At 51.1% G+C, this 130,029-nt stretch overlaps 2 protein-coding genes across 2 annotated transcripts; one reads left to right on the forward strand and one right to left on the reverse strand.

The window, feature by feature from the left end:
- The first annotated feature begins 4,059 nt into the window (after positions 1 to 4,059).
- On the forward strand, positions 4,060 to 105,599 carry IGSF3 (immunoglobulin superfamily member 3). Its single transcript, XM_075170006.1, has 10 exons — positions 4,060 to 4,177; positions 31,782 to 32,159; positions 68,243 to 68,653; positions 69,776 to 70,165; positions 71,856 to 72,257; positions 75,921 to 76,325; positions 94,390 to 94,800; positions 96,527 to 96,934; positions 101,421 to 101,858; positions 102,614 to 105,599. Exons 1-10 carry the CDS (start codon positions 4,135 to 4,137, stop codon positions 102,862 to 102,864), a joined length of 3,537 nt encoding a protein of 1,178 aa, XP_075026107.1. The 5' UTR covers positions 4,060 to 4,134; the 3' UTR covers positions 102,865 to 105,599.
- Positions 105,600 to 105,870: 271 nt separating this feature from the next.
- Positions 105,871 to 116,733, reverse strand: ADPRH (ADP-ribosylarginine hydrolase). Its single transcript, XM_075169993.1, is given in 5 exon segments — positions 105,871 to 107,419; positions 108,176 to 108,536; positions 115,000 to 115,346; positions 116,305 to 116,432; positions 116,434 to 116,733. Coding segments are annotated over 5 exon segments (1,509 nt in total). The 5' UTR covers positions 116,719 to 116,733; the 3' UTR covers positions 105,871 to 107,031.
- Positions 116,734 to 130,029: the final 13,296 nt, after the last annotated feature.

Genomic DNA, 130,029 nt, shown 5'->3' on the forward strand with positions numbered 1-130,029 from the left:
CCTTTGAATCTGTTCTCCAGCTCTGGTCGGAGCCGCTGCCCTCAGGGAGGGACTCACTCCTGCAACTGCGGTTACATCTCCCCCTCCTCTTTTTCCCCGTACCTATTTTCCTCCCGTACAGGAGGGAAATCATTCCTCCTGATGTGCGGAGGAGTCAGGAGTCTCCTGCTTTGTTGAAAACAAGACAGGGGCCTGCCTTGCTTGGTTGAGCCCCGTCCCTTTTTTGCTATACTCTGCTACCATTAGCTACGCAGGTTACCGCCTGCTCCAAAATCTAAAGGCTGCAAATCTGACTTGGGCCTTGTTCTCTCCCCTGCCTGCTGACCAGAGGAGTGGGGTAAACACCCACTGGGTCCAGTACTTGGGGGCGTGCAGTGTTTTGTCGTGAAGAAGGACCGGCATTCTTATTTCATAATGTAAATATGTTGCACTTCTGCCAAACTCCTTTTCTCCGAGGGCCGGACAATTTCACTCTTCGTCTGTGGGTCACGGGAAGCCTGCGCACATCGGGCAAGCAGCGTGTTCGGAGTCTGGATGTTGATGTCACTTTGCTTCCCTAGGGCAAAGGATGCAGCTCCCAGTCACAGCTGTGGTATTACAGCAGCCTCTGGCAGCCCAGAGGTTTGGGAGACATCTGCCCTGATGGCCCTCAGCCACACAGCAGCCGCCCAGCCTCGCCTCTCGCCCGGGCTGCAGGCACCCGTCGATTGTGCTTCTTCTGCTAGAAAAGGCAGGGCTGACGGGAAGCACCCGTGACTTGGTATGAGCACGGAGCAGCTCAGCAAACGGCAGCACGCAGGATCGTTTCCCCTTCGCCCTGAGAGCGTGCTGCCGGTGTCCAGCCTCTAACCTTCCCTGCCGAGGCGAGCAACGGGGAAGCAAGCCCGAGCAGACTGCTGGCAGTGACCGAGCAACAAGAAAGACGGCGGTGTGGGTTGCGACCTAATGTGTATATCATCAGCATCGCTTGAGTCACGCCCGTCTGCCTCCAGCTATTACAGCGATCCTGCTGCCAAAGAGCAACCGCATGGCCCGACCAAAATGATCCGGCTGCTGCTGAGGACGGCGCTCCTGAATGACTCAGTTGTGCTGGGAGTACAAGGCAGCCCAGATCTGTCTTCCTGGAAAGCTGCTTCGCAGTAACCTTGTGCTTGAAACGGTTTTGTCTTTGAGGAGACTGTGGTGTTCGTTCCCATTCAGCCACGTGAATAAACCACGCGGATGGACAGACAGACGGACGTCCACAGGGAGTCAGAGCCCCAACGTGGGAGCTCGAAACGCCGGAGCCAAGCCCGAGGGAGGGCTGGCTGCCTCCCTAGGTTTGAGAAAGCTGCCCTGCCCGAGCCTCAGTTTCCCCACCGATGCAGGAGCAAGGCCAATGTTTTCCTCAAAAGACCAGAGGCTGTTTGTGAAGTCCCCTGAAGAAGGGCGCGCTCGTGAACGCCAAGCTATTTTTATTATTGGGGTCAGGGAGGAGAACACGCGCAAAGGTGATGAAGCTTTTGAAACACAGGTTCCCATTAATAGTCTTTAGCACACACAGTTCTTATTATAATCTAATTTGACTGGAATTGGATTAATCTTATAATGCTATAATGTAATTTCCATGGTCTTTTTATATTTTTATTGTTACTATGCATTAATGCAATACCCTGCAAGAGCTCTGAGAAGAGGATGTGAATGTTTAGTGAATCTCTGACAACATTTTTGCAGGGCATTTTTATGCTCCTGCTAGGCTCATACTCTGTAAAGTCACACAGTGCCAGGAAATAGCAAGAATGCACCCAAATTCATCTTGAATTACCTTGCGACAGGCTCCACTGCGAAAGCAATGTATTTAGAGCCAAGAAACGAGGGGTCTGCTCCCGGCTTGTCCCTGACCTTCGCTAGGAGCTCACCTGCATCATGCCAGTGTTTTCCTCCTTGTCTCTTCAGCTGGAGATGGGAATAATTTGTCCATATAGGAATGTAGTGGGTCCGTGGTCTATATCCCTTGCCATCTAGAAAAGCTTTCTTCCATCACCAAGTTTTAATGCTTCCTTTTTATTAAGTTTATCCTGAAAAAAATGCTTTCTTAATTTGCCTCTTTTTTTTTTGCTATTATTTATTTCTTTAGTTGTACATCTTTTGAAGCATTAGAGTAAACAATCTTTATCCTGCATCCATTTAAAGATGCTGGAAGTTTACTTCAAAGTAGCCCCACAGTGCTTGCTTTAAATACTCATGGGCTTTTCCATGAGGACTTATAATAGGAGGCTGCACGTGAAAAATATTGAGCAAGCTGAGCGATATTACACTCGATGATGTTTCAGCCCTCAAATCACCTAAGAGAAAAGGCAAATAGACTGGTATTTTCTATCAACTCTTATCATCACCTCTGTTCCTTTTCCAAGTCTCACTTGAAGGCAGTCTTGACGTAATTAAAGCTTAAGGGCCAAAGCGTGAGTTTCATTTTCAGTGCAAATACAACGCTAACCCTTTCTCTCCCGCACGTCTCTGGTTATTCTGTTCTTCGGCTCCTCCGTTCAGAGAGCATGACAAAGCTGCAAATTAAACCTCCCACTCCGAAAATGGCACGGCTTAACATTATTAGCCTGCAGAAACAGAATTTGCTGGGTCACCAGGAGCTGGCTACCAATGCATGTGCCACGACAGCCACATTGGGAAGCGAGTCCATATGGTAATACAGACAGCTTCTGACTTCTGCTGGGTACAGCTTCTAAGGACTTGGCACCTTTTATTAGACGGCTTGGGATTGTGCTGGTTTCTGCCTTTCTGTGGCACAGAAGGGTTGGGTTCCTGCATTTGCATCACCAAGACTTCACTGGGAACTCTGTGTGTAGGCAGAAGGGTCTCCTGCAAAGGGTCCTTGCAGGTTCGGAGCACTAGGAGGGTACCTCACTCTGCTATTGCTGTCACTCCTGGCCTCTTTTCTTAATTTTGTGAGCAAACAAGTAACTGGAGGTTTCGTCTGCAAGGACATTTTTGAACATCTGTGCCCTTGAGAAGGGTTTTCTCATTCATCTTTTATTTACAAACAATAGAAAACCCAGTCCCCAGTGTTGCCATATTTGTGGATTTCAGCATTTCCTGGATGTACTTTTGATGCATTTCTGGCGTTAACACATTGTAGTGTTGATTGCCTGGGCAGCATCCCAAATGCAGCAGTGCCTGCCCGTGGGGAGGCCTCACATCTGGCAACCTGGCATTAATAGCAGCCCTGGGTTTGGGTCTCGGTAACAGCGCATCGCAGCGGGACGGACACGAGTTGGTCGAAACTTGGAAAGCCTGGCTGTTATTTTTCGTTTGCATGCGAACAAAAGGGAGAATTTATGCCATTTCCCCAGAAGCCGGCTTTCCGAGGAGCGCCCGAGGACTCTCTCTTTCCCTTAAAACAAAGGAACTCGGTTTATCCCTGCGCTCTTTTACGACCCCGGCTTCACCCCCGGCCTCGCAGCCCCACGCCACAACCTTCCAAAACCCACGCTCCGCGGCGCCCTCCCCGACCCCCGTCCCAGCAGCGCCCACACGCCGGGGGCATCCCCGGCCCCTGCCCGGCTCCGCGGCCGCGCAGCGTGCCCTGCCCGCCGGCCGGGGCTGCCCGCCTCCCTCGCCCGCCGCCGGGGGGAGCGGGCGGCGGCGGCGGGGCGGGCCGGGGGAGGAGTTTGGCGGCGCGGAGGAAGCGCCGGGCACCCCGCGGCGGCGGCGGCAGCGCCGAGCGGGCGGGCGGGCAGGTGAGGGCGGCGGGCCGGGCCGGGGCAAGCCGGGGGGCGCGGCGCCCCGCTTATTTTTATAACTTTTCGGGGTGGGGTCTCTTTGTTGTCGCTTCGCGCCCCCCCTTCCCCGTATTTTTTCTCCCCGCACCGTGGACGAGGCGATTTCTCCTTCGCCTCCTGCGTCTCCCCCAGGAGCCGTCGGCGCCGAGGAGCGGAGCGGAGCGGCGGGGAGGGGAGGCGCGGCGGCCGCCCCGCTGCGGGGGCGATGCCCCCGCCTGCCTTGGCGCCTCCCCGTGCCGGCCCCGCCGCCTTCTCTTTGTGCCGCCGGGCCCGGCGCGACGCCTGCCCCGGGAGCCGGTGCCCCGCGGCGCCCCGCGGCGGGAGGTAAGCGCGGCCGCCGCCCCGCGCCCCGGCAGCCATGCGGACCCTGCGGCCGCAGCTGGCCTCCCTGCTCCTCCTCGGTAAGTGCCGGTCGCCCGCGGGGGTGGGACGGGACGGGACGGGGGTCCCCCGGGCGGGGCGGGATGGGACGGGACCCCCGGCGGGCGTCTTCCCTCGCAGGGCTTCCGGGAGGGTCACCCCTGCCGAAAATACCCAGCGCCTTCCCCCGGGAGTTGTCACTGCCGGCGCTGTTCCTGCGGTCGGAGGGAGGAGGGGGAAAAATAAATATATATATATATGTATAAAAATAAATAAATAAATCAGGGCTTCATCTCCACCTGCAATACCCTGGTGACCATCCTCGCCGAGCCGCGGGGTCCGGGCGGAGCGGGCTGCCGGGGCGTGGGACCGGTAGGAGCGGAGCGGAGGGGACGGGCAGGGCAGGGCAGGGCAGGCACCGCCTCCGCGCCGGGCTCCGGCATCAACTTGGGAAGGCGAGCGGCCGGTCAGGGACTGCTCGGCGCTGGGGTCGGGGGGCGTCTCGGAGGGGAATCGTAAGGGTGGGGAGTTACGGGTCGGTGTTGAGCTTGCACAGTGAAGGCAGAGAAAAAGCCTGGGGTAAGGCAGGCTGCAGAAACAAAGTCCTCTTCTTGGCTCTCCCAGAGTACGTTGAGACGTAGAGGGAAGGCAGTCCCTGCTGTCGTAAAATGCAATTTGATTGCTTTGTGCTGTCTCTCCAAACTCCTCCTGTAGTCCCTTGTTCTCTTCCTGCCTGCGTTTTGTACCCTGTGAACCGTTAAACGTGTGTTTTTGTCCCATCCCACAAGTGCCTGCCCAGGGGGTGGCTGTACACAGCTCTGTAAAGTCCTTTGGGACCTCACTGCTGGGTGAGAGATGCTGTAGCAATGCAAGATCCCTTCCTACAAATTTGGGAAAAGCGGAATAAAAGACAATTAAAACGCCTCTTACATTTTTTTTGTGGCAGCCCATGTGCCTGGCTTAGTGCTGACGGGTTGATAGGAACATTTGTGGAAAATACAGTACAGCACCCTCACGCTGCTTTCTGCCTGTGTGTGTACAGAGCAACCTCAGTTTGTTTTGATTTGCCTTTTCATTGGTAAGATTTTTCTGCCGGCAATAATGCTATTGAGGGAAGAAGCAGCAAGGCTGGCAATTTTACTGTCTTGAGAATTGTCACATACCTGCTCTGCCAATTTGGAAACAACACCTTTACTTGAATTGCAGTCGTGCTTCCATGTCTCTAATTTGCGTGTGCGTGTGGATTTTCATGCTCTCTGTCTGTCTTTAGGAAACAGAAAGAGCGATGACTCTCTGCAATGGTTTTGGAGAGGGTTCAAACTTCCCTTAACCAGTAGCTTTCTTCCTTGGGTTCCCTGCAAAAAGCTGTCTTAAAGCTAAGTTTATCCAGGGTGACTTTGCTCCACAAGTACAGGCAGTCTGTCGTAGCCCGCAAGATGGGTGTAGACGAGTGGCAGTCACTTGCTGCCTTGGCTTCGCACGCTCAGTCTCTCCGGCTGAAGAACAATAACACCATTCTGGATTAAGTCTTCCTAATATGGAGCGAGCGAGCGGTCGGTTGCCTGCGCGCTGCTCCGAAGCATGCCCGGCTGATGCGTTAGCGTAGCAGCAGAGGGCATCGTCTTGCCGGAGGCCTCCTGCGGCGGTACAGAAGTGGGACCCGCCAGGCCTGCGCTGTACACCCCGCGTCGGTGCTAACCCGGTGCCTGGCCGGCTGCCAAGGCTGCCCCGACTCCCTGCTTGCAGGAACTGGCTTTCTGGGTTTGACCTAAAACTGGCTCCAATGTGCCTTTGCCCTCCCCGGGGGATGAACTGCGAGGTGTCTTCCATCGCCCGGAGAATCGGTTGCTTTTCAGTCGTCCCCAAATCCCATGGACGTATCTAGTCTGTAAAAACATTGTGCTGGCCTCCTTGCATTAAATGTGAGGCTGTTTTTAATGGTAGGAAGCGTACAACGTGTGTGCTTGGAGTTAGTTTTCTTTTGGTGTTTTTCACCTGGATTTCTGTAGGCAGTTGATCTGCATTTGCCCAGCTGCTGGTTTTAACAAAACTGGCGATGTGTGACTGTGCCTCAAAGCCTCGAGTTGCACGAAAGTGCTTTAGGTTGCTGTTTGTAAAACTGAGATGTCATTTGACTTAGTGGGGAAGAGGCAGGAGTAAAAAGCCTTGTTTCGTAACATAAATCTCTGACTGGCTAGAAAAAGACTGTTGCTTTCCAAACAAGTAATTTTAATTCTAGAATATATGGATAAGGTACTATGGGTTGAGTATGCAGAAAAAGAAATGGAACTCAATTTTTCCTTATCCTTTCACAAACTCGTTAGAATTGCTGAAGGAGGAATTGTGGTTTTGGAAGGAGCCGGTGAATGATAATGTAATATCTCAAGGATTAACTAGCTACCAGAATCCAAGTAACTGCAAAACCAGGGTTTGAAAACCCACATCTGGCACGTGGGTGTAACATTTGTAGATCTCTGCCGGTTTTTCCCCTCTTGCTGCAGTGTTTGTTACAGGGTTCTTTACACAAGTGGCACTTCATCACAGCAAGTACAAAATGGGAAAATAGAGCAAGTGCTGTAAATAATCCTCATGCAGCGATAAGACCATTAATACTTGTGCCAGCCAGTGCTAATCCTATGTGTAGTTGCAAGATTTACCTTCTTTTTTGCAGGGATGCAAAGTCTGATACTCCTCATATTTATAGTGTAATATATAGGAAACACAATAGGCTTCTGGGGAATTCTGAATTCATTCATGTCGGTGACTGGTTTATGAATAGTTCTGCTTTTGAGTCTCCTGCAGTCTCCAGAATACCACCTGTGAATGCAATTTACAGTTCTTTGTGTTCAAACATTGCATATGTATATATGTACATAGACTCATTACCCTCTTCCTCTCTCTATTCATGCATAGTAATTGGTGATTTATTTGCGATTCCTAGAGGGGAGTAGAGCCTGCGTAAGGTCTTGAAACTGCAGCTCACTTGTAAATGGCATGTTGGAGTGAAGTAATGATGCAGAGGTGACTCTTGGAGGAAGAAGGGATGATCTTGAAGGCCTGTGTCCCGGAGGGGAAGGGGTGCTGGCTGGGGAGCAGCAGCGTGCAGTTGACTGCCGCTCGAGTGCTCTGCTATTGCACCCTCCTGCTCTTCTGCTGCCTGCCCAGGCGGAGGGGTTGGAGGGGGCTGTGACTGAAACACAAGCCTAGATGTGCTAGAGCTGAAGGCTGCTTGGCTGGAGGGGAACAGACGGTGAAAATGGCATAGTGGGTGTTTGCACACACGGGGTTTAGGGTTGTTTTTGTTTACCGAAGCTAGTGGCCCAGGAATGTTGCTGGCGCCTCATCTGCTCCTCGATGCATTGTTAGCAACGGTGGCCAAGATCGTGCTTTCTCCATCTGCGTCTGCCCCAAGTGCTCCGCCGCGAGCTTTGTTTTGCAAGCCGATTGTGCCACTGTCACCCCTGTGTCTGCTGCCTCTAGATCACCGTGGTGTGTGGTGCCGGACCCGGACTGATTCCGTGTGTGCTGGGGTGGGCTGTGGCTCAGCTTCTTTTGGGGAACGTGTTGGACAGGGGCTCTGCAGATGGCCCTGGCTGTTGCCTCATTTCTGCATGCGGTTCAGCCGGCTCTCTGGGTTGCCCGAGTGTGGTGGGAGGCTGTCGGTGCCGGGCTGGCAGGCTCCGCTCTTGCACGTCCCCAAATGTAATTCTTCACGGGGAGACTCCCTCCCTGCAGTCTTGGCCAGACTGCCTGACATCCTGAGGCTCCTGCAAATCCTGTTTATTTACACAGGAGGTTTTGGTTTATGCGAATTGTCGTCTTTTAGTTGACCTTCCGTCAAGTTAGCTGTCTTTATTAAAGCGGTTTTTATTGTAAATCGAATGTGTACTTGGAACACTTTTACCAGACCCATTATATAAAGTGAAAGGCAGAATAAACAGCCTTGCAGACCCACGGGGAGGGGGGTGGGAGAGGGTCATAGGGAGCTGGGAAGGAGAGCATCGCTTCTGTGTTGGGAGGCTTACTGGATTTTTTTTTGACCAGGAAACTGCTTTTTTTTAATTACTATTTTATTTTAAAGTTCTTCCTTTTGGTGTATCTTGGCTTCTTTCTTACCCCTACAAAATCAGTCATGGATTCAGCCATTGTCCTAAAGGTTATACAGTCTAGTGTGAAGCCAGAGGTGTTTTAGTTGCTTTAATTCAGAAGAATCAGAGCACTATAACCTGAAAGAGTGCTCCTCGCTGTCTGGTAGTTAATAGTCTGCAGACCCTGCCCAGAAACTTACAGTACCAGGAAAATTGCCTGAAAGGAAGGGGGAAGCTTTTCAAGCACAATTGGGTTTTCTTCTTGTTGCTAGGGTTCTTCTGCTCGTGATTTGACTTGTCTGCTGGTATCAAGGGCGTTTAGGCCCTCCAGCCAGTGTCTGGAAAACTGCAGTATTGTGATTTGCCTCTGGCTTTTAAGTTGCTAAATACTGCTTAATGATAACCTGCTAAATTGGTTTTGACTCCATTTTTATATTGGCATCTCTTTCCTAGTCATATAAAATCCTCTTAAGGAATAGTTCTCTGGTTGAATGTTAGGAGACGTTTAGCATCTGTTTCTTATCAGCTATGGAGAGGCTAAAACGGAGCCTTTCTCAACAAAGTGGGGTTTGATCAAATTGCAAGGCAAAGAAATTGGGTCTGCAGCTGCCTTCGGTGGATCTAGGATGTCTGTGTGCATATATGTCATTTCCAGTTCTAACCTGTTGCTCACCCTGTCTCCATCAGCGTACTAAGAACATGTTTCCAATGATGTACGTTAGTAAGCTTTTTGTCGTTAGGCGGTTTAATTAGCAAATGGCAATGAGACAAGAGGAAATCTTGCCTTTCTAACTGCTGCTAAAGTCACATTTCGGTAAGTAATGGAATGTGAGCACAAAACCAAACCATCTCAGCTGAGTGATAGGAAGCTTTTCTCAAGAAGGGAAAGGCTTTGACACTCAGAACGTGTACTATTGCTGCACAGTACTTGCACAAATGCTAAAAAGCAGCGCTGCTCCTGAAAGTTGTTGTTCCAGGCTGCTTCCTGCCCAGCGTGGGGAGGGGAGGGTACAGGCCAGGGTGCTCACGTGTGGAACTGGTTCGAGGGACTTGCTTGCATTGAAAAGCAACTTGGCAAAACCAAGGACTGGGAAGCTGGTCTGTCTTCAAAGTAGATCTGTTTTTCACATGGTCCTGCAGATGTTTATGGGGGCTCAAGGCAAGAGGGGTGCTGGGGAGGCAAGTGGCTGGAGGGCACGCTGGATTCATTTGTCTGGGTTACCCCCGTTTGCTGTTCATGCACCAGGGCCTCAGTACCGTGGGTCCGGGGCGTGCAACCAGTTGCTCAGCCCTGCTGAATGGGTGAGGTGAGTCCAGTGTTTGAGCACAGCCGCTCTCTTAACTGTTACCGGCTCCTGACAGAGGCTGCCTGCTCTGCCCTGCTTAGTGTTTAATCTGCAGTTTCTGGCTGAAGCCACTGTCTGTACCCTCCTATGGCTCCTTCTTTCTGGTTTTACTCCGCTGCTGGTGTTTCCAGGTCCATTTCCCTTTCTTGTTGGGCAATGGTCCACAGGGAAGGAAGAGGTGGCCCACTGTTAAGTGGAGGAGTGAGGAAAAGATGAGCCAAGGGAAAGCACTAGGAGGAGAAGGAAGGTGAAAAACGCAACTCATAAGAAAGAGGGATAAGAACAGGCTCTGGAAGATGGATCTTACCAAATGCTGGGCCTTCCACCACACCCATAGCTTTTACAGCATCAAAGACTGCCGAGTACGAAAGAAATGGAGATAGTGAGGATCCGTCCGTATTTGTCCTCTTGTTTGTGAACAGCGTACTTACCACCGCTCTTGGCTGACTTCTCCTTTCCTACCAATCTATTGATTCCTTTTGGGACTTGAAAAATCATCTAGTGCCTGATCTTGGCAGCCCTGAGACTTTGCCAGTCAGGAAAGGCTGAGGCTGCTGCTGAAGTGCAGAAATAAGGAGACTCCTGTGCAGTTTCTGGCAACAAAGTTGGCCCCATCGGGATAGTAGAATACATCCGAATCCAGAGCATACACCACAAAGCAACTGCATGGCTGTTAGCACTGTCGAGCATTGCTCTAGTGCCAGTTTTTTGGTTTGGTGTTCTGGGTTTTGTTTTTCTGGTCCTTGCAAAACAGCTCATCAGAGGGATGACATGGCTGGAGGTGGTTTTGATGTACAGCTGTTGTGGCGCTGCTAAGTTTTGTTTTGTTTTAACTAGGGGCATGAGTCTGGAATCGGTGTTGTTTGCCCTGTGTTCCCTACTTTGCACACAAAAACGAATAGCTTCGCTTCCCAGCAGATGCGTTCCCCTCTGAAGTCATTGTGATTACAGGGGAATAGCAGGGAATGGGTGATGCATCTGGGTTTTTGGGGATTTTTTTTTTTGTTTGCTTTCTTCGTGTTTCCCCCCCACGCCCCGCTTATTTTCCCCTTCCCTGATCTCTCTGCCTGAGGCACGCTGTCACTTTTATGGCTTTTGGGCTTTGTGTGGAAGTTGTTAAGCTTGTTAAAGGGAGCTGGGAGCACGGGGTGAGGTAGCTGTGTTCTTCTGTGGACTCTGTAGCGCTGAATGTCTGTCCTGTGTTTGAGAGGAGCTCGGCCCTGACCCAGGCTGATGTGTGAAATGGATGGTTTCTGAGGCCTTTAGAGAAAGGGAGGCTTGAAGATGAGATACTGAGCCCCAAAAAAGCAAAAAGGTTTCTGTTTGCCTCTCAGGGAAAGAGCTCTGATCTCTCATTAGAGCATGGATATCAAGATTTGGCTGCTTAGATAAATTGAGATTTTGACTCCTTGGATTAATCTTTCTGTCTCCGTTCAGCACCATCACCAGGGACACAGGAATCTGCCCAGGTTCCTCTGGATCTCCCTGAAAGTGGAGCTGGATCTTGAGTAAGAGCCACAGGAGAAGGCAGGTGCTTGTTGCCAGAAGTCATCCAGAAGCCCTTTACTCTGGAAAACCATACTGCTGGAATCTGGCACTTATTAACTCAAGTTACCCAGTACCTAGGATCTAGCCAAAGGGCTGTGGCTGGCTGCCAGGCTGAAATTACCAACCTGGGTGTCAGGCCTTGTTGGTTCCTTCTTGCTAGCTTGAAATAGGAGCTCCCAACGAGCATGTGTGCCAGCCCTTCTTCTAGTCATGTTTCTTCTTACAGCTTTGTAAAGTGTTCAAGGTAATTATAGTACTTACTAATATTTATTCCCTCCTAAGCAATTATCTGAATGCATTTATCTACGGTGTGCTTTCAAAGTACTCTGCCCCCTCTCACCATATCATTTCATCTCCCTGGCTCAGTGCTTTCTGCTTCCTCCCTTTTCATACAATCCTTGGTCCTCAGCTTCCTCCACCTCCTGAATATGCTGTCAAGCTTTGCTTTCCTCTCCTGGAGGTTCCCGTACTCTGTCTTCCTACTTTGCTGTCTGATCCCGTTACGGAGGAGGGATGTTTGCTCCGTCTTGCAGGGGATGATTGCTTAACCGCCCTGCCAGGTGCTAAGGCGCTTTGCAATGAAGGGCATGGATACCAAGAGAAACTGGGCTGGCATCGTGCCATCTCCCAGCTTTCTGCTGACTGCTTGTGGCCTGCAGACAATATCTTAAGAGCTCCTGCTGAAGGGTTTGACCTTTATGCCTGCAGTGTTATCCAGTGCCTACAGCAGGAGTCACAGCATGCAAATTCCCGTGCTTTCTTCTGACTTGTGATAAAATTGTAGGCAAGTCACTCTGTCTCTGCTCTCGGCTCCTTGAAGTACAGAGAGTGGCTTTAAAGGTATCATGGGGTTTTTTTTTGAGGAAGAGTGCAGCGTTAGGGCTGAGGATTTGCTTGCTGTCATTAAGCAAGCAGGCTGCTTTTTTCCTATACGTGTTGGGAGCATAGTGTGGAAGAGATTGTTATGCCCTGATTGATTTCACTCTTGGTGTTAGGAAGAGAAGAAAATTGATTTTTACTTTGAGTTCTATGATGTTACTTACCTGCACAAGCTCTTTCGCTTATCCTACGTGAATGGGACCAGCCTCTCCTTGCCACCCCGTTATGCTCGTGAGGCATAGCCCATGCGACTGTAACTTGGAGCTGCTGTGATTCATCCCAGCCACCAGTGTTACAGCAGCACAGTTAATCTATGGGTCACTGGCATGTAAGGAGCTGTTACGTCTAATCAGTCCCATGCCATGAGCTAGTCGGCAATTAAATCTAATCCAGAATGCGTAGCTGCCAAATGCTGTAAGTCGCCAAGCACTTGCTCCTTTCTGTTGTAAATAAGGCAGACTTGAACAAGATCAGCTTCAGGTGCCCTGCCTGCAAGCAGGGATCAGAGTTCAGCCTCGGATGGCTGTACTGCAGAGGGGCAGAGGTTGTCCAGAGTCTGAAGGGCTGCAAGGTGGGTGTAAATCTACCTGCTCGTCTTCGTATGTAGATATCAAAACACCTTCCTTTTTCTCATCTCACATCGCTCTTTCTCCCACCTCCTTCCCCTTGCCTAGATGTAAGGAGAGGTGTGTTCAGAGGTGGCCTCTCATGTACTGCCGTCGTCATTAGAGTATAGAGGGACCCCGTCTGCTTTCTTGCATGTGTTTAAGTCTTGCCTGAGATGCCTAGTTTTGTTTTGTTCTTTGCTCGTTTCTGCTGCTCGTACACCCCATCCACTCCTCTTGAATTTTCCACTTATGCCTGCCAGGGTCCCTTTGCAGCCGCAGGTTAAGGCCTTTCCCCTCCATAGTGAGAGCTCTCCCATGATGTGCTTGGAAGTACACCTCCTGCTGCTGCTGAAGGTGGGAGAGGTGAGGCTAAAAACTTGCTTTCACTGCAGCTTTCTCTGCCTTTGTGGGGCAAGTCATCGGAGATCATCCCATTTATCTTTTAAATGGAATAACTTTGCAAAAGTAAAGGATGAAGGCTACCAGTTGCTATGCACACAGGTCTGCTGTTGGTTTGCTTTGGCTTGGGTGCTCCCAGGGAGCTTGGCAGGGGACCCTCGCTGCCTTGCGACCACCATGCAAAGGAAGGGCAGCGCTTACTGCAGCAGTTATTCGGATTTGTGCCTGGCCCTGGTGCTCGGGCTGGCCTTTTTTTTCAGCCTTTGCAGGGCGGAAGGTGGCAACAAATGTGTGGTGGGAAGGAGGTTGGTTTCCTCCTGGCGGAGCCGGGGAAGCCATCTGAGACCACCCTGAGCTGTGTGGGGTGGTATAGGGTGGGCGAGGGTTGGTCTCTGAGAGGTCTGTCGCCTCTTCTCAGAGGCCTGCCCATGCTGGGCTGGTGCCACCCTACTTCTAGCTCTCATCTGGATCGCAAAGCTGTGTAGTTCAGTCTGTCCCTGTCTTTTGGCTGGCTGGTTTTGGGGGAGGATGTAGGGATGAGAGGAGTGAGCGTGAGGGAAGATTTACTGTGTGTCAAATACCTAATAGCTGCTCTAGCAGATCCACTGGGATATGTTACTAAAAGCATCCTAATGATCTCGATGTAATGGGTTTGAGCCTTGGAAACCCGCTTGCTGGGAAGGGCAGCCCAGGGCTGTGTGCTCGGCCCCCAGAGGAGGAGGGCGGGGTTCCCAGCAGGGGTCGGGGCAGGCAGCAGGAGCTGGCTCTTTGGGGTGCCGGCAGGTACCCATCCCTCCGTGAGAAGGAGCCAGAGGGGAGCCATACGCAGGGCTTTGGCATGGCAGAGGAATGACTTGAGAGGCTTGGCCAAGCACCAACTGCCGCTGTTACCTCAGAAATGTAGATTACCAGTGATTGCAACTGCATGGAGGCCAACTAAGTCCCTAAAGAGATGTAATCTGAGGAAAGGGTAATTTTCTTTACAGAGACAGCTGGGTGTTGGTGGAAGAGAGAGAGATGCACAGAGGAGCGTGGCCGTAGCTGAGGCCAGCAGCCTCTAGGCCTGGCTGCTGGCAGCACATGCGGGAGAGAGAGGTGCTGGGGATGTGGCTCCCACCCCAGCTGAAGGAGCAGTGCCCGGTTCTGCTGCTCCCATTTCTTCTAACCACTGCTGTTCCTGAGGTGGCAACATCTAGCCTCATCCTCTGGGCACTGGCGGTGGCCTGGAAAAGAGGTGGGCTGTTTCTTGCCTGCAAAAATGATGGAAGCAAGGGTCGTGTGAGAAGGGAGGGTTCATCAGTCCTGGAAGATGCCAGTGGAGCCATGCAGACCCCCAAGATAGGTGGGGGGGGTGGGGAAGGGGTAGAAACGAGGGTGGGAGACAGCAGGAATCCAGTTTTCCAGTGGATGGACGGATGTAAAAGAAATGCATGTACGTGATCCTGAAAGTGCTGCGGTAGAGGTTCTCTGCAGTTACTGGAGTGATCACCATCCGTTTCTAAATCGTTCTCCGTACGTGGATGCGAGTCTTGAGTGTGGGTAGGGTGAAGCGAGGCTTCTGGGGAAGTATGCTAGCAGGAGGCCAAAAATAAATTATCAAAAGAAAGAATTGAGAAATTAACAAAGCTAAACGGATGTATGCAGCTCTAAGAAAAGGGTGTCGTATTTGAAAGCATATTTTTGAAAATCCATTTGCTTAGTCATCTTACAGATAATTTCGCTATTTTTACCTTCTTTGCTCTGATGACACTTCACTGTCTATATAATGGGTTTAGCATCCGCATTCTTTTCTAGTTTACAGGGAAAATGTATCTGCTAATTTTGAGTTGGCTTTGTAGAATTGCTATACTTCTTGGCTGTGAAATATGTAAAATACTGTTCTTAAAACTATTTTAAAGGAGCATAGCTGGCATTATTTCCCTTCTAACCCTTTTTTTTTAACCCATCTCCCATGTCTGCAATCAAATTTGAATAGAGAATGTATTCCCTTGCCATTTCAAGTGTAATAAGGACTGTGCCCTCAACTCCCCCAAACAGAAAAGTAGTAATGTTTGGGTTCAGCGCAGTAATCTGCTGGGGAATGAATGCGAGATCAAGAGCATTTGCTGATTTTTATTTCTTTGTGTTTGCAGGGGCTGTGTCATTGCTAGCAGGTTGCTCACAAATGGTGGCTTAGATTACCTCTCTTGCGGGCAGCAAGATTTGCATCTTGTCATTCCTATTTGATCTGCAAGTGGTGATGAGAGCTGTATACTCGAATTCAGATTTTCTGAGTAGCAGTCTGCAGTCATTAGGGCAGTGCTTAGACCCCAGAGGCTTTTTCCGTGTTTTCATCCTGTTTCAGTAACTGTGTCTCTTGTTATCTTGTTCCTGAATATTTTCTCTTGTAAGAGGAGACTGTTTGTTGCAGCTGTTAAACCTCAAATGTCTTGAATCTCCCTTAGGGAAGAGGAGGAAGAGTTCCTGAGGTTTCTGCTTAAGTAGACTATAGAAACACCTACATGTCTTTCCCAAGTATACAGCCGGGAGGTATTACTGGTGCTGTCCTAACCAGCTGATGGATTCTGGCTGGTTCAGCCTGCGATTCCTACCTCTCGCTCACTCGCTATGTTGAAGGGGTTTAGTAAGGGAGCTGGAGTTTCTTTTTTCTTTGGCGTGTAATGGTACTGGACGCCTCTGGTTGCTTTAGTCAGAGCAGTGTAGCTAAGAGGTGTCAGAGGAAATTACGGATGTTTGTTCGGTCTCCTGGCTGGATATAACCATGTGGGTTTTAGTGAAATGTGCATTGAATAAACATTGGGTAAATCTCCTAGGATTCCAGCTCCGCCTGGAAGCCGGTGTTGGGAGCCGTGCTTATATTCACGGCAGGATTTTAAAAAACCACTTGTATGAGAAGAGTTCTGCACCCTGTGTTTGGTTCCCATCAGTTCAGTGATTTGTAATGTTCCTCCTTATGTTCCCTTTAAAGCCAGCCGACCAACCTTAGGAGGGGGTTACCCGAATAAAATTCTCCAAAGCCTATATTGCTGTCAGAGTTCCTTCTTTCCCCCTCTTTCCCAGTGCCGGTGGCTAACCTGGGCCCAGGCATGACCCATTGCCGTACTAACGTGTTGGGGTCATCCCCTGGGCTTGCCGGAGCCCCTCGGTCCCGCCTCGGGAGATGCCGCTTCGCTGGCCGGCAGTGGGCGAGCAGGCCCGGCCCCGGCAGAGAGCCAGTGAGGCCGGAGCCCCCCAGAAGGGGCGGGAGCTGCGTCGGAGCCGCCATCGCCCCTCATCGGCGGCTCTGTCCCAGGTGGAGACAACTTGGTGCCTTCCCCCTCGTGGCCTGGCCTGAGACAGAAATCTGAGGCAACGTGTGCCACAGTCCCCTCGCCCCTGCTGCCCCCTCGGGTCCTCCTCCCTCCTCACGGGGAGACCCAGGGGATGCTGTGGTGGCAGGAAGCCCGGCAGGAGCGAGTGCCGGGTTCCCCAGGGCCTGGCGGGGAGCAGGTGGCTGCGGTGGGCCTGGGGGCACCTCACCAGCCTGGGACGGCTATGGCTTTGGGCGGCGGGGGTGGCTTTTGTGTGCTTTGGGACATTTACCAGGAGCAGCCGCGTGCCAGTGGTGCCCAGGCTTTGCCTTGCGAGCTTGTGCAGGGCATTTAATTTTGCCTCCATGTCTGGAGGTGGTATTTCTTAGCTGCTGCGGGCAGGTACTCACGAAGCTGTGCTAGTGGGTGCTTAAATGCAACCGGTGTCAACCCTCACCACTTGCAGTCTGCTGCAGTAAACTGAGGAAGGGGGATGGCATCAGCAGCTCCTTTGGGCTTGTTCTTCCCAGCTTCATGGGCCTCCCTCCCTCCCTTCTCCCTGACTTTGCGCTGGTCTCCTCCAGCTCTGTCAGTCCCCGACAGGTCTGTGTGTGGCGTTTTGGTGCGGTTGCTGTATCTGTTCAACTTGTATCAGTCAGTCGCTGTTAAGGCTTCTAATCAGTGTAAAATCTCTGGGGCGCAGCTATTTACAGAAAAAAACCCCACCCTTCCAGACTTGCATCAAACAAGAGTTTTATTCTCATTAATTGAATTCCTCTAGAGTCTGATAACTTGGGCATGTTGAAATCAGATAAATAAAAAGCCTCCCTCCCTGGTAGCTATGTAAGCCTTTCCTAACTCTCTGATCAGAGGGGACTAGGCTCTGCTAAGTAGCTGAAGATCAAAACTTCTGCACATGTCTGCTCATCGGGGAGTGTAGGCAGGAGGACGCTCAGTGTGGTGTATCGGCGGAGGAAGGGTTTACCTCACCCCCCCCCCCGCCCCTTTTCTCAGTTGATTGGGAAAGATTTTTTGTTTAGTGACAAATGCTGTTTAGTCACCCTTAGACACGTAGTCTGGATCTAGAAACTGGGACTGTGCTTTCTTCCAGACTTTCAGATAAACCTGCAGCCCTACGAAGGGGCAAGTCTGCTCTTGCCGAAGTTGATGTGTATTGCCTTTGGAGCATCTCTCGGGCCGTGCTGCCCCGTCTCGTCACGTGGGTGTGGAGATGTGTTGCTCTGGGAGGCAGGAGGGCGTTTGGACTTGTGCCCAAGGTGTGGTGTTGCTGAGCTGATGCTGTAATCCTGAAAAAAATCCAACTTGCAGCTTTTTTCAGACTCCATACATCAAGTGAGACTTGCGGTCATTAAGGTCATGTCCCTTTCTCCATCGCATCTCTTGTGTGTAGTTCTTCTTTTGGTGCTGAAGGCTGGGGCCCCTCTCGTTCGGCAAGTGCTGTTGGTTAGTCCAGGGTCCTCCTCCCTATGCCTAGATCACCCATGCCATAACGAGGTACCTGGCTTGCCAGCCAGGCTTTTGCTTGTCTTGGTTTTCAGCCAACACCACTCTCCCCCTTGGGGGTCTTTCTGCTTTCCCCCTCCCCTGCCATCCCTGGTGCCACCTTTCTTCTTGCACCCTGGACTAGGATTTCCCCCCCCACCTCTTCTTTTGTCAGTAATTGTGTCCCATAGCTGTTTACACCACCGACGCAGTGGCATCTGCCCCCACCCCCCCGGACGCTTTTTCCGCCCTCTCTCCCTTCTCCCGGCCCCGCCATCTGCTGCCTCTGCTCCTGCTATCATGCAGTGGCGCGCCGCTGGCATGAGTTCCCTGGCCGTGCTGACCTCCCTGTCTCAGTGCTCGGCTCCTTTCCTCTGCCTTGTTCCTTACGAATGCTTTTACTCCTGCTTTGCTGAATGCCGCTAATGATACTTCCCCGCTCAGCTGGATAGCCCCTTCTCCACCTTCAGATTTGCTCCTCAAACCTTAGTGACTTTACAAAGAGGACTGGCATACAAATAAGGGCCAGTCTTTACCTGAGGGTTTGCCCTGTGCTCACCTCCTTCTCCATGCTTTTCACAAAGGTAGATTTTCTAACCGTTTTGCTTGCCTTAAGGGTCCCAGCTCGTTTTCCCTTGTCTCTGTCGTTTGCTTTGCTACTGGTAGCCTCTCTCTCAATGCAAAGCTGCTTTATCCCCTCCTCCTTCAGCAGCTGCTCTGTCCTCTGCAAGCCCCATGGGATGCTCTGTCTGGAGCTCTTGCCTCCCAGCTCTCTGCCAGTTTAGTCTGTCTTCTTGATTTACTTTGCAAGGGTTTTCTTAATAGCCCCCACTGCTCTGTGTCTCGGTCATGCTCCAGCATTACCTTCCTTGACTTGGCAATTGCCCTTGCGATAACCAGTTTTGGTCTCTTTCTGGAACGGTTTCCTCCGAGTCCTGTTGTCTTTGCCTTCTACTGCCTCTCTAACAGAGCTTTTCTTACATCCACGTGAGTATACCCTGCCTAGCTTCAGGGTCTGTTTTTTTGTGGTTATAAGGGGCTCTTTTGTGACCCTGTCCACCACTTCCTATAGTCCCTGCCTCTTGGTAATTTTATCCACTAATAAAAATTGGACTGGCCTCTCTTTGCTGATGGTATGAATTCATATTTCTGTTCAAATTAAAATCTTGACCTCTGTCTCTGGCGCTTACTTATGGGCATGTGCATGTTCACCTGAGTCTTTCTGCTGAAGGAGTGTAAGCTGAAGCACTTCCTGGCCATCTCTGCCTCTGAAATTTGGTCAGGTATTTTTGTTGTCTGCTCATTCCCCTGAACTCTCAAATTAGTTCCTCCTACTCTGCCCTGCCAAATGCAAGATGCTTGTCTTGCCTTTAAAAGCCCTTCTTAGCCTTGTTCTACCTTGTCTTTTCTAAGCGCTTCTTCCCTCAGTGGTTTTCGATTCCTACCCTCTGCCTCCCATTGGTTTTCCTCAGTCTGGGTTCTCAGAGAAAGATGGCTTATCTGATCGTGCTGCCTCCTCTGCCGCCCCTTCCCGGATAACCTGACAGCCCTTTGGCTAATTTCACGCAAATTTGACAGGAGTAGAGAGCTTGGAGATAAACGAGTTCCTGCAAGTCTTGTGAAGAGTGGGTAGCCAAGGCGGGGAGGGGGGTGGTGGCAGTGGTGGCAGGGGACTGAAGGGAGACCCTTTTCTTCAAGGGCTTTAGCAGTGCCTCCAAATGACTGTGCCAGCCGTAGGAGAAGCTCCAGCTGAAGCTTGCAGTCAAATCATTAGTCTCAGAGACAGCCTCCCTCCTGAAGGCATAGGAAACTAGGCTTCATTAAGTCTCCTGCTCTTAGGGCTGTTTGCTAAAAATGGTGGTTGGAGCCCTTTTATTTTCTTTGTGTGATTGGGAGTAACCTACAGCAAGCACCTGCAGCACTGCTTCACCTGATGCTTTGCCACAAGGCCTGTTAGAGACCTGCCATCAGGGTCTCCCAGCAGAGAGAGACCACGGCACTCCCTCACACACTGCTTCGCTCTCTCCTGCTCCGGATGGAATATCCCAGCTGCTAATGAAAAGGGTTCTTTGCCCCCATCCCTGAACCCCAAATGAAAAAGTGTTCTTGCTGTCTTAGTGGAAACAAGTAACTCCTTCCTTGGGTCATTCTTCTTTCAGGTCACTATGGGTGTCAAGCATGGGGAGAGGAGTACGTATGTTGCTAGGAATAAAGCGAGTGGGAAAGCAAGACTGCTTTTCTTCCATGACAGCTGGTACCTAGATCAGCTTAACTGCATTATGAAACCATATTTCTAAACTGAATTTCCCAAGATGAGGGTGTTTCTGCCACTGTTTTCTTTATAGGGGAGCTGGCACAGTGGGGCTGCTCTGAGTAGGTGTTTGGGGCTGAGCTGAGGTAAATAAGAGCCTATAGCAGCGACAAATGGAATCCTGTTGGAGTGTCCTTCACAGAATATTTGAGAATGGCAGGGACCTCTGGAGGTCATCTGGTCCAAGCCCTCTGCTCAAGCAGGGCCACCTAGAGCAGGTTGCCCAGGATCATGTCCAGATGGCTTTTGAATGTCTCCAGGGATGGAGGCTCTACAACCTCTCTGGGCAACCTGTGCCATTGCTTGGTCGCCCCTCACAGGTGTGTTTTTTTTGTTTTTGGTTTTTTTTTTTTAAATAGTGTTTTCTTGTGCTTTCCAGCTGGTCAGTTCCCCTTGGTGCATGGAGTCGTTGCTCCCCAGGGAGGAGAATTTCGTCTGGTTGTCCTTCTTATTCATTGGTAACAGTATTGTGTTATGAAGGTGCATAGAGGGAGGGAGTGCACCTTTCTCCCTCCCAGACTGGAAGCAATAGTAATGTAAATGCTTCTGCATATCTCTCTTCTCCCCCCACCCTCCCCTTCCCAAATACAAGAAAGCACCTGTCCTCCCATTTGAAATGGGAGCCTTGGTAATTTGGTGACAAGTGCTGATAGTCTCTGTAGCATGTCAAACTAATAAATTACAGCGTAAGGAGATGAAAAATTCTGACATCTTAATTAGCAATAAGAGGCAGCAGGTAGCTGAAGCATCTTCCTGGATCTGTGTCTCTTTTTCAGGGAGGGTGTCTGACTGAATCACAGAGGTTTTGAGAGGCAGCATCTTGCTGGTGCTTATGAACAGAGAAGAAACCAGAAGAATTTGGGGGGGAAATGGAAACTGCCTGCTGTTGTACGGCCATGCTTTGTATTCTTGTGATCCTTTGTGGTGGGGTGGGAAAATTGTTTTAGAGGAATGCATGCTTTTAGCCAATACACTTGACTTTGGGGATAACTTAATCTGCTGTTTACCTGAAAGCTCTTTCTGCTGAAGGTGATCTACAAGATGGCAGCTTTGCCTTGCAAATTGGACGTTCTCAAATGCTAATGGCCATGGCTGAGGGGCACAAATGTTTCTTTAGCTTGACAGAAGGAAGCGGGAGAGATTGCTCCTGGCTGCATTCATTTCTAGATATTATACTTCATAACTTTTTGCAGTGCCACTTCCACAGAACTGTGTGCTCAAAAGGAGATGGGGAGCAGGTGCAGAGCCCATGCCTAAGGATACAGCTGGAGTGCTGGAGCAACAGTGTGCTTTGGGAGGGAGGGAGGGGTGTGCAGCAGTGCAGTTTGTCATCAGCTCTTCAAACCCGTCTGTATCTAACAGGTTATTGTTAAGTCTCTCTTCTTAGAAAGCAAATGATTTGGGGTTGAATAATGGCTAATTGAGGGAGCCGATTTGGAGTTTGGAAAGGAGGTTCTCTGGCCCTAGTCCAGAAGAACAAGCATGTAAGTAAAGGTCCTAGAGAAAATCAGGCTGCTGAACTCCTAAATGTCATGCTTACCAAAGTAAGGGAAAACCTAGAGTCACATAGAGCAAGGGGAGGGGAAGGAAGCCAGAAAAGCAACTTCCAGGAGTATGGAAAGATGGGCCAAAACACTGGAGTTTCTTTTTGGAGGTAAAGGGAGGCACTTGTGTGTGTTCCCTTCCTCCATTTGTTTCAAATGAAAAGACCAAGAAGCTTTGCTTTTCTTCAGGAAGAGCAAATTTGAGGGAAGGTAAAGAACCAAGCTCTCTGTGGATCAGAAGTATTTTGAGAGACCTCTTCATGAAAGAGAGGGAATTCTTTTAATGAAAGACCAGGTAGTAAAGGCTGTTTCCTTTTGGCAAGGATAATGTGAAGGTGAGATTTGGGACTCCACACTCTTCTCTCCTGGGAGAGTATTTTAAGTATCTGGGATGTTATGAGGTGAATTACAGCAATAATAGGAGCATTCAGTTGTTTAATATTGGGAGGGATTGCAGAGCATGCAGGAAGATGAAAAAAGAAGTGACATTAAAACATTATTGACTGTGAAACAAAATGAAGTTTCTTATTGTCTGGGAGTGAGTGATCGCGCAGGGAATAATGTTTGACAATTGTAAGAGTGACCCTGGCTGTTGAACATGTAGGACCTGAAGACTAAAGAACGATAATAAAAAGACATACAGAGGCTGCAGGGCATAATGAACTATGTCAGAAATTTCCTGCCTAGCTTTGTCGCTCGAACAATTTCATTTCCCCCCTCCTCTTGATAGGTTGGGAACACATAAAGCTTAGAGTTCAGCAGTCTGAAATGTATGTTGACGCTTCATAGCTTTGGTACTAGCACGACAATACTGAATCTTTTAGAGGTCTGGGAGCAGTACTAGAGATGCCACGGTAAATGGTGTGTCCTTACATGTATTTTAAGAGCTAAAGGGACAGAAGAAAAAACACACGTAGGAATCTTGGGAGACTTCACTTTTTGTGCAGGTCTACACTAAATCTTACAGTGGAGTACCTGCTGCTTACAGCTTCAAAGCTCAGGCTGAGAAGGCAGTAATGAAGCCATCACTGCTTTCCATTGGAAAATATAAAAGTAGGCATTGCCTTGGGCATTCCAGCAGGCCACTGTAAATGCTGCTGTGTATTGTAGTGCTTAACCAGACCTGTAACCAGCAATAGTGATATAAGTCACTGGGGCATGTATTCAGTGGGCTGTAGGAAAGAAGAAACTCCTGAGGATAAGACAGAAGGAGCAGTGCAAGTTAGAAGTAGTGCGTAGGCAAACCAACAGTTCCTGCCTGCATATTCCCAATGTAAGTATAATCTGCCAGGGAGCTTCTGCTTGCGTATTTTTCCCGTAATGATAAGGATAGTGGTGGCATGGTATATGAAGAACACGCTGATCTGAGAGTTGGAAAAGGGTTGGGAAGGTTCTGTTCTGACCTTGGAGGAAGAGAAATAGTTGATTAAATAGATTCACAGGACGGGCTCTACCTTAAGTACAGAAAATAACCTATAGTGCTGGTGGAGCTCTCTGCCATTCCGTGGGGTTAGTCAAAACTGGTATCTCCTTTGGGGAATACAAGGATTGCAGATTATAAGGGACTCTCTTTCTCAGCATCTTTGTAGGAAAATAGTCAAACTATAATAAGCAGTAGGTGTGTTGCACAAAGATATTTTAGCCCCCAGCAGTCGTTTACCATTATGAATCCGAACCAGCAGGACAGTGAGCTCAGTCTTTCCCTCGTACATCAGCACATATTGTTATTCACCTTTCACATCAGGTACACCTTGATCCACCGGCTTCTTCAAAGCCCATGTGAAGTAAGGAGGCTGAGGACCATGAGCTGCCGAGCTCAGGGACCTGTGTGCAGAATGGCTGCCCTGCTATCCTCCTTCCTTTTGTTAGCGTGGAGTATCGCTCTTTTCTCTGACCGCAAGCATTGCTGGCTGGCTTCTGGACGCTTGGCTCCGTGACTTTTCGAAGTAAAGCTATACTAGATTAAAGAGTAGTTTCAGAATTTAGTTCGGCCAAGTAACTTTAAATCTATGTTCTGATGGCATAATCAAGAAGGATAGAACTGTAAGAGCAGGGAGAGCTCGTGTCGTGCATCCCCCAGGGCAGGTTCATTTCCACCTGTGGTATTCTTGAGGAAGGTGAACGTCTGTCAGAGGGAGCTGTAGTGTGAGAGACTTCAGTCTCACAAAGCAGTCTCTCTGGTGCCTCACTTTCCTTGCTTCTGGGAAGTTAAAAGTATACCTAGCCCCCCTGTCCAACCTGAATCTCTGCCGTTCAAGTCCAAGCCTATTGTTTCTTGTCTGCTCAGTGTCCAACGTAGATAATGAATTATTCCTTCCTCCTTCCAGCATTTTTAGAAGTTTAAAGGTTGTAGTAATAGAGATGATCTGTGACTCAAGAATATGCCATTCTAAGGTGGTGTTAAACCTAGTGTATTTTAACATGCCTAATTGTAGACACAGAGAAGGAGCAGTTAGAGGAATGTGACATCCATATAGTATGAGGTTTGCTTAAAAAAAAAAGAAAAAAAAATCACAAGGGCAGATCACATTTAACACTGTGCAGCTGTAGAATACCAATGCCGTACTGGGGGAAGTAAGGAAGTCATCTGTCAATATAAGGACCAGATCTGAGAAGAACCAAAGGATGAAAAATGGCTCTGATCTTGGCGAGGGGGTTGGATGTCTGACTGGATGCATAATTATAGCAGAGGTACAAGACCTCTTTTGCAGTCAGAACTTGGGAAGCTAGTCACAGGCCAGAACAATCACAGGTGATTAAAAGAAATGTCACCTCTTTCATATTTATTGAAAACATTTTTCTTAAAAGACAGTAAACATCTGCTGTGGAAGTGAGCGGCTGTGAGTCGGAGCAGCTAGCAGAGATGAGTGAAGGCAGTTGTGTTGGAAGAACAAAGAGCTTCATTGGCGGCGGCTCCTGACTCGTTTGCCCGTGCTTTGATATTTCCCCACTGATTGTGATATTTCCATACCAATTATTGTATAAATTGTTCCTGGCTGACCTCTCTACTTAGCCATCCTTAGTTGGCTCAGCAGTGGGAGGAATTTGAATGAGGAATGAATAGCTTTTTGAGTCGGTTCAGGAAGGACGGCCCATGTACTGGGAGTGGTGGGATGGTGGCAGGAGTGGAGGAGGATAGGGGATCAGGCACCCTTGGTAGCACGATTTAAACATCAAAGCAAAAGGGTGGAGGATAGGGACAGAGATAGACACTTCTTCTGCAAGTGGCTCCAGCCAGCTTTTCAGTACAGTGAACTCTCTTGGCATGACAAAAAATACATCAAGCAAAATACTGTATTTTCCCAGAATGAGGCTTTACAGTAATAAGGGGGGAGTTACCGCATGTTTTCTTCTGATAGCATTGTTGTTTTCCATCTGGCAGCAGGTTGCAGTGTACAGAGATTGCCCCTGCTGTGACTCATTTATGCAAAAATTAAGCTCAAACCTAATTTTTATTTGTGCGCATTAACAGGAGACTTCACAGAATAGCAGGTGCGTGTTGCTGGAAGACTGTCTCTGTTTTGGTGTTGCCTGTTGGGGCAGAGTCTCCCATAGAGATTACACTAGTCTTCAGACGATGAAAAATAAGACGGCTGGGGAAAGTGTTCTCGGTGGCTGGACAGCGGTGAGCTTGGAAGAGCCTTCTTGAAACGAAACACCGTTTGGTGGATATCAGTCCCTGCTTTTTCTCTGGACTCCACAGCAGGGCTAAGTAAGGGGCTGGTCTTGGCAACAGCTGTCTGCGTCCTCCCCGGCGGGCAGAAGGGAGAGAGGAAGAGCCATCCCCTGGGAAGGATCATGCCTAAGGGAGACTGAAAAATTAATCTGAATTAAGATGGAATATGAGCTTGGAGGATGTTAACTGTCCCTGAGCAATTCGCTGGAAGCAAAGGCCTGTGCAGGGCACGACGCTCCTGTTTTGGGATAGGGGAATGGAAACATTGAGGAGGAGCGAGTTGCAGGGGAGCCCTGCTTGCTTGGCTACAGTTAACTGCATGCGCCCCGTTACTTTCTGAAGGCGGCCAACGCATGCACTGCTGCAGCTCGAAGGCTGCTTCTGCCTGCCCTGCTGTTCCCTGTGGCCTGCTGCCCGTGAGCCGCAGGCTGTGGCATCGCCCCGCAGTGCTGCCGTCCTTGTTTGTGATGGGCTGCGAGTATATGGGAGGCAGGGGGGAAGCAACACATTAACAACACTGGCTAATAAAGCAACAGCGCCCTTGGACTGGATGAAAACACTGCTTCCTTGTGGGCATGGCGTCCTTTCCTCGCCCCGCGGTCGGAGGGGGGTGCAGGTATGCCTGCTGCCTCCTGTGGCGTTGGGCCAGGCTGAGGGCGTCGAATGAAGCTAGAGGAAGAGTCTGCTGGCACTCGATTTGCCTCAAACCGTGCCGTGCTGCGCGTTGGAGAGCAAGGGCCGGCCGGGTGGCGAGCCTGCGCTCCTGCACTGCTCTCGCCTGAGCGAGCCCCAGACCTGTGGGAGGGCAGCAGTTGCCGCAGCCTGTGATGCACTTGGCGCTTGCACCTGCTCTTGGGTTGTGTGTGCCCAGAGCATCTCTCAAGCTAGGAAGTAGACGCTTTAGCATAACTGCTCTTTAGCACTTGTGTCTGATTTGTCTTCATTACGAGGGACTTTCTGCCAGGTCCTGTGGTCTGCTGCAGATGCTAATTTGTCATAGCCAAATAGGATTTATGCACGCTTCCCTTCCCTTCCCTGCACACAGGCACAGGCTCCCGCTTCAGTTCTGAGGGTGTTTTGGGGGAACCAGTTGAGTTGGCCATGTTCAGAGCAGGGATAGTCACGCTTCTAGAGAAAAAGCTGAAATGGTGCCTTTTTGATCTTCTGTTGCAGTATAGCCAATGCATAATCTGCAGACCAGATGTGACCAGATGTGGCTAAAGAGTATAGCCTGCAATGACACAGGTTGTGAAGGTGCATGAGGACAGCTGTACCGGTTCAGACTAAGGGTCCTCCACCTAGCTCAGTATCACATCTCAAAAAGCTGTAGGCAGACAGCTGTGCAATTGTAGCTTGTTTCGGGAGCCTCCCAAACCTGATGTGATCTACCTATTTAGTAGTCCTTTTTCAAGTACTTCTCCCACCCACATTTTGACCCATGTAAACTTTCCATATCCACAGCATCCCTCAGCAAGGATGTCCCCAGGTCTGCTATGTGCAGCTGCAAGAACTGCCTCACTTGTTAAAAAACTGGATCTGACCAGTTTTGTTTGACAGCCCTTGGTTTTTAAACTGGAAGAGATGGTAAATGGTCAATTCTTGACCATCCTCTCCATGGCATGCATATTCGTATAGACCTTTAGTAAATCCTCTCAAAGTCATCTTTTTTCCAGGCCGGAGTCCTTGCCTGCTCCATTAGTTCTCACGTAGAAGCCATTCCCTAGTGTTTGTCATCCTTGTTGCTCTTTTGTGACACTTTTTCAGGAGCACTTATAAATTGAACAAACAATAGCAACAACAAACAAAACCCAAATGTGCGCTGTGTATTTGTGCAAGGGACGGGGAGAGGAGGGATAAGGATCTCTTTGGAAATGTTTTCTGTTTAATAGTTGTTGTCAAAAGGCATAAAGGAATTTTTAAAGGAAATTTAGGATTAGCATTATCAGTCATTGACAAATACTGCTTTAGAGCTTCTAAGTGAAGGAAAACTGCTGTAAAGCTGCAGGGTTAGAAACATCCCCTCAAGCTACGTAATCCATTTGGTGTTCAGTACTGTCAGCCCTACGCTTCTGGAAGATATGGAAAATATAAAGACTTTTTTTTTTTAATTGCTCTCTAATGATTGGAGACCCAGGATAATACTCCTTCCAAGAGCTCAAGTTTCTCTTTTAGATTAAAGGTCTACTGGCAGTGATTATTGATATCTAAGATACCTTGATGCAACTTGCTGTGGTGCCTTTGGGTGTGGTGCAGGCATAACGCACCCTCTCAGAGATGGGGAGAGTGTTTGTGCAAGAGGTTCCTGGTCATTGTCCCTAATTTTATTTATTCTTTTGGTGTGTCGATGCTGTGGCAGAGTTTCTGTGTGCACAGCCATCCTTTCTTTCATTACACTCACCTATCCCTTGCGATAAGCCTTGAATCAATGTTCTCAGATGCAATTTTGCATGTCTGTTCTTCTGAAAGGAACCTGAAGGTCCACCTCCTTCCCAAAGAGTGAGTGTTTGGCACTTTCTGAAATGGGGCATCTTCAAAGTATTTCAAATGGGGCACCTGAAATGACCAGTCATGTCTGGAAAACCTGAGCTCTGAGCTCTGCATGCCTCCCCGTGGAAAGGTTGGATCATGCTGTAGTCAGCTGATGTTGCTGGGAGGGTGCAGTTTTTGCAAAGACAAAGCGTACTCAGAAGCTGAGCGACAGCACTTCTGGGTGAGATGCCTTGCTGGCAGGGATGCTCGACGCTCCTTTCTTGCCTGTAGATTGAATGGAGAGGCATTGAAGTTCTGGCTGTGATATGACAAGGGACACGTGAACGGCCAGGTGACTCTGGTATTGCATTTCTCCCTTGCCTTTCACCTGCCTTTCAGAGCTGCTTCGCATGACATTTGCTGTGGCCCTGGAGCCTGCTGGGCGGGATGGCGTAGGGGAGACACTGGGACCAGGCATCTGCTGGTCCCCTGGCTGCATGACCTTGAGGCTAATGGCCCGGCCGCATCATCCGCTCTTGCCGCTGCCTCCTGTCTCCCAGCCGGGGCCTGGGAGATGGGTAAGCCAGCGGAAGTGTTGAGAGCTGCCTGGCTGTTGTTTGGCTTGCTCTTGGCTCAAAAGGCCAGAGACAATAGCCCTCATTGGTCGGGGATAAGGATCAGGGAACGCTTCCTCCTTATCACAGGGGATTTGCTGCCTTTTGGGAAAAAACAGATGCACAAACCTATCATTTTTTATTAATTTTAAAGTAGCTCTTGGCTCGCTACCTCCTCCATATCAGCCCTTGCATTGTCAGTAAATTATATTGGATTTGCAATTAAAAGCCAGCTGTGCCAGTGAAGTACCAGCCAAATGCCACTATAACTGTCTCCTGGGCGTCCTAGGGGACGTGGAGCACGCAGCTCCTCCTCCAGTGAGCTCTTCTCTCACTTCGAGAGGGAAAGATAAGAGTTTAAAATGGGATCTCAGGTGCATTATTTGTGTTAATCAGAACGCTTGCTTGCTAAGAAATGCAGTTCTTTTCTTGGTGCTGCGTGTTCGTGGATATAGCAATTCCCAGAGCTCGAAAACTGCCAAACACCTTTCACTGCGCAAAAAGTTAACAGTGTTTGAGGAGAAAACTTGTAGTGGTGGATGTCTGTCTCAGGCTGATTGTTTTTCTCCTTCCTTTTCTTGGTTAAAATGATTTATTGGAGAAGTATCTCTGCTTTTGCTCTGTGGGTTTTTTTTAAGCGTTGAAAAGCATTTGTGCCCATCTGTGTTGGAGCAGGAGTTTGCGGACAGGTGGAAGAGGACTGCGGATGTGCTGTTCCCTGCTCCTCTGGAGATCCACCCCGTGCAACCAACTCCTGAGCCTTTGTGTATCACCTCTCAAAGACTGAACAGCAACTTGCAAGTTGTAGCAAAACCCCGACTGTTTTGTCTTCCTTCCACACTGGAGCTGGGCAGGGCTTTTTCTGCACCAGCTTCTTCTGTCCCTCAGCTGCTTGGGCTCCTGGAGCCAGAACGGGAAGCAAGGAGCTCTTCGGCTCTTGTCTCTCTCACTTTTGGCTGGATCAGGAAGGTGCAGCAATCCAGTGCAAGAGGGAATAGGAGAGGAGGAATGTAGAAAGTGGGTCTCTTCCGAACCTGGAGCAGGACTCCAGGTTGTACGGTTAAAGCAAGGTCCCAAAAACCACTGGCAAGGGAAGAAGGAAGCCCACATTAGAGCTGGCCATGAGGGCGGTGGGATTTGGCATCTACCAAAAAGCTGCGTGCATCAGGGTGCAGAGGTCTGCGCTGTGGGTTCCCGAGGTCGTGATCTTGCCAGCGAGCTTTGGAAGGGCCGATATGTGTCTCTGATAAAATGATGTTTTTCAGCTGGGTAGTTGGAAAACTCCTCGGAGAATTCCTGTGTAAAAAAAAAAAAACGAGCACTGCATTAAAAGCCTGCAAAACAAGGTCGTGCACTCAGCTGAGAAATACCGGAATGAGTGTTATGTGTGCAACTTTTAATTCCTACCGCTGCATGTTTGCTTTGTGGCGCAATTTTAATTGTGTCTTTGTGTGCAGGGTATCTGTATGCTGTAGCAAGCCTACATGTGCATACAAAAATTGTATTATGAGCTGTCTTTAGGTGTGCAATAAAGATCTTACCCTTCCTGCTGCTTTAGAAACAGTTCACTTCAAAGGCTGTAGTATTTGCTTTGTCCTTTGGCCTTTACGGGGTGAGAGAAGAGGTTGTCTGCACCTTAGATGTGTCAGTCGTCTCTAGCGGTATCTTTCCCCAGGATGAAGAGATTGGTACAGCAAACAGTGGGGGAGTGTTTGCCTCTGTTGTTCCTCTCCCCGTTCGTTTCAAACGTGCTAGCTTTCCTCATCCTCCCCTTAAATCACATTATTTCATAAAGAGTAAAAAGAAACATAATTTGGAGCAGCAGCGAGCTGAGCTCAAGTTAATAGTTTGAATTGCACTCCATCTGTTCAGCTGCATGGCCTGATGGATGTGCTGAACCCATTTTTCACAATTTGTTTTAAGCTGGTAAGAACCATCTCTCCTGGCTCCGGTCCAGGCTGGCTGTGGAGAAAAAACTTCATATCTGGACATCCATGTGCAGAGGTGGGATTGAGTCAGTAATCCCCAGGTGCCAGGTTACCTCTTCCACCTGCAAATTGCTAGTTTTTCAAAGATTAAATTCTTCTCTGGACTTGAACATTGTCATCGAAAATTAGAGGGGGGGAAACCCCAATGTGCATGCATACACGGAGGATGAAATTTGCAAATGTGATTATGCAGGACCCGCTTTAAATCGGCTTATTGCTGTTTTATGATGGCAAGCAAGCAGTCACAGAAGCCAGGGTGATTGGCCTCGCCATGTGCACATGCTGCTGGTAACTCAATAACCGATGAACACCCACCGTGGTCTCCAGACCTCGAGCCTTTGATGTAGCAACAAACAAGATAGATTGCTGTAATTTATCTGGCCCCTGGAGGGCTGTGCTGGTAATGTGCCATGAGCCCAAGGGCCAGCCATCCATAATCTGTGTAAAAATACAGCAGATCGCAGTCGCCGTGCTGCGGGATTGTCTTTGTTCCGTGCCACAAGAGTTTGCGTGTGTATGGTGCACAGTACTGGGTCTCGATTTCCAGCAGCCAGGGGTGGTAAGTCTTGGTGTAATATGCCCACTCCCTCCATGAACTTTGTTTTTGTTATGTACTAAATATACTCCTTTCAAATAGGCTTGGGAAGGCAGTGCTGGAAACATGGTATTTCCCCGTATGCCTTTACGAGCGTAACGGAGAGACTGGAGAAGGCATGCTGGGCTTGGGGGAAGAAGAATGGGATTTTGTACCAGCCGAAGCCTCCGGCAGGTTTGCTGATGGCGAACAAGTGCTTGTGGCATTGCTGTTGGGTGGCCCGGGAACCCAAGGAGAGCCCTCCTGGCTTGCATGTGGGCCTCTCTCCTGGTGGAAAACGGTCCTGGTTGGGCTGTGCCAGGAGAAGGGGGAGTTCCTGCCGAACCAGGGAGCCCCAGCAGCGGCACCGGAGTGCTGCACAGCGGCTGCGTGCCACGTCCTAGTGCCCGCCGGCAGCAACCCGTGCCTGGGATGGCAGGATGATGGGGTTGCAAAATAAGAGTAGTACTAAAAAGAAAGCCCTGTCAGCTTGAGTTTCTGGTTTGTTGCCATGCGGCACAGTACCTTTTTGTGCCTGGATTCTTATCACTACCAAAGAAATGTTTTGTGTTATCTCAACACCACTTTTTTCATGGGGCGTTTTAAAAAAAGCTTCACTTGGGTCAGCAAGAAGGCTGCAGCGTGGCTGGGGGGATGCTGTGCCAGAGCCCATTGTGCCAGTTGTAAAACGGGGCGCGAGGGCTTGCCTAGCCGAGCACAGCCGCAGAAGGGGTGGGACTGGTGCATCTGGGGGGAGGTGCGGGGGCTGCCTGCCGAGAAGTAACGCTGGGTTCCTCTCCTCCCGCAGGCATGGCCTTGGCCCAGCGGCAAGTGGCGGTGCAGGAAGGTCCCCTCTACCGCACGGAGGGGTCCCACGTCACGCTGTGGTGCAAGGTGAGCGGCTACCAGGGCCCGGCGGAACAGAACTTCCAGTGGTCCATCTACCTGCCCTCGGCCCCCGAGCGGGAGGTGCAGATCGTCAGCACCGTCGACCCCTCCTTCCCCTACGCCATCTACACCCAGCGCGTGCGCAGCCGGGGGATCTACGTGGAGCGGGTGCAGGGGGACGCCGTCCTGCTGCACATCACGGAGCTGCAGGACCGGGACGCCGGGGAGTACGAGTGCCACACGCCCAATACCGACGAGAGGTACTTTGGGAGTTACAGCGCCAAGATGAACCTCGTGGGTAAGCTGTCCTGCTAACGGCATGGCTGGGGCAACGGGGCATCTCCCAGCCGGCATGCAGCAGAAACCCATGAACCCCCTATTGTGCGATGTAGTCCACATAAGCCATCAGAAAAAACACAGTGAGGAGAACAGGAGCAGAGAGCAGGTGGCACAGTGGTGTGAATTGCAGGAAATCATGGTATAGAGACGGAGAAATCAAGCTTTCTCTAGTAATAAGACCCTCATAAAGAAGAGAAAACGGGCAGCATAGCCGGAGAGAGGAACGTGTGAAGCCATGGCTGAAAGCAAGAGGGATGTGGAACTGATTTACGCAGAGAGAGAGGGGTAGGGAGGCTGCTCCAGATGGCACAAGCTGCAGAGGGGAGAGCTGTGTGCCAAAGGTAGCAAAATAGCGGAACGGGGAAGAGAGGAGTGATAACGAGTGGCACGTAAAGGGAACGGGAGGGACAGTCATCTTCAGACTCTTAACAGAGGGCAGTGCTGAATGCGTCCTGAAACCAGCACACCGATAAAATTGAGCTGTCTGTAGATGAATGTGGGGGAGTTGGTCTGGTGGGGTTTTTTTTCTGTCTGCATTAGAAAAATTGAAAACAGGTTCTTTAAAATCTGGGGTATTTCCACAGCATCTCTCTGACTAGCTGATTTGACCTTTTCAAGCTTCAGCTTGCTTTCTGTATCTCAAAATGGGATTGGATTTGAAGTCTCTAACTCGGCTAACTGCGGTCAAATAGCTTCCATCAAACTCTTTGGCTGAAGGACTCCTAAAAGATTTCCTCCGCAGAGGAGATGCCCCTCTTGCAAATTTAAGCCCACAGACAGCGGGCTTGCTTTCCTTAGATGTTCGTGAGCCTGCAGGTCTCGGGTTTGGAAACCACTTTGGCATTATCCAGACATGCTAGCTGGTCAGGGTGTTGCCGGTTCAGGCTGTGTTGACTCAGGAAACCTGTTGTGAAAGGAGCCGAGGTGTGAATTTAGATCGCAATAGCCCTCCTTTGGGCTGTGCACCTTGGCTCCTTCCCTTCCGAGGTGCCAGCCCAGCCACTCTCCCAGGCGAAGCCCCACGGCCTGGGTACAGGCGCTTACTTAGTTGCATGCTTTCCCATCTGATGTCCATGAGCAGTCGGAGGTAGATGCCTGAATATCTTTTCTGGGTTTTTTTGTTGTTTTTTTTGTTTTTGTAGTTCTGTCGTTTGCGTCAGGTGTCCAGGTTTGTGGCTTCCCCTTTAGTTTAAACAAGTGTGAGTCAGCACTGCCACTGTAAAGTCACCTCAGGGAGTGAAACCCATTGAAAACCAACACCCGGTGAAAAAAAATGCCTGGGGGCAAGGTGGGGTTGCAGTAGTCGGGGTTTGCAGCTGGGTTCCTCTGCCAGGGAGCTGCACCCCGTGGAAACCAGCCCGTGAGCTGGGGTCCTTACAGGAGAGCCCTTAGAGCAAATGAGAGTACCTGCATTAGCCCCTGGCGTAGATGGGGATGTGGGCCAGCGTAGCCAGCATGTCCGATGGCTGGGCAGCGGGGAGCTCCTCCAGTGCTCTCCCCAGGGACTGGGGAGCCAGTGCCCTCCAGGTTTTACCTCAAGCTCAGCAGCTTCTTCAGTGGCCAGCCTGGGGCTTGCTGGGTGAAATGCTTTTGCTCTGTCCCACCCTTGCCAAAGGGTAAAGGCACATAAGATTTGGGACTCCCTAGACACCCATGAATAGTGCTTTGAGGACATTGGCTTCGAGGCTTACGTGTGTCTGGGATGCTCAAGAAAATTGATCTAAAGTAACTTTTAGTGGATTAGTTAAATCACATTATGCCCCTTCATGGATGCTTGCGCTCAGAATTTGGAAGGCCCTAATTTGGTTTAGCTTAATTCATTTCTGAAAATTCACTTCAGAAGTGACTTAGGGTCACTTGAGTTTTGAATGTGTGTGTCTCCATAGGTGTTTTCTGTGGTTTAACCGAACTCTGACAGAAATCGAACTTTCCAGAGTGCCCCCTGCAATGACCTGTAGACAACAAACCCTTACGGAGGTCCTCCCCTCTGCCTCCCCGTTCACGTGAACCGGTGCTGACTTCAGCCCCATCAGACCCTGAAGTCCAGCCGGGGAAACGGTCTCCTCTGTGCAGGGTTGGGCAAAGCACGTGCCCTTTATTTTTTTCCTGTCATTTTAGCTCTCAGCTACAGGTCGTGGGTTTTCAGGCCGGCTTTGTTGCTGCAGACAATATGCAAGAAGAGGTACACGAGAGCTAAATGAGAGTTATTGTTCTCATTTTCTCAGAAACGGAACCAAACTTTTTTTTTTTTCCCTTTCATCCAGTTATGAATTTTTAATTGACTCATTAGATTGAGTGGCTCTTTTTTGGCAGCAGCAAAGCCTGGAGGGAGACAGGTTTGTTAGCATCTCTATTCTCTCCATTTTTGTGTGAAGTGGATGGGTTTGGAGCAGTGTAGATTTTTAGACTTGCTGCTCTGGGAGCTTTGAGTTGTTGTGTCCTGTGGTTTGAGGGAAGAACTGAAGGAAGAGTCTCCCCTTTTCACCTGGGTGATACAGCCCTGTGATGAGGGAGCTGGGAGTTTAGGGGGAGCTGGATGGGATACTGGTGCAGCAGCGTATGGGGCTACTCTCTGCACCGGGACATCTCAGCTTGCAGCAGAGCAGCTGGGATGTGTCTTTGCTCCGGCCATCTGAGCAGTGTTGAGGGCTATGTATCCAGGGCTCCGCAGCTGCTAAAAAATGGTCTTGTTAGCTTCAAAGATGTGCAGGTTGGGTTTGAAAGTACACTTCTCTCCACCTCATGAAGAGCAAGCTTGGTTGGTTGTTCCTCTCCCGTTTTTGGTGTCTCCACTTGAGGTTCTTTTTTGTTCATCGAGATCTTGGCCAGGATCTAGTACCACTCTTGAGGACCCGAAGTCCCTGATAGCCTGGAATAAGAAGTGCTCTACAGGTACTTTGTGGGACTCTTACCTGAATTTAGACATGCAGCACAAGTGCTAATCTCACTGAAGCTAGGAACGAGGCCAGTAATGTGGTTCAAGGGCCTTCTGCTGTGGGGAAATGTGTATCAAGGCTTAACCTTTTTCACTAGTCTTCAATTTACTTCAGATGCTTCAAAAATAAGTCTGTCTGTACCTCGCTACCCCTCTTCTCATCTCCTCTTGAGCTATGTCATTGGGAAGGAGGTACACCTGGGCTGTGAGATGTGTTAGGAGGAAGAATTTAGGACATCTCAGACTGAGTTGCAGAGGCTGAGGGAGGTGGCAAAAAAAAAATGGGTGCAGCTCTTCAGGGTGCTGTGGAACCGTGGCCTTGTGATTGATTTATGAGAAAGGATTAGCCCACGTACAAAATCTGCAACTCCATTGTTTGCCTTCAGAGTTCAGATCCCTGAGGCTGACACGAAATTGCTGAGGCTAGTTCATGCTCTTTTACTCAAGGTAGGGGGAAAAGATCTTAGAAGATCGCACGAGTGACCTCCCACTTGTCTAACACCAGGCACATTGCTTAAGATAGATGTTGAGGCAATACCTGCAATCAGAGGACAGACAGGGACAAATCTGGAGAGCAACCTATCTTTGTTTAAATCAAGTGCATCCTTCTCTAAGTTGACTAAAGAGAGAGCCTAGATGTTAGACTTGGGTTAGGCAGTTGGTGTTGAGTGAAATGAATTCTTCCAGTAGTGGCTGAAGACTTGGCTGCTTTTGGAAAATTCCCCCACGGGGTTTCTAAGCAACTGATGGAAATTTTGGCTTTGTGGTTGAATTGGGAAGACACTTGGGCATACTGAAGAGGGGAGTTACAAAACTGGATCGCTTAAATGGGGGATCTGGGGACCATGCACGCTTGATGGGCAATTGTATCGGGATCCTGGCCTGCTTGCGGCTGTCTGTGAGAAGTATGTGGGCAGCTCCTTTGCTTTTTGAAGAAGTTAAGGACAGCAAAGAATTTGCAGATGAAGGAAAGCAGCATCCCAGTAACATAGCGTCACCACTAGCAGGACAGCAGTATTTTCCCGATTGTCATTGGAATCATCCCTTGTCTTAATAACTCTTGAAATATGGGCAGAAGAGGAGGTTTCTGTGCAGTAATTTAGGTGGTAAAGCTCCAGGGGTGCTGTGCAATCTGAGATGCTGGTTTGTGCTTCTCATGTTATGTTGATGGGTAAATAAACTTGTGTTTTGCTGTGGGGTAGAAGTGAGCACATGGCAGTTACTTCAGAGTGTCTGAGTCACTGCAAATTTGTACTCCGCTATATCTCTGCAACGAGTTGTTTGTGTGCCTGTACCCTTACTTAGATAACAGTGAAGGGGCCCACGTCTAGCCTCTTCAGAAGCTTCAGACTTTTATCTCAGTGTTTTTTTATCTGTGCTCCCAAAAACGTTGAGCTCTGTTTCAGAGTAGGTGATTTGAGGGAAGAAACCAAGCTTTGAGGTTTTTCTTAAACAGGTAGTGACAGAGTGGGAGAAAGGGTTTCAAAGCACTTGAGGTCGCAGCTCTTGTACTCTTTATTTTGGGGGAAGCAGCTGTACAGCATCAATCCTAAATGAGTTAAAGCAAAAAAAATGAAAGGGATTTGGATGGGGGGAGAGACCACAACCTCCACGGTACCGCAGAGTGGGAAAGAGCAATTTCGGTGCAGACTTGAGAAACAAGCAGCACTCAGACGTGGCTGTCTCGGCAGCGGGCAGGAGCTGCTGTGGAGCTGGTAGTGCCTGCAGGGACAGTCTGGTGTCTCCTTCCTGCCAGGTGTAGGTGGAAGGAGGGCATACACGCTAGGTAGGTGCTATTCATTGGCTCCTCTGTCCACCCTCTCAGCCCGGCCACACTTCTGCTCTCTGCTACTTCTCACTGGTCTCACCCTGCCCGGGTAGGCTGGTGCCTTGATCTCTGACCTGTTCTGGGTCCTGCCTGGCTGTGACGGCTCCCAGAGGCTGGGTGTGGTTTTTTGGCTGGCAGCCCCATTGTGGTGAAGTTTCAGCAACGTGCCAGGCGTGGGAGTGGTGGTGGGCAAGGGCACTGGTGGGATGAAGGGCCAGCTGCCTCTCTGCCTGAGGTCGGTGCTGGCTGCGGCTGTGCTTGGTGAGGTCTCATCTCCAAATGATGAGCTGCCCGAGTCCCTTGCAGCTCTCTGCAGACCAGAACTCAGTCCACGGATACTTTGGCCATGCCTTTAGGAGTGTGTCTTGTAGGGGTCCTCTCTGCCCTTGAACTGTGGCTTTAACTGTGTGGCCAGCTGCAAGCCCATGGCTGGGACGGGAGGGATAGCTGTAGGATGTATCTGAGAGGCTTTGGTGGCATGGGAGGTGAAAGAAAGTTTTATGCAGGCCAGACACTTAGCACTGGAAGGGAAGGAGCTGCATGTGTCTCAGACAAGCGTTCAAGAGAAGAAAGCGGGTCTCTTTTGTTAAGCTTGCAACCAGAAATCTCCAGAATCTCTCTGTGGAGAGCTAAAGGGCATATAGCAGGCAAAAAAGAAAAAAAATGAACTTTTATTAGTCCGTACCAGCTGCTGCTGCTTGTTGCCAACAGCTTCCCTTCTTCTTCGTCAAGTGCTGCCATACGTGATCTGTCTGCACGCAGAGCAGAGGGAGAAAGTCATGTCGCAGGTTTGCCGTGTTTGGGAGAGCACCATCTGCTCCTGGGAACCTGGGGGGACTCAGGGCGAGAGCAGTCACTTCTGCTCACGTGGGGCGCATAGACCTCGGTGGCAGCTAGTTTATTCCAGCCGTCAACTGGGCTGAAGGTGGCTTTGCTTGAGGGAGGTGTCGAAGAAAGAGATGGCAGTCTTGCAGACAAGAATCTACCGGTTTTGATAGAAGTCTTTGGGGGCTCTTCTTTCTATGCTGCCTTTTTCTTCTTCTCCTGAAAGACAGGGGAAAGTTTGTCACTGTACATGAGCAAGCAGCTTGTGTCCTGGGGAGGCCAGGCTTTTTGCAGATGAGCAACAAACAGGCAAAAATCGAAACGAGCAGTTCAGACTGCCCCGAGAGATTGCACAGGTTCCATCTCTGGAGGGTTTCTCTCTCTGGGAGACCTGACAGGATCAAGCAGCCTGGTCTGACCTTATAGCTGACCCTGCTTGACCCCGTAGTTGTGCTACAGACCCCCCGAGGTCCCTTCCACCCTGAATTGTCGTGTGATCCCGTGAGGAACCGCTTGGCTGCTGTGCAGTAGAAACCACTGTTAGGCAGCTGTTTGGAGGGAGGGCGTTTAAGGAAAGGTGTAAAATGGTATACAGTGGTGAAGTTAGTGCTAAATAATAACATTGGTGATCTCAACCAGGTGAGAACAGCAAGGACCTATTGTACATCCCCAAATTCTTTTTTCTGGCATGTTTTTTGTATTTCACAAGTTTCTTATTTCTTTAGAGAGGTTGCAGGAGTGTGTCTTTATTGCTCAACTCTGGAGTATGAAGGCAGAATTTGGAGATCCAAAGCTCAGATGTCATAATCTCTCTGAGGCCATCTCAGCGGCTTTGCTACCTCCATGAAGCATGTGTATGTTTTATTTGGCCAAGCCGTCAGTTAACCAAAGTGAGTTCTAGGATTGGTGTTGTTGAAATTCCTGCTTTGTGAGTTACATTCATCTTTGCCTGTTTGGGCTGTGCTTGTTGCAGTAATTAGCTCCCCAGAGGAGAAAATTGTCCTTCACTTTCAAATTCCCCTTTAGCTGACATTTAAAAAAAAAAAAAAAAAATCAAATACCTTCTCCTAGGTGGTCCTTTGCAGCTAGACATGGGGTATTTTTTTCTTACTGTCCTCCTTTACATGCCTAAATCTCTCTGTAGTAGCCTTGAAAAAAAATTTGACCTATGCTGCTCTGTTTTTTTTTCCTGTTCCTGCTATGGATGGAAAGGGTGTGTTTGTCTGTTAACGGGGGAGGGATGAGGAGGGGTAAATATATTTACCTCTGGCAGTTCCTGTGAGCACAGCCTGGGGGCTTGCACCAGCAAACCAGAGTACCTGGTTTCTGATGCTGCGGAGCAGTGGGGAGCTGTAGGCATCGGGTCCTATCCTGCGTCATGCTGCCAGCTTGCTGTGTGTCCCTGGGTACGGTGCTCTCCATCTCCCTCACCATTTTCCAGCTGGTAAAATTAGGGATAATAGCATACAAGTCTTTCGCAGAGTCTAAGCTAAATAATTGTGACGTGCTTTGAGCTCCTCAGATAGCAGGAGTTAGAAACAAAGGCTTTTATTTCAGCTCTGCCTGGTAATACTGCTGAATAGGATTCATCTCCAGTCCTGCTTAGTCATTTCTGATGTCTTGAAAGTATAGCTGCTTAAGCTCACCCAATTTTGCCCTTGCGGAAGCTGTGAGGCTAATAGGCGCTGCCAGACTGAGGGGGCCGGTGGTCTGTGGTGCCCGGGGCAGGTGCGTGGGAGCCCGGTGCAGGCAACCCCGCAGCCGGCAGCGCTGGAGCTGGCGGGAGGGGCTGCTTCCTTACAGCCCCCCGCAGCATTGGCATGCGTGCAGCCAGACCAGAGGCTCCGTGCCCCTTCCAGATTTAAAACTCCTGCTGGTAAGAGCAAGGCTCTAAAACCTGTTTAAATTTCCAGTCTTTTTGGTTAGGTTTGGTTTTTGTTTTTTTTTTAATCTTGGCTTTAGTCATACACAGTCTGGCAATGAATTGCATGGGCTAGTTCTTCCTTGTGCTTTTTAAAACACTTTATTGTAGATACCATTCAGGTTATAACTGAAAGCTTATAACAGAAATCTCTGTATGTGTCCTGACATTGCTAGTCAAGGTTCACTCATTATTTTGTGTATCTTTATCTCGTCCCCTGTTACTATATTTTCCTGCTAAACACTTCCATTTACTCCTGTTTTGTTGCAGTACACCATTTCCTATTCTTTCCTGTTGGAATTGCTTGCTTGATTTTTACTTTTTTATTGTTGTATTATGTGACATCCCTTCTCCACCTCTATCTGGACAGGAGAAATGGAACCAATTTTAGGCACACCATACCTGAAAAAAATGGATAATCCGTTGTATCCACTCTCTCCCTTCTTAGCTGTTGGTGTTTTTCCTCCCTCACCTTCCTGCCCTGTCCCACAAAACTGCAGCCAACTTAGTGGTGTGACATTCTTTGCAGGGGGCGGCTCTCAGCTGTGGAACCAATTCTTTCTTTTTTCCCCCTGTCCACCTACCCAGTTCTCAAAAAACTGGCATTAGACACATTTGGGGCACATCACTCTATTCCATATGTTTTTCCTACGTTGTCCCTTTTGAGGTAGAGGTACTTTTAAAAATTTATCTAGCGTATGGAGAAGGCTTACAATAAGAATACGTGTCCTTTTTTTGTGTGTGTCTGTACACTTGTACCTATGCATTGTTAAAAAAAAAAAAAAAAAAATTTCTAAAAATGTAAATGAATACAGCCTCAGGCAATTGCACAGCCCTCTGCTCGCAAATCTAGGCTGGTCTTTAAAATGAGCCCCCTCGCTTCCAGACTTCCTATGTCTCTTACTTGTCAGGAAGGGAGGCGCAGAAGCCCAAATGCTGACTTGCTTTCAGACTGTAAAGAGCTGCAGTGTTTTGCTTGGGTAGGTTTCTGTGCAGCACTGAGCCTGAATAGTAAAATCAGACCAGTCAGTTAAAACGATTTGTGAAAACTAAAGCAGTCTTTCCTGCAAAAGCCTCTTTTCTGGAGGCTCGGAGTCTTGCCCTCTAGTCTGCTCTCTCGCTGGCTCCAGCCACGCTTGGCTCCACTCGGTTGTCTCTCAGGTTGATGGGACTGCGGCGCTTGCTCTTCCCCCCAGCCCTTTGCCTCTTCGGTGTCAGTGAGGCTGGAGGCTGCAAGGCTTGGGGTCCTCTGCTGCCCTGAAAGGAGTTACTGCAAAAGCAACACTGCTCAGCCCACGCACCCCTTTGCTTGTCCTGCCAGCTCTTCTCTCGTATGCTTTGCCAGTTCCCGGTGAAATGAGGTATTTGGTAGTCCTAACTGTCCTATTTATTTATAGGATTCCTCTCAGTCTGTCCCTCTGAGAAGAGTGATGGGTGGTATAGGCTATTTGTGTAGCCATAACGTCTAGGTGTTAAGTGCCGATAGGAAGTAAAGGATGCAAAGGTGTTTAACTAGGATAGAAAAATCTTTAGCCAGAGATCTTGGTGTGTTCGAAGGCCAGCTCTACCACAGGTGGATTACTTGGGATCCTGGGTTCAAATCTTAGGCTCTCCATCCTTTCCAAGAAAGTGGACTCAGTATGTGAGAGAACTCTTTCAGGTCGGGCTTTGCTTGCTAATCGTGGGAAGGAAAAGGTCATCTGGTGTTAGAAATAGTCTGGTGCCACCTCCCACCCTGAATTTAACATTTCCTCCCAGCGTGCTCTGGGCAGCCCCCAACCTCTTCCCCCCCACCCCCCCCAATGATTACTTTTTCACTACATGCACAGCTGAGAGAAGCTCTGGAGGATGAAAAAAATTAAAAGCACAAAAGGAGAGCCAGAAGGAGCCAGGCTGGGTCAGGCGAGCAGGTGGTGGAGCCAGCAGGCTGTAATGTGGGATGGACAGAGCCTGGTACCTGCCTCCTACCTCCTGCACACTCGGCAGCTTTCCAGGTGCTGCCTGTGGCCGTATCGACCACCTCAGTGGAGGGCAGCTGAGGGGCACCCCATCTCTTCCGCCTGTGCCTCCCCACTTGTGATGGGTACCGGCAGGGCTGAGTGGCCAGCACAGCCTGGTGACTCCCTGGCACGGGGACCTGCTCCCGGACTCGCCAGCAGAGCCTGTTGGCATTTCTGGCAGCTTTGCCAGAATACCGGGTGGCGGGGGAGAGGCACGAAGTGTGCAGGTTTCTCTGCTTCTGTGCCTCCAAACAGTCTCTCAGCATTAAATGGGGAAAGCGATAACTGTGAGCGCAGCTGGTAACATATGGCACCCGTCCCCTGCCTTAGCAATTGCTCAGTGAACTCTGAAAGTGGAATACGGTCCCTGTGGCTCCAGCCAGCTGCAGCGCTGAGAAATCCTGCGATGGAGCAGCCCATTATTCGATTACCAGCAAAAATTTCACGTTCCATGTTGCCTATTTTTCCTGCTGCCTCCCTGGGGAGGTTTTTGCTATGCTTACTCCTTCCTCCAACTCTTTTTTTTTTAATTCATTTCCCCTGGAGGATTTGCTTTATTTGTTCTCTAGTTCCAGCCCCTTAGACCTGGTTGCTCTGCATTTCTGTCGGTCTACTGCCCTGAGAGGCAGGGGCAGCTGTTTCTGCTGTTGATGCCAATGCTTTTCTCGGGTCGTCTTGGAGAACAAGTAGGTCTGGTGGCGAATGATCGAGTCCCCGTGTAACAGAGGGGAAGCGCAGTGCCCGTTGCTGAGCCGCTCTGCTTCTGTGCCACAAAGCTGCATGCTCATTGTGGTGTGGATGCACATCTTTTTGTTGAAGAATTACAAAACAAACAAAGTCAAACTGGGGGCCAGCGCTCAGGCAAAACACAGAGCAGCAACAAACCCAAAAGCCCTTAGCAGCATTACCAATCACACATCAGATCCTTTTTGTCCTATCAGGTAGGATAGCACGAAAGTTGCAAGCCTACTGCTTCCACCCTGCCCCCCAGGTGGGCTCAGAAACATAAGTGGGTCCCCTCTGGTTTGAGCTCCTTCTCTGCTAATTCAGAGGTGTTGCTATTGAGCATCCTGGGGTGGAGATTTCTTCTGGTTTAAAGCATCAGAGGGTCTCTGCCCTGCTTCTGCTGCCTGCTGTGGGGGCAGGAGGGAGAGAGCAATGCTTTGGTGCTCCAGAGGGAGGCTTTGGGTCCCAAGGCTGCCTGCCTCCTGCCTCCTCTTCCAGCCTGAAGCGCCGGCAGGACTGGCCTTTCCTACTCCCTCCTGCCGGGCGGTGCAGGGTCCCACGCTGCTGAGCTCTGCAGCACAAGTGTTTCGCTTCATGTGCTGAGAAGGAAGCCTGACCTGCACTGGGATGGAGCTGGCCCTCGGTAGGGAGGAGCTGGGAGGAGCAATTTTCCATCTTGATTCTGTGGCTGCCCTGTCAGTTTAGCCCTATAACAGTTTTACAATCTTTATCTGATATAGGTTTAAGAGGATTTCCCTGGGCGCAGTGTAATTATTATAAGTCAGAGAGCAGTCTCCGGCTGGTATTCCTTCAGCAAGTATTTATTTTAAGAGGGTTTAACAGTATTTAATTTTTAATTTTTTTTTTTTTGCATGGTTTATAGGTAAATTGTTTACATTATCAGAGAAGTAGAGCCTGGATAAAATGAAGGAATGTATTATTGCTTTCCAGGCTGGAGGTGGTGGAAGGAAAGCGGCAGCTGGAGGTGGGGAGGAAAGAAGATAAAATAGTAATGTTGAGGGAAACGTAACATTATTCCATGCGCACTGATTAGTAATACTGCCAAACAGCTGTTTATAAATAGGAGATGTAATGGGAAGGAGAGATCATCATAATGAGGAGGGGGTGGTTTCTATCAACCATGTATCTGCCCCCTGAGGGTACCAGAAGCTTTTCTGCTGCAGCCCCCAGGAGCACAGGGGGGCTGGGGGTGCCCCACGAACCCTCCCTAGCCCTTGTGGGGTGGCGCTCAGTTGGGTTTACATTAATGTGTTCCCCCCAATTTAAGGTTTTTGTGCTGCCTTCAGAAAAGAAGAGCAGTGGTGACCCTTGGCATTGGGAGAGCTGTGCCTGTAGGAGAAAAGTCTCCTTTCAAGCCACATGCGGGCTGTTTCTTTATCGTCTCCCTCCCTCCCAAAAAGCAGGCTTTATTGACGGTGGACGGTGCCGGGGCTGTGCACACACATCCAGAAGTCGTGATGGCTTAGTGAGAGCCGCCTTCTGGCCACCTGCGCCCAGACAGTGTCCGTGATCCTTGGAGTGTTTCAGAGGATGCTAATGGGATGGGATTAGCCGCCCCAATTGCCCTTGCCATCAACAGGAGACGTTTCTAGAGAGCCTACAAAGAGGAGCAAAGCCAGAGCTAATGGGTCAAACCTGAACAAAGGCGCTTTTGAATGAGGAGTGAAACGTGATTTTTACCCTCTGGCCCTACAGAGGCAAGAGGTGGACTGCTCTGCTCCCCATTTAAAATCTGAATAAGTCTCTGCCTTAAAGGATCGTTGTTGGCTGAGTTGATGCTAATGGGCTGGATGCCCTTTGGTGTCCCTGCTCAGTCCTGCTCCAGTTCCCTGACACTGTGTTTCAACATATTGTGCCCTTTAGGGCTTTATTCCTTACTGTGTACTAGTTAAAATGATAACTTAGGGCTTTGCAAAGAAACGTTGTAGCTAGGGATGCCTGTCTTGGGGAAGTGTGTCACAGCGGGCAGGGTTTTCCAGACAGGGATGCCTCTGTCCTAGGCACGATGTGCTCTGAGCGCTTAACTTTCTCAGGCCGTGCCATTCTTCATTTTTAGCTGCCTGTTCAAGAGAGCAAGATTTTTATAAAACCATTCCTTACCAAATGCATTTCACGACCTGTAACTTGTAATGCCAAACTTATAGAGGGTGAGAAGATTTAAAGAGACCAGTTTTTTTTACGGCTTTGTGCTGCTGCGTGGAAACGAAGAGAAGTTCCCAAAGCAGCAGGTTACTTATCAGAGGGTTAATGTGAGGGTCTTGAGCCTGGTCTGCTGAAGAATCGCATCAGCATGCCACAGGTGACGACAGGCGCTCTGGCAGTCTGTTGTCACCTTTTGAGCTCTCTCAGGTGTACTGATGCCACCTGTCCACAGATAGGGCTCCTTGCAAAACTGCAGGTGATGGTCGTGCACGACGGATGGCCCACCTGGCACTGCGGCTGGAAGGTGGGAGCGCTGGCTCAGCGATGCTAGCCTACAGGGAAGGGGAAGCTGATGGAGAGATGGAGTTGCCAGAGGCATGAGCCGTTCATTTGGAGAGACTCTGTGCTTCGGAGGAGCTCCCTGGCTCCAGGTGCTGGCCAGAAAGGCCGCCCTGAGAGGGGCAGCGGCTGTGGGACAGCACGGAGATGCACTACAGCTACAGGGATGCTTCCAGCCTCTTCCCTTCTGCAGTGATATGCTGGGCCAATGTGTCACCGACGGGGGATGGCTGCTCAGGCCACACCTGTGCGGTGGCACTGCAGAGCTTATCTATTGAGTAAAGTTAGGAGCACTGCCCATCATCCAAAAAGCTCCACTTGAGCTGTTTGGCAGCTGAAGCCACATAAGTGTATGAGCATATCTGGAGGAACACAGTGGTTGGTGCAGGTGGCCCTGGGGGTTAAGCATCCCTTTGCCTGAGGGGCTCCTGTCTCCAAGCCGGCGCCTGGCGTGCAGGGTAAGCTGAGCCAAAGATGGAGCCCTTTAGTTGCGGTGTGGATGGGAGGAATCGAAGGGCTCCTGCCCTTGCTGGGGAATGGGAAGGTTGTAGTCATCCCAGTGCTGGACTGGGCAATGTGAAGGGGGGTGAATGGAGGAGTGCAAGGCAGAGAGTGAGCGGACCAAGGGAGACTGGAGGTGAGGGAGTTAAAAACAAGCAAAAGGTGGGGAAAAAAAGAAAGAGAGCTGAAAAGGGAGCCCGAAGGAAAGCAGGAACAGCAACACTGGGAAGGCAAGAGGAGGAGGGAGTGTGAAAGTGGCAGGTGGGAAGACCTTGGACAGGAGGTTTTGTGTCGTGAAGAGCAGTGGGGTGTGTAGGAGGGTGGTGTCCCAGAGGTGTTGGAGCAGGGAGGGGCTGCACATGGGGATGACCGGTGAGCGACTGTGGCTGGGGTGGAAGGAGTGTCCTTGCTCCCTCCTGCAATGGGAGGAGGCCCCAAAGGTGCCAGAGACATGAGCCCTGGCCTCCTTCTGCAGATGCTTCATGGGGGCTCTTCCCCTGCCCTTTCCACGCATACTTCAAGTGCCCTAGATGCTGTTTCAGGCTCTTGACCCCAGAGCAGACTATGGGGGTTTCAGTGCTGTCTTCCATCAGGGCCATTGGGATGCAGTAATTACCTTGCGCTCCTGCCTCCTACTCTTTCTTCCTCTCCCCTTGCAACTGGGAAGTCGGAGGCAGTGACAGCGTGCTTTGAGGAGTTCCTTTTGGAGTGACTTTGTGAGTCACAGAGGCTGGCAAGCGCTGGGGAACAAGATGCCGGCGCCTGGCACTCTCAGATCATTTCTGCTCCCTTGTGTCTGTGGCCAGAGCAGTGCATGCTACGTGCCCGTCCTCAGAGACACCGGGCTCGACAGATCTCATCTGTTTCAAAAGGCTCCTGCTGAGGGTCTGATGTCAATGGAGGGAAGGGGAGAGGAGGAACCGGGACACCGGAGGCATGCTAGTCTGGGCGGCAGTGCAGTGGCTTCGTGTCATGTCCATGGCGTCAGGCTTAGCCAGAGCCTGTTGCTGTAGATAAGTGCAGCACTGACTCAGGGTGCTGCATGGGTGTTGAGTGGCCCCTGCGCAGCGGTGGGGTGAGTTTCTACAGGCAGCCCTGTCACAGACTGTCAGTACAGGAAGACGGACTTGTCATCTACTGTGGTATGTTCAGGCCACAGGATGCTCTGGTAGGGCTAAGTCTAGCTGGATAACTGGACAGTTTGCACTAATAAGATGTTTTAGATGACACGTGTGCCCCAGGAGCCATCCCAGAACCCTCCGCTCCTTGGACCTCTCCCTGAAAAGCTAGAAGGTGCTTTCCATCACTGCTAAAGTGTAATGGGTTTGAGGCAGCCACCACAGTCCCAGTCCTATGACTGGTCCACCGAGCTGATGCCCAAAGGGCCACCCGTCCTGTCCCTTATTATCTGCTGGTTGAAGTTGACAAGACCAAAGTGTAGATCCTCCTGTTGACTGCCAGGACACAGTGCTGCTGTTGAGTGTTCAGGGCCGCTGTCTGGAGCAGCAGGACAGCCAGCCTGCCAGTGAAACCCCTATACGCCGTCCAGAGCGGAGCCTGATTAAGCTTATGAAACCTGACAAGATCACAGCCCAAGGTGGTATTGCTGGAGGTCGCTTGACTGGGAACCGTGTTCCCGCTGCAGCAGCGTGAGCGTTAGGGATGTGTCACTTGAAGCCTGTCATGACACACATCTAGCCGTTGAGTAGGGAGCATGTGGAAGTCTCTTGCAGTTGTTAGCCTGCCAGCAGTGTGCAGGGAGAGCCTTCTCCCAAAAGAGGCATGGGCTGCATCTGCCGGCAAATGAGGAGCAGCCTCTCGTTTTGTGCTGCGTGATGCCCTATCTCAGCTTTGAACAGGTGGTCCCCTGAGCAAGTGAACGCTAGCCAGGACACAGCTCCTCCACCTCTGCAGGTACAGTGACCTCTCCACCTTGGCTGGTGTGTTGTTGCCCGCCCCCTCCCCATCCCCCCCTGAATAATAAGGCTCTGCGACCTGCAAAGGACATCCCCATAGCCTGCTCTGTCAGTAGCCTGCGTCACTTTGACCCCAAGCGAGGAGCCGTTGCCCGTTTGTCAGGGCATGGCAGTCGGTGCCCGAGGGCGCAGAGTGCTGCCTGCTGTAGGTCTGGCAGCCGCCGGAGCAGGCGCTGGTGCAGAGGACCCTGTGGCCTGCTCACCATCGGCTAAAATACACTCTAAAGCAATGCATGCCATGGTACAACCTGGGTAGGAGACTACCTGGCTCACCACCTCTGCCGTAATACCTATTGCAGGGATCTTCATGCTTCTTGTTGTGGACCTGCACAAAATCAGAGACTTATCTTTTCTAGCAATCAGTATTTCTCACGCAGGCGCTGCCCTTGTTCTTGCTGGTCAGATTTGCGTTCGTCTGGGAGAAGCAGCAGCAGCAGCTTCTTAAAACAGACCAGCTCTTATGCCTTTGTTTCCTTCAGTCCCGCAGGGTTAATCTCCTTCTTGGCACCTGATTATTTGCCGCTGTGGGGAATGCACATGGGTTTGCCGGATGCATGTTTGAAATTCTCATTTTGCTGGCTTTAATCCCCGTCTGGGAGCTGTGGCCAGGTCCCGGGAGCCGGGGGCGGATTAGTTAATACCTGAGCCCCCCCGGGAAACCACTCCTAAGCAGCTCTGTCGCCTCTGCCTCTCCCTGCGGTGGGTGGCTCTCAGGTATCTCCGAGGGAGGTATTGTCATGAACGGACCACTTCCCCTACACAGTTATTAAGTGTTTTGTGTTCCCTGCGAGACTGGCGAGCATTGGTATTGCTGGCTTAGCAGCAGGCCAGCTGAGAGGCAGGGATGGGGGTTCGCAGGGCTGTGCGGTCAGGCGAGGGACAGAGCTCCCCTCCTCACCTCTGACACACGGTAGGTATTGACAAGGATGGCACAAACATCGCTATACCCCGCGAGCCACCAGCTCCTCTCCCCCTCCTGCAGCTCCAGCTCTTTGCCCGGCACTTCTGCAGGAAACAGTCCCCAAAACTTTTCAGGCTGGTTCTCCATGTTGCTGCCCTCTCCTTCTGCCGGGACCCCTGTATTGCTGCCCAGGCAGGGCTGTCACACTGTCCCCTTCCCCTCTTCCAGTGGCCTTGTGCAGCTGTGGGCAAGACTGTTCCTGGTGGAGCGCAGGGTGCGCTCTGTCCCCCCGCCATCTGTTACCCATTCTCCCCCAGCCCCATGGGAAGCAGGTCTGGGCTCCCTAGCTCCTGACCCCCTGTTAGGTTACCCATTGTTTTTTAGGATGCTCGGTTTGCTCTCTTTTTAATTTTCCCCCCTCCGGGTGCTTTTGTCGGTGTGTAATTAGCTGGCACGGCACCGAGGCGTGGATCCCCGGAGTGCTCTCTCGCTGACATTAGCAGCAGACGGTGACTAAAACAAAGAGACAGCTCAGCGCGCGCCACACGCTTACTTTGTACGTTTCGTACTCCTCGCTGTTGGGAGCTCAAAAGGGATTGCAGATGTGGAATAAACGGAAGCGCTTTGAACAAGTGGCACCGTAATCCCTCCCTGCCCCCGCCCCTCTACCCCCCTTTTTGCAGACATTAGTTTGATTAAAATTGCATGAGCCCACACATGGGTGTATTTTATTTTATTTATTTTTTTCCTCCCGGCGAGAGACTGGTTTGAGGTCTGCCCTGTGGGAAAGCAGCCGGGGGGATGCTGGGGAATTCGGGGTGTTTTCAAAAACTTGCCCTCTGCGGAGCTTACAGCCGGCTGCTGCAGGGCTGGTTGTACTGGCGAGACCTGCTTTTCCTGCGGGAGGCTGAACGTGAGCACCTTCTTCCCTGTGGAGCCTGACGTGCTTGCTGGTGGTGCATGGGCGTGCGCCGGGCAGGCGGGGGCCTCTTCCAGCACTGGTGCGGGGCAGCAGCATCTGGAAGGTGTGGTAGGCTTGTTCTAGCAAATCTTCACCCAAGGCTTTCCAGGTTACTGAGGGCATCTCCGTGGCTGAGGGCGGATGTAAACAGCCAGTTTAAAACCTAGCTGACCACGTGGGAATTAAACCAAAATATTGGTAAAACAAAAATAGATATATTCCGTTTTCTTTTTCAGCCAGGTTTGTGCACCCAGGTTGGCAAGAAGTGAAGTACTACCATTTGCAGTAGCCTTCTGTCTCCTCTGGGAACGGGGAGACGGCACAGAGAGTTAGGAGATTACTTCCAATCCTATTCCACTCTGCAGTCACACTATTTTTGCTAATACTGTGGCAAGTGCTCTGTCAAAGCTGTCATACTCCTTGGTGGGCATTTATAGGATGGGCTCTGTCTTACTGCCTCACCCAGGGGCATGTACGATTCAGTTTTTGCATGTTTTCCCCTGTTTTGGAAAAGGAAGATGTTATTTTCTTCCCTTCAGGAGGGCTTAATTTTAATTAAACGTTTGCAGTATGACTCTCCAGCAAGGGCTCTGTTATATGCCAAGTGTGGTTTCCTTGCCTGCATCCTTGCCGTGCCCTCCTTGTGACTCTGCATGTTTGGCCAGGAGGAGCAGCGAAAGGGGCTGGCGGCTCCTGCATGTGCTTATCCCGGGGCACTGTGAGCTGCGTGCGGGTTTAATCTTTCTTCTCGGGTGTCAGCGTGCGACACGGGGCTCTGGGGAGTTGGGCCAGGGGGAGCTGGCATCCCGGGCACCAGCTGGCTGCTCTGCCCTGAACTCCTTCAGCTCAGCTGCTCTGCGGGCTGTCAGGTGTGGCTCGCAAGCCCGTGCGCTTTTCGGAAGGTGGAAATCTGGTGGGAGCTGTACCTTGCCAGCAGGAGATGGCTTCCTCCCCTCCTCCCTGCCTTCAGGGGTGAAATGGTCGTTCATACTGTTTGGAGGATAGCAAGGTTGCGTGCCATAGAAGTGCAAGACCCTGGCGAGTGCTCTGTGCAAGGGATTCAAAACCCCGGTGGATCCCCCCCTAAGGCAGGAGGAGCCCCTCGCAGCCCTTCTCATCAGCTGGTGCGCGATGTGACCGTCGCCTGGTGTCCCCCAGCACTGAGGCCAGCCTTTTGTGACACCCCCATATCTACCACCCGTTAGGAGGAGTGGCCCCTCCGCTTGGCGGTGGGACTGAGATGTGCCCCGCAGGAGGCTGTGCCGGTGCCTCCTCCGGCAGGTCTTGCTGCAGGGCGCAGTTACCCGGGTTTGATAGGAGTGCGGCTGCTTGCCTGCGCCGTGGACTGGAAATTTTAGGCCGGCCAGAAGAGGTTAACATAACAAAGCGGCAGGTGAGAGGGAGGCATTGAATTTCAATAAACCAGCAACTGGGGAATGAAACCTCCTTGCTTATAAGTCAGGCGCCCGGCTCAGGCATCCCTCTCACTTACCTTGAAGCAAATCTGCTGTAATGCATAGGAAACAGCTCAGCAACTGCAGTCCTCGCTGCCATCAAGGTGGAGGCTGAGGTTTATTAAAGACCTGCAGAGCTCTGTAAGAAGAAAATTTTATGATCTTCTTGGACTTAATCATTACAAGTCAAATGTTTGAATAGGTAGGGGCAAGCGTTTTGCTGAAATTGGATGATCCCTTTCATATTTATGCTTGGTTACGCTTGCTCCACATGTATTTGGATGCTTGGCTGGAGGCAAGAGGGAGGTGAGGGGTGAAGGGGACTTAGTACGGAGGGGGAAGATGGGAGCAGGGAGAGAGTAGAATGGAGAAGAAAGCAAAGGAAACTACTGAAGGTTAAAAATAATAACAACAATTAGGCGGGGGGACTGAGGAGAGGCAGAAAAATAAAGCAGGGCCTTTGAAGAAAAAGGGATAGACAGTGAAGCCTCTTATTAAAATTTAAATGGCTGAGTCTGAAGATAAATGAGGAGCCTGCAAAGAAACAATGAAAGTAATAATAAAAAAAAAAATGGAAGACAGGAAGGAGGGAAATATTTAAAAGGAAAATGAGAGGTTTTCGCAGGTGTATGCTGTTGAGCATGTCAGCAGAGATGCTCTGTAATCTACTCTAATAATATGATGGGTACTGGGGGCTTTGTAAAAACAAACAAAGCCCAAACCTTGCAATTATTTTTTCAGTGACGTGAAGTTTCCTGAGGATGTAAAGCTGACGGTGTCCTCCTTTTGCGGGTCTCCCTGGCTGTGGGTTACGATCCGGCCTTTCCTTCCCAGGAGACTATATGCCAGGAGCTCCTGCTGCCAATAATAAGCACAGCCTCTCCCACGGCACCACTGGCTTTTGCTCCAGATGCGGGGAGACCGGAGACGCGATGGTTCAGTGCTTGCCTGGGGTTGCACAGCCAACAAGGTGCTCCTTGCCAGGCAGCGAAGGAAAGGGACTTTGATCTTCCCTTGGGAAAATGCTGCCGTTCTCCACCCAGAAGTGTTGGGCTGTGGGGGGCTGTTTGTCATGGTTTGGTCTGTTTTGCTGTGTCCCGATGGAGGTGGTTGGGGGTTTGATGGCGCCCTGCTTGCTAAGGAGGAGCCAACCTCCCCTTGGGCTACTGGGAGGATTTGTAAGATGGTCACCTCTTTTGTCCCTAGTTAGGTCCTTGGCACTGTGGGGAGTTTCTTGGCTTGGTGGGATGCAGCTCTGATAGATCATAGAATCATAGAATCATACAGGTTGGAAAAGACCTCTAAGATCATCGTGTCCAACCGTCAACCCAACACCACCATGCCCACTACACCATGTCCCTAAGGGCCTCATCTACACGTCTTTTAAATACCTCCAGGGATGGTGACTCCACCACTTCCCTGGGCAGCCTGTTCCAAGGCCTGACCACTCTTTCAGTAAAGAAATTTTTCCTAATGTTCAATCTAAACCTCCCTTGGCGCAACTTGAGGCCATTTCCTCTTGTCCTATCGCTGGTTACTTGGGAGAAGAGACCAACACCCACCTCACTACAACCTCCTTTCAGGTAGTTGTGGAGCGCGATGAGGTCTCCCCTCAGCCTCCTCTTCTCCAGGCTAAACAACCCCAGTTCCCTCAGCCGCTCCTCATAAGACTTGTGCTCCAGGCCCTTCACCAGCTTCGTTGCCCTCCTCTGGACACGCTCCAGCACCTCCATGTCCTTCTTGTAGTGAGGGGCCCAAAACTGAACACAGGATTCGAGGTGCGGCCTCACCAGTGCCGAGTACAGGGGCACGATCACCTCCCTGCTCCTGCTGGCCACACTATTTCTGATACAGGCCAGGATGCCGTTGGCCTTCTTGGCCACCTGGGCACACTGCCGGCTCATGTTCAGCCGGCTGTCAACCAGCACCCCCAGGTCCTTTTCCTCTGGGCAGCTTTCCAGCCACTCTTCCCCAAGCCTGTAGCGTTGCATGGGGTTGTTGTGGCCGAAGTGCAGGACCCGGCACTTGGCCTTGTTGAACCTCATACAGTTGGCCTCGGCCCATCGATCCAGCCTGTCCAGGTCCCTCTGCAGAGCCTTCCTACCCTCCAGCAGATCAACACTCCCGCCACAGATGAAGACTTCAGAGTGCTCTGGGGAGGTGTGATACAGCTTGCACTAGTGGGTGGCCGGGTCTAACTCATAGGCAGGCAGGTAGAAGAGTATGGTTGCTCCAAGCCTGCCTGGCGTCTTCAGCGCTGACTGACTCTGTGAGTAGCTGCACACAGCAAAATGGGGAAAAACTGAGTTCACTGACCTTGCCTTTCTCTCCCTCTCTCTGGAGGAATTTCTTTATGGTGTGCCTGACTCCCACCAGGGACAGTCTTGCTGCCATCAACGCTGTGCATGCCTGGATGGGGCTGCGTGTGTCAGTCCCTCCACGGAGATGACATTTTCAGGAGGGAACTAGTGCTGCATGGTTTAGTGGAAAGTCGTCTCAAAACCTATGTAAACAGTGTATTAGTCAACACCCAGGGTAAGGCCACAGCAGGTGCCATGAACTCTAGAGGTGGAAAGCAGATGTACAACTCTTCCTTAAAGGAAAAAGGTTGAATCACAGGGACCTAACTGACCATACCTCAAAATAAAAAAAGGAAGTGGGAGACTGGTGGAGGTGAAGCTCAGCAAGCCAGTCATCGCTGTTAGCCCCTGTTAGGCTGCACATCCATCCCCCCCCAGCTCCACTGCTGCGTTCAGTGTGAGCATGGTACATTGACTGGGAACGTGGCTGCTTCTTCGCCACTCTCAACCTGTGTTTGAAGGGTGCAGACGTCCTGTGGGCCATGGGAAAGGGCTCCTGCGTCAGACTGAAGCCGATGGAAGGCTGTGCTCTCAATGTTCTCAATGTGGTGGTGTGCACCTCAGCAGCTCTATGGGTAAAGGAGGAGCATTTGTCAGCCTCCTAGGAATTTAATCTTTACATTTTTCTCATACTGTTTTTGGGCACTCTTGGGGGTTGAATTTGCATTGGTGGCATGCAAGGAATTGGCTTTTCACTTGCAACGTATGAGGTAGTGAGTTTTGCATTTGGCCTGTGTCTCTTTTCCGCAATCTTACTAACCCCCCACTATGTGGACACCCTTAAATTACTTAAATTATCAAAGTAAACTGCATGGATTAAAATCTGCTGCAAAACTATATTAACAGACAAGTATTAGTTGCTGCATTAGTTTAACTGAAATCACTTTGCATGGATTTTTCTGGCATAAACCAGTCCTTAATAGATCCAGAATGTCTGAGGATGATCAAGTACTCAAATAAACATTTAAGGGGAAATAACTTTCTGTCTTTTTTATGTTAGGTTTTTTTTTTCAGTGATGGCTAGAAGAATGAACATTTTTCTTAAACAAGGGTGTTTGGTCTTTTTTCTTTTTTAAATCGCTTCCCTGCTTGTTTATTTTGGGCGAGTAGTGTGCAGTGTTGCTATAGAGTGGTGGCATTTGGAAGAATGTGCCTGGAAGGGCTGTTGGGAGCCTCAGGTGTGAGCTGGGAGTCTTCTCCCATCTCTGCCAACGGGCCGCAGGTAGCATGTCTTTCCCAAGGAAGTTTTCTCCCAAGTGTGCCTGTTAATAGAAACAAGCCAGGACCTGGGAGCTGTAAAAGTCCAGCTGAAGCTCCCTTCCCTTATTGATTTCCCCGCTCTCCCTTCTGTGCTGTCATGATTCCACTAGTTCTTCAGTCACCCTTGAGTCTGCCAGGGCACAGGAGACCTGAACACCTAATGTGCTCAAGCAAGAGTTTTGGAAAAAAACCAGAATAATTAAGGAAGAAAAAAAATCTTTCTTGCCATTTTAATGTAACAGAAAAAGGAACAAGCTAAAGCTCTTTTCTTCTTCCTTTTTGAAGGTCATGTTTACAGGAATTTAGCTGTGATCTGAAATAAATAGCCTTTAAAACTGTCCCGCTTTGTATGTCTAGGTTACAGGGAACAAAACAGGCAAGGAGGGAGGACATATGCTACCTATGCCACAAAACAAGGCTCCTGAATCTGCCTTCGGTGGGTTTTTTGTTTGAGTGGGTCCCCTGTTTTAGACAGGATAGCATGCTGATACCAGTGATGAGTTTGGAGAAGATTTCTTTTGTAAAAGAAAGAAGAATAAATGTGAGCAGATGAACTAGTGAAGCTTGGTTTCCTGTGGGTTTTGCTTCATGGTTGAATTCCTAGGTGTCTAATAAAGTGCAATCATTGCTTTTCCTTGATTGGGGTATCCCCATGATTGTCTTCCAGATGACTTCTTTGGTGTCTAAAGATTGACCAAACATTGCATTGTTCCCCACGGAGAAATACTGATATGTGATGGGTATCTCCTCTACTTCTCCAGCAATTCATGAAACCTGTGAACTTATTCTGAGACTGCTATCCATCTCTCAGTATTTGTTTGAGAGCTTTAGCCACTCTCGAAGCAGTAGCCGCTTGCTAAAGTTAGGTGGGAGACAGGCACACACACTCGCGCTGTAATTGCATAGTCTCATTTCGACGGTGGGGACACACACCGTATCCTGCTCTTCTTTCAGCTAAGGCAGAAGGGTAATGCTTCTGCAGAGCGTGCAGCGTGAAGAGCGAGCCTCATTGCCTGGGTACGAAGCTGTGCACAGGGACTGTGTTACAGCAGACTCCCAGTCCTCATGGTGGTACTAGGAGGGGATCAGCCAGGCTCCCACACAGGCTCCTTTTGTGTGGCAGGAGAAAAGCTATTAAATCGGTTGTGGGTCTGTGCACCTGCCATGAGTTAAATAATTAATCTGCTCTGACCATTGGTGTGCTCTGCTTTTGATAATGTGATGATCGCTCGCATTGACTAATTGGATGTAATTCTGCAGATAGACCCGTTGATTTCCAGTTCTAGTTGCTTGTAAAAAAGCCATTTGGATCAGATAGTTGTGAGAAGTTTATTCCCCCCACAGACGGTACAAAGCGAGGGTGATGCAAGAATAAGTATCTTATCAGGATCCCAATATGTTCCTTATTTGCATACCGTAGCTCATCTGCATGAGAGATCTTGGGCTTTCAAACTTTACAGGTGCTTGTGAGACAAGCCGTTATCTTTGTGCAGGAGAAGGTGAAACAGGCCCTGAGCAGATTCAGCCTGAGGCGCAGATCAGGCAGAGCTGGTGGCACTTCTGGATGTGAAACATAAGTGGCTGAAACTTTACAGGAAAATCTTTCCTGTTGTTGTCTCCTTTTGAAGCCTCAGCATCTGTAGGAAGAGGTTAACCTGAGGATGCCTACCAGCCAGAGGCTGATACAAAAGGTAGAGATGCAAGAAGATACTGTCCAAAAACACTGCTGTGGTGAGAAGCCCATCCTGCAGTCTCCTGTCTTTCAGCAGTCTACAGGTGTTATCTTTGGGTCTTGCTCCCTTATTTTTCTTTCATAGGAGTCCAGGACATACAGAGATCCCCTGTTCTTGTTAACTGCTGAGAAGAGCTTCCCTCTCCCTCCTTCTGCCCAAGAGTCTCTTCAGGTTGATGTGAGTTGCTGATATTCCCATTATTCTGTACTTTCCTCAATCTGCTGGGCAGAGAGCAACCAGCAGAGTATCTGCTGCTGTTCCTGGGCATACCTCTCTTGGTGTCTCAGCCAGTTAAACTCCAGAGCCTACCTCTGCTGAGGGCATTCGTGAGAAGCAGCAATGCAAGTGAAATGCTTCAGGCTGGTCATTTTGCCGTTTACCTACAGGGCAGTAAATAGCAGCTGGGAAACTGGCAGCTTGCAGAGCCTTTTGCAATCAGATGCAATGGTGAAACTGGGAAAACTGGAGCTGTCTGGAGACCTGGAGACAGCAGCATGTCAGCTGTGCTTGGCTCTCACTCAGAGGTTTCACCAGTAGAAGACTGGAAGTACTATAAATAAAATCCTGGATTCTGATGGAGTCGGTGATATTGATCCTGCACTGGAGACATCGTGGAAACTTCCTATTTACTAGTTTATTTTCTTTACTGTTTTGAGTGGGTTTTTTAATGCACTACTTTGTGTATCAAAGTGTGTGTGCCTTTGGGTTAATGATATGTGCACCAAAAGCATCTTCTCCTTATTTTAATGTGAGATTTATTTCCTGAACGCTTATTTTTAAATGCCCGCTGGCTCCTGCAAAGGATTTGGGGTGTCCTGGAAAACTTGGAGCACTGTGCCCTAGGAGATCTACCTGTATTTTGCAAGACTCGGACCTTTCCCTTCTGACTGTAACCATCAGTGGTGTGCATCTGCTGCTGGCTCTGAGCGAACCATCTTCCTGTGGGGCTGCTCGCCTCGTGGGTGTCACTTGGTGAGCAGGACAAGCAACCAGCGGCTGTAAAGCTGGAGAAGGTGTCCATCTCTTTCTGAAATGATGCTGCCATTCAGCATTTAGCGTGTGTCATGGAAGACCACCTGGTGGTTTCTCTGCGGCTAACTGCTGTCAGTTCATTGAGGTTGCTTGAAGCACTCGCTGCTGGGAAAAAGCAAAGCTTCCCTTGGATAGTCGTCGCACCCTCTCCACATAAGAAGGGTCTAAGGGCCATTCCAAAAACATTTGGCATACGATTTGTATGGCAGGAACTAATTATTGAGTGAATCCTTTCCACCTGTCTGTCTGGTTTAGGAGCTGCTGCCTTAGAAGTGGTGAACAAAAGGGTTTCTTCACACACCTTGCCAAGGTAGTGCAGAACTTCATGACAGAGAGCCGTCATTATTTCCATCAACTGCTTCTTGTTCACAGCTCTTCCCACTGCCTCGACATGCCCTGTCATCTTCCTCATCTCCTTCAAATATAGTATGATTTATAGGGAAAAGTGATGTCCCCTTCTGTAGGTGTGTGTGCTGGGGATGCTACTCGAGCCTTGCAGACAGTGCCTTTTTGCAGGGAGAGCAACTTGATGGTGGCCATCTGTCATTGGGGTGATAACCAGAGAGGTTCACGGAAATCTGAGAGAAGGTGGAATGGGAGAAAGGGGAGAAAGGAAGGGCACTGTATGCTTTGAAATGCCCAGATCGATGAATATAAAAATAAATACATTTATTAAAAGTTTTCAGTATAAAGATGCCAAGCACTCTCATGCAGAAAGTCAACTGGTTGCATGGTGCATGCCAGACTAGTTTTTCCAGACTAGCTGATTGCTACACTGGAGCAAGAGAAGACCTTTTTTGCACAGTCTCAAAAAGCCCTTCCAAGCACAGCATTTCACCTCCCTTCTTCTTATCCTCTGTCCCCCAAATGACTGCCACCTGAACTAGAAGAAGCTTGGAGCATGAAGAGCTTAAAGAGGAGAGATGACCATAGCCACATGCATAGGAGGGCAAAATTGCAGAAGTACAGTAGGAAAAAAAACTCATCAAGGAAAATAGATTTGCAGAAGTGGATGTTACCTGGTTTTATCTATGATACCTTGATCAGATGGCAGAAGTCTGTCAACTGTTTGGCTGAATTTGCATTACTCGTCTTAATTCTGCTTTCCACAGTCTCTCGTGCAGGAGAGCAGGTGGTCCTCGTGGTTGGAGAACTTGGACTCCATCCTGCAAGAGCCAGACTGTGCCTTTCATTCATCACGGGAGCGCCAGCTTTAGAATAATGGTTCTGAGCTGCCAAAACCTTGTTGGAGGAAAGTAGCTTGGAAATATCCAAAAGAAGCAACATCTTTCATTCCAGCTCCCAGAAATCCCTCCAGCTCACGCTGACTTCGTGGCTCAGTACATGGTTGTTGTCTGGTGAAGATGTATGTTTGTATAATACGTTATGAACAATTTCCATGCTTTAAACAGGACTGTTAGAAAAGATTTCCACTGTCTTAGTTTGTATGGGGGGGTTTTCTGTTCTTAGATTTCAAAACTTTTTCTCGTCTACTTATTAGCCACCCTATGTCTCTCAGTAATCTGCATGTGAAGATGATGCAATTCTGGTTTCTCCTTCCTTGTCTGTGTGTCAGGACGCCAGCATTTTCGCTTTCTTTTCCCATGGGAGCTTAAGACCTAGACCTGGGCTGAACAGAAATTTGGGCTGTAACAGAGAATAAAGGTTAATTCTGTGCTTCCTTCGGTGCTTTGTTTCTGAGGGCTGAAATGCTCTGTTCTTGTGTGTTCAGCAGGAAGGTGGATTTTGGAGGGGATGGACCCAGCTTCTCCATTTGGAGTTTTTAGTTTAAAAAATGCTGCTCACAGAAACTGTCTCCCACGCATGTCTTGGTCTGTGTCATCTTGCCCCAGAGGCAAAAGCAAATCCCTGCTGCTGAGCTTAAGGAGTGACTGGCCAGAAGGGGTCGTTGGAAGCTGTTGTCCCAGGCTTTGCAGCTCTCGGGACAGGTGAGGTCCCAGAAGGCAGATGGGAGAAAGGCGCTTGCAAGGTCTCAAAACCTTCATTATTCCATAAATGAAGGAAAAACAGCTCTCACATGCGTGCCTTGACCTCCTGTGTGATCTCTGCCGAGCTGTTGAAGCAGGGGCACTAATCTCTGAAAGCAGCTCTGTACTCTTATCTCCAGTGTTGCTCCTGCTCTTACTTGCATAGTTGAAGTAGAGAAGAATCCTCCTTGAAAATTGATTTTTGAGAAGGGCGACTCACCTGACTACAAAGCACCACAAACATTATTACAGTCTGGGGGGAATATGGCCTGAGATGTGTTTTGATTGTTCTGAAACGATACTACACAACTCTCTCCCTGTTCAGCTGTTTGTATTGCCTGCCTGCCTAAGTGCGCTAGGTTGAATGAAATAAGGCTTTTAAAAAATTGCAGAAAAGAGGATTTTCTAAGCTTCCCATTTCTGTAATTCCTTAACTTCAGCTTCAGAGGTGTAAAACATGAAGACAGCATTGCATGCATAGCTTCAGAGGAGCCCAGGCTGTGTCAGCTCCTCAGCTCCATGTTTGCTGGGGTTTTTGTTTTTGCTTTCCCTGGCTGTCTTGCGGGCTCCGGGAGGCTGCGGCTTAGCAGGTTACCCTGTGCCGGCTTAAGCCACAGCAAATTCCCACCTCCCTGCTCTTAGCTCACAAGTGCTGTTAAGTAAAACACATCAGCTTAACCCTCGGTGGAAGAAGTGCGTGCTGATGTGCTCTGCCCTCGTGTTTGCAGTGGCTTAGGCTTGCGTTAAGCTGTGGTAGCTCGCTGGTGGTGCTCGGGATCAGCGGGAGAGCTAAACCCTCACAAAGGTGAGATTGTGGAAGAGGGATCGAGACGGAGAAGGAGGGATTTGTGAGCTGACTCACCTTGGCTTGCTGCCGGAGGTTATTGCCTCCGCAGGTGAGCGGTCGGTGTGGTGCGTGGTGGTCCGCAGCGCACCGCTGCCCTCCCCAGATGTCTCTCCTGGGTTCTGTTTCAGAGGGGTTCGGTGGGGTGCTTGGCGGTGCTTTGCTGGGCTGGCAGCCCGGCCAGGTGTCACTGAGCAATCAATGCAGTTGTGGCATGGGTAGGTCCCGTGGCCGGGGACACGCCAGGCAGAGGCCAGCGTGCAAGCGTCACCCTCAGCAGAGCTGCAGGAGCAGGCAGTGCCGCAGTGTGCCTGAATCTCATCCGGGTCTGCCTGGAGTGCCAGCCTGCTGAATGGGGTGCGCTCTGATCACGGAGCCCAAATACAGAGCCCACCGAGGAACCGTGTCTTGTCAGGTGTTGGGTAGCAGAGCAGGGACATCCAGGCTGTCACGAAGCACGAGTCCCCATTGCAGGGAAGGGAAAACACCTGTCCCTTTGGATGTCATCTCTGCCACCACCTCGTGCCTTTTTTTACTTGCAGACTGGTTTGCATGCTCCTCCTTACAGAAAGCATCTGCCTCGCAGAGCAGGATTACAAAAAATGTGTGCATGTGCGAGGGAATAAAGGTTTTTCTCCCTGCCGCGGCTGGGAGGTGGAGGCAGATGTGAGTTCTGTGCTCTCAGCCCCTGCCACGCACCCGGCTCACCGTGCTCTTTGGGCGCCTCTGCGTCCCCAGCGTCTCTGCCCCTCGGGCTGCCTGTCATCAGGGTTTGCTCTACTGATGCTCCAGCTAATTTTTGCTTAATGAACAAATGATGACTCTCCCTGCTGGGTGCTGCCTTGTCCTTTTACCAGCCCCTTTCTGGTTTCTCCTCTTTTTTTTTCTTTTAATGAGGTCACTTGAACTTCTCCACCTAAATTAGCTGTCCTAATAACCAGATGCTCCTTGGGGTGCTTTGGGACAGGGTGGGTGGAGAGAGGAGAAGGAGCTTGTTAGCGGGAGCCTGCCTTCCCCTGCTCCCTGAAGCGGGTTTAGCTGAGGGCAGAGGGGTGATGGGGCACAACAGAACAGGGGCAGCGGGTGTGAATGTGCTCCTGGCACCTGCCACACTGCATCCGAAGCAGTCGAGGGAAGGGGACCAGCAATTTTGGAGGAGCATCCGCCACTCGCCAGCGGGAGGAGGCTCGGAGAACTGCTCTGAACAGCACTGTGCTGTCGGGGCTGGAGCCCCAGAGTAAAGCCCAGGGGGGAAGGGGAGGGCGGGTGTCCTTTCTCCTGGAGCTGAAGCACTCGCGAGCAGCTGGGAAAGCTGTAGCTCCCCTGGGTCCATCAAGGACAAGCCAGAGCTGGGGCTGAGCACATCTCTTCCCCTTGCACGCCCACCCTGGGCGCCCAGGGAAGGGGTTGCTGGTGGGGCCATGGGGCGCCCACTGCCAGCCCCTGTGGGTTCGTGTGGGGCTTGGGAAGCTGCAGGAGAGCATCGCTGCCCTGTGTGCCCCGGGTGGGTGCACTGGCTTGCGACCGCACCATCCGCCTAGGGGGTCCTATGTGGCTTGGGTGCGCAATTTGGCTGGGAAGCTCCTCTTGCAGGGCGCGTCGTGGAGCAGGAGCAGGTTGTGCAACAGGATCCTCTGACAGTGCCTGGGAGGGAGCTAGTGACAGCCTCCAGCGGGCGTGCAGGGCAGGCTGGGTGCGCGACTAACGCAGCCTGCAGCAAGCAAGGAGAAGTTCAGGCCCTTGAGTCGGAAGCTGACCTAATTTCCAATTTTTGCGTCTTCTGTCTGATTCTCTTTTCCCCTTTCTTTTACGTTAGTTACTTTTTTTTTCCCCTGCACTCTTTCTCACTGGCTGCTTGAACTCACCCAGTTACTTTGGGAGACGCATTTCTATCAGCATAATTGTTCCAGCCAGTCATTAAAGTACCAACAAGGATACAATTGTAATCAGAGGATTTATTACTACTGCTGTGAAACAACTGCCATGCCATCTTACTTAACTCTTCGGCTCCCCTCTTGCCTTCTGCCAGCAGCTGAATCAGTAAAAAACTGCCCCTTTGAAACCGCACATGTGCAAACTAGGGATGTGTTATTCTTTTTTATTTTCCTGCTCTTACCACAGAATGTTGCAGTGATAAAATTGCAGGTGACTGCGGTGCTTCACCCTCTATTTCTTGATTGTGCAGCAACTGAAAGTGACTTCATTCTCATTTAAAACAAGGCTTAAATGTTTGCACGAGAATTAAAAGTATATTCTGACTGCTTTTCTTTAGACCACAGCGCAAGTTCTGCTCACCCCTTCAGGAGCTTGAAGTGAATTCACTGACTAATTCAGGAAAGTGTATGACTTCTTTTTTAATTTAGTTAAACAATTAGTAGTCTTTTAGCTGCCTTTCATTTAAACCTGTCTTTAACCATCCTTATTTCTCAGTGCGGGTGGGGCTTTATGGAAGGAAAGTAATCCCTAAACCAACCAGATTATTAACTTGCTTTACGTTTTCCCTGTAGTACCAGGAACCTGTTGCTTTATGTTGGTAGGCGAGGAAGAGAAGAGGGAAGACTTTGCACGGAGACCCCACACCCTCAGTCACAGCGAAAGTATATCTTGGGGTGGTAGGTTTGCCTCCTCAGATTTGGGTCCCAGGTAGGACCTTGGGCAGTGGGGGAAACATATAAGCAACAACAACAGGAACAAAGCTTTCCTGCGCCTGCCCCAGGCCACCTGTGAGTTTTTAGTTGGGACTTAAAAATAAGGCAAGCAAAGGGCACTACAGTGGCATGATCTGCTCAGTTTTGTCCACTTGCAAAGGTGACATTTGAGGGTCTTCATCAGTTTTGCAGCATCACACAGCATGTGTTTTCCTCCGTGCTGAAAGCATTACATGAGCTTTTGATTGATGAGGAAGAGCAGTGTCTGGTGTGCTGCAGCAGGTATGGATCAGCACGTACAGCTAATTGCCAGGCATGAGGGCTTGAGAGGATTACATTGGTAATCTAGATATCTTTCCTGCCTTATCACCACCCCCTTCCTCCTGCCACACGCATGCACACGTATTTGGATCCTGTAAGGAATGGAAATCAATAGCGGTGTGGGGGAGGGACATAAGGAGCATGGCTCCCTGAGAGCTTGCAGTGGCTGGGAAAGAACAGGTCCCTTCCAGCTGTTCCTGTGGCATCAGGGTGGCACTGGTGGCAGACCCTTCTTCCCTGGGTGGCACGGGTGGCCGCAGGAGGGTTAGCAGATTGCAGAGGGTAATAACGAAATGCCTCACGCTCCCGCCCGCGGTGCCGTTTGCAGTGCCGTTCAGTGCCTGCCAGTGTTCTTGCCTCTGGAGTGGTGGCACTGGCATTGCAGTTCCTCTTGAGCAGCTTGTTTCTGTCTTGCACACACAACCAGAGGAGTTGGGGAAGGAGGTTCATGGCACTGAGCTGGGATTCCTGCGGGGCAACAAGATGTCACGGGGCAGATGGAAACATAACTCTTGCACTAATTCCCTGCAAAATCCAGAGCGCTATTTCTCAGCCAGAAGCAGCTCCCTAGGAGTATAGGGAGTACATGTATTTGTTCTTCCTAAATAGTTCACACTTGACACTTGGCAAGCTTAGCTCTGTCCAGGCTGTATGAAGTGGGCAGCTGGGGACACAGAGTAGCACCATAGGGTGCCTCTAAAGTGTATCAATGGGTAAAAGTTATAACAAAATCCAAGGGAAGAAGAGGCTGGTGGGTCTACTTGTCCTACAGTGGTCCTGAGATGGTCCCGCTGTGCTGGGTAGCCTGTGTAAGTTGTTTTACTCCGAAAGAGTCTACAGTGTAAGTCTACCATGGTGCTAAGTGATTTTCACAGCACTGTTTTACCAGCTCGAGTTAGGAAGCCTCTGGCTCCCAGCCTGACGCTCCTCCTGCATCGCTTAACAAGGAAACGGCATCTCAGGCAGGTTTGCTGCCTTGCCTGGGAGTAGGTGAAATGTTAGTAGCTCTCTGGTTTGTGTCTGCCACATAAAAGCTTTGATAGCCTATCCCTTGGGAGTGGTTAGGGTTTTGGATACGCAAGGACGAACCAGAGCCAGCCTGGAGAAAAGGGAGATGCCTAGGTTGTCTTTGTCCGCCTGAGGCAGAGTTCAGCATGGCACTGGGAGCTGCTGGAAACGGAGCTGGTCCTGGGGCTCAGAGGAGAATGCATTGGAGAATTTGAGGTGTGTGCCGAGGCCAGACCTGGGAACTCCAGTCGCTACTCTCTGCTTGTTTTCTGGGAGATTGTAAGCTAGTTCCTTGTCCTAAAGTAAACAGCCTTAATTCCTGATCTGTAAATCCTTTATGTAGCTCACAGAGTGCTCCTCGCTTGAGGTGTGTGCATTTGAGGTGGGCTTGACTGGAGCTGTGTGTGCAGGCTTCCTGAGGAGGGATGCCCATGGGCACCACCCTGGGGGAAAGGGGAGCATCTCCAGGCTCCCTCCTCCTCCTCCTCCTCTTCCTCCTCCTCCTCCTCCTCCTCCTCGTCCTGGCAGCAGGGCTCTGGGACTCTACCTAGCTGGGTCCCTGACACCCTCTAGTGGCAATATTTACATTTAATATTTCAGGAGCTCTTAAAACTTGGGGGTGCTTTTGAGCACCCTCTGCTTAGCAGCCCACCCATTGCTGAGCACCTACTCCAGTGCCCTCTGCAGGAACCTGCAGCTTGGGGACTAATAGGAAATGCTGTGTTTCTTGCTCTTTTTTCCAATGCTGTAAGTACAAGCTCAGTGCTGTCAGCTGTGGCCAGACTCAGCAGACTTGCTTGGGGATGGCGCTAACACAATAGGTTTGCTCCCCGCAAGTGCTTTTCAGCTGCTCATCTCCCTGTCCAGCCACTCGCTGCCAAACCTAACCTTGATGCTGGAGAGAGGAGAGCTCTGCTGACACCTCGGGGAGGTCATAACAGCTGCAGGGGTGCACTTGTGTTGGGAGGAGGCAAGGCTGGACGCTGGGGGAAGTGCAAGGCAGGCTGCCTGGACGGCACGTTGAAAGGAGGGGAGAAACAGGCAGGAGCTGAGTGAGAAAGAACAGGCAGGAGGACGTGTCCTGCAGCATCCATCTCAGCTCTGATTCAGGTGTGGTTCTGCTCTCCTTCACACAGTGACGACTCTTGTCTAAGCTTACCCTTGCTTTCAAGTGGAGCTCGGCTTGTAGAGTGCTCCCACAAACCCCGGGGCTTCCCGCGGTGGGTGGCTGTGGGATGAGTGCAGGCAGCTCGGCAGCGTGATGGCTGGCAGCGGAGCCAGGGCTCCCGGGTGAACACCATGCAGAGTTACTTGTGTCCTGATCTGCAAACTGATGTCCTTGAAGTCTGAGCAGGATAACTGGCTTGGGAGGAACTTCTCTTCTGACAACGCACCTCCCCGCATGTGCCGTCGTGCTCTGGAGAGCGCCTTCACGGTGTTCCCTACTTGCTTTTCTTTCCATGACTTCCAGGCCTGATCTGCTCCAGCCTGATGGGCTAAGCCGTGCCTGTAGCCCTCTTGTCAGCGCAGGCCTGCAGGGTCTGCGCCTTGGGGTGGTGCGTGAGCCCCAGCAGACCTGCGGCCCTGCTACGGGAGTCCCCGGTGCTCTGTAGCACTCAGAATGAAATCGTTGGGCTTCTGAAATGAGCTGTGACCTGCTGACACGTTCAGCTGCCTCTTGAGAACGGCGTTTTCCCCTTTCTCCTACCCGCTTCCCCCCTCCCCAACCCTGGTACCCGAGGTGCATCTTGCAGTGTAACTGAAACAGTTGTTTGGGCATCGCTGGCCAAGCGTGAGAGCGGTGGTGCGAAGCACAGAGCCTTCCCGCTGGCCTGGCCAGCTCAGGGCTCTTGCCTGTCCCTCCCGACGTCTGATCCTTCAGAAACTGGGCTTTCATTTAGCGAGCGGGTCTCTAGTCTTCCTCGTTAGGAAGGTGACACTGACCAAACGTATGTCCATGCCAGGCTGATTTAAGATGATGGCCTCAAGGCTGCGTGCAACCCAAAAGGTCTTACCGATTCCTCTAACTGGGAGGATCTTGGTTGGCTTTTTTAACCAAAAGAGCAGGAGGAGTGCAGCACAGCATGTCAGGCGCTACCACAGTTAAATTACAGCCTTTAACAGCATGCCGCCGCCTCCTGATTTTTCTCCAGGAATGCATTTTGCAATCGCTTGCCCACGTGGTGTAAAAGATGCTAACCCTCCAGCCAGGTTATGACCTGGAAATACGAAGTCACGGTTCCAGCTGGCAAAATGGTGCCCGTGCCAGCCTCTAACCTGCTCGGGGAATGGCGTGGCAAGCACATGCTTGAGGCCCTGCCTTCGGACAGGCTTCCCGACGTTACTCCCGGGGAGCGGGCAGCTCCGCGTCTGGCAAGCCAAGTGCCTGCCCCCGACTTGAACGTGACCTGGCTTGTCCCGCAGAGCCAGGCAGGCTCCTGGGGCAAGTGGCTCTCTGCTTTCTGCCGTGCGCTTAGCCAGGGAGCAGCTGAGCTGCTGAGCAGGGCTGGGGGGGCACACAGGCAACCAGTGGGGTGCGCAGCGGGCTCTCAAATTGGAGGAAGGGGGATGGGCACACTTTCTTCACAGATACCCGCTTTCACCCCATAAATTGTTGTGCGGAGGCTAGCGTAGCAGGGAGCTCTGCCTTTGAAGCAGCTCAGCAAGAAAGTAACTCCAGCAAGATGATGATCGGGTTTAATTTATGTAAATAACGTAATAAAAGTTATAAGAGCCTGTGGCTAGAGGGCAAAGAGAAAGGAGCTGCGTGGCTCTGGAAATTATTCAGAAAGGTTTGAAATGAGAAATCTAAATCTTATCGTGCAGTCAGCGTGAACCAGCAAGGTTAGTTGCTGCTGTCATCACTTGTTTGGGAGTTGGAGGGAAGGGGGAAAGGCAAAGTGAGGCGGGATCCCAGCCACGGTCTGCCAGAGGCTATTGCCAGTGGGCAGGGGACGGGAGCCCCAGCAAGGAAGATGAGGGGAAGGGAGGGAGGAGGAGACATGGCTACAGGGACAGAGGCAATGGCCTGTGATGTAAATGCCTTGCCAGGTACTTTCCCTGTCAGGGGCAGTAAATTCCTTGGGTAGTGAACGTGTGGTAAAAGCAAATGCTCCCATCCGGGCTGGATACGGGAAGATTTCCTTCTCGTTTACTCCATCTTGTGGCTTTTTTCTTTCCCCTCTTCTGCTTTTGACTTTTCTGCCATAAATAATCCCAACGGTTGTCTTCACTGCAGCTCATTGCTTTCTGTAGCTGTGCCTGAATGAAACAGATGCAGCTTTCGGCAGCTCAGCTAATTTTGTCAAACCTTCCAGTGCTGTCAATGAAACTGAACTGAGATATGTTAATTATATTCCACCGGTACGCGGCAAAACCGTGGGCATTAACAAGGCATTAAGCTCTGCCTTGTCTGCAGAGCTAGGGAGAAGGTTTGCATTTTTCTTTCCGCGTGATGTTTCTTGAGACAACAAAGTCTAGAAAGGCTTCTTTTTAAGAAAGTCTATCTTCTCGTGTTAGAATTATGATGCTTGCTAAAATCAAGCAAGATTGGGGGGCTGCAATTTTTTTTTCATCCTGATTTTAGCAGTTGTACTTCCTTTCCTCCGGTTAATCAACTGGAAAAGTAGCCAGCAGTTTTATTACCAAATGCCTTGATGTGGCTGTGTCCCAGGAGTGGGTGCTGGGCATGCTGCAATTGCATTGCTGCCCTCAGAGGAGCCTGCATTCCCTCCGAATGCAGAAACCCCTTCGTTTGGCCTGAGGGGGTCATTAAAACATGAAACGATATAAACAAAGGAGGGGGGAATTGGATCTCCTGACTTTTTTATGAGGGAAGATTAAAGGAACTAAATATGTTTAGCTTGGCCCCACGGGTGACTGAGGGGCAAAGACCATGGTGCAGGGCCAAGGAGTGGCTGAAGGATGTGGGCAGGAGGGGGGTCACGAAGCATGCTGGGGGGCACACGATGAAGGGGAGGCTGCCTGTGATGAAATGCCTCGATGGGAAGCAACTGTATTAAGTTGTGCTGCTCTGCAGTGTGATGGAAAACCCCGTGCCATTGAGCAGGAATTTAAACACAGGACTGGAGTATGTGCTGCAGGTTGTGGTCTTTCCCAAGCAAGAGCTTTGGGGATGATTCTCCTCTTTTTGGGGGCTAGAGGTGAGCTAACAGGGCTTTGCTAATACTTAACAATTAATTACAATTGTAAAAAGAAACCTCTCCCCCAGCTCCCCTTTAACGCATCTGGGCTCTAGACTCAGTGTTTCGGCGTTGCTAACTCTCAGGCTGTGTTTCCCCGTCCCCCTTTGCTGCAGTGATCCCTGACTCACTGCGAGTGACAGCGGTCCCGCAGACACTGAACAAAGTGGAGCGCGACTCCCTGGAGCTGAAGTGCGAGGTGTCGAAGAGCACAGCCCAGCACAGCCACGTTTCCATCGCCTGGTACCGGCAGCGAGGCAGCGAGGCGCCCGTGGAGGTCATCTCCCTCAGCCGTGACTTCGTCCTGCGGGCCGGCAGCGCCTACGCCCAGCGGCAAGCCACGGGGGACGTTCGCTTGGACAAAGTGGGGGAGACCACCTCAAAGCTCACCATCTACAACCTCCACCCATCAGATCAGGGCGAGTTTTACTGCGAGGCGGCAGAGTGGATCCAGGACCCAGACAAGTCTTGGTATGCCATGACCCGCAAACGTTCCCAGGGCGCCATCGTCAACGTGCAGGCCACCGGTCAGTGTCTCCTTTGCCTTTTCTTGCATGGCTGGGCGGTGGGAGGAGGTGGAAAACGGGGCTGCGCCTTGTTAGGTGGCTGGGGCTCGGCTCCCTGCTTTGCTGTGTGCCCCACTCAGGAGGCTGCTGGCAGGGTGAAGGAGGGCAAAGCAGGGCCTGAGCGCTGCCTGCAGGCGGGGCAGATGTCAGCAAATAGCAACCAGGGGACACGGGCAGCAAGGGGGCTTGGGTGGCAGCCCCTGTCTCCTGACATGGCCAGCGATCTGGGGCTGACACAGGAGCTGAAACATACATCTTAAGCACTTGGTGCTAGCACAGGCAATGAAAATTTTGGTAAGTGAGGAGATAAGAGTGACTGTCGTGGTTTAACCCCAGCCAGCAACTAAGCACCACACAGCCGCTCCCTCGCTCCCCCCGCAGTGGGATGTCCCCTCCCAACTTCTTGTGCACCCCCAGCCTACTTGCTGGTGGGGTGGTGTGAGAAGCAGAAAAGGCCTTGACTCTGTGTAAGCACTGCTCAGCAATAACAGAACGCTGTTTTCAGCACAAATCCAAAACATAGCCTCATATTAGCTTCTATGAAGACAATTAACTGTATCCCAGCCAAAACCAACACAGTGATACAGCAGAAAATAAAACGAAAACTTTCAGCAAGCACTTCTGTATTGCACAAGGTCCATTTGCAAGTCAAAATCCTTCTCCCAGCGCACGGCACGGGTTCCTGCTAAGGATCTAAAGACCCAGCTGAGCTCTTTCTTTCTCTCTGATATCCCCAAAGGCCCTGCCTCTCGACCCCGGCTGAGCAGGGTGCGAGTAGGACTAGACTCCAGCTTGCATCTGCAGCACTGCTGGATGCTGGTGTTGCAGCAGAGCTGCTCCCAGGAGTAATGGCTGGGGAAGAGAGTTATGGCTGGGGAGGCCTTGCAGCTTCTTGCATGCTGCCTCTCCTGATGTGGGCTCTCACAGCAAAAGCAAGCCCCTTGCCCCTCCACCTGCAGATGCACGTGTCTGAGGGATGTGGACTACACAGAGAGTGGCAAGTTGTGAATACCTCGCACAAGGTGTGCTGGCTGGCCCGGTGGGCTTTGCCGTGCTGACGTGAGTTGGTCCGTCTCTCCCCAGATAAGGAGTTCAGTGTCCGGCTAGAGACGGAGAAGCGGACGTACATCGTGGGTGAGCCGGTGGAGTTTCGGTGCATCCTGGAGGCGCAGAACGTCCCTGACCGCTACTTCTCCATCTCCTGGGCCTTCAACAGCTCCCTCATTGCAAGCCTGGGGCCCAACGCTGTGCCGGTGCTCAACAACGAGTTTGCCCAGCGCGAGGTCCTGGGCCAGCTCAAGGTAGCCAAAGAAAGCGACAACATTTTTGTGCTGAAGATCTACCGCCTCCGCCTTGAGGACAGTGGCAAGTACAACTGCCGGGTAACTGAGCGGGAGAAGACCGTGACGGGGGACTTCATCGACAAGGAGAGCAAGCGGCCAAAGAACATCCCCATCACCGTCCTGCCGCTCAGTAAGTAGAGACTTGCCCATCCCCTCCTGGGGCCATTGCTCTACTGGGCAGCTAGCTGGTGAGGCCATGATGTGCCCAGACTTTGGTGGTGGGGAAGAGGGAGGATACGAGTTTGCATGCTGTGGAGGCTTGAAATCCCAGCTGGGAAGATTTTTTTTTTTTTTGATGGGAAGGGGATGATAGAGAAGGAGGGATATGTGTCATGTTCGTAGGTGGGAAAACATGCCCCCTACCTTGGTAATGGCCCCAAGCTGGCAGTTTTGGCCTTGAGCTGAAGGTGTGTGTGACAGCCAGACTTGCTCCTCACAGCTCTCTCCTCGCCTTGCTCTGCAGGGAGCTGGGTGCTCTAAAGTACTCAGCAGGCCTAATGGGGAGATTGGCTTGGCCCTGGTTTATCCTAAGAGCGGCCAGGTTCCTGCAGTCCATTCAGTGGCTGTTGTTCAGCTGTCTTGCAAGACAGCTGTACTGGGAGAAACCAGGGTTCATGTGCTCCTCGAGCCCCGGTTTGCGGGGCTCTTCAGTGTGGAGCCCTGTCGTGGTCAACCCCTGGTGGAAACAACCCTGCCGGAGGCTTGCCTGAATGTCTTTTATGTTTGTCAGACGAATGTGATAAATACAGAAATAACAGGGTGGGAAGAGAGGGTCCACTGACTCATTCCTTGTTTTGCTCTCTGAAACTCAGGTAGCTGTGGCGTGATGAACCATTGCACGTGTTGCCCAGGCTACCCTGGCAGTGGGCTTTAACCAAGCAGAGGGTAGCTGCAAGAGGATTTTGTGCGATATCTGTTTCCTATCTCTTAGGTTTGTAGGGAACGCAGCCCTTTCCTCTAGCTTTTTTTTCCCTCCTCATTTCTTCAAAAGAAATTCTATTTCTTTTCTCTCCTACCAATATTTGGTCTCATTTGTTGGGCTTTGAAAATAACTCTAGCTAGAAATCTTGCACTGGATAAATGTCTAAAATGTTGTACTTCTAGACACAGCCACCTTTCAAACAGATTTCATTCTTGCCATTTGATAAATCACCAGCTCTAGGAACAAATGTGATGCTTTTTCAAGGGTGCTAAGTGTCCATAACTCCAACGGAAGACAGCAGGAGTAACCAGCACTCAGTATCTCTGAAAAAACAGCGGTAAAGCCTTACATCTCTGGGAAGCTCAGGACACCAAGTTTTTTTGATGTTACCAAACATTGATAGCTACCTCTACTGTCACTAGTGATAGGAGTCTGGGAGAGCTTCTCCCAAAAGGTGTTGTAGGAATGGACGTGGCAAGATGGTGAGCAGGATGACATGAATTGAAAAGCCCAGGGAGCTGGAAGCTTTTTTTTTGGCAGAGCCGGTTGCATGCGGTGCATGTTATAGCAACACAAATGCCCTCAAGTTTTGCTGAGATCCCATCCTGGACCTGCGACCAGAAGATGCGGCAATGTCTCGTGAGCCATAGGCAGAGAGGTTTCTCCCAGCTTTGGCCTACACCTGCTTTGTGTGTGCAAGTGACCAGGAGCAGCTCGCTGCCCACAAGCTGGTTTTGGATGTGGTCACGCCATGAGGTTAAGACGTGCCTGGACCCAAATGCGTGGGCAGTTTCCTGCACCTGGTAGAAAGCCTCTCTGGCCAGCAGCGTCCTTCTTGCAGACAGAGAAGTGGTGAGTGTGTATCATCTCCCCTGTGTGTATGCATTTCTCTCCTTAGAGACCAGCATCTCCTTGGAGATTATCAACAACGCCAGCAATGTCTTGGAGGGGGAGAGCCTGCGCTTTGGATGCAACGTGCGCTCGGGCTTTGGGCCCCAAAGCCGCCTCTCCGTCACCTGGCAGCTGGTGGACAAGCTGAACCGGCGCAGCGAAATTGTGCGTCTGGATCGGGAGGGCACCCTGCAGCCGGGCCCCTCGTACGCCGAGCGCAGCAGCTATGGGGGCATCCAGGTGGAGCAGGTCCGGCCCGGCTCCTTCACCCTGGAGATCTTCAACAGCATCAAGGCGGATGAGGGCCACTACGAGTGCCGGGTGGCCGAGTGGACGCGGACGCTGGATGGGGAGTGGCAGATGGTTGGGGAGCGGCACGCGGGCACCGCGGTGTCCATCACTGCTCTGGGTGAGTACTCGAGGCACGGGGGCCATGGGGCTGTGCTCCCCGTGTGCCCGCCCCCCCCCAGGAGGTCACCTGCGAATAACCAGGGCTGCTCTTGACACTCCCACCCTTGCTTGCCGGCAAAATGGAGGTACCCGGCAGCCCACCTGCAGCTCCTGGTAGGTTGGTGCGAAACGCCTGCATGCCCCGTTGCGTGTGGGGGCAAAGTCTGAGGGGTGGCTGTGGCAGGAGCAAAGGAGGGGGTGGCTAAGGAGAGGGGCAGTGCTTCCAGCGTCCTTCCAAGGAGAGAGGCTGCCAGTCCCATGACGTGTGCCTCCAGCATTGGAGCCCGGCTGTGGGCAGTGCAGTGGTGGTGCTCCGTCAGCAGCCTGTGGGCATCGAAGCCTCCTTGCCTGCCTTGGGTAAACCTTACCTCTGCTTACCAGACCAGGAGAGCAAAATGCTGGGCATCTGTTGGCCTGACCACCAGAAATGGCGAGCATCTCTGACAGCGTCAGAAGCCTGCAGAAGACATGAGTCAGAAATGGTCCTCACTGCCTCTGCAATGAGGCACTGAGCTGCTGGCCTGGAACCACAACGTTGTCCATGACCAAGCCAAACTAGGACCTGGGATCACTGCAGCTCTGCCAAAGAGCTCTTCCATTTCAAACACAGTGAAACCACATCAGTTTAGGAGAGGGCAGGTAGGGCATTAGGGATTTTGCACGGGTTGTGAATTACTTTGGTCCTGCTCAGGCCCTGCTATATTAAGTCCTGGACTAGTTCCCAAAGTGATCTGCAGGAGACTGAAGAAAGGATGACTGCTCTTATGAGGCCACTGATTTGCAGAATGCCAGGGCTATAAACAATCGGAGAGCTCTACTGAAAGGTCGAGATAGGAATTTTTGGGGGGTTGGTGTTTTTTTTTTTTGGTTCTCTGCAGTATTAATCTTGAGCTTTGGCAAGATGCGTGAGAGACCAGACTTCAAAGTTGTATCGTATTCTGATTAAAAACTTGCTTTTTTCCTCCTTTCCTCCCCTGCACTTTTAACCTTCTTTCAGAGGCTGTTCTGTCTGGAGCTAGAAATCTTTGCTATATAGCTTCCAAAAGCAGGTAGGGACATTAATTTGTAAAGAACTAAAGGCAGAGTCTCATCTGGTTTCAACAATATCTTCCTCATGAGGTCAGCAGCATTTGGCCTGCTATAAGTCCACGTATTGGCCCTTGTCTTTCCTCTGCCACTTGTAGAAGTGTTGAGATTAAGTGTTGAGATTTTAAAATGTATCACTTTTACTCTTGTTGAAATTTAAGATGCTTGGAATTGCCCAGCCGTTCCAGAGATATGATGGAAACGTAGTTGTCCCTCCTCCTCTGCTCCTTGTCCCAGAGAAATCGCTGGCTGTTGAGCACGTTCTGTCAAATCCTAAGAAATTCGTAGGTCCTCTTCCTATAATTAGCAAAGCTGAGGTAGCTCATGAAGATTTGGTGGAGAAAATATTGAGTATTGTTTCATTGCTGTTGAATCTGATATTTTTTGTTCAGCGTAATGTTTTTGAAGTGTCCTGAGAAACTCAAATGGAAGGTGCTAAGAAAGAGAAAGAGAGGTTTATGGCTACAGAAATTGCTAGCAAAAGAAAATGCAGTAAATTCAGTGACACTCACATTTCAAGTTAAGGTCTAATCGTTTGCCAGTCTGCCAGGGTAAGAAACTCTTTAGCTGAACCAGCACAGATGATGTTCAAACCCATAAATCTATCTACAGGGTGGTTCAGAAGCAATAGCTGGAAGAGAGTTGTGCTGTCGGATGAGACCAGATGTCCCTGAACTTCTGACGATCTGGAGTGCCTGGCAGGGACTTCAGTCCCTGGCTGGCTGGGGAAGGAGGGGGCCGGCAGGGTGAGCGGGGGCTGCTGTATTCTTGTAGGGAGGTCTTGCAGAAAATCTGTCTGCTTTTATGCGTGGCTTCTCTCCTTTTATACCAAGTCCCGAAGGAAGAAGGGCCTTTGTGTGTTGACCTAAGTGCCATGAGCATGTTGGTTGAGTTGAAGACCTGAGAAACACACCTGGCTTTTGCACAGCAGTCAAGAGAAATCCCTTCATGAAGCTTTCTTGCCCAGGACAACTGGAGATTAAATTTTACAAAGTCAGCTGGTCTTGGTGATACTAAGTTGGCTTTCTACGGCCATCGCTGGCTCAGCAGTGCTCTGAGCTGGGCCTGGTAACACACTTGCTGGGGCAGGAGAGCTGCTGCAGGGTCTGAAGGTAAGGGCTTAGGTGGGTATGAGATGCAGCAGTCCTGCAGGGGAGACAACCTGGGTCTTGCTCTCCTCTCTTGGGTAATCACTGAACATGTTGCAAGGGGCTTTAATCCCAAAGATTGACCTGTTTTCTCAGTAATTACACGTCCTGGAGCTCTGACATGGTGATGCTGTGGGGCAGAGGCACTTGCTGGAAGCGTTGTAGGTACCGCAGTGTCTGTGCTGCAGCCCATCTGGCCTGTGGCAGCAGCTCTGTGGGTTGTGGTGAGCTCCCGGCTCATCTCTCGAACTGTAATTTCAAGCTGGTGGTGGGCTAAAGCTCTGTACTGATCCAGAAGACGTTCCTGTTTCCACTGGGCATTGGCCAGGCTCTCCCCTGCGGCGGTGGCTGTGCCAGGTACCGGGACAGTCAGCGCTGCAGTGGGAGGGAGGAGAGATGCCAGCCAGCGTGGGACACCCCACGGAGCCTCCTGGGAAGGGAGCGCTTTTTGGGGATGTTGCCGGTGGAAAACAAGGTCCCTGCTAAATCTGCTGGCTGCACTGAAGTGATTGGAAGAGAAGAAAATGTTTTCTCTCTGCAGCTCGGAACAACTGAGCAATGGAAATGCCCTGACCCAAAATGTAAGCCAGCCGACCGGGAATATGTTATCTTCAAATTCCTAATAGACTGCTGGTTTTAAACTCCCCTAAACCAACTAAGTGCCGGGGCTAGACGAGTCAAAACGTATTGACGGGCTTGTGGAGTGGTGCATGTGCGAGGATAACTGCGTAAAGCCATGCTGGAGCTGTGATCTGGAAGAGAACAAAAGCCGTGCTGTGTGACGAACAGGAGCAACCAGCTTCTCTCTTTCAATTGCTTCCATCGTGGGGTTTCGTAACTGCTGCCGCCTCTGTGATGCAGGAACAAAGGCTGCTACTTCTCGCTTTCCTCATCTTTCCTTCACTTGCAGCAACCGGCTGCAGACCTGGGGTGGGGGAAGGATGGGGTGGGGACCCCGCGCCCAAGAGGTGGATGTGAATGGTGGGGTCTGCGAGCAGTCAGGCGGGTGCTGCGTAGCTGCTCTGCCTGGTGCTGGTCCCTTGCCGCTGCACTGCTGCGTTTCTGTACGGGGCTTTGGCAGTGTGCAGAGGCTGGCTGCTCGCTCTCCGGCTATCAGGGGATCTCGCTCCTCTGGGCAGAAATCAAGCGCAATCCTGCTGCCGCTGCAGCCAGCACTCACGCAGGCAGTCACCACTACGCAGGCACTTAAGGGTGTTTTTGCCGCTGCTTTTCGTGCCACTTTGCAATTGCAAACAAGGCGCCAACACAACGTGAGCGGCTGATTATTCCAGGCCTGTGACTGGATGACCACGCTCTAGCTTTTGCATGCTAACAGCAGGGCCTCATTAGGCAGGTGTCTCTCAAAGCCCTTTTCTCTCTTTCCACAGAGGCCGGTTTTGCTGTCACAGCTATCTCCCGCACCCCCGGGGTGACCTACAATGAGTCCTTCGATCTCCAGTGCATCATCAAGCCCCACTACCCGTCGTGGGTACCGGTGTCGGTGACGTGGCGTTTCCAGCCGGCAGGCAGCACCGAGTTTCACGACCTGGTCACCTTCACGCGTGACGGCGGGGTCCAGTGGGGTGACAGGTACGTGGGTTTCCGGACCCGCACCGCCATCGAGAAGGCCGAGTCCAGCAACAACGTGCGCCTGAGCATCAGCAGGGCGAGCGACACGGAGGCCGGCAAGTACCAGTGCGTGGCCGAGCTCTGGAGGAAGAACTATAACAGCAGCTGGACGCGGCTGGCGGACAGGACCTCCAACCTGCTGGAAATCAGGGTCCTGCGGCCGGGTGAGTGCCAAGAGCGCGCGAGAGGAGCTGGGGGTTGCGTTGCAGGGACGGGGTACGTACCAGTACTGCAGTGGTCTCTCCCGAGCAAGGACTGCTCTCATGGCTGCAACTGACGTCTCACACTTGTGCATGGTACAGGTGGGAGTGCTCCGCTCTTCAGCCGCGGATATGTTGGAGCTCCCTTATCCACCTCTGGGGAACTGGGTCTTGTCTTTGCTCCTCGTGTGCCGTTCATGGGAAGTGAGGTGACTGCAGCTCAGTCCAGTCTCTGGGCTGTTCTTGTGAGATGGAGGTGGCTTTCAGGTTGCCACCTCCATTCACCCGAGCAGACTAACCTGGAGAAGAGAGGAGAGGGACAGGGCAAACAGGATCAAAGAAGAGAGACATGCTTCCACCAAAGCCTATACGTGCATACGCACCATAGGTGGGGTGCTGCAGCTTTTGTCTGGTAACTGGCTGCATCTCGCTCTGCTGGAGGCATCTTCAAAAGCAACTAGTGATCAAAGAAGCCTGACTTTCATCCCCATCAGAAATTGAGCCCTTTCCAGCTGGAAGTCACCAAGGCTATGGGTGCCCACGCAGAGTGTGCAACAGCTAGGCAACAGACACCTGGCTTAGCAGGGAGAGTCAGAAAACCTGCAAGGTGCTTATGCTCCTTGTACAGCCAGTGGGGAGAGTTAGGTGCCTTCTGTAGACCTTATCACTGATGTTTTGGTGGTGCCTTCTATTGTCTATGAAGGGTGCAAAGATGCATGGTCAGGGCAGCTCTGGGCCATCACTGAGCTGAACGGTTTATTGCTGTCTCGCCCTTAGGGCTGGAGTTGATGTTTGGAGTGAGGCTTTTAGCACCTTTAAGGCTCAGGTCCTTGCAGCATGGTCAGTCCTTCCTTCGTGTTCCTGCAGGAGTCCCTTGTGCAGAGGGACTCCTTCCTAGGGTCTGTCTTCTGGCTTGAGCTTTGTGTTTTTCCCCTCAGTGGCCCTTTTCGTAGTCTTCTCCACCTTCTCCAACCCTTAGCATGTCTTTGGAAAAGTCAGGAGATGCTGTGAGCTCCAGGCACGTCATGTGTTCGCCATCCTCATTCTTCCCTCCCTCCTTCCTTGCCCTCCTCTCCAGGTCAATCTTCTCCATTTATCTTGATTATCCTGTCTTGTAATACATGTTTTATTGCTCACAAGGTCAGGCTGGTGATGTTCCTCATTTTAGCTTATTTCCCTAGGAAACAGCGTTGACTGGCTGTGGTCCCTGGAGTAACATGCTTTTTCATGGCACATCTCTCTACATGCATATGTGTGTGAGACAGAAAGAGAAAGAGAAATCCTTGATAACAGCTTCCAGAAGAGAGCCTCTGTGTTGCAGCTCAGGGTGGCCAGGAGGACATTTAAAGGACATTTAAACCATGTTCTAGCAGCTGGTTCTTCTTCACTGGAGCAGTAACCATCAAGTGATGTCTTAACAGAACAAGTCATGTAGGGCTCTGTGGTTTTTACCTCTCCCCATCTCCCTGCTGCTCAACAAACTACAGCTACACAAATCTTAGCTGTCAGTCCAATAAGCCTTTTATAATGTTTGTGGTTTTATGACCCACAAGGGGATGGAGAAGAGGGGGGCTCCTCAGAGTGTCCCCAGCTCTATGGTTGCGCTCTCTCTGTATTTTGTTTCCATGATCCAGACAGCCTTTGAGAGCAGATGGTTGATGTTCTCCGTGAATGCAATGCCAGCAGTCGTACCAGCGACTGCTGTGGTTCCCTCTGGTTTTGCAGGCTGCAGAGGGTCGTGTTGTGTTGTTGCTGGGTCTTTGGCTGGATAATCTCCAGAGAGGAGCCAGGATGATGTAAGAGGCGCCTTTCTCAGTCACCTTGGAATGAACATCCTAGTGCCCCCACGGTCAGACCTGTGCTGATGAAGCAGATACTGGTTTTCAGATTAATATCCAGGGCTTCTTTAAAAGGGGTCATTCAGAACTTCTGAACGACTGAACACTTGAGAGCTCTGTCAGTCTAAGTCTGTGGCTCTGTAGTCACCTTAATATGACATAACTTCAGGCTGCTATTGGATGTCTTAGTTGTAGCTTTCTCTTTCCCTTGCCCACTAGCCACAGGTTCCTGCCTTGACCCATACGCCAGTGAGTTTGGGGTGAGCTATCTCCACTACCAATCCACTACGGGACACCATAAAGAAGGCTTGTCTGGACGTTTTTTGGCAAATTGAGCCAGAGTGTGTTTCCAGATTGTAAGTTAATGCTGGGATTCTAGTTTCCTCTTAAACCCTTGCTCCCTGTTTGTCAGAGTGACCTTTCTATTGGACACGTTCTAGGTACAGACATAGCAATCGATATATGTCAGCCTTGAAAGTGTGTTCAGGTGAGAAAGGTAAAATAGTGGCTTCCTGATTGCTTTGTTAATCTCTTTGCTTTGTGAAATCCCACATCCTCAAGCGACAAGGGTGCTGGAGCTTCTCCTGGTGTGTCGGTTTGCCATTTCAGCGCTCAGGCTGTCTCTCCTTGGCACTCTTGCAGTGGGTAGTGGATGCTGAGTTGTCATCCATGCTGAGTGGTAACTGCAGAGGTGGCAGTGCTGGTTTTGAATTGCATGTATTAATGTGGCTGCAAAGTAATTTCACTTATGGCTATCTCATAGCCAACAGGTAATGTTGAAGAAATGCCAGCAGCTTGAAATACTCCAGTCCTTTCCTACTCCCAGGAAGAAATCAGCAGTATTTGAGAAACGAAACACGTAGCTCCTGAAGGAGGGAGTGAATAAGGCAGGCAATGGCAGCATTAACCCAGCTCTGAAGTGAAGGTCTATAGGTGGGATGGCAGAAGTGCACTGCATGGCATCTGGAGCCTGATTTGGCCTTTGAGTGTGACGTTCCTGGCCCCTTGGGCATGAAGCAGTTATAAGGACTGGCAGCGTGAGGAAAAACCCTATCAAGGATGATGGCTGTACATGTGAGAGCTTACAGAGAATTTAGGTATCACGAGGTTATGTTGTCCATGACTTGGTGGTTCGTGAAAACTCAGCAGCAGCAGCAGGATCTGAAGCTCCAGTGTTTCTTCCTTTCATGGCCTGCTCCTGGCTGTCACACAAGGCGGCACGAGTTGGGTTGCAAAGTAGAGGGAGAGTTGTGCACAGGTACGGTAGCTCACGTGTGCTTTGCAGGGAGAGGGATCTGCACTGCTGTAGGGTGAGTGCTGGATTTTAACTTCTGTAGGCTGGGGCAGAAATCCAGGGGGGTCTGTCGGGCAGGATTGTGGACCAGACTGGCGAGCGGCTGGATCGCCTGTGGCCATTTCGTGTCCTTACAATGCAGTGCTCTCCTTTTTACTTCCATCTCTCGATCTGCCCTGTTGTTTCTTTCTCGGTGAGCTCATGTTGCAGCAGAGGGGGAGGAACAATAAAAGTATGGCTCGGTTCACGACAGCTGCTTCCCTGAAACCAAAGCTGGCAGGAGACCACGCAGAGGAGCACGGGCTGAGCTTGGAGTGAGCCCCAAGTGCAGGAGTGGAGATTTCTTCCTACCCGCAGCCTTGTATTTGGGGCTCCCCTTCTGCTGCAGTATCTGGCCTGCCTCTGAAACTCCAGTTCTTTCATCCCTGAAAGCTGGGGCTTGCCCTGAGGGCTCACCACTCCTTTCCCCTGAGAGTTCACCACCCCTTTCCCTTCTAGAGACGTTGCCTTGCCCTTTGCGCACTTTCCAGATGGAGAAAAGCATCCTCCGTGCAAGCTGATCTGCGAGAGATTAGTCAGGACAGATGTGTCTTGCCTTGGAGGGGACAGGTGGTGACTCCCTGGCACTTGCTGATCTTGGGTTTTAGGGGAGGCAGAGGTGCAGGCGATTCCTTTTGAACCCGGATGACTCTGAAAGCATTTGGATTGGGGCTGAGCTCTCTGTGTGAGGATGCTGGCTGAGCAGTACCCCCTCGCTGCTCTCTGCCCCCTTCCTCACGCAGCGTGGAGGGGGAACGGTGCCTGGGCTTCGGGTCCGGCCTGAGGGAGGAAGGTGGTAGATAGATGCATGTGGGTCAAGGGGAGACCCGGGGCCTGCCAGGCAGGCTCTGTTCCCGGCTTCTCCTTGGATCTTGCTTCTCCCTGGCAGGTTTTCAGAGATGGAGTGGCTGAGACAGGAGGTGCTATCTGGGAGTGGCGTGCGTCCGTGCGGTCTGCGGGACTCAGCCAAGGAGAGCAGACAGTCTCTGGCGGCCCTGTGCATGATGAGGACTCTGCTGCGATCTGGGCAGGCTAGGATGGCTGGATAGGACTCTCTTGGCAAGTAGGCTTGAGCAGATTTGTGCTGGTGTATTAAATTGCCATTGTCCTCATATGCATTACCGCACTTATCTTTCCCCTGCAGCACAAGCGAGGGGGTGATTCGGCAGAGCTTTGAGAAGGCCTGGGGTCTGAGTGCTGGGGAGTCTTTCTGGCAACAGCAGAATAAAAGAGCAGAGCTTTCATGCAAGCAGGAGGTTGTGGCAAAGCCCCCCGAGTACCCCCTCGCTCCTTTCGTACTCAGGCACAGACCTGCCCATCCCGACCTGCAGAGCACCCACCTCCCCATGCCTCTGTGCTCTTCCCACTCCTCTGTCCTCGTGTCGTCCCTTAGCCGGTTCCTTCGTGACTAATCCTGGAGCAGGCGCATGGGGAGAAGCTGCAATCGCCTCTATAAATCTGCCCTCTTGCTGCCGGGTTTTTGACAGTAATGAACATGGGAGGAGGGATGGGGAGGGGTGGCGGGGGATGATAACCGAGCAGACACCAGGGGTGCTGGGCTCCTCGCTGCTTTTTTGCAAGCCGGGCTACAGCAGATTGATTGACCTGGGAGCCGTCAAGCAAACAAGGCAGTCAGGCTCTTCATTAGAGCATTAATTAGCTTCCAGGAGCTCTCCAGGGGCTGCTTCATAAAGTTTGGTTTATTAGGAGCTGTCAAGTTGAAACCATCGTGGAGGGGGAGGGTGGAGGCTCCTCAGCTGGCCTTGGAGAAGGGTGGAGGCTCCTCAGCTGGCCTTGGAGAAGGGGGAGGCTTGTGCCTGAACCTTACTTTGGGAGCAGGGTGGGTGCAGAGTGCTCTGCCGCTCTCCTAATGTCCACGAGAAACCACCACTGACAGCAGCCTGGTGGCATTGGGGTAGCAGTGGCCGGAGAAACCTAAGGAGCGGAGACTAGAGGACCCTTGCCTCTTGGTCCAAGGCCATCCCCGGCAGCCGCAGAGAGGCTGCTCAGTATCCCGCTTGTCCTTCCCTCTGAAGACTCGATGATGGTTGTAACCGCACAGGCTGGGGACGTGGGGAGGATGAGGAGGGGATGAGGCAGGAGAGAATTGGAAAAACAGGCTGCATAATGGCATGCTTAATGTCAGGAAAGAAGGACTGATTTTCAAACAATTGCCAAGACACTTACATAGGATAAGGAGATGCTTTCCCTAACAAATGAAAATCAGATATTACTGTTAATGCCTTTCTTCCATCTCATTTCTTAGTAACCTCTGTGTGCAAGGAATCCTCTCATGGATGGATGCAAAAGATGCCTTTTCTACCATGGGTGTCCAGTGGAGTACTGACCTCTCACAGACTCTTGAATGGAGACTCAAACAAATGTTTTCAAGGACCACAAAGTGCCTACTTAAAAACCTGACACTTTTTGCTGCTGGCAGCATCTAGCAATAAAGTTAAACAAGGAAAGCTAATGAGCTGGAAACTTCCTTACAGAAGTGAGTCTGGAAACTTACATTTGTTGCTTGCTTGATCCCAGAGTGGTTTTGCTCTGTGGAATAGCACTGCTTCCCTGCTTTACAGCTGCCTGCTCCATCTGGCAAATAGTTGTACTCTTGCTTGAGTGATGAAGGAGTTCAAGGAGTGCTCAGGAGAGACAGGAGGCTGTTCATCGTCAGCCGTAACTGCGGCGCAGAGCAGTCTCCTCTCCCCTGGGTGCTTGGGGACTTGCTCCTTCCCTTCACGTCTGGTGGGATAAGACCTGCTGTTCTGCCTCAGACCTGCTGCTCTTTGCTATCGGCTTCCAGCACACTAAACAGACAAAATGGAGGTGTTCAGTGTTGTGTGACCCAGGGCTGTGCCCTTGCATAGACCTGCATTAGCGACCCAGCTAGAGCCCTTTTTCTTTACCAGGTAGCACAGGTGGGTTTGCTTCCTCCACCTCGTACCCCTGGTAGTCTCCTACCCCTGCACGTTTGCCCTGGGGAGCTCTGTCCCTACAATTGCCAGGTCCCCTGGGACAGCTTCCCCACTTAGACTTGCTGCCGCCTCCTTGGCATAGTTATTTATCCCAGGCTGGCACCCTGGGGTGCTTTTTCTTCACACTTAGCCATCACACCCTGCTCCCAGCATCGCCGTCCCCCATCTTCTCCATGTACCATTGCCGTCACACGCACCCGAGAGCCTCCTCTTCTCGCTGCTGCTGTAGTGCGTAACATACCCTCTAGTGTTCAGGCACTGGTTTGTAAATACAGATTTGAGGTGGGGTTTCACCCGTGGTCACGCATCCACGTGAGGATGCTCTCCCTGCCCCACTCCCAGCGGGGCGCTTGCTGGCTGGCCTTGTCAAGCTGGCTGTGGTTTCGCACTCATGGGTGTCGGAGAGCAGCTCCGCCACATCACTCAGCCAGGCAAATCTGGCCCAATGCAGGTCACATGTGAGGTTACATTGGCATCAGCGGAGCCGAAGCAACCGAGCAAATGCTGTCTTGATCCCACAAAAACATTGCTACATGGAAACGAGCCCATTGGCATGAGCAGCAGGGGAGGGAGCTCATGCTGGATGCACTGCAACATTCCCAACCCCGTGCTGGGGATGCTGACACTGGCTTTGCAGGGTCCGAACTGTGTTTCACCTCCCCCTGCCTTGGGTTTCCCATCTGATACTTGGCTCCTCTGCAGGTTTGCCCATGAAAAGTTTCTGCCAGAGCCAAGTGTGTTGAGCTGACTGCAGTTGTTACAGTCAGGGCTTCCCTTGGGGCTTTAGCCTGGAGAATGCACCCAAGGGCATAACCTGAGAAGCTGGATTTTAAATGTGTGAAGCATCTCGGATGCATTTCACAAGGGTGAAGGGGGCAGGAGTGCATCCTTGCACTCAGAGGGACCCTAACCCAGCTCAGCCTGCTCTGTGTGTGCCCATTGATCTTACTGTGGGCAGTCTTGCTTTTCAGCCCCCGAACAAGACTGACAACGCCAGGAGACCTGGGCTGTATTCAGAATATGCTGCTCTGTTCAGATTAACTCTCTTCAAGGTTACTTTTTTAGGAGCAATTTTTTCACTTCGATTTCAGAGCACTCTGTGCTTCTCTCTTTGATATCTCCTGAGCGGTTTTCCACTCCCATTTGCAGCGTGCATATACAGAACCACGGTGTCAGCCTGTTTGCAGTCTGTGCACATGCAATTTCTTTGATGTTGTCTTGAATGTCTTCTCTCCACACATTTTAGCTTCTCATCGATTCCCTGTTTGCTCTCCTTGGACTAAAATACTCTGCAGTGAACAGTACTTAGACATTGTCCAGCTCTAAAGCTTTGTGCATCCCTCATGTCCTTGAAGTCTTCAAAAGCAGAGTCAGCAGGAGCAGCCCTTGGGGGAGGGGGAGCACTGGTGATGAGCAGGTTTCCAGCCAGGTGTTGACCACCGTTCTCCTTCCCCAGTCCATGTACGGAGCCCCAGCCCCTCGTCTGCCTCGCTGATCTCCACAAGGTGAGTGGCCTCGGGCCCAGCAGGCTCAGTGCAGCAGCAGCAGCAGCAGCATGATTTTTCTCTTCCTGCGTTCTCAGCCCTCCAGTCAGAGCGGTAGCCAGCCCAGGTGTCCCTCCCAGCAGGCCCAAGCAGCAGCTTTGGCCGACCGTCCTTGTGTGTGGGACCTGTACCATTTTTCTAGCCTCTGTATCATGTGGGATGCTTCTCCTGGGATGAGAAACTACAATTCCCCATCAGTCCTTTGCACAGGCAGGCTGTGTCCTGTTTTGAGAAGAACAGTGCTGAACAGCCAGGCAGAGAGATGGCCTAGCCTGAATTACTGTAAATCCCCTGCCTCTTGCCTTCATGAGCATTGGTTCAACTGATGGTTTGGGGGTGTCTTCTGCTGGTGGGACACAGCTGGCTGGACACAACGGCTTTGCTCTTCAACGCGGCAGTGACCTGCATAGCCAGGTGGTGCAGCAATGCCCACATAAAGGAAGCAACTACAGTAAAATAAACCCAGCCATTTCTTCCCATGGTTGATTTTACCTTGTGAGATTGATACCCCTGTGTTAGCAGAATAACCAAGGACAATTTTTATCTGAATGCTTTTCCAGAACCTTGGGCTGATTATTTTGGGGTTTCTATCTGTTCTGACATTGGTCGGAGACTAAATTCACTGAACCTGCATTGTGCTTCCTTACAGCAAAATGGCACGCTCTGGACATGCTGAACCTATGGCTCAGGGTCTGTTATTTTAACGTTTATACACAAAAGTTGGCTCCCAGGGCAATCTTACTTGCTTAAATAGGACTTTGGGATGCTGTTAAAAAAAAATTCCTATAGTTTTCCCTGTCCCATATAATAGAGAAGCAGGGAGTCCAGATAATGATGAATCTGTAGCCCATCCTGTTGTAATACTTCCTCTATCCTTAAGAAGTTCGAGAAGACAATTTCTTGAGAAACAACAGATGGCTCATTTCACTTGGTTGTCCTTCCACACAGTAGACGGATTCACCAGTTAATTTATGGCGGCAGCAGTATCATGAGCGATTAGGGTGCAGGTGGAGCTGGTCTAGCACTTAGTTGCACAGAAGGAGGTGATCCTCATCCCTGATGCGTGCTGCTGGCTGCATGGTCCTGTCCCATTCCTTGTGTCAGCATCGATCCCGCTGTGTGCCAGCTCAGTTTACTAACCTGCAGAAAATTAACCCCGTGGAAAGGAATAGTTAAAGGTGAGTGGAGTGAGCTAGCTCGTGGGTGGATTCAGTTTGGTCCTTCTCAGGGGACTTTATCTTTGCACGGAGGGCAGCACGGACAACCTGGGGCTGGCAGGGCTCGTGCGGGCAGCGTCCAAAAGACCTTGTGATCCTGCCTGAGGTCTGTCTGGAGAGCTTGCTCTCTGGATGGCAAGAAAATGGCATTTCATACCACCCTTAGCATCTCATCTCTCTCTGTGTAGCAGCCAGTTTTTCAGCGATAGCTGCTGAAAATGCTCAAGTCAAATACAGTGTGTACAAAAATCAGCCATGTGCTACAGGGTGCAGTTGTACTCTTAGCATGCACCTACTCAAAATTCTCAAGTATTTTTCTGACACCCTGTTTCAGAAATTCGGCCATTAATGGCCAGCCTCCAGAATGGCATGGGAGTTTGTGTGTGGTGCTGCCGTATGTGTTATAACTTGCTCTTCGGGTACATTTAATTACTTTTTTTCCCTAATTGACGGAGTGCTCCTTTGTTTGAAATCTTTCTGATGAGGGGTTGATTAAATATCTCAGTGTGTTATTTTTCTCGTTCTTTATCCTCGGTGGCTGTAGCTTGGTACTGAATTTCTCTTCCAGTGATCCTATCTCCATATTTTAATTTACAAGTGATCAGTGAGCCGTATATTGTTTTCTGACAGCAGGCACAGCTCATGCTGGGAATCCTTTATTCCTCCCTCCCCTCCTCTCTCTCCTGCAGAACTTTTACATTCATTTCAGGGTTTGGCAGGAGGGTTTCTGGGTTTAGGTTTGTGGACCATTTTGCTTTGGGGTATATTTGTTTCTTGCTGTCCTTCAGAGAGACATGGTTTCTGTTTCTTGGAGAAGCTCTTGCTTTTCCCAGGCCAGCGGCGTGTCCCAGACGGTGGGCTTCCCAGCTTTCTCCATCCCTGCAGCTACACACACAGCCTTTTCCATATATGCTCACAGATGTATGGCTTCTGGGCCTTTAAAGAGACTTCTGGGTCACATAGGCATGCTTCCCCGAGGCCCCGCTTGGTTACCTGATAGTTTAGCTGCTCCACGGACTCCTGCGTGGCAGGGCTGGTAATCCCAGGCTGTCCCCTAGCTGAGCAGATGTCCTTGTCACCGCCTGCAGTCTTCGCGCCACAGCATGAGGCATGCAGCGATGGACTTGATCAGCTACCTATGTGTTTGGTAGGTCAGCAGTCTGACTGTGCTGCTTTTGGGGAGAGGGAGGCATTGGGCTGGTTGTCAGTAGGTTTGGCTGATGCGGTGCTCACCTTCTGTGGGGCTGAAGCTGGTGTGGGTACAGCAGAGCATCTGATGCGGCCAGGTCCACCACAAAGTATGAGGGGAGATGCCATTCTGCTTTGCCATAGCACCCACTGGCAGCATTTTGAGTGCATCAAGCTGTGCTTCCCCAAGTTACAGTAGTACAGTGTGCCTGTGCACAGCGCCTGTGCTTGGGGCTCAATTTTGGGCTGGGGCTGTTGGAATGGGCAATGGTCAGCGTGGATGTGCACAGCTGCTTAAGTACCCAGCTCATCTTTTTGCAGCAGCAGGCTGTGACGCTGGGGAACGTCTGCGCCTGCTGGGCTATGGACTTCGCGGCAACTTGCTGAACATATTGAAATGCGGGTCACTTGGTGGTTTATTCCCAGCCTCTTTCTGTCCCTGAGAGGAGGTGGGTCACGGCCAGCTCCTAGGCTTGCTCCTGGGGCTGGGAGCAGCCACCAGTCTGTGCTGCAGGAGACATTATTTGTTGCATTCATGTAAGGAACTGTAAATTTGGGAGAGAAGTGTCATGTAGCTGATTTTTAGCAAAACATGAGCAGTACGTGTAGGGAGGAAGAGACCAAAGGCAGGGAGGCTCAAGCCTCTCAAACCCCGGGGGAGTGGCGGCAGCATTTGGTGGCACCTGGGGTGACGCCAAGGGGCATGGCCTAGGTGGGTGAAGGCATGCCTGCTCCTTCCCGCTCCGCGCAGAGGCTCTGCCCTGGCACAGCCCTCTGTGGAAGGGCCATCGCACCATCTCTCCACGGGAGTCAGGCAGGGCAGAGCAGAGTCGGATGAACAGCCTGTCTGATTGCAAGTAGATGGTACTGTCCCTGCGAGGGGGAAGGGGGAAAAAAGGTGACCCACATCCATCTAGACTAGCAGTCAGTCGGTTTGGTGGCTTGTCCAGAGACTGATCTCTGTACAAGAAAGGAGCAGCACGCAAAAGCGAGGATTTAGCCTTAGGAAATCAGTAGGCTAGAGAGGTTGCAGGAAGACCTGCAGACAGGAGAGCTCCAGCTGCATCTCTTTATCGCTGTTGCAGACAGACCTATATTGTGCTTTTGTTTGCGTGTCCGACCCAGAGCAGCCCATCTGCAACCAGGACCTGAGCGGTTTGGGGACCGTAGAAACTTTTGGCATTGCTCTGTAACCAGCACTGCTGAAGGTCAAGATGACAGGTTGATATTCAAAGTCGAAGCCTCCACTCTTTTGTCTGCCCACTTGGGAGGGGGCAGCAGCTGAGCCTTCCTCAGGAAAGGGTTAATGTTGTCTCTCCTTCCCATAGAGCTGCTCTCCCAGTAATTCAATCATGTCAGCCTGTTTGCAGGCAATAATTCATTGTTATAGGAACACTACAGTAAAGTGACAAGTTAATAATGGCAGTAATAATGGCAGGCAAAGTCTAATGCTATTTCCCTTTCTCCTGCTCCTGTTGCACCAGCAGCCTCCCATGTTGACTAATGCAATTTGCAACCTCGCTAATCCAGTTTCAGGAGGAATTGTGTTCTGTTAAAAGAGAGTAACAGGAGTCGGGAGCTGTGCTGCCATGCTCCTGCCATCTCTGGGGAGGCTGCCCCCGGCGCTGGAAGTCTTTGTCTTTACTTTGCTGTGATTTCTATACCACGGTTAAGCCTAATGAGCAAGGTCTTCCTAGGAGCATCTCATCTTCCTCTCTTCTGCGAATACCTTTCCTCTAATGCCTCTTCTCTGAAAGGGCTTGCACATCTTTCCCTTTTGAACATTGGTTTGCTTTCAGCTAACCTAGTAAACGTGAGTCACCCACCCCGCACCACGCTGAGTCAGAAGGCTGGCGCGTACTTGCTTGACTCCTGATGCCCCAGTTCCCCACGGTCATTAACGCAGGTGTCCTTGCAACGTGTGGTGCACGGAGGCGGAGGAGGCTCTTCAGCCCTGCTTTGTGGAAGGGAGAAGGTCTGGCAGAGGCACTGAGCGTTAGTGCGTGTCTAAGCCTGTGGCAGGGCAGTGACCTGCACACAGGTCCCTTGAATCCCAGGCAAACATCCCCAGGCAGGAATTTGGGTGCCGAGTGCTTTCTGGGCCCTAGCGAGGGAAATGGTAAGGCACCTCTGGGTTGTGACCGCAGGCTGGGGGGTCGGCTGAGTTTGTGCCAAAAGCCCGGCTGGTGCCCTTCAGGGTTGTACGCTGATGGTGCCGGGGAGAGATGAGTTCCTCACAGGAAGAGTCGGTTTGGGGCCATGCTCCTGGAAATGAGTCTCTTCTGATCAGCCTGCTAAACCCCATGTGTGGTGTTAAACTATGTCTGGGTTTGGGTTGGGTTGGCCTCGTTTCTGCTCCCCACACACACACCCCCCTCAGCACAGTGAAATCCCGATGGAGGCTTTTAAAAGTAGGGCATTCCCCAGGAAAACTTTTTGCAACACTTCATCAGTTCTCTCCAGGCGAGAGCATCTTCTGGAAGAGCTCTCCCCAGAGGGCAGCAGTCTCCAAAGTGGGACACCGCCTCCCCGCTACAGTGACAGGGCTCCCCGAGGACTCTGTGGGCTGGTGGTGGCCGTCCTCCTGCCCACTCCTTCTGCGCCATGGCCGTTGGCTAGTGCGGAGCTGGCTCCTTCCCCGGCTGGTGGCCCCCTCCTCCTTCGCTGCAGGGGTTTTGTATGGGGCTTTTTTGGGGGCAGGGTATCTTCAGCTGCAATTAAACATCACCATTCCCAGGACTTGGTAATAGTGGCTCCCAGGTGGGAAGTGAACTCCTGCTGTTGTATTTTCTTGCTGCCTACAACGAAAGATGATGTAAGGAGTCTGAGACAGAGCATCTTTTTATCAGAGCATTTTTAGGTACAGACTGCAAAGTGCTTTAGTAAAGGTAAGTGTTGTAACCCCTGCTTGATGATTAGGAAATAGAGGGGAGGGAGCCAAGTGGCTTCACCACGGCAGCAAGTCAGCAGTAAAGCTGTGGATCATGTCACTGCCTCTGATCTGCTCCTCTGATGACTGCTTTCCCTTCTGCAAATATTTGTATAACTGTGCTTACCACATGCCCAGCTTGAGGAGACTGATTGCCTGCTTGATGGTGTGTAGAAAACCCTTACCATATATATCAGCTTGGAGAGCACCTAGCCATCTCGTAGCCCGCTGTGGTTGTAAGGTGCGTCTGACCTGGCCCCCAGCCCAGAGGTGCAAGCTTTGAGGACCAGAGCCTGCCGCAGGTATCCTGAGACAATGTGTGTCCCTGCAAATGAGTGGGGACATTTTCCTCAGCCTGGGAATTAGTGCAAAGGGACTGTGATGGTCTGTGAAGTTAAGTGTCTAGTTAGTGTATGAGCTTGCTGTGGGCACCTAGCGTCTTTGCCAGCCTCTCCACCCTAAGAGGCATATAAGATCCCCCGTGTCCTGGCCAGGCTCCAGTGTGAGTCATCCCCCATTGAACCTCCTGGAGCTCCTCCAGCAGATGCGGGGGGATGCCCTCAGTGGTGTGGGAGAGCGTGGCTCCGTGCCATCGGAGAGCTGATGTCTTCTGTCCCGGCACTGCCTGCAGGGCCCCTGCCCGAGCACCACTGCAGAGTTCAATGCCTGCACACGTTCTTCACACAGATTGCATGGCTTCATGGGGGCTGGGAGACCAGGCTAGCTTAAAAAAAAATATGAGTTGTAACCATGACTTGTTGCCAGTGTAAATTGAAAGCGTTAATAGAGTATGTAGGGCCAATTACAGTACATCAAGGTATGATATCCTCTTTACTGGCACCCTCCAGGGAGCCAGGAGACATTGTGGCAACAGGATTATGGTTTGCAGATGATATGCACGATAACTTCACCTAGACACATGCACCTGTTTCCTTCACTAAGCAGATGTTCGGGAGGCTGTTAAGAGAACATCAGCCTCTTGACAGCGTAGCAGAAAATGCCATGTAACCGTGCCTGTTCACATCGCTGCGCCCACCGCCTCCGCTGGTTGACAGAGGGCTGGAGCAGCCCTGCCCTGACACACCGAAACCCCAGCCCCTGGGGCAGCTGGATCAACTCAGCATTTGAAGGCTGAGCCCTTTCCTGGCTCTCGGCCCAGGCAAATCCCCAAGCCAGGAAAGGGTGTTTCCCCCGTGTCAGGAGGGCGAGGCTTGGCTGGCTCAGTGCCTGGGGTGTCAGTCGTCTTGCAATCTCACTCATGCACCAGCAGCTACAATCATTTCCATGTCATGCAGGCATCTTTAAACATGACCTGGCAAGCTGCACGGGCCATAGTAAGACCTGCTTGGCACTGGAGTAGACTTATCACCAGGATGGAAAGAGATGGACTCCCTGGCATTGTATTGTACCATTACCATCACCATCACCCTGGACCCCTAACTTCAGGACTTGTTTTTTTTTTCCCTCTCTTAAATCATTGTTCCTGAGTGCAAGATGAGCCTTTGGGATTAGTTTGCATATCTGTGAATGGTGGCTGATGGTCCTCCCTGCTCTCCTCCTGTGGGAGAGCAGAAGTGCGAGCAGTCCCACAAAGTTTCCCATGTCTTAACCAGAGTGTGGGCAGAGGATCTGTGCCCTGCAGGAGCAAGCAAACCAGCCTGCAGCCTGAAGGTGAAGCTGCCCCAAGGTAACCTGTGCGCCACCGTGTTTCCAACTCAGCAGTTTTCAGCCTGTAAAAGCCATGAATTATTTCTATAGGATCTGCAAAAGGTAATGAAGAAGAGGTAGGTGCACATTTACTGTGCAGGAGCTGGTGCCTGGAAGGGGAAGCATTTGGTGTTCACAGATTGGAAAAGACTGAGAACGTCCTCTCTAATTCTGTGGGAGGGAAGCAAAACCTGCACTTGCATCTTCCGTGGTGTGTGCCTCCGTAAGGAAAATAAGTCATGTTAGATGAGAATTGCATTGGCAGGGATGTCGTTATATATCGCCGATACCTCTAATCTAGACGAAACTTCGCGCATGGTGTTACGAACTTGTGCAAGCATGTGCAGTCTAGCAAAGGGAAGACCTGCAATTCCCTGCCAGAGCCTGCTGCTCCCGCTGGTAGTAGCAGTAGAAGTGATCATCTCATCAAGATTTGGGGGACTCCGTGCACGTGTGGGCAAATTCCTGAACGCTGGCTGCAACGGCTGCCAGCTGTTGGAGGATTGGGGTGTGTGCCTGGAATTTAAGATCTCATTTTTGCTGGAGTTAATAAGAATTCTTCCCCATCACCCTCATCCCCACAAAAGAAGACATCTTCCCAAGTTGAATGGAGGCGGGAAGAGCTGCATGCATCCAAGAGCCCTTGGGTGACCTCAGGGGTCTGTGCTGTTTGTACACAGTGAGAATTGCCATGATCATGGTCCAGGAATAAGCCCTCACTGCTCCAGAGAAATACATCTGTCATGTACGAGGTGCAGGTTGGTTGCCCCAAACACCAGGCTTAAAAATACTCCGTGCTCGTCCTCCTCATTTTCATCTCCTGGAGCTGCTGCGATGGGGGAAGAGCACTGGAAGGGATGCTTGCATCTCAGCAGCTCCGGTCTGTACATACCCTGGCTCGCTCTGTGTGTGTGTGTATGTGTTGATGTTGAGCAACCCTGCCACACGCAGCATGTGTATATACTGCATTTTAATAGATATAGGGCTACTGACTTAACATACATGGTTGCTATAGTAACAGAGGTTTCCTTAGTAACGATTGCAGAAAATAATCCAGTACCAATTAAAAATAAACTGTTTGGAAAGGGGGCTGGGGGAGAAAGGAAACTGCTGAGAATCACCTTCCCCTTTATTGGTTCATCTCCCAGGGACTCGGAAGATTGATTAATGCTTGAAATAACCTTTCTTAACCAACGGTGAGCCAAAAAGGTGGGACGAGTGTGGGTGGGGTGGCTAAGGCTGCTGTCCTGAAGTGAAACAAAGAGGAAGGAGTGTATCTGGGGTATGGCAGAAATACAACAGGGTGATGCTAAATCTCTCCATTAGGTTGAAGTCCCCAGGGAGGAAAAACAACGGACTATTTCCCTCCTTCCCTCCCTTCACCGTCTGTGTGCCGTACCAGTAACACAGCCATCAAGTCTTTATTAGCATACTGATTAAAGCCACAGGCAATCCAGGCTCCAGGGGAACGTCTAACGCGTTACCAGGATGCCTACCTCAGATGCTGTGTTAGAGCAGAAAGCGTCGCTGTGGTGGGAGTTCCTTCCTCCCATTTGAGGTTGTTTGCCTGTGCCCATCCTCTCCCTTGGCCCCGTCGCTCATTGCTTGTGCTGACAGGCATCCGAGACCCTGGGGCCCGGGGAAACTGGAAGCAAAGTGTGATGCAAAGAGAGGAGCCCGTGCCTCGGTGAGAGAGAGGAGACAACGTTGCTTCCCTACAAACACAGGATGCAGGGATGGGATGGGTTTCCAGGGTGCGGATGGGCACAGCTCCCCTGGCAGCCTTCAGTTGTTCATGCCTGTGGTGCCACACTTCTGCCGTGCCACTCGTGCCCAGGGCGCTCGCTAGGTTTCATTAAGAGATTTACCAGTTGTCGGCAGAATCCCTTCACCCGGCAGCAAGACGGCATGCCCCCTCTCAGAGGGGAGCTGCCACGCGAGGCAGCGGGAGAGGTTGGGCTGGGCTGGGCTGGGCTGTAGCAGGACTTGGGTACCCACCTTCTGCCTCTTGGCCGTTGAAGATCCACCAGTTGTCAGGACCCTTTATAAGCCACGCCTGAGCAGCGGTGCTCGCCGTCACAGGGTGCACCGGGAAGGGGCTCTGCTTGGAGGGATGTTGGGGGGACCTGCTGCCTGCCAGACCCCCTCGCACGCTGCCCCCATTCCTGGGAACCTCCCCCCTGTTTTCCTGACTATGCTCCGATGTCCTGGGTAATGTGTTGTGCTTCACGCTTAGCCTAGGGCTCGTCCCTTTGGGCTGTCAGATCTGGGCATTCTGCGTCCTCGCATCGGAGAGGAGGTGCTGGTCGCACAGGAGAGGCGAAGGAGGGGAGCTGGTGGCAGGGCTGCTGGGTGGAGTGGTGTGTCCGGCTGGGAGCTGCTCCTCTCCTCGGGTCTGTAGCCAGCAGGGTCCAGGGCACGCCAGGCACAAGTGTCACAGGAGGGCGCTTTGTGTCCTCCCCTGCAGAGGGGAATGCTCTGGGTCAAGGCTCCCGCGACAGGCACAGCCTGAGCACACGCAGCAGAGGCTTTGTGTCCTGCTGCTGCAGGGAGAGAGGAGTCAGAAGCCGATGCGTCTCTCTCCTTGCAGGGGCAAGAGCTAATGACACTTAGCTACCCCTGCGGGAACTGCAGTTGTGCTTGGGAAGCCAAGGGAGGTGATGTGCCTGTGGCTTGTCCCGGGCTGTGTGGTCCGTGGCGGACCTGGAGCCAGATCTCCTGCCTGCTGGAGCAAAGCTTGCTCCCAGCTGATCCTTTCCAGTCTGGTGCTCTTTCTTCTTTTCCAGTTGTGCCTGCATTTGCTCCCCTAGCTATTGCGTGTCTGTGGGTTATGTGTCACTGAGATGGCTGGCATGTGACAGCAGTACAATCTCGTTTAATTCACTCTTCCTGGAAATGGTTTTGTCTGGAACGGGTCAACAGCTCATTGCCATGAGGTGCAAGTGGTATGATTTCACCATGAAAAAACACACTGAGTTTGGGCGTAGTCTTCTTGCTAGGTTTGGTGCTTTAGACCACGGTGAATTAAGAAAGGAAATCTTTTAAAGGACAAACTATGAAAAAGCAGCCTCTTGCTGAGGGACATGGTGGGAGGATCCAGGAGTAAAGCGGGGGGTGAAAGAAGAAAGATTTGGTAGGAGAACATCTAAACGCCTTTGTCTTAAAGGTCCAGTGCAAATGGGACCCAGGCAAGAGCAGCCATGCTCCCCGTGGCTTACCTCCCCAAACCAGGTAAGTTTCTTTTCTATGTTAATGACCCACCTCTCCTCATCTTTCTCTGTTCCTCCCTCACAGTGACCAAGCTGCAGGTGAGCAAGTCGAAGCGGAGCATCACTCTGGTGGAGAACCGCCCCATCCCCCTCAACTGCTCGGTGAAATCCCAGACCAGCCCCGACTCGCACTTTGCCGTGCTGTGGTATGTCCACAAGCCCTCTGATGCCGACGGCAAGCTCATCCTGAAGACCACCCACAGCTCTGCCTTTGAGTACGGCACCTACGCGGAGGAGGAGGGGCTGCGGGGCCGGCTGCAGTTCGAACGCTCGGCGTCGGGGGGGCTCTTCAGCCTGACAGTGCAGCGGGCGGAGGTCCGAGACAGCGGCAGCTACTACTGCCACGTGGAGGAGTGGCTGCTCAGCCCCAACCACGCCTGGTACAAGCTGGCGGAGGAGGTGTCGGGGCGGACGGAGGTCACCGTCAAGCAGCCAGGTACCACGTGCTGCGCCGGTGAGGTCCTCTTGGCATCAGCTCTTGCGCCCAGCTCGTGAGCTCGCCGAGCTTTTCTGGGGCAACAGGGATCCTCTGCTCTTCTTTCTGCTACAGCCTTTTCACCCTCTCCTTGTATCCTCATGCCTGCATGTCCCTGCACGAAGAGGGACGTTTTCCCTCTTTGGTGTGACCCTCCTCCATTTAGGCTGGGTTGGCGTGCATTTTAGTGTCCGTACATGAAGGTTGTCTGTCCCCCACAATCTAGAGGGCCACTGTATCCAGCCAGGTTTCTTTATCCTCAAGAGCATCATGTGGCAAGAGTGTCGACTAGCGACCTACTGAGGGAGAACCGGCGTGTGCCTGCCTGGGAAAGCATGTTCGTGTTTTGCATACAGTTTAATTTTACTCCGTGCCTGTATCCTGGCAGGCGCGGGGAACCTTGTCTCTTTTCCCTCTGTGCACATGAGATGCGAGTAACGAGTTTAATGAGGTGGGGAGCTGGCTGCCAGGAAAGGAGAAATCTGCTCTGCTGGTGGTTTCCGTGGCAGCAGACATCACTGGTAAAGGTGGGCTGATGGAGGAGCTAAAGATGGCCCCCACAAGCTGGGGACAGAGCCCTCATTTTGTGCAAAGGCGGGAGGCAGAGAGGCAAGCACCGTCTCTGAGAGCGGCCTGGACCCCATATGTGCTGCTGAGGCAGAGCATCACAAGGAAGCCTGCCTTGTCCCCGCTTGGTCCAGGTGCCTGTTCCTGGAGGATAAAATCCCTCAGGCAGGAGGGATGCACCTGGATAGCAGGGCTGCACTAGGATGCTTAATGCATTTTCTCAGTCTGGATTTGTCTGGCTAGACACAAGCTCTGTGGATGGGGGTACGAGAGGGTCCCTGGTGCAGCTTTGCCTGGTCACGCAGGTTGCACTGCAGGCCAGAGCATGCCGGTCCCAGCTCCTCGGTTCTGTCTGCGATGTCCTGAGATGGCTGTGGGGCGGTCAGGGATGGGGGAGCTGTGATCTGCCACCTCTTTTGCATCACCCACCTCTCTCTGGGAAGTACAGTGCCCGTCACTTGCTGCAGCGGCCGTACCAGGGAAGTCCAGAATGTGCCCCTGGAAAGAAGTCATGAAGGAATTAGGAGTGTATGACACGTCATTTCACATAAAGGAGCTGATTGCAGTCACCCCGCTAAGTATCAATGAAATTGTGGAGCAAAAGCCAGGGACATTCCCAAGGCAGCAAAACACCGTGTGTGACTTTGCCCTTGTGCCACTTCTCATTTTGCAGTGGTGGTTCCCTATAATCAGCTGTCCGTTCTCCGCCTTGCTTTTTTCCCTTTTCCTGCAGCAGGAGGGCTTACTGGTCGGGGTGTGACCGGGCTACTGCCCTGCCCCAGGAGGAGGATGAAAAAAGGTTGATGTGTGACCTCCCTTCACAAGGTGTCTGTGCACTTAGGACCCCACAGGTCCTACTGGGAGATTGTGGCTTTCCAGTTCCCTGTGCTGAATGGGGCGTTGTTGGTGGCTAGCCTGAGATTTTCAGAAGACCCTAAAAAACACAAGTCCTATTTTCTTTTCCTCCTCTTGTTTTTTTTTCCCATCGTTTTTTTTCCTCTCCTTCCTCATTTCTTTCATCACACCCCCAGGTTGTGGCCATGCGGGAAGGGCTTGTGGGGAGACAAAGGACCCTTGCAGCCCTTGGTCACCTTGGATTTCCAATGGCCTTTTCCCATAGATAACCGCCTGCAGGTGAACCAGACCCACAAGAATATCACGGTGCTGGAGAACCAGTGGGTGACCCTGGAGTGCCTGGTCAGCAGCCGGACCAGCCCCTCATCCCAGCTCTCGGTAGAGTGGTACGTCTGGCGGCCGGGCCACCCAGAGAAGGAGGTGGTGGCCCGGCTGAGCCGGCAGAGCACCCTGCGCTACGGGGACCTGGCAGCGCTGGGTGATCTGCGGAGCCGGCTGCACCTGGAGAGCCCGTCCCCGGGTCTCTACCTCCTCTCCATCCAAAACGCCACCGTGCGGGACAGTGGGGCCTATGACTGCCGCGTGGAGGAGTGGCTCCTCGACCCCAGCGACCGCTGGTACAAGCGGGCAGAGGACCTTTCTGGACTCACCACCCTCACTGTCAAGCAGCCAGGTAAGGAGGATCTTGTGCCAACAGCTTTGAGCAGCGCTTTGCCCTCTTGGACCGAATGCATGAGTCACCATTGTCTGTCATCGACAGCGCGTCCGGGCAGAGGGCAGGACTGCTGCGCTACAGACCATGTTGGTGCTTTCTTGCATGTCTTTTTGGGTGCACCCTTGCTTTTCTGGAAGGAGCATAGAGCAAGTCCTGCAAACACAGCTAGATGGGCTTGGGATTTTGTCACCACTGCATCTGCAAATTTAATTTTTTACAGCAGTTTTGGCAGATTCAGTAGGATAGGCTTCCGATTGTATTCACATTGTCATTGAGAATGAGCTGGGAGAACATATCTGTGCTTCCCAGGTGTGCGCCCCAGGGGCAAGGTCCTTGCATGAAGAGAGGGCAGCGGAGGAGGTCGAGACCCTTGCTGGTGTCCAGACCGTTTCTCACGCTGCTGCTCCCCGTTCTGGGGTGAAGCAGCAGATGCAGGGTGTGCAGCTCCAAGGGTTCGTCTGACGGCTGGGACGAGGGCTCAGGCTTCGAGGGCTCAGGCTTCTTGATGGGGCAGGAGTTGGCTATGAGGAGCCTGCCTCTATATGGACAAGGGGGTACTTACAGGCTTCCTGGCCACCCTCTTGCCGGTGATAGTGGTTCAGTCGGACCCTGCTGCCTGACACCACCGTTTTGGCCATGGCCAGACACAGGGAGGCAGGCATCAGGGATCGCCACATGGTTCTTTCCATGATCTAGCAGGGAAAAAAGTGGTACAGAAGTTCAAACCAGGGAGGAAACTGCAGTTACAAAGGATTGTGAGTAGAATAGAATAGAATAGAGTAGAGTAGAGTAGAGCAGAGCAGAGCAGAGTAGAATATTTCAGTTGGAATGATCATCTAGTGCAACTGCCTGACCAATTCAGGGCTGACCAAAAGCTAAAGCATGTTATTAAGGGCATTGTCCAAATGCCTCTTAAACACTGACAGGCTTGGGGCATCGGCCACCTCTTTAGGAAGCCTGTTCCAGTGTTTGACCACCTTATGGGTAAAAAAATGCTTCCTAATGTCCAGTCTAAACCTCCCCTGGTGCAGCTTTGAACCATTCCCACGTGTCCTATCACTGGCCACCAGGGAGAAGAGCTCAGCACCTCCCTCTCCACTTTCCCTCCTCAGGAAGGGAAGCTGTAGAGAGCGATGGGGTTGCCCCTCAGCCTCCTTTTCTCCAAACTAGACAAACCCAAAGTCCTTAGCCGCTCCTTATAGGACATGCCTTCCAGTCCTTTCACTAGCTTTGTTGCCCTCCTCTGGACACGTTCAAGGACCTTCACATCCTTCTTACATGGTGGAACTGCACACAGTACTCGAGATGAGGCCGCACCAGCGCTGAATACAGTGGGATGATCACCTCTTTTGACCGGCTGGTTATGCTGAGTTTGATGCACCCAGGATGCGGATTGCCCTCTTGGCTGCCAGGGCACGCTGGTGACTCGGATTGAGTCTGCTGTCGACCAGCACCCCCAGATCCCTTTCTGCAGGGCTGCTCTCCAGCCACTCCTCTCCCAATTTATACTTGTGCCTGGCATTACTGCCTCCTAGGTGCAGAATCCGGCATTTGGAATTGTTAAATTTCATGCCATTAATTAAAGCCCAATGCTCCAATCTATCTAGATGCCTCTGCAAGGCCTCTTATCCCTCAAGAGAGTCAATAGCACCTCCCAGTTTGGTATCATCAGCAAACTTGCTAATGGTGCATTCAACTCCTGCATCCAGATCTTTGATAAATGTATTAAACAGAACTGGCCCTAGAATTGAACCCTGAGGAACACCGCTGGTGACCGGTCGCCAGCCAGATGTAGCCCCATTCACTACAACCCTTTGAGTCCTGCCCTTCAGCCAATTCTTCACTTAGCGCAGCATGAAAACGCTTATCCCACAGTTGGACAGTTGGAAGGATGCTGTGAGGGACAGTATCAAAAGCCTTACTGAAATCCAGAAAAACTACATCCACTGCCTTCCTTTCATCCATTAGGTGGGTGACCTTATAATAGAAAGATATTAAATTAGTTAAACAGGACTTTCCCTTTGTGAACCCATGTTGAGCATGCCTGATGATTGCATCAATGCCTTTCAATAGTACCCAGTATAATCTTCTCCATAATTTTTCCAGGAACTGAGGTTAGACTAACAGGCCTGTAGTTTCCTGGGTCTTCCCTCATGTCCTTTATGTAGATTGGAATAACATTGGCTAGCCTCCAGTCAGCAGGGACCTCCTCTGACTTCCAAGGCCTTTGGATGATGATCGAGAGGGATCCTGCCATAATGTCTGCTAGCTCCTTCAGAACTCTGGGATGAGTTCCACCAGGCCCCATGGACTTGTGTACATTCAGCTGATACAGCTGGTCCCTTGCAATTTCGGTGTCCACAAATGGAAAGTCACTGTTCCCACACTTATGGTTCTCCGTCTCAGGGGACCAGGCAGCCCAAGATCTGTCAGTGTTATTAAAGACTGAGGCAAAAAAAGCCTTGAATGCCTCCACTTTTTCTTCATCCCTATTAGTCAGGTGACCATCTTCAACAACTATCAGTCCAGTGTTTTCTTTAGACCTCCTCTGGCTATTAACATACTTTAAAAAGCCCTTCTTGTTAGCTGACACAACACTGGCCAGTTTCAACTCTAACTGAGCTTTGGCCTTTTGTTTCTTCTCCCTGCATATATGAACCACAGCTCTGTAATCTTCCTGCGAAGCCTGACCTTGCTTCCAGGGATCATACAATTTCTTTTTCCTCTTGAGCTCCACGAGGAGTTCCCTGTTCAGCCAAGCTGCTTTTCTGCCCTGCTTGCTTGACTTATGACACAGTGGAATTGCCTGCTCCTCTGCTTCCAAAAGGTGGTTCTTAAAGACTGGTCAGCGCTCATAAAGCCTCAAAAACAGATTCCCAGGGTGCTCTGCTAGGTTTCGTCTGTTTTAACAACAGATAAGATGCAAGGACAATTTACCTTGGAAAATATGGATTCCCTAGTTTTTGAGGCATATGACTCAAGATTAAATGTCTGTCTTAAAGGCTGTAGGTCAAATAACAGTTACGGTTCGCAGTTGCTGGGTACTTTCCAGCATGTAAAGCAACCACTCTGCAAGTACTGCTGTGGTGCTTTATGCCTGCCCATTCCAGCGAGGTGTCAGCCTCGTAACTCTGCAACGGAGCTGGCAAAAGGGTAAGATTCTGGAAAGGTTTTAGGGGTCATTCCTGGCAGAGATTTGTACTGCGAAGGAGGAGCACTCTCAGGGGACAGCACAGCCCTTATCTGCTAGGTCCTGGCTTGGGAAACTTTGCTGGCCAAGTTGGCTTGAGCAGAAACCCCCCGCAGGCAATCCCTGTACCCTGCATGCCCGCACGGTTCCCTTGAGAGCGCTCAGAGGACTTGAAAATCAGTATGACAAGATGTGAACTGAACGCACTCATGTTGCCTGAAGAGCTCTGGCCTTAATGAAGATTTTCCTCATGGGACCATTTACAAAGTGTCAGGCAGATGCTATAATCAGAAGCGCCACTGGGCACAGCAGCCCTGCGGCTGATGAGAGCTGGGGGACAGCAGCCTCCTCCTCCAGGGACACCCAGGGTCTAGGCAAGGGAGGGCTTGCCCAGCTACCTTTGCTGGAGAAGAAAGCGCTTCTCTCTTTGGTGAGCTATTGGCTTGCCCTTCCTGCTCAGCTCCTGCATCGGAAAGGGCTTTTTAATCTTTAAATGAAAGTTTAGATCTGGACTGATTGTGATCCCTGGAGAATGCGTTCCCTGGCAAGATGACTAAACCAAATGTTAATTGCTCTTGAAGTCAGCCTTTAATCAACTCATCTTGGATTCTGGCCACTGTATCTCAGTTAGGTAAAAACATCTCTTTAGCCTTGCAGCAAGCACTAGAGAAAAAGAGTTTCGGAAGCGTCCTTGCTATGTCTGTGCTGAGGACGTCTCCATGGAGGAACCCCTTTCCTAAATAACTTCCCAAATTACTGGAAAAAATCCTCTCCTCTTCTGTCATACTGATTTTCAAGTCCTTTGCGCGCTCTCAAGGAAATAAAAAATAAGCATGGAGTGCAATGCTCTTTGCACCAGTAGCTGGGGAGTTAGTACATTGCTCCTCAGCGCATGCACCAAACCTCGGTATTTCCTGACATGTTCTTGTAGGGCGTCTGGATGAGCTGCAGCAGCTTTCTCCTCTCGCACGCACGCCGTTAGTTGGTGCGAGGGCCTGCGTGGGCAGGGTGGTAGCACGGCGCTCGCAGCCAGCTGCTGTTTGACCCTGCGCCAGGTGGTGTGTGGCGAGGGTGCTGCGCCTGCAGGGTTGACCACAGAGGCACCTGTGGGACTTGGCAGGCCGCGTCAAGCCTTTGGGTTTTGCTTGGATCGCGCCCAGCACTGAAGTCGTGACAGTCAGTTTGCGCCGGGGCAGGGTGGCTTTGATGATAGCGTTTTGCTCAGCGCTCACCTCTCCCCTTTTGTCACCTCAGATCCCACCTTGCAGGTGGACACGGCCACCGCCAACCTCACGGTGCAGGAGAAGGAGTCCTTCCCGCTGGACTGCAGCATCCTGTCCCGCTCCAGCCCCGAGTCCCACTTTGCAGTGACGTGGTACAACCTGCGGGCCAAAGAGGCGGGTGGCCGTGCAGAGGAGGAGGAGGAGGAGGAGGAGGAGGAGGAGAGGGAGGCAGTGCTAAGCGTGGGCCCCGACGCCGTCTTCAGCCCCGAGGCAGGTCGCTGGGAGGGCCGCCTGCGCTTCCAGAGGCTCTCGGCGGTGCTCTTCCGGCTCACGGTGCTGCAGGCCGGCGGTGCCGACACGGGCAACTACTCGTGCCGCGTGGAGGAGTGGCTGGCAGACCCCAACGGCGTGTGGTACCGGCTGGCAGAGGAGGAATCGGGAACAGTTGCTGTTCACGTGCAGGATGCAGGTGAGAAGAGGCGACAAGCCTCTTGGGGGCATGGCCCTGGCATCCCCCGCGTCTTTGGTTCAACCAAGATGAAAAGGCCAAGGAGCGAGTGGGACTGGTCTCGCCTGCACCGGTGCCAGTGCTTTTCCAATCGGCTCTTGGCTGGGCTTGCGCACCTGCGCTGCATTTAGCTCTGTGCTAGGGCTGCCCATCCCACAGCACTTAGTGCCTGGTGTGTCCCAGGTCAGTGGGGGCAGACTTTGACCCCCACTGGGGTTTAGTCTTTCCCTTTGGGAAACACCCTGGAAGTTGGCTTAGCTCTGCACGAGGGCACAGGCTGTGGCACAAGGGTCTCCTCCCAGTAACTGTTGAAGCCATTGGATGGATGTTGAAGCCATAGAGGCCCCAGAGATAGATGAGGTCATGACAGTTTTGTGGGCCCTTAAGGGAGATACCCTGGGGTGCTGCCTCTGTGTACCACCACTGAGGGAAATGATGCTTTGCAAGGCTCCCTGCTTTATAAGATATCTCAAAATTCACACCAGGGAGGACTCTCTCTAGCACTCATGAAACTCTTGGGGGGAATAAAGCCAAAACATGCCCTGCAATAGCTTTCTTTTGCTGCTCTGTTTACCAATGTTGGTATTTTTCTCAGAGCCTCACTTCCTGCACTGACACAGATTAATGAGCATCTGTTTTTTATGTTTTTGAAGAAATTTGTAGGCCATGCGTTGCATAGGAGCTGTGAAATGTGACCATCCTGTGTCTCTTTCCAGGCTCCACCCTGCAGTCTGTCATCTGCTCCAACGACGCCCTCTTCTACTTTGTGTTCTTCTACCCCTTCCCCATCTTTGGCATCTTGATCATCACCATCCTCCTGGTGCGGTTCAAGAGCCGAAACTCCAGCAAGAACTCAGAGGGCAAGAACGGGGTCCCCTTGCTGTGGATCAAAGAGCCTCACCTCAACTACTCTCCCACTTGCCTAGAGCCGCCGGTCCTCAGCATTCACCCGGGAACCATAGACTAAAGAGGCAGAGGCGCCTTGGGGGATGCGCAGAGAGAGAAAGCAGAAACACACCTGGAACGCTAAGGAACAGAGTGGGTTTTGTTGTTCTTGTTTCATTTGTTTCAGTGTCTGTGCTCTGGCGTGGCAGCTGAGCTCTGCGGAGCGCCCAGCCGGCAGGGACAGGAAGGTCCGAGGCTTTCTCCAGCGCCTGTGGGAACACACCCCATCACCCCAACAGACAGAGGGTCCCTGTGCTTGCTGTACATAGCGGATATTCCTCTCAGATTAATTTTGCTCCTGTCAGTTGCTGTCCTTTGGGCCGTTACTCTTTTGTTGTCTTTCTCTTTCGGTCACTCCAAGAACTGGGTAGGCTTCCCCCACCGTCCACACAGCGAGGAGTTCCCGGGGGGCTTTTGGTCCTGGGACGATCTCTTTGGAAGTAAATGTACATGTTTTCCAAAACAGACTGTGCTTTTCCTCCTCAGACTTGGTGAAGAAGGTCTCTTCCCAAGGCGCGCTGAGATAGCTCCTCCCTCTTCCAAAGCAGACAAAGCCAGGTCCACCTCCGGAGGGGGTTAGCTGGGCTATCAGGAGGTTCATCTCAAAGACTGGCTGTAGCCTCAGCATCTTCTTGCCTCCATCTTACTGGTCTCTCAGGAGGGGGCAGTTCACCTTTTGGGAGCGTTCCCCCGTCTTGGGGAGACGGAATATTCGGTGCGCTTGCAGTCAGGACAAAAGCAATTTAGTTTGTCTCCGGGAACTGAAGGGGGGGATGGAAGGAGGACACCTGAAAGCCCTGACTTTGTTGATAGCAAAGAGGGTCTTTGCACGGTCCAGCTTACCAGAGTCGTGCTCCTCCCTGGTGCCCATGCTGCCACCTGTGACGAGGCAGGACCCCTCTGTGCCCCAGTCGCCTGGGGACAGGTGGCTGGATCCAGTCTCTGAAGACTTCAACATGACCAAAGTAATGACTCTAGAAAGGGGGAAAGGGGAAGCTCCACGAGTTGGCTTCACGGCCCCTGGATGGTTCAGCCAAGGAGCCCAGTTGCAGCCGTGCCACGCAGTGGGGAGTTGCAATTAACCACCACGTGTCACGAGTTTCCCCGCGGCTTGCACTACTTGCACGAGCTTGGACAAGGCAAGGAGCCTGCACCGCATCGGCACCCTGGGGGCTTCCCTGTCCCCTTGGGCTGAGAGAAAGCTTCCCCTGCGTGTGTGCGTGCATCTGCCATGTTTTGTTCCTGGGGCTTTGGGAGGAGAAACCATTCCTCCGTAAGCTCCCCCTCCTGGCAAAGTCACCTGCTCTTGTCATAGGCAGTCGCTGTGGCAGGAAATGCTGTTCTTTCTGTGAAAGATATGGCTCTCGCGAACCAAACCAGGGCTCTCTCCGTGTGGGGCACCTGAGCTCCCGTACCCGTAATGCCAAGTACCCCTGCCCTGTCCTGTGGAGGAAACCGCCTCCTCCCCCGTACGCCTGAAGCGTTATGTCTGGCGGAAGAAAATGTTTGCCAAAAAATGGCCTTTTGTTGTCTTCCTTGATGTCTTCCTGGCAAATCTGGCCATTTATTTTTTGCAGCATGGCTGAAGCCAACCAGGGCGGATGGGCACAGCCGCAAGATCCCCCGCCTCGTGCGCGAGAGGTGCCATACCCACAGCCGCCGTCCTCTTCAGGAGGGTTGGACTGCTCTTTGTGAAGAGAAGGGGACCTCAGCAGATGCTCTGTAGCACTAGTCGGTTAGACCCTGATGCCTTGATGTTTCAGAGGTGGCGAAGCCTCGGGTGGGAGATCTGCACTGCGCATCCTCTCTCCTGGCTGGGAGAGGACCCACGTGGCCGCGGACCGTCTCGTGCCAGGGCGTTCGAAGTCAGCCACCCCTGCTCCTCCACCAGAACGGCACTGGTTTCTTCTTCCACTGGGAAGCCCAAATTTCACTTGTCCTGCAAAGTCTGCCTCCTCGAGACGTAACTGCTTACTGGCTCCAGCATAATATCACACTCCTATATATATATATATATACACACACACATATATATATGTATCGCACACCCACGCACTTGTCTTCCTTTTCTGGCTAAGGCATCTGCAAAGAGAGGAGTGGGATGAGAAGTGAATGGAAATGAAGAACCGAGGCGCAAAGAGCAGCACTGCAACCAGTGGGTATTGTTTCGTAAATGTAGTATCTCCTGTACATACTGCTCCCGAGCAGGAACTGCAACTCATTTCAGCTTTAAAGGAAAAAAGAGAAAATGAAGTTCTTTCTTGGGAGAGCACTGTGCTGTGTCCGAGCCACGCTCCTCTTCTCCAGCCTGTCTGCTGGCTGGACCAGGGCCCTCCTGTTCTGTGGCCCCGTCCCCCTGGCCAAAATGGGTCCCTTCCCAGCCCGGCAGTTCCTGCACCGAGCCCAGGCTTTCCCGGGAAGCGTCTCCCGCGGCAGTCCCTGAATGTACTTTGCCAGTGACGTTTCTCCGTTGGTCTGGCAGTGTGTTGCCCAGTCTCAAACTTCTCTCTGTTTTTATAAGGCAGACTCTTCCTGTAACGAGTTTTAACACGAAGCTTTTCAAACCACTCTCTCTGTTACGACTTTCTGTAATGAATCTGAGAAGAAAGAGAGATACCCTATCCATGCATGATGTGGAAAAATGTTTGGGATTTTTTTTTAAAAAAAAAAAAAAAAAAAAACTTTGTACTATGTTGCACTAAAACATGTTTTATACAACACACCTGAGAGCTGTAGTAAACTGTGTTGAAATTGTGATACCTATCGCTGCTGATTTTTGTCAGATTTGGGCTTTCATTATACCTTTATGCGCACTCCCTGCATAAAGGTGTGCTGAACTCCTAAGCCCGCTCCCTCTTTTAGGCAGCCTCTCCCTCTCCCACCACCCCTATTCCCTGATGCATTGACTCTCCTCCCGCCCGATAGCGCATCTCCTCTCTCTTGCAGACTGGAGCTTGCAGACACCTTGCACCCTCTGGCTCTTCATACTTCTCCCTCCCATCCCTTAATTCATCCCATAATAGAATATAACATTTAACAGGGCATGTCAGGTCTATTTATTGAGTGGGATACACCATTTTTGAAATTGCTCTGAAAATAGTAAGTAAGTACTTTGCTGTGTCATAGTTTGGATTTGAAGAAAAAACATTTTTTTAATAGAATTATCCATAGCAAATGTTAAGCAAATAATCTTTAATAACTTTGATGTAAGCAGAAGAATATAGTTCATTACAGCAGCTGCTTAAGTTGATGCAAAATGCAACCTTTTAATTCTCATGACCCACTTTCACCTTAAATAAGGGTTTGGTCAGTAGTCTTGAACTCCCCCATTAACTCAATTAGGGAAGTAGTGTGATACATTCTTACCCGTATAGCAAAAGTGCTATGAAACTGTGCAAAATGCACTGCTGCTGCAGCTGTCAGGTTGGGTTTGGGTTTTTTCCCACATTCATTTAAAACAAAAAAATAGCCTCTGCTAAAATAATTGTATGAGAAAACTCCATTGTCCCTGGACACAACTGGCTCTTTGCCCCCCCACCCCGGGGCAGGTTGTCTTGGGCTGTACCTAGGGAGCAAAGGTTTTGGCTTTACACATGCTCAGTACTAGAGGGCAAGTGGTGTCCCCGGCACTCCCCATCAGCAGTACAGGGCGGCGAACGTGGGCTAGCCATCATGGGTTTGCCAGGAGGCATCTCTGCCAGCCCATGTACGCTCCCTGCGGCCAGGCGTGCGTCCCTGATCCCCTCTGGCATGCTCGTATGGGCAGGACCCTGTTTTGGGGCAGCTTGTGTGGGTTTTGCTGCCTGTCCTGCTGCTGCAGCATCGCTAGCAACGCTGCAGCGGGTGCTCCTGCTCCCCTTGAGGACCAGACGCTGTGAGCCGCCATGCTGACAAGGAGGGATGTCTCAGGGCTCGGCCGCTCAAGGGAGAGACGCACCGTTGCGTGCTCCCATCAAACCCCCTTGTAACTGCTTTCCCCCGCCCACTGCCCACAAGCCCCAAGCTGCTAGCTCCAAAATGGCCTCCCTGCTGAAGCCAACACACGCAAACAGAAAAAGCGGGCCTGGCTCTGGCTTACGCTCACGTGCTCTAATCCAGCAGGTTTGCAAACCGAGTTTGCAAAACCTTGAGTGAGCGAGGGGCGGCAGGTGGGGTGAGCGCGCCCCTGGGGGGCCCTGCCGCCCCCCGCCTAGGCGATGCGGTACAAGTCCTTGGCCACCTGCTCCAGGCGGTCCCTGTACTCCAGCTGGGCGTAGAGGGAGGCGCTGACCCCCCGGAAGCCGTGCATGGCCCCCCACCAGCAGGCCGCAATGGTGGCGGTGGAGTCACTGTCGCCCCCGTGGAAGAAAGCCCGGTGAGCCAGCTCTGCCCAGGAGTCCCCTGCGCCCAGCAGTGCGTCGTAAGCGATCATGGGGGCGTCGTGCCCGCTGCTGCCCCCCCAGCCGTCGTAGCTGAGGGAGGCGTAGAACGAGTCTCTCTCTTCCACGCCGTACTTGGGGGGGAAGGTGGGCGGCGAGACCCCGTCTGATATGCCTCTCTCTGCCAGGTATTTTTCCCATTGCTCTTCAAAGTAATGCCTGCAAAACAGGAGACAAGATGGAGGGGCTGTCAGAGACGTCCCACGGCAGAAGCATTTACCTGAGGTCCCCACAGGCGCTCTGGGCGCCAGCTGAAAACATGCCACGTCAAGAGCCTGGAGCGATGGCGCGGGAAAATGGTAGGTGTCCCCCGTTTGTCAAACTAGGGGCATGATTTACAGTAAGAGGCACAAGGACGTGTTTCAGTGAGTTAGACTTCCCCTCCCTCCAGCCACATGGGAGAAGGCAGCCCAGCACCTGCTGCTGTCGCGCTGCACAGGATTCAAAGGCTCAGAGCGAGAACTGAGTCATCCTCCCAGATTCAGAGTACCTCCACCCCTGACCGTGCGGGTGCCCCTGCGCACAGAGCCACACTGAACCTGCAGCCAGATTTGGTTATGACTTTCAAACTGAGCTCAGCCCTAAGCCTGGTGCCATTCCCCAGCCTTGCTTCCCATCTTTCATCAGATCACGGTTGCTTGAGATGACAAGTCTAGCTACCTCATACTGGATCCAAAAAATGTCACAACTACACAACCCAAACACAATCTCACTTTTTTTTTTTTTAAAGTAAGTTAGAGGTATTTTTCCCCTGGGCGACTTCAGAGACTTTCTGAATCGATTTGATCCCACGGCAGGCACGTGCTGCTCTAGTTTACCATAATGTGATTACTGAAGCTTAAGTATAAACAGAGCTCGCCCTCTCGTACGTGAGGTTTAATTTTAACAAAACCCGGTGCTGGGAGCGCAGCTCACCATTGCCCCATGTTCTCCTCCACAAAGAAGCCGGTGTCCCGCACGTAGGCTTTCGCCCGCGGCAGCACCTCCAGCAGCCTCTTCCCCCAGGCCGAGGGGGGCACGCTGTTCACCGCGAAAGCCGTGAAAAGGGCCGAAGCCAGGGACCCCAGGTAGCCGGTGGGATGGTGGTGAGTCATTCGGCCGCTCTCGATGCTGACTTGCACCAGCGTGTCCAGCTCAGCGGGGTGGCGGAAACGCAGCCCGATGCACATGGAGCGCATGGCGGCCCCGCAGCCTCCCGCCCAGGGGCTGAACGGCATCCTCCAGCCATCCGGCTGCCCCGGATCCAGCTTCAGTGCGTTTTCCTTACACATGGTACCTGGACAGGAGCAAAAGGAAAGGAAAGAAAGAAACAGAAACACCCATCAGTAGGCGACAGGGTCACATAGCTCAGGAACCGAGGGAAGACAGGCAGCGTAGCAGGGAAGGAAGCATTACTCTCTGTGAGGGATTCAGGCTTCCCTGTAAAAACATCAGTTGTCTGCTCACATACGTTTCTTGCCTTAAATTGCCAGTGCATCCTGCATATTCCCAAGCAGGCCTGATAATTCCTGTTTGTGAAAATAATTTAAAAGTCCAGGGGAGTAAAAAACATTCCACTGCTGATTTATGTAATTTACATTGTTTATATTTATATTTAATGTTATGTATTTAATAACTTATCTATAAAACAAATAACTTATCTATAAAACATATATACTATATATATTAGGTATATTATGTACACATATCTCTAGATATCTAAATAGACATATATAAATCTAAAGGAGGTTTGGAGGGCCATCAGATCACATCGATCCCTGATCCAAGGCATGCCTAAGTACCTCTGTGTTTTTTTCCTGACAGTTATTTAGCCTCTTTACAGAACCCTTTAAAGACAGTGACCCCACATGCTCCCCAGGAATCTTTCCCATTGCCTCGCTGATATGAAATGTTTTCCACATCTCCCTTGCTGCAGTTTAAGTTGTCAGAAAGCGATGAATGTAGTATCTCCCTCACCACAACATGGTCTGCATAACTGGCTCTACTGAACTCCTCTTCAATAAGCTGAAGAGCAACTGTACTAGGTCAGACCAAAGGTTTGTCCAGCCCACTAGCTCGTCTCCAAACACAGCCACTAACAGGTAACTACAGAAAGACTAGAAAAAATGAGGCAAGTACAATGTTTTCACCAAGAAGACCCACCTGGCTTCCAGCAGACAGAGGAGCACAGCCTGCTTGAGTCAGAAGATGGATCCAAAATGCTGTGTTCAATAACCCCCAGTGGACCTAGCCAGCATGAACTGGTCTCCTTAGCTTGAACCCATGCATGCCTTCAGACTCCTTTAACATCCCATGGTAATCAGAGCCACGATTTTGTTATGCAGAACATTTCCTTTTGTTTTAAACTGACATTTGACAATTTCCTTAAATTCCCCTCCAGTTCTTACATTACAAGAAATAACGACTTGTCATGCTCCACGCTATTCAGGACTGTACATACTTTGTCCCTCTTCCTCAGTTTTCTCCTGCTCCGAGCTGACACCCTAGTCCCATTTTGCCTCTCTTTTGGTCGAAGCCACACCGTAACTCCTCCTTGCCCACCTCCATCTCTTTCATAGTTCTGCTATTTACTTTTTAAAGAAATGGCTCTGCTTCTTCCAATGCTGCTTCTTCAGAAACTCCTTAGTCCAGCACATTCATAGGATAAAGCCATCTGCACAAACACATCCAAATTTCAGAGCCCAGCCAGCTTCCCCAGCCAAGACCGTGAAACACGTTTTGAGAGCTAAGCCCAAATGCTCATGTGCAAGGAAGAGGAAACAGGTTTGAAACATTAAATTATCTTTGATTCTCTTCTACCTTGCCTTTTTCTCCTAGTCTTCTCTTCTGGCCAAATCTTAAATACTTCTTTTCCAGCAGAAAGGTAAATCAAGGGCAGGTTTCAAGCAGCTTCATTTAAGTGTTAAGGTGTTGGACAATGGCAAAAGTAGACTCAAAAGACTAGTCTCCTAACCACAGCGTGCCTAGTCCTCTCTCAGACGCATACGGTAACAGCAGCAGTTGACATGCTCACGCACCCAAAATTAGACCGTTGCTCCTATACTTTGCTGCCTAACCAGAACAGGTAGCCGATACACCTGCAGGTGCTCTGTTACTTTGACAGTCAAACTAAGTAGAACAGAGTAGCAAGGAAGGAGCCTGGTCTAGAAACTTCACGACTCTACAATTCAGTCAATTTGGTGCAATTTGATCAGCATGATCTGGGAGCTTGCTAATCACAGCTAGGTACCAAACTAAGTACTCTGCAGAGCTGTTCACATCTGCACTTTCATGTATACGCTTGGCAGTAGGATTTGGTACATGGCAGTCTGTTTTACCTGCACACAGTATTTACAGCACCCTTGTAACCAAAATACCTCCACATCCAAGCACAGCTTTAAGATTGACTTCTGGACATGTGCTAAAAATAAATAATGGCTGGCTGCTGTCAGGAATAAGGTCACGTGGATCGTTTTATAGTTCTGGTCTGTGTCTTTAGCCTATTAGATGTCAGATATTAGACGTAAGTCGTAGGCTTAGTAGATCAGTGCAGGATACAGCCCTCTGTGCAGTGTGAACAGGTGGACCAGCTCCCCGTGAACGGTTGTCTCAAACTGAAAAAGCAGCTAGTCCTGTGGCTGTTGGGCTATTCACCCCGCAAGCCTGTCAACTGAAATCAACTTTGAGAATGGAAACGGCCTATGCAAGTCTCTCTCATAGTAAAAAACAGGTTGCCGACCAGGGCAGCCCACAACCAGTCAGGCCACTTCAGCTCTCGTGAATTCCCCACAGCACGACCCCGGCAGACCTGCTATTTCACCAGCCTCATCCATGCCCGCTGTGCCGGCACACCAGCCTCTCGCACGACGCCACCGTCACACCCTTCCCAGTAGAGACCTGCTGGTTTCGCAGTGCCACACGGCCAGCCAACCCCTGGAACAGTCCAGATGTTCCTTACACATCCTTCTTCCCAGTGATTTACAATTGCGGGGGCCGTGTTTCTCTGCTGGAAGAAGCAGTAGGCAGAGCGTTTGGTGTGGGTAGCACCGGGCTCTGCGGGGACTGATCGCCAGCAACCTCTAACTGAACTGCCGAGAGTTTGTTTTTGTTATGTCTCAAAGTGGGAACGTGTTCGGGCCTCTAAATCTGCTTCTCATGTAGTTTATTAATTCAGTGCTGGCTGCTATGTATCAAAACCGTTAAGAGGGAGATCAATATAATTTCCAACTTTATGATGATTAACAGAAAATTGAGGCATTTTTTCAAATATCTAACTATACTAAGCATTGCACTTACGACCTATAAGAGGACATTAAAAAGAACCTGTCAAACAAAGCCACGTTTTTAAAAAGCTGTGCCGACCCTATTTGTATGTTCCTGGTAAAACAGACCTTCTGCCAGGAAGACAAGGGGAAAGGGAGAGAGCAAAGGGACTAGGGTAGCTGAAAATCACAATCTGTATAACAAAAGCAAAACAAACTCTGTAATCTTGCTGGAACTGTGAGAAAGACATTTCTTCAGGACATGTGTGGGCAAGTTGAAAGCAGGCAACTCAGTCCTTGATAAAAAGTGAGATTGTTCTTGCATTAACTGTAGTCAAAAGAAAATGAGGAAGATGGCAAGGTTTAACCTGTAAGGAAAGACCAGTTATTTTGCAATAACAATTTACTTGCAGCTTTAAACCTGTGTGTATTACCTTTGGAGATGACTAGTGATAACCTGCAAATGAAAAAAATTGTGTAAAACAAAGCAGTATACAACAGCTAAGACTCTTGTGATTTATGAAGTATTACAAGTATTATCCTCATGCTTTTAAACAGTTAAAATATTAAAACATTTGAAAGCTGATTTAGGAAGACTAAGCTGAAATCACGTTGTCAGGCCTTTTTTTTAAAAACAGATTTAGGAAAAAAAATGCTGTAGGATTTTTTGAATCAGGAAATTCTGTTTTGGAAATCCACCAAAGCCTGGTTAGGAATCCTTTGTACTAACAAAGAAACTAGAAGTAACCTGAGGAGAGTACTGGTCTAAGAAAAGAAGAAATACAAGCAAAAAGCAGTGTGTGAAGAACGCCAACCTGAAAAAGTTTCAAGTACAACTGGACACTATGTGCGGAATAGGCTTCCATTCAAATTATATAGACTCTTCATGAGCACAGACAGTAACAGTTGTTTGGGATCTGTCAATACATGTTAAAAAGGTGAATTAAAACAACCACATAGTTGTAAATGATTCCACAGCGAGAGGACTTGGACCGAAAGACACTGAGTGACAGGCAACAGTTTTGAAGCAGAAAGTTTCCTGGAGAGCTGCAAAGGCAGGTATAGTTGTACCATGAAAAAAGAAATACGGCCATGCTTGTGCCACTTAATTCACTGGCTTCGTTATCTGCAAAGAACAATGAATCTGGGGCTGTGGCACATCACAAAGAGCAATAATGGATGTATTCAATAATGCCACTGAATTATGACAGTGAGTTCTCTCCTGGGGCTGCATACTTGAGGGACCCTGCTGTCGCTGTCTGGTGACTCATAATGTTGTGGGAATCCCTTTGTTACTGCAAGTTTTGGTTTTCAGGTCTGGACTCCCTTGCGTGGGCGAGCAATGTGACTTTCCCCCACTGTTCTGGGGAATCTCTTCTCTCTTGGGGCAACTTTCCATTCTCAGCCTTGAGGGCTGCAGTTCCCCCGTGAGCACTTACTTTGGCCAGAAGAGCATCACCTTGGGTTATGTTCTCAGTTAAAATCCATCTACTCTGAACTGCCGAAAGAAGTTATTGACATGCAACTTCTAGCATTAGGATTTATCAATACGGGATGAAGACTCCAGACTGCAGACAGCTTTTCAGGATATGGATTAGGTATTCCCTTTGGTAGTACGTCAGTGGGCATTAAACTGTTAAGTGTCAGGATTTAAGCTCTCAGAGCTGAGCACCTTTCCTGTGGCTGCAGCAGGAGCACTCCAGAACACTGTTGCAAGAACACTCCCAACAGACTTCCATTTTTTCCAATGTTACTTTCCCCTCTTCCCCCAAAATTTTACGAGGTTAGCTGCCCATGGACCCACTAAAGAAGTTGCATTTCTTTGTTTAGCTAGATAACCTGACCTTTCCTTGTCACTCCGATTAGTGTCCATAGCAAATTTACTTTAAAATCCTTCACTTCCAAATGGGAACTGCTTTTGGGCATATTGCAGCTCAGTTACTCACAGAAGGACTGCAGCTGGTGTGCTATTATCCTTAGCCATTAATTACTAACATTTAAATTTTAGGTTCTTCTCCTTTTCATCTCAGGTTTTAGTCACCAAGCATAGATATCGGAAGCAAAAATAGCTTCCAGGTGCTGTCTCACTGCCAGCTGTGGTTAGTCCACCTTGGCAGACCTCATCAGCTGGGGGAACTACAAGATGCTCCTTTGCCAAAACAGCAGTGAGTCTCTCGGAAGTTTAACCTGCCAACTCCTGCCATCCTGGCAAGCATTGTTACCCCTTCCTAAATATTCTATTAATTAGGCTACTCCAACAACTGAGACTATCTGCATTAAAGAATACTGATAGTTTAGTTCTTTACACAAGGGTAGGAGGTCACTGTGAAAAGGTAAGCAGAATAAATTCCTGCTCGAGTTTCCAACCTTGGAAACGCACAGCTCTGCAACACTTCTGTTCAGCGACCCTAAGACAGCAATGCAGGATTTGGCCTTTCTCATATTTAATGTCAAGCCAGAGCATTCTGGATATTTTCTGGCCGCTCCAAATAGGCATGTCTAGGCAATTTCTTTTCGATGTATAAACTTTGCACGTGATTGCTGAATTTGAGTGTTTCCTGGATACTTCACGCTGCCTGCTCCAGTCAAATTAGAGGCCCAGCCTCAGTAGCTCCAATTTAAGTTTAATTCAAGCACCCAGAAGAGGCAGGGCCATTAGCACAGAGAGAGATGGGATCCTCGGGGAAGAGTTGGGTCAGCAGGCCTGGTGAACTAGGAACTACGGGAATATGTTGCATATGGTTTGGCTACTGCAGCCTGTCAAGGCGCCCTTCCTGAATACTGCCACACGCTCCCAGTCCCTGCTGCCTGTGACCCAAACTCGGCGCCATTTTGTCTATGCAGAGAGAAGAGAGATGATGGAAGTACAGGGTTCAGAAAAGGCAGTTGTGGCCTGACTGTCCTGGCACAGAAATTAGACATGCAGAGCTAGCCAAAAGTAGACTTTGGGTTTAATAAATTTAATTATTCCAAGCAAGGATCTTTGTACCTTTAAATGTATTTTATGTGTAATTCATTGCATTTATTACAAGAAGTTCCATATTAATTCTCTGCTTAAATGTGTTGCTTTAACACAGCATCTCCCTAACACAGCATCTGTGTTATTATACAACACTATACATGGTTGAATTTGTATTTTTCATCCATTGAGTTTAGGAAAAGACACATCCCCAGCACAAAAGCCAGCATCCTTCCCCTGAGTTCAAGGCCAGGCCTCAAACACGCCTGTAAGAATGTTTTATAAATGTGGGCAAAACAGTATCTTTTTCATCTAGTTCAGAGAAGCCCAAACCACTTCAGCTTGCCTTATTCTATTCTCTTTAATTCATCCTGAAACAGGTACTGAGTGTGGAAAACTTTTGCCTTTACATGAAATATGATTAACGCTATAAACAGCCAAAAGCAGAGCCAGAGCCAGCCTCAGCTCCAAGCTGCAGGAAAGGGAGAGATGTTAGCGAGAGGACAGCCCTGCCCAGACAGCATTTATAGAGGGGTTACCTGGAGCTCTGTCCTTCATGTCATTCATGCACTCCTTGTAGTTCTTTGCAATCAGGGAATAGAGATGCTCTAAACTTGGGTTTTTCCCGGCAGCTACCAGAGCTTCGGCCGTGGCCAAGTGCATCACTGTATCATCGCTGACTTTCCAACCTTGGATGCTGAGGTTGCTGAGTCCTCCCATCTCCGCCAGCTCCTTGTGGATGGCTGGGCCACTCTGCAGGAACTCCCACTTCCCGTTGTAATAGCCCAGTGTGTCACCAACTGCGCCCAGCACCATCGACGCCACATAGTTTTCCATCGCCTTAGGACACAATTTTTGCCCCAGGACTGCTTCAATGCAGAAAACACTATGAAAAAAAAGAGAGGGAAATCGAAAATAAAATCTTTCCCAGTTCAGTACGAGCCTCTACTGCTAAGCTCCAGCAGGCTGGATTCCCATCCTACCACCAATGTATCAGAGGATATATTCCTTCAAAGCATGTGCTTCCCTGCAGGCCTCCGGCCGCATGCAACCACCAGTAAGTGTGTGGCAGCTCCCGGGCAGCCCAGCCCTGGGCCAAGGGTGGCCGGCCACATCCTCCCGGGGCAGCGGCAGCAGCCCAGGATGATCATAGAATCACAGAATCATAAAGGTTGGAAAAGACCTCTAAGATCATCGTGTCCAACCGTCAACCCAACACACCATGCCCACTACACCATGTCCCTAAGTGCCTCATCTACACGTCTTTTAAATACCTCCAGGGTCGGTGACTCCACCACTTCCCTGGGCAGCCTGTTCCAAGACTTGACCGCTCTTTCAGTAAAGAAATTTCTCCTAATGTCCAATCTAAACCTCTCTTGGCGCAATGCTGCGTGTTGTAGCCAGGTCAAAGACCAAAAAGCAGCGGCGGCACTGCAGGAACGTGTGCGGCTTTTGTGACCATACCCATGTTCACCACTTTTTTGAGTGCAGCCCACAACAGGAGCAAGGAGGTCAGATGAGCTCCCAGCGGCTTTCCTACCCTGGGGATAACGAGGCAGAGCTCGTCCGTCTGAGCAGGGCCTGGCAGAGGCGATAGGCACAGGGCTCTGGGCAATGCCTGGCCTCGCTCCACAGGCCGGCTGCAACAGCGGGCGCTGGTACAGGCAGAGCTGGCTGTCCCAGCGGGTACTGCCAGCCATGCCTCCCCCCCACGCTCCTCCTCCAGGGTTTGCTGCGCCTCACGGCGAGGCCCTTTCGCTCGGGAGAAGCGGAGGCAGGGAAGGACGGCAGCGCCGGCCGAGCCGGGGGCAGGCGGCCTCTTGCCGGCCCCGGCGGGTACTTACGCAGCCAGCTCTGCGAGCAGGGCCCGGCGGGGCCTGCCCGCCCTCGGGAGCGGCAGGCGGCTCCCCGGGAACATCCGGCGCGGCGGGGCGTCCGCAGGCCTCGGCGGCCGGTGCCTGCCCGAGGCGCCTCCGCCCGGCCCTCCCCCTCCGCGGCCTCCCGGGGCGGCGCGACCGGCCCGGCGGCGGACGAGGCCCCTCCTTCCCAGCCGGCGCCGGCGGAGCCCCTGCCGCCGCCGGGCCCGGGGGTGTCGCTCCCAGAGGAGCCCGGCACGTCCCTCGGCGGGCTCCGGCTCTCCTCCGCGCCCAGGCTCGCTGCCGCCTTGTCAGGGCCGCGCCGTCCCCGGCGCAGGCGGAGGGTTTGGTTCCCGGCCGCAGGGCCGGGAGCTGGGGAACGAGAGCGGCGTTTTCTTTCATTTTCGGGATTGTCTCTTTCCTGACGCGCCTTCAGAGGCACAACAGTCAACTCGGAAACGAAGCTGCCACAGGGAAATGAAGTCACCGCATGGAAATGAAATGTTTCATTTTAAAAAAAAAAAAGTAAAAATGAAAGGCGCTTTCAGCCTTTCCCCTGCTTTTTCTATTGAAACTGTTCACTGGTTTCATGAGCAGCCCCCGTCCTCCTGGCTGAGTCCCAGCCGGGGGCAGCCACCTCCTGTGCGTGGGGGCACGGGCGGTCTGTGGGCCCCGCTCAGGGGCTGTGCCGGGGGAGACCTGGGGGGGCGTGCGCCCATGCTTTTCCAGCCTTGGTATCTCTTTCCCCAGCCTTTTTCAGCATCCATTCACTGCAGCCTGAGCGGAGCCTCCAGCTGCTACCGGGAGTCCTGTGCCTGCCCCATCCCCTGGTGTTTCGGGGGACTGCTCTCCCCACGGTCCCCAGCATGGCCCAGCTCAGCCCCAGGGTGACCCCAGCCTCCTCCAAACCAGGGCTAGTCTTTGCTACGTCCAGTGGTGCTGCTTTACATTGCGTCTCGAGGCGCTTGATGAGGCCGTTGCCTTGCTTTATCCTTTATTTTTAACGGTGGTGGTGGTTAGGTGGCTGAGGGCATCTAGTAATGGGCAGGGAAGAGACAGTGGCAGAAAGTAGGAGCAAAAAACAGGATTGAGCATGGCTCAGGCTGTGTTTTGTGGAGGCCAAACCTTTTTACCGACCGGCGGTCACTTGACGTGCCACACACCAGATCTCCAGAGCCCCGGTTCACTCCAGAAGGTACCAGCACCTCTTACACGAAGGGAAAAAAAAATCCCCCCGTGCCTATGAGAGAAAGCGGTGGTAGTTTTTGAGCTGCAGCCCTGGGGGATTTCAGGGCAATCATGAATGTAGCGCTGGGTCAGAGCAGAGTCCCTGGGGAATTTGGGGGCAAGTGAGAGCGGGGGGCTGGAGCGGGGCCCTGGGGGATTTCAGGTAGCTGAGAGCGCAGGGCTGCGCAGGAGCGTCCGCCACGGCGGCTGCGGCAGTTCGGTGCGCAGTGCCCATTCAGACATACTGCTCCTCTGCACCCTGCTGCAAACGTGGAGTTTGAGAAGCATCTGGTAGAGCAAATAGTAACAGAAAAGGAAGTGGGAAAAGAAGCTGCCGGTGTCTTGGCACCGCCAGCAGTGCCTGCTGACCTTTTCTGCCTCTCTGCTTCGTTCTGTTTTATATAGAATGGCTCTGAATTTACTCAGGTTGGCGCAGCACTTAAAAGCAAAGCAGGGTTTTTCTCTCCTAAAGTTTGGGCCTGCGAGAGGGAAAACCCCTCCCGCTTTTGGCTGGCTATCTGTGAGGAAGAGCTTCTGCTGCAGCCCAAAGGGCAGAGGAGCGGAGAGGAAAGTTGCAGAGTTCTCCAAAGGGACAGGAAAATGGGTGAACGCCTCTGCATCAGCATAAAATGCCTGCGGCACTGAGATCTTTGGCTCTCATCATTGTTTCCTGGTTCCTGAGCTCTTTCAGCTTCCTAAAAACCAAAACCAAGACACGCATTGGAGTTAAGTGACATCGGAGATGTGTCACAGAAAAACGTCGAAGGCTCCTCCCTGGCAGATGGTGGGCGATGAGCCAGCAGCAGGAACCATCAGCAGGAGCCTGCAAACGTGGGGCGGGGAGGGTGGCAGTTTTCAGGCTCGAATGCGTACATTGATCCCAAAGGGATCTCCTTGCGCGAGTCCCACAGGATGCTCATGAGGTGGGCAAGGAGGGCGCTCTCCATCAGGGAGCGCCTCCAGCTCTGAGATGGTGCAGGGCAGCGTTTCCCTGACTCACCCCATGGCACAGGGAGGTGGGCACGACCGCTCCCCCTTGGCGAGGACGGCCTTCTGGTGTTGAGCCATGCAAAGAGTTAAAGACTCACCATGTTGCACCTTTCTGGGGTTTTTGTTGTATTTTTTTTTAATGAAAATTTAGGCTGCGGTGGACCAATGACCAGGATATGCCTTCTGGAAAGTACCACCTTGGAGCAGCTTGCTGACATGCCCCTGCCATGTGTTGGACACTGTGGTTAGCACTTGCTTAGAGTCAGAATTTTCCTTCATATTCATCTGGAAAAAAAGGGAAATTCTTTCTGACTAAAAAAAATGTGCCGTTCTAGATGAGCCCAGGGTTGAGGGCTCCTATTCGGAGGGGCTGTGAAGGGTAGCATTGCAGCGCTGGAGCTACGTACTGGTTTAGACCCCGTGGGACGTTTCCTCAGAACTACATGAGGCCTTCAGGCCAAGAGCTGGAAGAAGGTGAACATTAAAAATGCACGGTGCACCCTCTTAAACACGGCAGCGCCCCTGTTCTACATCCTACAGCTGCCCCGAAATGGGGCTGCAAGGGAACATCAGGAATTCTCATTTTTCACCTCTCCTATTCATCTTCTCTTTGCCCCCTGGGTTCAAAGGTGACTTTCCAAAGGATCTTCTGGAGCCCTCAAGCATGTTCGGTTTGGACCAGTGCCAACCTCTTAAGAGTCTCTCATTCTTTTAATAGTGCTTTTTTCTCTGTAATGACAGCAGGCATTTTTTTGAGTGGGGAATATTTCTGGGCTTACCCTAATTCTCAGTCCCCAGGTGCAGGTCTGTCTTTGTCACTGGCCAGTAAGTAATAATATGCTGTAACAGGGGCATTCAAAGCAGGGGCAGCAAATGCCACGTGAGGTCTGCTCAGGACCTGGCCGGCTCGCTGTGGGGAGCCCGGGCAGCGATTGCTGTTGAGGCAGCGATGCATGGCCCCGCATGCACGTGGGAAGGAAACGCTCGCTGCTGCAGGAGCTCGGGGCTGCTGCGCTTGCTCTGGCTGGATGTTTGCAGCAGGGGATGGGCATCCAGCAGCAGCACTTTCTGCCTTGGTTTCTCCAACTAACCCTAGTGGGGTGCTGACACTCACTTGTTGCCTGACTTCCCATGGTAACGATGTGGGGGGCCCTCGCCTCCCTCCATCCTGTCCAGGGAAGCACAGCTGAAAAAGAAGGCGAGAGCCTTGGCTGCTGTGCTGGTTTGGCTGGGATAGAGTTAATTTTCTTCATAGTAGCTAGTATGGGGCTGTGTTTTGGATTTGTGCTGGAAACAGTGTTGATAATAGAGGGATGTTTTCATTATTGCTGAGCAGTGCTTGCACAGAGTCAAGGCCTCTTCTGCTCCTCTCACCACCCCACCAGCGAGCAGGCTGGGGGTGCACAAGAAGTTGGGAGGGGACACAGCCGGGACAGCTGACCCCAACTGACCAAAGGGATATCCCACACCATATGACGTCATGCTCAGCGTATAAAGCTGGGGGAAGAAAAAGGAAGGGGGGGACATTCGGAGTGATGGCGTTTGTCTTCCCAAGTAACCATTACGTGTGATGGAGCCCTGCTTTCCTGGGGATGACTGAACACCAGCCTGCCCATGGGAAGCAGCGAATGAATTCCTTGTTTTGCTTTGCTTGCGCGCGCGGCTTTTGCTTTACCTATTAAACTGTCTTTATCTCAACCCACAAGTTTTCTCATTTTTACTCTTCCGATTCTCTCCCCCATCCCACCGGGGGGGAGTGAGCGAGCGGCTGGGTGGGGTTTAGTTGCCGGCTGGGGTTAAACCACGACAGCTGCAAACACAGCCTGTGCCCGGGGGAAGCCAGTTACAAAGATGGTTTTGCCTGGACATGGGATCATGCGTGGGCATATTTGGGGAATAGTGAGAGACGTTTTGAAGGGCTTGGCTGAAGCGAGTTTTGGAGATGGCAGCAGAGGAGGTGCCTCTGGGTGACCAACTTGGTTTCAGGGAATACTGGACTTCGGCCTCTTAATCGAGAAGCCAGACTTCGCTGCAGAAGTACCTGCCTCTTTCTGTTCAGTCTTGCGTCCTTCCACAAACTGTCCAAGAGAGGATCTGGCTCGCTGCCCAGGGCAAAAGGGAAACAGTGGAAAATTAGTGTGATCTGTGCATTGTGGCACCTGCCACTCTCCTCAGGATGCTTCCGAAAGCCCTCTTTAACACAGATGTAAAAAGAAAAATTAAAAAAATACAAAAACCCCACACCCAGTCTGTTTCAAATAACCGCAATTCTGCAGGGTAGAAGATACGCAGGATAATTGCTTTGCCACTGAGAGAGACACTGCAATGCCGATTTGGGACAACCAGCAAGGTCAGTGACACAGGGAACGTCTCCTGGGTGAGCTGAGGGCTGTGATCACCTCTTCCACGTCCACATCTAGCAAAAGGAACTGCAAATTCATCTTTGCTGCCCCTCCATTAGGTTTATAGTTGGCTCGTTGGTAAACGGGAGTGTGTAGGGACAGGGACCTCCCCAACAGGCTGCGAGTCCTGCTTTCAAGCCTGGGGACGTCAGTGAAGCAATCCCGGCCGGCTCCTGTGGACCTGGGATTTGGCTCGAGTAGCGGATCTGAGGCTCCAGAGCTGGCAGGCCGGTTGCTCCTTGATGTAAATCAAGTGACATTTTCATTTTCGGTTGTGTGCCAGTGCTGGCACTGTGCTCCCCACCTGCAGGGTAAAGGCGTCTGCGAGCCTGCGTTGCTGTCCCTTCTGCTGCTTTCTTTCCATGAGCTGCTGGCAGTTGCATCTGTGTCCTTCCTGAGTGTATCAGGGGGGACTGGGGAGCCCATCGGACGGCTGTCGTGCCTGCGAGCAGAGGGCCACTGGCAGGCTAAATATGGAGGTTCTTGGCACTTGCCAATGAAGATAAGCCCTAGCGGGATGTGGTGGGTTAAACGTGGCCAGCCGCTTGGCGATGGGAGGGGAGGAGGTTTCATCATGCTATAGGTTTTGAGATGTGGTGCTCTTCCTGCATTGCAGAAGCAGCAATGTTTAAAGTGTTAAATGTGCTTTCCGCTTTGAGAGCAGGCTTCTCCTTTCTGTGTGAAAAGGTACAGTCTGGGGAACATAATTGCAGGCCGCGCTATAGGAAAGATGTGTCAGGTGCGAGGAATATGAAGAACAGCCACAGGAGAGGGAGTTCGGTCTTCTGGGACAGAGAGCGCAGTGCGTCTCGCAGTCCCGATGGTAGCTCTGCTGAGGCTCCTGGTGTTGCAACAGCAGCAGATGTGGCCAAGCACGTGTCGTTCACACAGGCAACGTGTGCTTCCACTCTACAGCGGAGGCAAATTAACTACCAGGCCCCTCCAAAAACTACTGCTCCTCCTCTTTCCCTCCAGATTTCCCTCCTCCCAGCTGCATGCATCCACCTCCTGCTATGAGGGTCATCCACCTGCAGCGTAAAGCCCGTTTGGCCCTTCATCTTGCCAAAATAGGGTTAGGTGAAGGTGCAAGATAGTGTAAAAATAAGGGTCGGAAAGGAACAAGGCTTGGGAGTAAGGTCTCCTCTTTCTTCTGCCAGCAAGTTGCAAGTGTGTTCAAGCTGTCTAAGGATATCACAGGTTGTGTACAGGCATGAGAGCTAAACTTGAGTGAGGAAGAGGTGGAGGCACTAGCTGAGGGCTGGGGAAGCAGGTGAATGGGAACAGTGCTCAGAAATTCCCATTAGCTTATCGGGGAGCGCTTATAGCACCAGGACCTGCCAGGCTGAAGGATGACTTTCCCAGCTTGAATGACTTAAACTGAGATTAGGCAAAATCCTAGGTATGATAAGTTAGGAAAAGCCCTGTAGTGGCTTTGAGTTACTTGATTGGGTTGTTCTTTTCCACCATAGGGATTTCACTGATGCTCGGGTGTGACCTGAGCCTTCTCTCCTGCCTTTCTCTTCTGGCTGTTTCTTCACCAGCTCCCTCTAAAACACTGTTGTTCCTGGGAATGGCTCCTACTTTCGGCCGTATACCAAAAGAACCAAGGGGCATGAGAATTAGTGGGAAAGGGCTTAGGGACAGCAAAACACGACATTTGAAAGGTTACTTCTGCATTTCATTCTTCATGAATTGGATTTCAGAGAATTGGGAAGTGCTGGTGCGTGACATAAGAGGAACATATGAACAAGACCACTGAATGCTCTGTTTTATCCATTGGTCTAACAAGGCTTAAAAATATCTGCCTGCTTCCTTTCTGGACTTACGCACTTTGTGTGATGCAAGTCAATGGTGACATTGTCTCGATGCGTGGAGAAGTCCTCCTGGAAGGAGGAGTGGGGAGGTGTTGCAAGGACATCCACTGCCCCCCTCCCCTCACCCCGTGCACGTACCCAAACTTGCAGGGGAATGAAGCCTTTGGAGGAGGCCACCAAAGACACCGCTGTGCTGTGGTTAGCCCTCTGGTGTGTTCCCACAATGGCCCTGGTCTGGCAGAAAGGATGGGCAAGCTCTTGACAGCAATCACTAGGCAAAGGAAGCTGCTAACTGTGAAACCTCTTGCTCTTAAAACTGAGATAGCATTTGAGATCTGGAGGGAGATGGTCTGTCACTGATCTGCCAGATATGTGGCTGCACAAAGCTGCAAGACGGTGTAAGAGGATCTGGTTTGGGGAAGAAACCAAACATATTTGATTGGTGGTACATGTCATCAGACCATGTGTTGTCAAAAGTCAGTTGAAAGTTAAGAAAATCACAACTTCAGGAGACAGGCTCTGCACCGCCTCCGAGCAGTCACTTCTGCTTGGAGCAGAGGAGAGAACAACACTTGCATTTTCGTTCTGTATCGAAGACCCCTTCGCTGTGTTCCACCCCAAACCCTCAGCAGCGGCAGCGCAGGACGGCTTCTTGTTTGTCGTGGATGTGACAAGAGCATGAGCTCAGGGGTCAGGCTTCGTGTCAGAGCAGGCCTTTGCTGGCTGTGGGAAACGTGTTGGTCTCCCGTCTGTCGAAGCAGCCGTCGTGCTGGAGTAGCTGGGGGGCTGTGAGAGGCAGAGGAGTGTGAGATCTCTTTGCATGCTGTTCAGTCATCTGCCTGCACTGGGACTGGTGCTTGGGAAGTGAAATGTTGCTTATCCCATCCTCGGTCTCCAGAGCCTTCTCATTTTTTCCACTGAATATCCCTGACATGCCAGCCGCTTTGATGTAACCTAGCCATGCGTGGCTTAAGTTGTCTTGGCTGCGATAGTGAAACCTGTGAGGCCACGCTTGGACTGACACAGATGTGTCCAGCCATAAACGAGGCTGGTAAGAGGAACCTGTAGGCACCTTGTGCTGTGGCCAGGAGGAAGCAAACCAGAAGAACTGATCGCGCTCCTTGCCGAAAAGGGGGCGGTTGTATGTGTGGGTGGTGGCAGGGGGAAATGAAGGGCAATATGATCCCCAAATTCAGGAACTGGCATGTGAAAACACGGTCCAGTGGTAAAAATTTCTACCAGCAGAGAGGAGCGTCACAAAGGTCATTGCTATCATTAAGAAACCAAGGCTGGAGAGGTATATGAGCTGGGATCTCCAAGCAGCCAACTAGCCTGACCTCGGTAAATGGGAAATGAGATAAAGTGCAAGATGAGTTTACCAAGGCTATCTCATGCCAGGCTATCCTAGTAGGTTTATTTTGATAAGATAATTGACTATGTAGACGGAGGACTTCAGAAAGGCAGTCCTTACAGTGCTACAGGCAAAGCCATTAAGCAGGAGAAACAGGGGATTAACGTGAGCGTTGTAAGGATTTACCTAAAGAAAGGATGTCAGGAGGTTGTGCCTCAAGGGAAGCAAGCAGGGTGGAAGGGGGTTATTAACGATGATCCTCAAAGGGGTAATCTTGTTTACCCAGCAGGAAAACAAGCTCTAATCAGGTTCAGTCAGATTTGAAGGGCTAGTCACTGCAGAGATCGCTCAGGCTACAGCACAAGAAGAGCTGATGGCACCGAGGACTGGAATAGGGGAAACAGGATGAAAGTCAGCAGCACAAAGCGCAAGCTTGCGCACGCAGAGGGTAGCTGTAAGATGTTTTGCTCCCAGCTTGTCCCCTGCCATTCGGAAATTACAGAGGAAGGGGAGTTTTGATTGATTGATGATGAATCCTCACCATAGCGTAGCCAAGAAAAAGAAGAAGGTGACCACAGATGAGATCTCCCCAGCTGGTTTAAAGGCACCTTTGGGTGGCTACAGAGGCGCAGGGCCCCTGCAGTGGGCATGCAGGATGGCTCTGGGCAGCCCTGCCAGGCTGACAGAGGACAGGGCAGAGAGGGCCAGGCTGGGGGGAGAGCCCGCTGTATGGGGAGAGACGAAAACAGCATGGCCAGCGCCCAGAGGTGTGCAGGGCATGGCTGCTGGGTGGGAGAAGCTCCGTGGCAGTGACAGCAGGGTGCTGATGCTGGAAAATGCACGGTGCCAGTGTCTCACCAGGGTGTGGGGGCAGCGAGTCTGAGCCTGTGCCTCCCCGCGAGCCCGCTGCAAAGCCACACTCACCCAACAGGGCTGGCGACGCTGGGTATCCATTGCTCAGTGTGCCACCTTACCCTGGGGTAGGTGTTTTCCAGGGAAAGTAGGGAAAGCAGTAGGCACAGGGCTGGGTGCTTGGGAAAGCTCTTCTAGACCTGTTTGTTTCAGGCTTATTTCCAAAGGCCATCTTAGGGTTGCTGGTGGTTCTTGCAGCCTTCTTCTGAAGGTCCTCACCGTGGTGCAGCCTTTTTCTGAAGGCTGAAAACTTCTGAAAACCAGGGCTCAGCTACCCGTGTGTATATGGGCGCAGGCAGCGCACCTGCCGAACAGGCCAAACACAGCACCTGATCGCTTTGTCTCCTCTCGTGGCTTTTCATGAGCAAGTTTAGCTCTCAGGCCTCCCCTCGGTCTTCGCCCTCTCCCAGTGGCCTAAGTGGAAGATGAGATATATTGGCGGAGGAGCTGAATTCAACAGAAAGGCTTACCTGAGCCTCACGGCGAGTGGATGGTGCCTCTGAAGGAAGGCACAACCAAGTAAAAGGTATCTGTGCCCCAGAGGTCTGAAGGTTTCCATCAAAAAAATGCGATACCCATGTAAAGGGGAAAGTCCCATGGCTCGCACTTACAGAAAATCACTCTTTTTTAGGTTCAAAGGGAAAAAAAACAAACCAAAGCTGGACACCACACTTAGGTTTGAGGTTCAAATGTTTTCAGGTTTGGTTCTTGTTTTAGGCTTTGGGGGCTTTTGCTTTTGTTTGTTTTCTCCTGAACTCCCCCTCCCACCTTCAAACCTGGCAGGTTTCTGGAATTGAGTCCTTTGAGCTTTGCTTCCTGAAAGCCCTGAATTTGCACTTCCCGTGTTGCCGTCTGATTTGTGTGTACACTAGAGTGAGCTATGCCTGCGGATGCATCAGCAAGGACAGATACATAGCTGTCTCTAAATAAGCAAATCTGCCAAAAAATGTTGTGTTTGGCAAGAAAACTACTCCAGCATGAGGAGTGGCCAGTCCGCAGGTTGCCAGCACAGCCTTGCTGCAGATGGAGATTTTGGAGGCTTTCTGTACTCATCCCTCTGCGGAGTACATGTAAACTGAAACCAGCTAATGCTTTTTAACACACATATGGGTATATTTTTTCATAGGGTCAGAAAAAGCAGGGTCCCTGACAATGCTCTTCTGATCATTTAATTTCTTATTCCAACGCAGAAACAGGCCAGAGCCCGGTAAGGATACACAGGCACAACCTCAGCACAAGGAAAAAAAGCTTCTTATTTTCTTACTGTTAGTCTTAGAAATAGATGTTTCTTTTCTTTTTTTTGGCAGATTTTTTTAATGGATCAGTCTAAACCATATGTGGTATATAAAATTTCATCCCAGCAGAGCTAATGCCTTTAAAATGAAGCCTAACCACAACCAAAGCAGAGGATAACAATGCCTAGCAGTGCTGATTACAGGTAGAGCTTTCAGCTCTGCTTTTAACAGAGGGTATAATTCTGCTCTTCAGGCGTGACGCCTATTGAAATCAGTGTTGCATTATATATACAAATCTGTGTCAGAATGGTATTCACACTTGCAAACACCGTGCTTGTCCATATGGGGAAATTGCAGGTAGGAAGCTGGGCTGCGAGGTAGCGGCATGCTCATTGATTCTCATTAACTCCTCATTTACATGCTCTTAGTGGGCACGGGGTGTGATTTGCCTTACTCCACTCTCAAAGACAGGAGAGGTCTGAACACAACGGTTTGGGTGAAATTATATACAAGAGTCAGAGCTGATTTAGTGCCCGGCTTTTGCCAACAGGGACCTGTCCCTTTCCTCTGCCCTCAGCCCACCAGATCCTGCTGCTGACGCTGGTTCTTGGGCTCATTTGATATTCCAGTAAATTGATGCAACTCACAAAAATGGCCAAGAAAAGCAAGCTGATTTTATTTATTTTCTTTGCTGGGTTATCGTGTTGAACCAGATTCCAAGGGGGCACTGAGGGATAAATGTTCCGGGGTGAGATTTGTCTCTCTCTCTGATTGACTGTATGGAAGTAATTCCTGGGATTTTTGCAAGCCTCCATCTTAGAAACCAAGCACCATGTGAATCAACTATGGATTACTAAAATCAAAATAACATTCTGACGAGCAAAACCCACTTACAGGTTGTCAGCCCTTAGTCATATTGACAAATTCCTCAAGTTGGCAGGACAAATGCCCAGCAGACCTCATGTAGAAGGCAGATCTAAAGAGCTACTTCTCAAACATGCTACTTCATACCTTGATTCATTCATTTCACACATGCATTTTCATATCCGCATGTCATCATGTTGACACACATGCTTGAACATCTACTTGCTTACGTTTGCACTGTGCCAGTTTCTCATTGTCACTGTGGTTTTATGATTAGGACATCTTGAACTTCCGTGGACCTCTGCAAAACCTCTAGGACCAAAGTCCTCAGACCTTACCTCCATGTGGTCCACTCTGACGCCGACTCAGAGCCTTACACTTTTTTCCCCAGTGAATGCAAGGGCAGGCTCTGTTCCCCAGGTAACACAGAGCAATACTGTCCTATCTGGATAGGAACCAGATCGAAAATCATCTTCCCCATGATGCAGTCACTTGTGCCAAAGAGCAAAATGCCTGATTAGGCAGGCTTTCCAGGGACCCGGCTGTCCTCAGCTGCACTCCAGCACTAACACCCGGAGCAGGGAGCGCAGGTGCCCTGCCTGCCAGGAGAGGCAGGACGCCAGCAGCCCTCGGAGGCAGGAGAACAGGGCAGGGACCGTGCTGTACACGTGCATATCACGCAGGAGCAGCCCTCTGAGGTCAGGCAGGTCCCTTTTCAATGCTTGCTCATTGCTGCAGTTAAATCTCTTCTATGTAATAGCACACAAAAAGGAAAATACAGCCCAGCATGTACTATCAGGTGCTGCGTTTCAGCTGCTTGGTGTTTACCTGATTGCTTGCCTGGTGTGGCAGCCAGTGCTGCTGCACGTGGTGCCATGCTGTCCCTGCTCTCTGTCCCGGGGCCAGGGTGAGGGTAGTCAGGACGAGGCCATCTCGGCCACAGTCATGCTCCCCACGCAGAGCTGCCATGCCCTGGCAGCCTAAGCTGCTTGTGAAAACAGGACCAAGGCGCTCAGCCCCTTATGAGCCAGCAGAAGCCTACAAAGCAACCGGCACAAATAGTAACTTACAACACAGGAGAGCCAGCAACAGAGTTTGAGCCACCCATGTGCTGCAACAGCTGGTGCAAATGTTAAACAAAAAATCAGCCCGTGTCTTCTTTGCAGCCTGCTACTGCCGAGGGCTGTGACTCCCTGGCAGGGAGGGCTGGCACAGCCATAGCAGGCAGCGCAGCCTGCTTTGTTGAGAAGAACCAGCGGATCTCCTGCTCTGTCTTCACACACTGGGGTGGAAACTGGGAGATCGGGTTCTCCTTTACAAGCAGAGGAACCACGTCTGCTGCAAGGGAGGAGCTTGCGGGAACTAGCCTGCGGGGCGGGGGGTGGATGAGGGCAACTGTGAGTGCCAGCTTGCAGGCTGTGGGGCAGCGACCCACTCGCTCTTTTCTGCGTGGACCACGTGAGCATGCTGGGCTTCTGTGTGGTGGGTACACAAACAGTGATGCCTCACAACAAGAGTGTACAGAGATCAAGTGGGTCCCATACAGCAGTTTGCTGTGAGGGTAACTGAAGAAGGCTAATCCCAGATTATTAAGGCAACTTTGTTTTTGGCAAGAAGCCCTGGTGCTTTGAGCAGTAAAATTTAAATATCCATGCAGTAATTGGGATGAAGTTACACTTGCGAAACTGTGTGGGTGCATTGTGCATTTACCTTACTTAAATTAATTTCCCACATTTCCCCCTCTCTGTTTCTGAGTTCAGAAGATTTTTTTAACTTTGTCACTCCTGACTTACCATGGCACAGCAGACATACTACCTGTGCTTTCTAATGCACCACGTCATCAAAGCACGTTATCTGCCTGTGCATGGCCAGTCCAGCATCAAGCAGTGCTGCATGCCCTGGGCGTTGCTGGACTCTGCTGACACTTGTCCTGTCCCCAGCACACTTTGATATCAATGACTCTCTGCCTTGGTCTTATGAGGGCAGAGTTTGGCCCTTCAGATTACTGAGCTAAGGAATCTGTGGATTTGACTAGCTGAGTGATAATGGGAAACAGAGTCTGTCTGCTAGCTTGGATGTTACCTGATTGCAAAGCTCTTAGCCCTCTGAGAGGCCTGCCACAGCATACAAATCACTCTTGAAGGCCAGAGGACCGCTGATCTCTGGAGCATGCATCACACTGGATGGGCTGCAGAACACCGGTGCACCAAGCCCAGAACACTGTACAGGAGAAGGGCGCAAACGGTGGCTCTGAGCCATCTCCCAGGTTTAAAATGGCTTTTAGAGGTCCAGTGAGAACCTTCTTGGGCCTAGGGTGGTGGAGGAGCACAGTAGCTAGGGAATCATTCCAGGGGAGGGATGCCCAGCGAACACGTGTGACCTTTGCTGAACACAGGGAGAGGACTGAGCCCAGCACAGGGACACTGCCCCAGGTTTCCTCCTTCAGTTGGCCTGAGCACCAGTGCGCATCGAACGCCAACACCCAGCAGCATCTTTGCATTAAAATAGTTTTGAGACCTCCCAGTGAAGGGTCTAGGGCACAAGAGGGGCAGGCTCCCTCCCATGCCCTGAGGGGTTGGTGCCAGCACAGCTGTCCCACTGTGCTGAAAGTAGGTTGCACAAGTGAAACCTGCTCTTGTTTCCTGAAAGTCCTCTTTTTTTTTTCCTGTAAACAAGACCTTACTTGAGCTGTAATCTGTGCTGAGGTGAAGCAGCACAGATTCTTCAAATCTTGCCAGCTTTACAGTCTGAAGGTTGGGGACGGCTAGGGGGAAAAACAAGAACAAGAAATCTCTTGAGCTGTGGAGTTTTTGTTATTGTTATTTTCCTTTGTAAGACGAAAGTCTTTTTCTGAAACCTGAAACTGTTGGATTTTCCTCTTTCCCCACAAAGTTTTTTCTTTTGTTGTTGACATTGCA

The sequence above is a fragment of the Calonectris borealis genome, chromosome 1 (genome assembly GCF_964195595.1).
Source record: "Calonectris borealis chromosome 1, bCalBor7.hap1.2, whole genome shotgun sequence".
In the NCBI taxonomy this organism is placed as follows: domain Eukaryota; kingdom Metazoa; phylum Chordata; class Aves; order Procellariiformes; family Procellariidae; genus Calonectris; species Calonectris borealis.

What these genes read in the sequence shown, in the direction of transcription:
- IGSF3 (XM_075170006.1), top strand. Translation starts at nt 4,135, where the DNA reads ATGCGGACCCTGCGGCCGCAGCTGGCCTCCCTGCTCCTCCTCG. An exon ending in CGTCAACGTGCAGGCCACCG is followed by an intron (nt 68,654 to 69,775) that starts GTCAGTGTCTCC and finishes GTCTCTCCCCAG; the next exon opens with ATAAGGAGTTCAGTGTCCGG. An exon ending in CCTCACTGTCAAGCAGCCAG is followed by an intron (nt 96,935 to 101,420) that starts GTAAGGAGGATC and finishes TTGTCACCTCAG; the next exon opens with ATCCCACCTTGCAGGTGGAC.